Source organism: Ranitomeya variabilis, chromosome 4 (assembly GCF_051348905.1).
Source record: "Ranitomeya variabilis isolate aRanVar5 chromosome 4, aRanVar5.hap1, whole genome shotgun sequence".
Taxonomy (NCBI): domain Eukaryota; kingdom Metazoa; phylum Chordata; class Amphibia; order Anura; family Dendrobatidae; genus Ranitomeya; species Ranitomeya variabilis.
The window spans coordinates 642,518,472-642,662,650 of NC_135235.1; the positions used below are offsets into that span (position 1 = coordinate 642,518,472).

Consider the following 144,179-nt stretch of genomic DNA (forward strand, 5'->3'; position numbering starts at 1 on the left):
AATATATACCGTATTTTCTGGTGTATAAGACGACTGGGCGTATAAGACGACCCCCAACTTTTCCATATAAAATATGGAATTTGGGATATGCCCGCTGTATAAGACGGGGGTCATCTTATACGCCCAGTCATCTTATACGGCGTGTGGTTCCCAGGGTCTGAAGGAGAGGAGACTCTCCTTCAGGCCCTGGGATCCATATTCATGTTAAAAATAAAGAAAAAAAATGAAAAATATGTATATACTCACCCCTCCGAGAAGCCTGGCTGTCACTGCTGCAAGCGTCTGCCTCCGTTCCTAAGAATTGCAGAGCATGAAGGACCCTCGATGGCGTCGCAGTCCTGTGATTGGTCCGTGACCGCTCATGTGACCGGTCACCTGACCGTGACGTCATCGAAGGTCCTTCACGCTCTGCAATTCTTAGGAACGGAGGCAGACGCTTGCAGCGGTGACAGCCAGGCTTCTCGGAGGGGTGAGTATATACATATTTTTTATTTTTATTCTTTATTTTTTACATGAATATGGATCCCAGGGCCTGAAGGAGAGTTTCCTCTCCTTCAGACCCTGGGAACATCCAGGATCGCTCCCTGCACATGCCGTACCTGGCGTATAAGACGACCCCCGACTTTTGGGACAATTTTTAGGGGTTAAAAAGTCATCTTATACGCCGGAAAATACGGTAATTATTTATACCACAAGGTGAATACCACAAAACAATTTAATATAAAAAGTCACATCAAAATCTCCATTTTTGTTCATTCTGCCTTACATAAAGTGAAAAATTTCAATTTTTGTTCATTCCGCCTTATGTAAAATGAAAAATGACCAAATAGTCTTTTATCTCAAAGTGGAAGAAATAAAAACTACAGCTCATTACATTACACAAAACAAAAAGCCTTTATACATCTCTGTACTGAGAAAAAATGAAAAAGTGATGCAAGAAAATGTGTTTCAAAAAGTGATTTTCATCTGTAAAAGTATTAAAACAAATATAGATATTACAAAGTAGGCATAACTGTAATTGTATTGACTCATGCTATAAAACAATATCATCTTCCGCATGGAGAAAGCAAACCCAAAGAAATATAAATATGAAAAATTGAATAAAAAAGTGTTCAAAAAGTCATATGTACCTGTAAAAATGGTACCAGTAAAAACTACAACATGTCATGCAAAAAAAAAAAAAGCTCCTTGATGGAAAAATGTTAAACTTATGATCCTGAGAATATGGCAATGCAATAAGATTTTTTTTACAGTATTTATTCTTTGATAGTAATAAAACTGCATACATTTGGTATAACCATAATCAAGATAACCCACAGAATTAAGTTAATACTTTATTTGTGCAAGAAAAGAAAAAAAAATGGGTGATTTTTTTGTATTTCTTTCCATAAAGAGCTCATGAAAGTTAGACTTTAGGTTACAACTACCCCAAAATGGTGTCACGGATAAATACAACTCATTCCTGAAAAGGACAGGCCCTCATAAAGCTATGAAAAAAAATGCGTACTGGAACATAGGAATGAAGAAAAAAAAGTAAATAACTGGGTGGACAGTAAGGCCAAATTATGTTTGGTCATTAAGGATTAAAAAAACTTACTTCCTTGTGTGTGTTTTATGATGACTATCAACGTAGGATTGATATGATTGATTGTTGGTTTACTACCTGTGTGAATTTACTGATATACAACAACAATATTTGATTTCTCGTCAAAAAAAGAACCCCATTTTGGAAATATTAAAATGGCTACTTCTTCCCTGTGTGCGTTCTTTGATGTCTAACAAAACTTGACTTGTCTGTAAAACATTTCCCACATTCAGAACATGAAAATGGCTTCTCTCCTGTGTGAATTCTCTGATGTGTAACAAGATGTGCTTTATATGTAAAACATTTTCCACATTCTGAACATGAAAATGGCTTCTCCCCTGTGTGAATTTTCTGATGTTTGACAAGATGTGCTTTATACGTAAAACATTTTTCACATTCTGAACATGAAAATGGCTTCTCTCCTGTGTGAATTCTCAGATGTACAACAAGATGTGATTTGTTATAGAAATATTTCCCACATTCTGAGCAGGAAAAAGGCTTATTCCCTGTGTGAACTCTTAGATGTTTATTAAGATGTGATTTGTTATTATAAAATTTCCCACATTCTAAACATGCAAATGATTTATCGCTTGTGTGACTTATCTGATGTCTAACAAAATTTGTTTTCTGATTAAAACTTTTCCCACATTCGAAACATGAAAATGGCATCTCCCCTGTGTGAATTCTCTGATGTGTAACAAGATGCGATTTGAAATAAAAACATTTACCACATTCTAAGCATGAAAATGGCTTCTCTGTTCTGTGAATTCTCAGATGTCTATCAAGATATGATTTGTGATAATAACATTTCCCACATTCCATACATGCAAATGACTTCTCGCTTGTGTGACTTATCTGATGTCTAACAAAACTTGTTCTCTCATTAAAACATTTCCCACATTCTGAACATGAGTATGGCTTCTCTCCTGTATGAATTATCTTATGTTTAATAAGATTAGATTTCGTAGAACAACATTTCCCACATTCTGAACATGAATATGGCTTCTCTCCTGTGTGAACTCTTTGATGTGTAACAAGATGTGATTTGTTTGTAAAACATTTTTCACATTCTGAACATGAAAATGGTTTTTCTCCTGAATGAATTCTCTGATGTACATCAAGAACTGCTTTTCGCTGAAAACATTTCCCACATTCTAAACATGAAAATTGCTTCTCCCCTGTGTGAATTCTCTGATGTGAAATAAGTTTGGATTTATCGCTATAACTTTTCCCACATTCTGAACATAAATATGGGTTCTCCCCCGTGTGACTTCTCTGATGTACAACTAAAATTGATTCATGCTTAAAAAATTTCCCACATTCAGAACATGAAAATGTTTTTTTCCTTGTGTGAGCTGTTTGATGTTCAATAGTCCTTCTGTAAGTTTTGCTTTGCATATTGGTCTTTGATGAAGCAGAAAAAATGAACTGTTTTAAAGGATCAGATGGAATGATTTTACTTAGAAAGGCTTGAGATGTTTCTGGGACAATGGCTTGTTCTTCACATGTATCTGGTGTCACACCTTGATCATCCGTTGCAAGATTGGAAAATATCAGATGTCCTTCTGTTTTCTCGGTATAGAAATCTGCAAAAATAAAACTTATTTTACTATTTTTTTTTTTTTTTTTAAATATCACTGCATTGAAGTTATATTATTCAAATAATGATATATTTTATAACATTTCCAGATAAATTGCAATGCAATTCAATCTATCAGCTAAAACAGTAGACCCCAAATTTGGGACGAAGATTGTGAAGATTGGCCACTGAGTTGTGCTCTTTCAGTTTTTAACTTCTGTGTTGAATTTGTCATCTCTATAGATACATGTTACAATTTGCCTGTCACCAATCGTTTCCCATTACATGTTCATTGGAGAAAATCAGTGCCAAAAGGTGTTGTCTGTCTTATACCCTCCCTGATAACTATATGCAGTGTAGAATAGAGCAGGGCACAAGAGAGGCGCAGTATGGTCTTGAGCCATTACCATGGTTTATTTGTACAATTGTAGGGTTGTGGGGTTTTGTATTATTTTAATGGAACCAAGCAAAGGCTGAAAGGAAGGAGAACAAAGCCCTTTATATGTGATGAAAGCCAGCAGAAATATTGGCTTTATTCATGAATATACAAATATGAGAGCACTGGGCGATCTAAAAATGAATATCCAGTAGGGTCCTCTGGACGTCATGGTCTTAAGTCCCTGGTTCTTTGGAAGTTAACTTTGCATTAAGTCTATGAATACTTTTGTACATGAAAAATAAGTAAACACATTTCTGTAGTTAATAAAGTTGCACTTATCTGTTTTGTTTTACAATGAGCTCTCTTTCTCATCAGAAACCCTCATAGCTGTTTTTTAACCTCTTCTATGTTCAAACATTTTCCTCTGGGAGTTTGTCACGGGTTTACTGTGACAGAGAGGAGATAGAAGACTGCAGTGTCTAATTCTCCTACTCCCGCACTGATTAGAAGCACTTCACCTTCATATTAAACGGTGTAAATTTAATTTAGCAGTGCAGGGGTTAATCTGCTCAGTTGAGAGATCCTGGAAGCTTTACTGAGTTACCACTCTCAGCTGTGCACTGTTAGCTACTCCCATCTCCTATATCTGGGCCCTGGCTTGCACTCATTGTCAGAGCAAGTTTTTGCTGCATGGCTGGAGGTTGTTCATGGTTGTTATTGGGAAAAGGCATTTGGTGGATTTATCTGTGATTGTTTCTAGGTTTTGAGTGTGTGATAATTTCCTTGGTTTAAGCCCATCCTCCACTCCCCAGTGCATTCCTCTGTTGTCTGAGTATATTTGTATGTTTGGTATTTTTCATAATCCCTGTTCATATTACCATTTTAGTCTGAGTAGTGTACTATGGCACTGTCAGGATTCAAACCCAGCAGCTCTTGTGCAATAGGTGGCAGCTCTTCCCTCTGAGCTATTCAGCTCGCTGGACAGTTCCTTGCTAAATCAGATACTAGTACCTGTGTTGTTCCTGATGTCTCCACCCCAAGTTCCTGATTGGCTCACCCTGTGATCTCCTGAGCACCCCACTTAAGCTTGGCACTGCACTTCCTTCATTGTGTGATTATTGAGCACCCAGCCTTTTGTCAAGCTTCTTCCCACCTGCTGCTTATTCTTTAGAAACTACTGCTGCTCCGTGTACCGACATTTTTAAATGATTTACCATCGGATTGGGTGAGTGCTGGAATTTCATTTTCTCCTCACAAGTATTATTCATATCTTTGACACTGCACCACCCAGAAGAGATTTGTTAAAGATGATGCAAAAAAGAAACACTGAGTTATTGACACTGAATAAAGGCTAAAGAACTGGTGCCCTTACATCTCCCTTTTCTGCTAGAGTCATGACTTTAGTTCTGACCCAAAAATGTTTTTGATCCATTATAGACAGGGCAACTGCAGCAGCTCAGCCTGGAGGTGGCAAATCTACGCACTGTTGTTTTACAGCAGCTTAACACATCAGGTCTGGGGTCCATGACTCCCAGGCAACCCTTAGTGGAGCCCAAGTTAGCTTTGCCTGACAGGTTCTCTGGGGGCGTCACAAGTTTGTTGTTTTCAGGGAGGCCGCGCCTATTGCAGGCACATGTCAGCTGTTCAAAACAGCTGACATGTCCCGACTTTGATGCGGGCTCACCACCGGAGCCCACATCAAAGCGGGGGTAGTGCCATCGGACGTACTATTCCGTGCGATGGCAGAAAGGTGTTAATATGAAGGTGAAGTGCTTCTAATAAGTGCAGGAGTAGGAGAAATCAGACGCTGCGGTCATCTGGCTCCTCACTGTTGCGTTAAACCCGTGACAAGGATGTTGGATTGTATGGTAATTTGATTTCTCACAAACTAGCAAAGCACAAGCTCAGCCACCAACTTCTCAACTTTCTTAACCTGTTTACTATAACCACACCAACACAGAGATATCTTTTCATCATCTTTTTAATCACCAACGGATCAGCCGTTGACATATTTACACTGTGGCGTTTTGCTTTTGCTTCCGCTTCCCTGCAGGGATGCCGACTCACTCACCACCATGGCCCCATCCTGCACTTCCTCCTTCTCCTGTTCTGGCTGCTACCTGGGGTCTGCGTATGGTGTGCAGATACCCGGGCACTGTGCTTAGGGCATGTGTGCGCTCACTTTTTCTTAAAGGGACCATACACGTCGTCCTAAAGTGTCCCTAGCCACTGGCTGGGAGACACTTATTATTTAAGGCACCTCCACCTGAATGGAGGTGCCTGAGCAATGTGTAAGGTTAGACCCTTGCACGTTTCCTTGTTTTCAGGTTCCAAGTATCCGCCAGTCAGTCTACCTGCCAGTCAATATCTGTATAGCATCTGGTCAAGCCTGCACCTATCTGCATACTAGCCGGACCTGCCTGCACCTGTCAGTATTTATCTGTATACCAGCTGTACAAGCCCGCACCTGCCAGTGCTTATCTGTATACCAGTTGTACTAGACCACACCTGCCAGTGCTTATCTGTATACCAGCTGTACTAGCCCACACCTGCCAGTGCTTAGCTGTATACCAGCTGTACTAGCCCACACCTGCCAGTGCTTAGCTGTATACCAGCAGTACTAGCCCACACCTGCCAGTGCTTATCTCTATACTAGCTGTACCAGCCGGCACCTGCAAGTGGTTATGTACCAGCCTGCACCTGTCAGTGCTTATCTGTATACCAGCTGTACTAGCCCACACCTGACAGTGTTTATCTGTATACCAGCTGTACTAGCCCACACCTGCCAGTGCTTAGCTGTATACCAGCTGTACTAGCCCACACCTGCCAGTGCTTAGCTGTATACCAGCTGTACTAGCCCACACCTGCCAGTGCTTAGCTGTAACCAGCTGTACTAGCCCACACCTGCCAGTGCTTATCTGTATACCAGCTGTACTGGCCCACACCTGCCAGTACTTAGCTGTATACCAGCTGTACTAGCCCACACCTACCAGTGCTTATCTGTATACTAGCTGTACTAGCCGGCACATGCAAGTGCTTATGTACCAGTCAGCACCTGTCAGTGCTTATCTATATACCAGCTGTACAAGCCTGCACCTGCTAGTGCTTATTTGTATACCAGCTGTACCAGCCCGCACCTGCCAGTGCCTATCTGCATAACAGCCATATCGTCAACATCTGTAGTTCCTATGTTCCTGTCGTGCCTGCCTGTATCAGCTGTACTCTCCTACCGGGCCGTTTCAGCTACCTGGATTGTAGGTGGTTTATTGGTCAATAAACCACCTACAATTGGATTCCAAAGATTGAATTCTGCATCCTTTATATCATTCTGAATGTCAGCGAAGGCTAACCCATTTGCTTCCAGTTTCTGATTACCAGCGTTCTTCCTCATGGATGTGCAGCAGCCTAACAGTTTGGTAGTGGTTGTGTGCACAGAACCATATCGGGTGAGCACCGCAGTGCGTATGTGAGCCTATGTGCGCTTTTTTCCTTTACAGCTGTTGTCCTGGCTATCCATTTTTTTCACAGACCCATTCAAGTGAACGGGTGAAAAAAATCTACAAATTAGATTTAAAAAAGTTTCTGTTTTTAAGAGCAAGCTGACAAAACAGCGCAATACGCATTATCCAGACCGCATTATGTGGTGATACGGCTCGTGTTTCTGTGGTTTTTCCTGATGAAGAAGTTATAGATACTTTGAAAAGTGTTGCGAATAGAACTTCAATCATTTCACTAAACCCTGGATATTTCTTATTTCACACCGACCAGCAGCACAGCACACCCATATCTCCTACAATTGCTTTTTGTTTTACAGACATCCTTGGACTGTTTCATACTTGCGCTTAGGAGATTTGTTCGTCTGTTCCCATTTTTGGAACAGTCAAACTGAATTCATCTTCAGGACTGATGAGTTGCACAAATGATCCAAATGAATTCAGACATGCCCCTTTGTTGTGGGGTCTGCCCGGGTTCCATTATATGCGCTAAGTACTTTCATGTTTTAACATGTTATCTACAGCAGTAATTCAATTTAAATTTCAAAAATTCAATGTTTGCATACTGTTTCACCCAACGGTGGCACATGTGGAATTGTGGACCCACTGTGCCACAGGGCCAGGCTTTCCCAGGAAGGGACATAGCTAAATGGCTACCTGGTGTTCACTGGAGCTCCTTATGGTGGAGTCAAGCTTGAGCTGCAGGTAGCCGCCATGTACCACTCCTGGGCAGAGCTCAGGACTGCAGCTGCTGACCTCAGGGGTCAAGTACACTGACACTGATTAAGGCTACGTCTCCTCCCCCTACTCCTCCTTGGTCAGACCTCATCTGGAATACTGTGTCCAGTTCTGGGCACCACATTTAAAACAAGACATTGAAAAACTGGAGTAAGTTCAAAGGAGAGCTACCAGGATGGTGAGCGGACAGCAAAGTATGTCCTACGAGGAAAGGTTAAAGGACCTGGGAATGTTTAGATTGCAAAAAAGAGGACCAAGAGGAGACTTAGTAGAGGTCTATAAATATTTGAAGGGCTGTTACAGTGTAGAGGGATCATCCTTATTCTCATTTGTACATGGAACACAAGAAGCAATGGGATGAAACTGAAAGGGAGAAGACACAGATTAAATATTAGAAAAAACTTTTTGACACTGAGGGTGATCAATGAAGAAGCTATCTGCGAAACGTGCGTTAGAGGGTCCGGGTTGGTAATGAACACCTACTACATTTACTTTGTGAAATTCCTGTTAAATACTTGTGTGTTCACTGTGTTTGGGGGGTGCCCATATTGAAGGTGCTTTGTAAGTCCACTCACATGCATTTGTACCTCTTTGTGAAAATATAGATTTATGCATTTGCACTTTATATTTATGTGAGCACTGCACTTTCCCAAGCATAGGGACCGAACTACAAAAACGTTTACCTAAATTCCAGATTGAATTACAGGAACGCCTTTGTGTATAATTGAGTATAATGTTTTGCATGTACGTGGACTTTTTATGTATATGGCTTTTAAAAAAACCCACCTTTTTTACACTTGGTATATACAAACCGTTGTAATTTGAATTACGGTACATGGAATTGTTCTCCTAAAAGACTTTCTTTGTACTAACAAGTTCCTATATGCATGCATGTATTCCCAGTGACACATATACCTCCAATAACCATTAGATGGTAGTGCTATACTATATTATACATTGATAGTATACTGTCATACTACAGTATAATTTTTGTTATTGGTGATAATATATGCCTGCATGTGTCTAGTCGCCACATGGATCAATCCAGTTGCTAAACTTTTCATAAATTGTATAAACTATATGTCATACCAGCCGTTTGGTATTCTGCAGTATACCTCCCCTTTTTTAATACTTATAATTTTTGTTGAAATAAAGATCTATTTTTGTCTATTTGTGTTGCATGGGAGTAATTCTTTGTAGGTATTCTCTGATCAATGAGTGGAGCGGGCTGCCACGAGAGGTGGTGAGTTCTCCTTCAATGGAAGTCTTCAAATAGAGGCTGGACAGACATCTGTCTGAGATGGTTTAGTGAATCCTGCACTGAGAATGGGGTTGGACGCCCTTGAGGTCCCTTACAACTGTATTATTTTATGATACTATGATTCCGTTCAGCCTAGTAAGTTCTGGCACCTCTACAGAACGGTTACTGACACGGATAGGGGTTGGTTCAGACAAGGTGGTCTAACATACTGGATCAGGGTTTGGCCGCAACCAGCCAGGGTGACAATGTTCAGTCACTGGACACTCATGGACCATGGGATGAGGATCAGGAACTGGCCGCTTCGGGACCAGGGGACGAGGTTCAGGCACTGGCCGCTCATGGACTAGGGGACTTCAGGAACAGGACTCTCCACATTGAGACCAGGGGACTTTGGATACAGGACTAGCTACACCGGGGCCAGGGGACTACGGATACATGACTGGTCAGACTGGGACTATGGATACAAGTTCAGAACACTGGCCGTAACGGGACCAGGGGACCTCACCACTCACAAGTAGTACACCTTGCTCTCAAATGATTCCATTCGTTGCTTGGCAACTCCCTAAGGGAGAGAGACTTATTTATACAAGATGCCTTCCAGCTATTGGCTGGGAGCCATCTTGCAGGTGGACTAAACATAGAAGGATTATTATGAGGGCAACCTGGGCTACCACGCGGGGCCAGGGTCTCCGGGGGGCCCATTGCCAGATTACCCGCATAATGTTTTATGCGCCGCCACCTATGGCTCACGTATCCCAGCAGGGAGCTTTTCTGGTGCTGCAGATATGCTACGTTCACATTTGCGTTGTGCGCCGCAGCGTCGGCGCCGCAACGCACAACGCAAACAAAAACGCAGCAAAACGCATGCACAATGCTGCGTTTTGCGCCGCATGCGTCCTTTTTTTCATTGATTTTGGACGCAGCAAAAATGCAAATTGCTGCGTCCTCTGCGCCCCGACGCGGGCGCCGCAGGGACGCATGCGGCGCAAAACGCAAGTGCGACGCATGTCCATGTGCCCCCATGTTAAATATAGGGGCGCATGACGCATGCGGCGCCCGACGCTGCGGCGCCCGCCGCTAATGTGAACGTAGCATTAATGCAGAATTGCAGCACAGCTCCAGGGGAGCTCCCGTCACCTATGTGTATGAGATGTGAGGACTCGTACTGTATATAGGAGGCTATACGGGGGCTCACACTGTCTAAAGGAGGCTATATTGGGGCTCACATTGTATATAGGAGGCTATATGGGACTCACACCGCATACAGGAGGCTCTATAGTGGCTCACATCATATATAGGAGGCTATACGGGGGCTCACACCGTACACAGGAGGCTATATAAGGGCTCATACCATATATATATAGGAGGCTAATACTGGCCTCACACTGTATACAGTAGGCTATATGCAGGCTCATGCTGTATATAGGAGGCTATGTGCAGGCTCATACTGTATATAGGAGGCTATATAGGGGCTCACTGTATACAGGACACTCTATAGGGGCTCACACTGTATATTGGAGGCTATGTTCGGTCTCGTACTGTATATAGGAGGCTACATGGGGGCACACACTGTATCCTGGAGGCTAAGTGGGGGCTCATACTGTATATAGGAGGCTGTATGAGGACTCATACTGCATACAGGAGGCTATGCGGGGCTTATACTGTATTTAGGAGGTCATGTGTGGGCTCATACTGTATATAGGAGACTATGTGGGGCTTGCACTGTATATAGAAGGCTATGTCGGGGCTCATACTGTATATAGGCTATGTGGGGGTCATACTGTATATGGAAGGCTATGTTGATGTTCATACTGTATATATGAAGCTATGTGGGGCTTATACTATATATAGCGAGCTATGTGGGGCTTATATTGTATATAGGTAGCTATGTAGGGGCTCATACTGTATGTAAGGGGCTGTGTGTAGATTCATACTGTATATACAGGTCTGTGAGGAGTCTAATATCGTATGTAAGGGCATATTGCCTGAGCCTGTGAACTGTTATCCTCATTGCAGGATGGCTTATAGTTTCCTTTTCTTGTCCTGATTGAAGGAATTCCATGATGAATCCCAGAATGACCAAAAGAGGGGTACCCAACTGTTTAGGACATATAGGATCTATATACAGTTCTTCTCAAAAGTTTACATACCCCAGTAGAATTTTTGATTTTTTTGGCCTTTTTTCAGAGAATATGAATGATAATCCCAAAACTTTTTTCCACTCATGGTTAGTGGTTGGGTGAAGCCATTTATTGTCAAACTACTGTGTTTTCTCTTTTTAAATAACAATGACAACCCAAAACATCCAAATGACCCTGATCAAAAGTTCACATACCCCATTTCTTAATACCGTGTATTGCCCCCTCTAGCATCAATGACAGCATGAAGTCTTTTGTGGTAGTTGTGGATGAGGTTCTTTATTTTCTCAGAGATGATAAAGCTGCCCACTCTTCTTGGCAAAAAGCCTTCAGTTCCTGTAAATTCCTGGGCTGTCTAGCATGAACTGAGCACTTAATTTAATTGAGCCACTATGGGGAGATTTCGAGGTCAGGAGACTGAAATGGACACTCCAGGACCTTCACTTTGTTCTGCTGTAGCCAATTACAGGTCGACTTGGCCTTGTGTTTTGGATTGTTGACATGTTGGAAAGTCCAAATGTGTCCCATGTGCAGCTTCCGGGCTTATGAGTGCAAATTTGCCTCCAGTATTTGCTGATAACGTGCTGCATCATCTTTCCTTTAACTTTGACCAAGTTTCCTGGCCTTTGTAGCTCACACATCCCCAAAACATTAGCGATCCACCTCTGTGCTTTACAGTAGGAATGATGTTCCTTTCATCATAGGCCTTGTTGACCTCTCTCCAAATGTAGCGTTTATGATTGTGGACAAAAAGTTAAATTTTGGTCTCATCACTCCAAATTACCTTGATCCAGAAGTTTTGAGACTTGTCTCTATGCTGTTTTGCATATTGTAGGTGAAATAGTTTGTGGCATTTGAGCAGTAATAGCTTTCTTCTGGTGACTCGACCATGCAATGCATTTTTCTTCAAGTGCCTCCTTATTGTACATCTTGAAACAGCCACACCGCTAGTTTTCAGAGAGTCCTGTATTTCAGTTGATGTTATTTGTCGGTTTTTCTTTGCATCCCAAACAATTTTCCTGGCAGTTGTGGATAACATTTTTGTTGGTCTACCTGACCGTGGTTTTGTTTTTACAGAGCCCCTGATTTTCCATTTGTTAATCAAAGTTTGAATGCTGCTGACTGGCATTATCAATTCCTTTTATATATTTTTGTATTCATTTCCTGTTTTATACAGTTCTACTACATTTTCCCGTAGATCCATTGACAATTCTTTTGCTTTCCCCATGACTCACAATCCAGAAACATCAGTGGCTGGATAAAAGATGCAAGAGTCTGTCTGGATCCCAGAGCCTCGCTCAGCTTTTATACACACACTGATTACAAGCAAACGGGTCACATGTGAGGATGTTACCTTTAGTAGCCATTCAAACCTATTTGTGTCAACTTCTGTGCATGTTATCAGGCCAAAATCACCAGGGTATGTGAACTTTTGATCAGGGTCATTTGGATGTTTTGTGTTGTCATTATGATTTAAACAGAGAAAACACAGTAGTTTGACAAAAAATGGCTTCACCCAACCACTAATCATGAGTGGAGAAAAAGCGTTGGTGTTATCATTCTTATTCTCTGAAAAAAAGGACAAGAAAGCAAACATTCTGCCAGCGTATGTAAACTTTTTAGCACAACTGTATTTAGGATAGTCCATGTCCATAGAAATGAGACTACAATGTATATGGATTTTTTTTATTTAATTGCACTGCCACTTGACTGCCATTTATGATCTGAAAGGTCATTATTTGTTGTACAAGGACATCATATATGTTTCTTCTTAGACTTTGTTAGGGTTTTTTTTCCTGATCAGATTGTTGAAAAATATTGATGATATACAAACTCGTATATATAGCCCTCAGCCCACAAGTAGCTATATTATATACATTTATATATGTTTATTATATATTATCTGATCACCTATTGAGGATGCCTGGTCAGTCAGAGTGGTGGTAGGGCTACATAGGGGCAGTCGACGAGAATTGGGGGCGCCATACCGTTTCAACTTAGGATGCCAAAGAAGAGAAGTGTGAAGGACAAAACTAGTCCCCATCTCCCATCATTTCTGCTATTTTTTTATCACTGGTTTTCTGTGCAAATGTGTGTGACAGGTTCTCTGGGGGCGTCACAAGTTTGTTGTTTTCAGGGAGGCCGCGCCTATTGCAGGCACATGTCAGCTGTTCAAAACAGCTGACATGTCCCGACTTTGATGCGGGCTCACCACCGGAGCCCACATCAAAGCGGGGGTAGTGCCATCGGACGTACTATTCCGTGCGATGGCAGAAAGGTGTTAATATGAAGGTGAAGTGCTTCTAATAAGTGCAGGAGTAGGAGAAATCAGACGCTGCGGTCATCTGGCTCCTCACTGTTGCGTTAAACCCGTGACAAGGATGTTGGATTGTATGGTAATTTGATTTCTCACAAACTAGCAAAGCACAAGCTCAGCCACCAACTTCTCAACTTTCTTAACCTGTTTACTATAACCACACCAACACAGAGATATCTTTTCATCATCTTTTTAATCACCAACGGATCAGCCGTTGACATATTTACACTGTGGCGTTTTGCTTTTGCTTCCGCTTCCCTGCAGGGATGCCGACTCACTCACCACCATGGCCCCATCCTGCACTTCCTCCTTCTCCTGTTCTGGCTGCTACCTGGGGTCTGCGTATGGTGTGCAGATACCCGGGCACTGTGCTTAGGGCATGTGTGCGCTCACTTTTTCTTAAAGGGACCATACACGTCGTCCTAAAGTGTCCCTAGCCACTGGCTGGGAGACACTTATTATTTAAGGCACCTCCACCTGAATGGAGGTGCCTGAGCAATGTGTAAGGTTAGACCCTTGCACGTTTCCTTGTTTTCAGGTTCCAAGTATCCGCCAGTCAGTCTACCTGCCAGTCAATATCTGTATAGCATCTGGTCAAGCCTGCACCTATCTGCATACTAGCCGGACCTGCCTGCACCTGTCAGTATTTATCTGTATACCAGCTGTACAAGCCCGCACCTGCCAGTGCTTATCTGTATACCAGTTGTACTAGACCACACCTGCCAGTGCTTATCTGTATACCAGCTGTACTAGCCCACACCTGCCAGTGCTTAGCTGTATACCAGCTGTACTAGCCCACACCTGCCAGTGCTTAGCTGTATACCAGCAGTACTAGCCCACACCTGCCAGTGCTTATCTCTATACTAGCTGTACCAGCCGGCACCTGCAAGTGGTTATGTACCAGCCGGCACCTGCAAGTGGTTATGTACCAGCCTGCACCTGTCAGTGCTTATCTGTATACCAGCTGTACTAGCCCACACCTGACAGTGTTTATCTGTATACCAGCTGTACTAGCCCACACCTGCCAGTGCTTAGCTGTATACCAGCTGTACTAGCCCACACCTGCCAGTGCTTAGCTGTATACCAGCTGTACTAGCCCACACCTGCCAGTGCTTAGCTGTAACCAGCTGTACTAGCCCACACCTGCCAGTGCTTATCTGTATACCAGCTGTACTGGCCCACACCTGCCAGTACTTAGCTGTATACCAGCTGTACTAGCCCACACCTACCAGTGCTTATCTGTATACTAGCTGTACTAGCCGGCACATGCAAGTGCTTATGTACCAGTCAGCACCTGTCAGTGCTTATCTATATACCAGCTGTACAAGCCTGCACCTGCTAGTGCTTATTTGTATACCAGCTGTACCAGCCCGCACCTGCCAGTGCCTATCTGCATAACAGCCATATCGTCAACATCTGTAGTTCCTATGTTCCTGTCGTGCCTGCCTGTATCAGCTGTACTCTCCTACCGGGCCGTTTCAGCTACCTGGATTGTAGGTGGTTTATTGGTCAATAAACCACCTACAATTGGATTCCAAAGATTGAATTCTGCATCCTTTATATCATTCTGAATGTCAGCGAAGGCTAACCCATTTGCTTCCAGTTTCTGATTACCAGCGTTCTTCCTCATGGATGTGCAGCAGCCTAACAGTTTGGTAGTGGTTGTGTGCACAGAACCATATCGGGTGAGCACCGCAGTGCGTATGTGAGCCTATGTGCGCTTTTTTCCTTTACAGCTGTTGTCCTGGCTATCCATTTTTTTCACAGACCCATTCAAGTGAACGGGTGAAAAAAATCTACAAATTAGATTTAAAAAAGTTTCTGTTTTTAAGAGCAAGCTGACAAAACAGCGCAATACGCATTATCCAGACCGCATTATGTGGTGATACGGCTCGTGTTTCTGTGGTTTTTCCTGATGAAGAAGTTATAGATACTTTGAAAAGTGTTGCGAATAGAACTTCAATCATTTCACTAAACCCTGGATATTTCTTATTTCACACCGACCAGCAGCACAGCACACCCATATCTCCTACAATTGCTTTTTGTTTTACAGACATCCTTGGACTGTTTCATACTTGCGCTTAGGAGATTTGTTCGTCTGTTCCCATTTTTGGAACAGTCAAACTGAATTCATCTTCAGGACTGATGAGTTGCACAAATGATCCAAATGAATTCAGACATGCCCCTTTGTTGTGGGGTCTGCCCGGGTTCCATTATATGCGCTAAGTACTTTCATGTTTTAACATGTTATCTACAGCAGTAATTCAATTTAAATTTCAAAAATTCAATGTTTGCATACTGTTTCACCCAACGGTGGCACATGTGGAATTGTGGACCCACTGTGCCACAGGGCCAGGCTTTCCCAGGAAGGGACATAGCTAAATGGCTACCTGGTGTTCACTGGAGCTCCTTATGGTGGAGTCAAGCTTGAGCTGCAGGTAGCCGCCATGTACCACTCCTGGGCAGAGCTCAGGACTGCAGCTGCTGACCTCAGGGGTCAAGTACACTGACACTGATTAAGGCTACGTCTCCTCCCCCTACTCCTCCTTGGTCAGACCTCATCTGGAATACTGTGTCCAGTTCTGGGCACCACATTTAAAACAAGACATTGAAAAACTGGAGTAAGTTCAAAGGAGAGCTACCAGGATGGTGAGCGGACAGCAAAGTATGTCCTACGAGGAAAGGTTAAAGGACCTGGGAATGTTTAGATTGCAAAAAAGAGGACCAAGAGGAGACTTAGTAGAGGTCTATAAATATTTGAAGGGCTGTTACAGTGTAGAGGGATCATCCTTATTCTCATTTGTACATGGAACACAAGAAGCAATGGGATGAAACTGAAAGGGAGAAGACACAGATTAAATATTAGAAAAAACTTTTTGACACTGAGGGTGATCAATGAAGAAGCTATCTGCGAAACGTGCGTTAGAGGGTCCGGGTTGGTAATGAACACCTACTACATTTACTTTGTGAAATTCCTGTTAAATACTTGTGTGTTCACTGTGTTTGGGGGGTGCCCATATTGAAGGTGCTTTGTAAGTCCACTCACATGCATTTGTACCTCTTTGTGAAAATATAGATTTATGCATTTGCACTTTATATTTATGTGAGCACTGCACTTTCCCAAGCATAGGGACCGAACTACAAAAACGTTTACCTAAATTCCAGATTGAATTACAGGAACGCCTTTGTGTATAATTGAGTATAATGTTTTGCATGTACGTGGACTTTTTATGTATATGGCTTTTAAAAAAACCCACCTTTTTTACACTTGGTATATACAAACCGTTGTAATTTGAATTACGGTACATGGAATTGTTCTCCTAAAAGACTTTCTTTGTACTAACAAGTTCCTATATGCATGCATGTATTCCCAGTGACACATATACCTCCAATAACCATTAGATGGTAGTGCTATACTATATTATACATTGATAGTATACTGTCATACTACAGTATAATTTTTGTTATTGGTGATAATATATGCCTGCATGTGTCTAGTCGCCACATGGATCAATCCAGTTGCTAAACTTTTCATAAATTGTATAAACTATATGTCATACCAGCCGTTTGGTATTCTGCAGTATACCTCCCCTTTTTTAATACTTATAATTTTTGTTGAAATAAAGATCTATTTTTGTCTATTTGTGTTGCATGGGAGTAATTCTTTGTAGGTATTCTCTGATCAATGAGTGGAGCGGGCTGCCACGAGAGGTGGTGAGTTCTCCTTCAATGGAAGTCTTCAAATAGAGGCTGGACAGACATCTGTCTGAGATGGTTTAGTGAATCCTGCACTGAGAATGGGGTTGGACGCCCTTGAGGTCCCTTACAACTGTATTATTTTATGATACTATGATTCCGTTCAGCCTAGTAAGTTCTGGCACCTCTACAGAACGGTTACTGACACGGATAGGGGTTGGTTCAGACAAGGTGGTCTAACATACTGGATCAGGGTTTGGCCGCAACCAGCCAGGGTGACAATGTTCAGTCACTGGACACTCATGGACCATGGGATGAGGATCAGGAACTGGCCGCTTCGGGACCAGGGGACGAGGTTCAGGCACTGGCCGCTCATGGACTAGGGGACTTCAGGAACAGGACTCTCCACATTGAGACCAGGGGACTTTGGATACAGGACTAGCTACACCGGGGCCAGGGGACTACGGATACATGACTGGTCAGACTGGGACTATGGATACAAGTTCAGAACACTGGCCGTAACGGGACCAGGGGACCTCACCACTCACAAGTAGTACACCTTGCTCTCAAATGATTCCATTCGTTGCTTGGCAACTCCCTAAGGGAGAGAGACTTATTTATACAAGATGCCTTCCAGCTATTGGCTGGGAGCCATCTTGCAGGTGGACTAAACATAGAAGGATTATTATGAGGGCAACCTGGGCTACCACGCGGGGCCAGGGTCTCCGGGGGGCCCATTGCCAGATTACCCGCATAATGTTTTATGCGCCGCCACCTATGGCTCACGTATCCCAGCAGGGAGCTTTTCTGGTGCTGCAGATATGCTACGTTCACATTTGCGTTGTGCGCCGCAGCGTCGGCGCCGCAACGCACAACGCAAACAAAAACGCAGCAAAACGCATGCACAATGCTGCGTTTTGCGCCGCATGCGTCCTTTTTTTCATTGATTTTGGACGCAGCAAAAATGCAAATTGCTGCGTCCTCTGCGCCCCGACGCGGGCGCCGCAGGGACGCATGCGGCGCAAAACGCAAGTGCGACGCATGTCCATGTGCCCCCATGTTAAATATAGGGGCGCATGACGCATGCGGCGCCCGACGCTGCGGCGCCCGCCGCTAATGTGAACGTAGCATTAATGCAGAATTGCAGCACAGCTCCAGGGGAGCTCCCGTCACCTATGTGTATGAGATGTGAGGACTCGTACTGTATATAGGAGGCTATACGGGGGCTCACACTGTCTAAAGGAGGCTATATTGGGGCTCACATTGTATATAGGAGGCTATATGGGACTCACACCGCATACAGGAGGCTCTATAGTGGCTCACATCATATATAGGAGGCTATACGGGGGCTCACACCGTACACAGGAGGCTATATAAGGGCTCATACCATATATATATAGGAGGCTAATACTGGCCTCACACTGTATACAGTAGGCTATATGCAGGCTCATGCTGTATATAGGAGGCTATGTGCAGGCTCATACTGTATATAGGAGGCTATATAGGGGCTCACTGTATACAGGACACTATAGGGGCTCACACTGTATATTGGAGGCTATGTTCGGTCTCGTACTGTATATAGGAGGCTACATGGGGGCACACACTGTATCCTGGAGGCTAAGTGGGGGCTCATACTGTATATAGGAGGCTGTATGAGGACTCATACTGCATACAGGAGGCTATGCGGGGCTTATACTGTATTTAGGAGGTCATGTGTGGGCTCATACTGTATATAGGAGACTATGTGGGGCTTGCACTGTATATAGAAGGCTATGTCGGGGCTCATACTGTATATAGGCTATGTGGGGGTCATACTGTATATGGAAGGCTATGTTGATGTTCATACTGTATATATGAAGCTATGTGGGGCTTATACTATATATAGCGAGCTATGTGGGGCTTATATTGTATATAGGTAGCTATGTAGGGGCTCATACTGTATGTAAGGGGCTGTGTGTAGATTCATACTGTATATACAGGTCTGTGAGGAGTCTAATATCGTATGTAAGGGCATATTGCCTGAGCCTGTGAACTGTTATCCTCATTGCAGGATGGCTTATAGTTTCCTTTTCTTGTCCTGATTGAAGGAATTCCATGATGAATCCCAGAATGACCAAAAGAGGGGTACCCAACTGTTTAGGACATATAGGATCTATATACAGTTCTTCTCAAAAGTTTACATACCCCAGTAGAATTTTTGATTTTTTTGGCCTTTTTTCAGAGAATATGAATGATAATCCCAAAACTTTTTTCCACTCATGGTTAGTGGTTGGGTGAAGCCATTTATTGTCAAACTACTGTGTTTTCTCTTTTTAAATAACAATGACAACCCAAAACATCCAAATGACCCTGATCAAAAGTTCACATACCCCATTTCTTAATACCGTGTATTGCCCCCTCTAGCATCAATGACAGCATGAAGTCTTTTGTGGTAGTTGTGGATGAGGTTCTTTATTTTCTCAGAGATGATAAAGCTGCCCACTCTTCTTGGCAAAAAGCCTTCAGTTCCTGTAAATTCCTGGGCTGTCTAGCATGAACTGAGCACTTAATTTAATTGAGCCACTATGGGGAGATTTCGAGGTCAGGAGACTGAAATGGACACTCCAGGACCTTCACTTTGTTCTGCTGTAGCCAATTACAGGTCGACTTGGCCTTGTGTTTTGGATTGTTGACATGTTGGAAAGTCCAAATGTGTCCCATGTGCAGCTTCCGGGCTTATGAGTGCAAATTTGCCTCCAGTATTTGCTGATAACGTGCTGCATCATCTTTCCTTTAACTTTGACCAAGTTTCCTGGCCTTTGTAGCTCACACATCCCCAAAACATTAGCGATCCACCTCTGTGCTTTACAGTAGGAATGATGTTCCTTTCATCATAGGCCTTGTTGACCTCTCTCCAAATGTAGCGTTTATGATTGTGGACAAAAAGTTAAATTTTGGTCTCATCACTCCAAATTACCTTGATCCAGAAGTTTTGAGACTTGTCTCTATGCTGTTTTGCATATTGTAGGTGAAATAGTTTGTGGCATTTGAGCAGTAATAGCTTTCTTCTGGTGACTCGACCATGCAATGCATTTTTCTTCAAGTGCCTCCTTATTGTACATCTTGAAACAGCCACACCGCTAGTTTTCAGAGAGTCCTGTATTTCAGTTGATGTTATTTGTCGGTTTTTCTTTGCATCCCAAACAATTTTCCTGGCAGTTGTGGATAACATTTTTGTTGGTCTACCTGACCGTGGTTTTGTTTTTACAGAGCCCCTGATTTTCCATTTGTTAATCAAAGTTTGAATGCTGCTGACTGGCATTATCAATTCCTTTTATATATTTTTGTATTCATTTCCTGTTTTATACAGTTCTACTACATTTTCCCGTAGATCCATTGACAATTCTTTTGCTTTCCCCATGACTCACAATCCAGAAACATCAGTGGCTGGATAAAAGATGCAAGAGTCTGTCTGGATCCCAGAGCCTCGCTCAGCTTTTATACACACACTGATTACAAGCAAACGGGTCACATGTGAGGATGTTACCTTTAGTAGCCATTCAAACCTATTTGTGTCAACTTCTGTGCATGTTATCAGGCCAAAATCACCAGGGTATGTGAACTTTTGATCAGGGTCATTTGGATGTTTTGTGTTGTCATTATGATTTAAACAGAGAAAACACAGTAGTTTGACAAAAAATGGCTTCACCCAACCACTAATCATGAGTGGAGAAAAAGCGTTGGTGTTATCATTCTTATTCTCTGAAAAAAAGGACAAGAAAGCAAACATTCTGCCAGCGTATGTAAACTTTTTAGCACAACTGTATTTAGGATAGTCCATGTCCATAGAAATGAGACTACAATGTATATGGATTTTTTTTATTTAATTGCACTGCCACTTGACTGCCATTTATGATCTGAAAGGTCATTATTTGTTGTACAAGGACATCATATATGTTTCTTCTTAGACTTTGTTAGGGTTTTTTTTCCTGATCAGATTGTTGAAAAATATTGATGATATACAAACTCGTATATATAGCCCTCAGCCCACAAGTAGCTATATTATATACATTTATATATGTTTATTATATATTATCTGATCACCTATTGAGGATGCCTGGTCAGTCAGAGTGGTGGTAGGGCTACATAGGGGCAGTCGACGAGAATTGGGGGCGCCATACCGTTTCAACTTAGGATGCCAAAGAAGAGAAGTGTGAAGGACAAAACTAGTCCCCATCTCCCATCATTTCTGCTATTTTTTTATCACTGGTTTTCTGTGCAAATGTGTGTGCAGTTATGTCTTTGTGTGTTGGGTTTTTAAACTAACTAAAAGAGAGAATTTTTGAAGATTTTTTTGTTATGGTTTACAGGTATAAGGGCCCATTAGGTTGATTGCTTTGGTTGTTGATTGAGAAGGCTATGTGGGGGCTCATATTGTATTTAGGGGGTTATGTGTTGGGTCATACTGTATATAGGAGGATGTCAGCGTAATTAATTCTGCTCTATATTAAGTTATACAGTTATTATTTTTTTATATTATATTAATATTGAGCCAAATTAATTTCAGCCTATTGGTTCATCCTCCACAATAGTCACTGTCTCTCATGTGGCCCCTTGGCAAAATTCATCTCCCACCCCTACTCAATTTTGTAACGCGCTATTCATATTCTGTCATGTATAGTGCTGTACAGAAGGGAAAACGTTTTGCGTGCCGCTATTTCTGACGTTTTTCGTGTACGGTTGTGCACCAGAGCACCTGTGGGTTACTCACCTGACCTATCGTATGAGCTATCAGGTACAGGGGGGAGAGGGTCATGTGACATGTCACGTGATACATCAGGTACCTGGGGAGGGCCTTGCCTTTTAAACTGCCCGGGGCCGTGGCTACTCTTAATCCACCCCTGGCAATAAATTATACTAAATACCTCTCAGTTACTCATTTACTACATGAGCGCGCTACCCATTTAATAGCAGACGTGCCGCCAGAACTTTGGCGTGCACACAGGAAGCAGGAGAACAGGGGGGACTACGTCGAGGGCCGGGGTAGTGAGTAAGCCGGCATCCCTGCATGGAGTGGCGCTACACATACTATAGAGCTTCAGAGTCCCAGATTTAATTTGTTAGTTACTGCACATAGAGTGTCTCTCTTAGCTTGCCTCTGTTCACACTTGTATGTTTCTAGTCAATTTTTTTTATATTTGAGGTCACTTTTTAGGTTGAAAAAGTTCTACATGATGAGCTTTTTTAAATATTACAAAAACTGACATGGAAAAAAAAAACAATTACACAATCTTTATTTGTACCATCTACTGATCACTAGAAATAATTTGCACATTGTACAGATTGTTAAAATTACAGGGACAAAAAAATATATCCATGGTTACTGTAATTGATGTGCACCTTTATATTTATTAGTAACTCTATAGAAAAAATATCTGACAATACCTTTTCACTACTTTTATTGCACTGGCATATAGAAATATATCTGCAAATATATACTATATACTAGTATATTCTGCTTTTAAAGAAAAATGCTATTCAGGTTTTTAGGCTGAGAAAATTCTCAAATCAGAGCAGCTTGTGTCTCACTGGTAGTGTTTCTGCCTTCAATATTAAAGGTTCTAAATTCAATCCCTGGCACTGCCACATTTCAAAAGTACCATATATTTAGAGACATCCACTTGGAAAAGCATCAAGATTGTGAACAGAGAAGTATCTCTTCTGCATCAAAAGGCACAAAATGACTGATCACATTATCACGTGTAAATAACACTGGTCAACAGCATTTTTGGTGCCAAAGATATTTCATCGAATTTAGGGTATTTTTGGGGTGCTGATTCTGAATATGTCATCAGTTTTGCCAGATTGGCTCAAGTTTTTGAGATTTTTGGTATCTTATTTATAGCACTTGTTGGTAAATGCGACGCATCATCTCATTAATTTCTTTGGATTAGTACTTGAACTGAGCAGTTCTCAATATAGTTTTGTGTTAATTAGTGTTCTAAAAGTTTGTTCATAGCTTGATTTTTGCACTAACTTTATGTTGTTGTCTGTTTTCCAGTGAAAAGCATGAACTCATCAAGAAGAAGTTGTCTTAACGATCCAGACTCATTCTGTTACATTTGTGGTGAATACACACTGCCAAAACATAGAAGAAACATAACAGACTTCGTAAAAAAAGTGTATTTTGCCTATTTTGGGGTTATGCTTGGGGACCAAGACAAGTTTTGGGCACCACACACAGTGTGCAAAGCATGTATCGAATTATTACGAAAATGGAGCAAAGGACAAAGAAAAAGCTTCAAATTTGGTGTTCCAATGGTGTGGAGAGAGCCAAAAAATCATCATGATGACTGTTATTTATGGTAAACACAGGTACAGGCACATCTTCACAATGAGGGACAGGCCTTCTTGCAGATTCCATGTTACTCCCATTTTCGTTTCTTATGCTTATTGAATCCTTGCACTTGCACTGCACAGAAATAACAGTCATCATGATGATTTTTTGGCTCTCTCCACACCATTGGAACACCAAATTTGAAGCTTTTTCTTTGTCCTTTGCTCCATTTTCGTAATAATTCGATACATGCTTTGCACACTATGTGTGGTGCCCAAAACTTGTCTTGGTCCCCAAGCATAACCCCAAAATAGGCAAAATACACTTTTTTTACGAAGTCTGTTATGTTTCTTCTATGTTTTGGCAGTGTGTATTCACCACAAATGTAACAGAATGAGTCTGGATCGTTAAGACAACTTCTTCTTGATGAGTTCATGCTTTTCACTGGAAAACAGACAACAACATAAAGTTAGTGCAAAAATCAAGCTATGAACAAACTTTTAGAACACTAATTAACACAAAACTATATTGAGAACTGCTCAGTTCAAGTACTAATCCAAAGAAATTAATGAGATGATGCGTCGCATTTACCAACAAGTGCTATAAATAAGATACCAAAAATCTCAAAAACTTGAGCCAATCTGGCAAAACTGATAGCATATTCAGAATCAGCACCCCAAAAATACCCCAAGTTCATTAAAATATTTTGGACACCAGAAAAAAATTTTTTTGTTGTTGACCTGTGTAATAGAAAAAGGTTAACCCCTTAGTGACAGAGCCAATTTGGTACTTAATGACCGAGCCAATTTTTACAATTCTGACCAGTGTCACTTTATGAGGTTATAACTCTGGAACGCTTTATCGGATCCCGCTGATTCTGAGATTGTTTTTTCGTGACATGTTGTACTTCAAGTTAGTGGTAACATTTCTTCGATATTACTTGCGATTATTTATGAAAAAAATGGAAATATGGCGAAAATTTTTAAAATTTTGCAATTTTCAAACTTTGTATTTTTATGCCCTTAAATCAGAGAGATATGTCACAAAAAATAGTTAATAAATAACATTTCTCACATGTCTACTTTACATCAGCACAATTTTGGAAACAATTTTTTTTTTTGTTAGGGAGTTATAAGGGTTAAAAGTTGACCAGCAATTTCTCATTTTTACAACACCATGTTTTTTTTAGGGACCACATCACCTTTGAAGTGATTTTGAGGGGTCTATATGATAGAAAATAACCAAGTGTGACACCATTCTAAAAACTGCACCCCTCAAGCTGCTCAAAACCACATTCAAGAAGTTTATTAACCCTTTACGTACTTCACAGGAACTAAAACAATGTGGAAGAAAAAAATGAACATTTTACTTTTTTTTGCAAACATTTTACTTCAGAACCATTTTTTTTAATTTTCACAAGTGTAAAAACAGAAATTTAACCACAAATTTTGTTGTGCAATTTTTCCTGAGTACACCGATACCCCATATGTGGAGGTAAACCACTGTTTGGGCGCACCGCAGAGCTTGGAAGTGAAGAAGCACCGTTTGACTGTTTCAATGCAGAATTGGCTGGAATTGAGATCGGACGCCATGTCGCGTTTGGAGAGCCCCTAATGTGCCTAAACAGTGGAAACCGCCCACAAGTGACACCATTTTGGAAAGTAGACCCCCCAAGGAACTTATCTAGATGTGTGGTGAGCACTTTGAACCCCCAAGTGCTTCACAGAAGTTTATAACGTAGAGCCGTGAAAATAAAAAATCGCATTTGTTTTCACAAAAATGATTTTTTCGCCCACAAATTCTTATTTTCACAAGGGTAACAGGAGAAATTAGACCACAAAAGTTGTTGTGCAATTTCTCCTGAGTACGTCGATACCCCATATGTGGAGGTAAACCACTGTTTGGGCGCACCGCAGAGCTTGGAATTGAAGGAGCACCGTTTGACTTTTTCAATGCAGAATTGGCTGGAATTGAGATCGGATGCCATGTCGCGTTTGGAGAGTCCCTGATGTGCCTAAACAGTGGAAACCCCCCACAAGTGATACCATTTTGGAAACTAGACCCCTTAAGGAACTTATCTAGATGTGTGGTGAGCACTTTGAACCCCCAAGTGCTTCACAGAAGTTTATAACGTAGAGCCGTGAAAATAAAAAATCGCATTTTTTCTACAAAAATGATCTTTTTGCTCCCAAATTTTTATTTTCACAAGGGTAACAGGAGAAATTAGACCACAAAAGTTGTTGTGCAATTTCTCCTGAGTACGTCGATACCCCATATATGGGGGTAAACCACTGTTTGGGCGCACCGCAGAGCTTGGAAGAGAAGGAGTGTCGTTTTACTTTTTCAATGTAGAATTGGCTGGAATTGAGATCGGACGCCATGTCACGTTTGGAGAGCCGCTGATGTGCCTAAACAGTAGAGACCCCCCACATATGACACCATTTTGGAAACTAGACCCCTTAAGGAACTTATCTAGATGTGTGGTGAGCACTTTGAACCCCCAAGTGCTTCACAGAAGTTTATAACGTAGAGCCGTGAAAATAAAAAAATCGCATTTTTTCTACAAAAATGATCTTTTTGCCTCCAAATTTTTATTTTAACAAGGGTAACAGGAGAAAATGGACCCCAGAAGCTGTTGTACAATTTGTCTTGAGTACGCCGACACCCTATATGTGGGGGTAAACCACTGTTTGGGCGCATGGCTGAGCTCGGAAGCAAAGGAGCGCCATTTGACTTTTCAATGCAAAATTGACTGGAATTGAGATCGGACGCCATGTCGCGTTTGGAGAGCCCCTGATGTGCCTAAACAGCAGAAACCCCCCAAAAGTGACCCCATTTTGGAAACTAGACCCCCCAAGGAACTTATCTAGATGTGTAGTGAGAACTTTGAATGCCCAAGTGCATCACAGAAGTTTATAATGCAGAGTCGTGAAAATAAAAAATATATATTTTTTAACAATAAAGATTTTTTAGCCCCCAAGTTTTTATTTTCACAAGGGTAACAAGAGAAATTGGACCCCAAAAGTTGTTGTCCAATTTGTCCTGAGTATGCTGGTACCCCATATGTGGGGGTAAACCACTGTTTGGGCGCACGGCAGAGCTCGGAAGGGAAGGAGCGCCATTTTGGAATGCAGACTTTGATAGAATTGTCTGCGGGCGTTATGTTGCGTTTGCAGACCCCTAATGTACCTAAACAGTAGAAACCCCCACAAGTGACCAAATTTTGGAAACTAGACCCCCTAAGGAACTTATCTAGATATGTGGTGAGAACTTTGAAAGCTCAAGTGCTTCACAGAAATTTATAATGCAGAGTAGTGAAAATAAAAAAATATTTTTTTTTCCAACAAAAAAGATTTTTAGCCCCCAAGTTTTTATTTTCACAAGGGTAACAGGAGAAATTGGACCCCAAAAGTTGTTGTCCAATTTATCCCGAGTACGCTGATGCCCCATATGTGGGGGTAAACCACTGTTTGGGCGCACGGCAGAGCTCAGAAGGGAGGGAGTACCATTTGACTTTTTTAGCGCAAAATTGGCTGTCGTGTTTGGAGACCCCCTGATGTACCTAAACAGTGGAAACCCCCCAATTCTAACTCCAACCCTAACCCCAACACAGCCCTAACCCTAATCTCAACCCGATCCATAATCCTAATCACAACCCTAACGATAATCACAACCCTAACCCCAAAACAGCCCTAATCTCATCCCTAACCATAACCCTAATCAAAACCCTAAATCCAACACACCCCTAACCCTAATCCCAACCCTAACCCTAATCCCAACCCTAATCCCAAACGTAACACTAATCCCAACCCTAATCCAAACGCTAACCCTAATCCCAACTCTAACCCTAACTTTAGCCCCAACCCTAACTTTAGCCCCAACCCTAACCATAACTTTAGCCCCCGTCGTCACAAAAAAAGTTCAATGTAACCTTTTTTTTGTACGTCGCGTCCGCCATTTCCGCGGATGCGTGGCCGTAACTCTGCCCCCTCCTCCCCAGGACATAGACTGGGCAGCGGATGCGTTGAAAAACTGCATCCGCTGCCCACGTTGTGCACAATTTTCACAACGTGCGTCGGTACATCGGGCCGACGCATTGCGACCGCCCCGTACCGACGCAAGTGTGAAAGAAGCCTAAGGCTACTTTCACACTAGCGTCGTACTCGGCCCATCGCAGTGTGTCGGGCCAACGTACCGACGCTAGCGTTGTAAGCGCCGCACAACGGGTGCAGCGGATGCTGTTTTTTCAACGCATCCGCTGCCCCATTGTGAGGTGCGGGGAGGCGGGGGCGGAGTTCCGGCCACGCATGCGCGGTCGGAAATGGCGGACACGTCGCACAAAAAAGTTACATGTAGTTTTTTTTGTGTCGACGGTCCGCCGAAGCACGACGCATCCGTCGCACGACGGATGCGACATGTGGCAATCCGTCGCAATGCGTCGCTAATGCAAGCCAATGGAGAAAAAACGCATCCTGCAAGCACTTTTGCAGGATGCGTTTTTTCTCCAACGACGCATTGCGACGGAAGCCAAAAAATGCTAGTGTGAAAGTAGCCTAACTCTAACCCTAGCCCTAACCCTAACCCTAAATTTAGCCCCAACCCTAACTCTAACCCTAACCCTAACCCTAACTCTAACCCTAACTCTAACCCTAACCCTAACCCTAAATTTAGCCCCAACCCTAACTCTAACCCTAACCCTAACCCTAACCCTAACCCTAACCCTAACTCTAACCCTAACTCTAACCCTAACCCTAACCCTAATTTTAGCCCCAACTTGTCTTCTCCTGCCGGCCGGCAGATGGCAGCAGATGGCGGGCGCACTGCGCATGCGCCCGCCATGATGAAAAAGCCGGCTGGCAGGAGAAGACAGAAGAGGACCCAGGGACCCCGGGTGAGTATGATAGGGTCCCCGAATCCCCCTATTTCTCTGTCCTCTGATGTGCGATCACATCAGAGGACAGAGAAATAACTGATCGCTTTTTTTTTTTTTTTTTGCGGTCGCCAGTAAACTGTTAATTACCGGCGATCGCAAAGCAGGGGTCGGTGCAAACCGACCCCGATCATGTTCTTTGGGGTCTCGGCTACCCCCGGCAGCCGAGACCCCAAAGAACATCCGGGTGCCGGGCGGCGGGCGCACTGCGCGTGCGCCCGCCATTTTTTCCCGGAAAAAAGATGGCGGCGCCCATGGGGAGACACGAGGAGCACCGGGGGAGGTAGGTAAGTATTGGGGGGCTATTGGGGGCCATCGGGGACCACATTTCTCTGTCCTCCGATGTGCGATCACATCGGAGGACAGAGAAATTAAACGGCAAATCGCGTTTTTTTTTTTTTTGTTGCGACCGCCGGTAAACGGTTAATTACCGGCGATCGCAACTCGGGGGTCGGTAAAAACCCCCCGAATCATGTTCTCTGGGGTCTCGGCTACCCTCGGCAACCGAGACCCCAGAGAAAATCCGACTCTGGGGGGCGCTATTCACTTTTTCCACAGCGCCGTTAATTAACGGCGCTGTGGATTAAGTACCCTTAGCGGCCGCCGTTAAAAGGCGTATCGGCGGTCGTTAAGGGGTTAAAGGTCTTATATGTCACACATGGTAGCTAATCTTAGCCACAATTATAGAACTATAACCCTATAACCTAGAAAAAAAAAATAGTACCAGATAAGTAAAACAGAATTCAAAATAGCAGAACCTCATCATACATACAGTATAATAGGGTAATAAAAACAGATTGTGGAAATAAGAAAAAATAGGCATGAAGCCTAATAATGGGCAAAGATACACTATGTAATGTATTATATGTAATGATCAGAATAGATGGTAATAGGTTTACAAAAACACCATACAACGTAGTTGAATACAGTCATCAGGCTCAGACTGGCCCACAGGGGAATAAATGAATTCCCTGGTGACACCCTCTCTGTAGTAGTGTGCCCCTCACCTTCCTATGTGGGTGCTATGTACTGACTATATTTAATGTAAGACCTGGCTCTATAGCTTACTGAAAGGCGTTCTGTGGTGGCAATACTGATGTTTCTTAGCAACTTGCTTATATCTCCATTTGTTCTGGAAAGTTACGTAGACCTCTATATGTATTTATGAACTCGTACACACTGTCTGTTTGGGCGCATGAGCCACTTTGGCTATTTACTCATTAAATAGGCATATTATTTAATTATATCTTAAGTGTATGTGCATTATTTTTTTGTTGGTGAACATATAGTAGTATAGTAGTCTATCTGCCATCCTCAATATTTTGTAGCAATACGGTGATTCCTTCTAGGATCACATACTATATAAATAGGCATTGATAAATCCTTTATATCATACCGCTGCTGCCGCCTCCTCGCTCGCTCCCGGCCTCTGCTACTCGTGCGCGCACATACCAGGTTCAGTGCTGCACGTGTGCACTTCTGATCTTCTGTCAGCGTCTCCCCTATGGTGCTGGAGGACTAGTACCCGGAAGTCGGTCCTCCTTATTGTCCTCTCTATGGTTCTGGAGGTCTGTTACCCGGAAGTGCTACGCTGCCTTTAGGTATTTAAACTGCTTCCTGCCGTCCCTCTGTGCCTGGTTATCATTTGTTCCTTCAGGTGTTCCTGGCCGCTCTTAGTCTCTGTGAAGTTCGTTTTCCCTCTGACTTTGGGTTTATCCCGTCTTTCCTGTATCCTGCTAGCGTCTGCGTTCCCTCAGTTCCTCCGCCAGCCCCTGCACTGCTGCAGTTTACCCACCAGTCCTGTGTCTCTGCAGTACTCACCTATCCTGTGGTCCTACTACCTCCGTCTCTTCTTGGTCTTCTCCCGTCCTGGTCCTCCAGCTTCCGTGGCGATAGTACCTCACAGGCCTGCCCCTAACTCTCCCTGTATAGGGGGCGGTCTATCTGGTCAGCTCGTCCGTGAGGGGTTCGTCATCGCGGTCCAGAGGGTCCACTTTCCGTTTTCCCTCTTTGAATCGTCACACTCACATTTGGACTGCACTCCGATGACATCTGAGTGCAGCCTGATTCTTACTGCATAACACTTTACTATTGGATATTTAACCTTAACAGGGCTTTGATATGCACCTTAAGCATTTAGCATTCTCTGTATGTATAACCCGTTTTATATTTGTGTCTTTTTAACCACATTGTCTTGTACATTTATCTTAGCCCCTTTCTGACAATGGACGTAATGATCCGTCCATGTGCCTTGGGCCTATTTGACCATGGATGAATCATTACATCATCACGATCGCCCGCACACACAAGAGGTGTGTGGGCGATCGCCGCCGAGTGTCAGCTGATTCTGACAGCTGACACCCAGCACTAGGTGTCAGGAGCGATCACCGCTCCTGGCACTTTAACCCCCTAAATGCTGCGATTGAACACGATCACATAATTCCAGAAGCCGACAAAGTGCCCCTCTGCCTTTGGATCGGAGCCCCCGAAGCATGACGCGGGGTCCCGATTGTTGCCATGGTAACCGGATGTCGTCATGACGACATCCGGGTCACCAGAGCTAGGAAACTTGTCGATCATGTCCAGTGCATGATCAGCAAGTCTCTCTGTCACTGCAGAGCTGAGAGTTTCTAAATCATGGAGAGGCTGCTTCATCTCCATGCTATAGAAGCGATCAGCCTGCAAAAAATAGAAAAAGTTAAAAAAATGTTTAAATAACTAAAAATATTTTTTAAAAAATCAAAAATAATAATAAAAAAACAACATACGCAAGTGGTCAAAATTATTTGTACCCCTCGTTTAACGACAGGAAACCTCACAATGCTGGTTTTTGTTAATTCTGCTTCCTGAAAATCCTAATAGAAAGTGATCAAAAATTGTTATATGCCCTGAAAAGGGTACCAGTAAAAACATAAACTCGTCCCTCAAAAAACAAGACCTCACATGACTACTCCGTGGGCCAAAATATGGACAAATTATAGCTCTCAAAATGTAGTGATGCAAAAACTATTTCCGGGGCGTGGCTTGAGCCTGAAGCATGAGGATGTAGTTTCAGGAGCTCCAGAGACAATCATCCCAATCCGACTAAAAAAGCGACATTAATCAAGCCATCCAGCCCCAAAAGTGTTTGGGAATGGTCCAGGACACAGTCTAGCCCCTTTCTGGATGTTTATTTTCCAAATCTGAGGACTTTAGAAGCTGAGGCCTACAACGCTGGTGCAACATTGAGGCCGGGACCTAGATTTCCCCAGCTTGCCGGCTGCAGTGTAACCACGCCTCCTCACACATAGTGAGGCGCTTCTAATACTGAGAAGGTACATCGTGGCAAGTGGCCTAACCGGGTCCCCCTGTCATCGGGACCGCCGAGACTGAGGTGAGACAGCCGCTGCAGAAGCGTCTTCCGCCCTTCTTCGCGGCGCTCGGCGGCGGCGAGATCAAAGGCCCCAGCCCGCACCGCGGCTAGACATAGTGAGCGCTGAGCCTCCTGACCTGTGCCGCGGCTGGGCGCGGTGAAGAAGCAGCTAACCGGAGGCTCCGACCGGAGCAAGAAGCCCTGCTGGACCCCTGCCACGCCGGAGTCCCCGACCCAAAAAGGAGACAACCGCTGTGAGGAACGCCGCCTCCTCCTTCCCTCCACTTGCTGTGACAGACAGCGCGGCGGTCACAGATCCTCGCTGCCTGCGCAGCGGCCAGGCACAGCGAGGAGACACAATACCGGAGCACCGGCTGGAGCTAGAAGCAGGAGCTGCAGAGAGCGGCGACCCCTCTTCCCCCCCCGCTGTGACTGGCGGAACTGCGCGGGGACCAAAGAGCCTACCAGCCCATGCAGTACCTAAGCACGGTGAAGCGGCTGAAGTGCAGAGGCTGTATAAACATCGGCGAGGGTACTCACCGGAAGACACCGGCCATAAGAGGTCAGCAACCAGGCAGAGACGTCACTGGAGCCCTTGGAATCGGAGGTAAGTGCCTCTCTTCCCGGTCCTGGCACTCGGCTAATAGACCCTCCTCAGACTGATAGCTGTAGCGTCGCGCCCGCAGCTAACATCCACGACGCCCCAGCGCTTAACGACGCCCCAGCAATTTACAACGCTCCAGCGCTTTACGACGCTCCTGCGACTTATTTTACAACGCATCAGCGCCTTATCCATGACGCTCCAGCGATTTTCCTAAAACGCACCAGCGCACTACTCCACTCCAGCGCTATACTTAGTACGCTACTACAGTTCAATTGGAGGTCTCCCTTCCCTCTCTCTACAGGCACATACAGTTAGGTCCATATATATTTGGACAGAGACAACATTTTTCTTATTTTGGTTATAGACATTACCACAATGAATTTTAAACAAAACAATTCAGATGCAGTTGAAGTTCAGACTTTCAGCTTTCATTTGAGGGTATCCACATTAAAATTGGATGAAGGGTTTAGGAGTTTCAGCTCCTTAACATGTGCCACCCTGTTTTTAAAGGGACCAAAAGTAATTGGACAATTGACTCCAAGGCTATTTCATGGACAGGTGTGGGTAATCCCTTCGTTATGTCATTCTCAATTAAGCAGATAAAAGGCCTGGAGTTGATTTGAGGTGTGGTGCTTGCATTTGGAAGGTTTTGCTGTGAAGTAAACATGCGGTCAAAGGAGCTCTCCATGCAGGTGAAACAAGCTATCCTTAAGCTGCGAAAACAGAAAAAACCCATGCGAGAAATTGCTACAATATTAGGAGTGGCAAAATATACAGTTTGGTACATCCTGAGAAAGAAAGAAAGCACTGGTGATCTCATCAATGCAAAAAGACCTGGGCGCCCACGAAAGACAACAGTGGTGGATGATCGCAGAATAATCTCCATGGTGAAGAGAAACCCCTTCACAACAGCCAACCAAGTGAACAACACTCTCCAGGAGGTCGGCGTATCAATATCCAAATCTACCATAAAGAGAAGACTGCATGAAAGTAAATACAGAGGGTTCACTGCACGGTGCAAGCCACTCATAAGCATCAAGAATAAAAAGGCTAGACTGGAATTTGCTAAAAAACATCTAAAAAAGCCAGCACAGTTCTGGAAGAACATTTTTTGGACAGTTGAAACCAAGATCAACCTCTACCAGAATGATGGAAAGAGAAAAGTATGGCGAAGGAGTGGTACAGCTCATGATCCAAAGCATATCACATCATCTGTAAAACACGGCTTGGGCATGCATGGCTGCCAGTGGCACTGGGTCACTAGTGTTTATTGATGATGTGACAGGACAGAAGCAGCCGAATGAATTCTGAGGTATTCAGAGCCATACTGTGTGCTCAGATCCAGCCAAATGCAGCCAAACTGATTGGTCGTCGCTTCATACTACAGATGGACAATGACCCAAAACATAAAGCCAAAGCAACTCAGGAGTTAATTAAAGCAAAGAAGTGGAATATTCCTGAATGGCCAAGTCAGTCACCTGATCTCAACCCAATTGAGCATGCATTTCACTTGTTAAAGACTAAACTTCAGACAGAAAGGCCCACAAACAAACAGCAACTGAAAACCACCGCAGTGAAGGCCTGGCAGAGCATCAAAAAGGAGGAAACACAGCGTCTGGTGATGTCCATGAGTTCAAGACTTCAGGCAGTCCTTGCCAACAAAGGGTTTTCAACCAAGCACTAAAAATAAACATTTTATTTAAAATTATTGAATCTGTCCAATTACTTTTGGTCCCTTTAAAAACAGGGTGGCACATGTTAAGAAGCTGAAACTTCTAAACCCTTCATCCAATTTTAATGTGGATACCCTTAAATGAAAGCTGAAAGTCTGAACTTCAACTGCATCTGAATTGTTTTGTTTAAAATTCATTGTGGTAATGTCTATAACCAAAATAAGAAAAATGTTGTCTCTGTCCAAATATATATGGACCTAACTGTATAAGTGTCCTTGAGCCACATTACAACCGCTAAGACTGCAGCAATAGCGGCGGCTCCCACACCGGGTCATCCGGTATCAACTTGTTATTTCACAACGTTTGTAGCATAGAAAATACAATAAATGCGGCAGGATTGCCCTTAAGCTTATTCCTATAACACAAGAAGAAACCTACTGTCGACGACAATCACTATGAGATCCTCTAAAGCAAAAGGAGGTTCCCAACCCCAATACTCACCAAAATCGCAAAACATTGTTAAGCAGAATAAACTCTATAGTAGTTATAAGCCACACAGGGACCAAGCAAACCTTATCAGTCCTCTTAAATCTAGGTCTCCTCCAAGAGACATAAATCATTGTCCAGAAATTAATAGGAAAACTAAAATGGATGGAAATCCCCTCTCATCAGATAAAATGGATTCATCCTTTTCTTCTAAAAGAAGCATGCCGGGAGCAACTGGTGAAAAATATGAGGACCTAAAAGATCTTAGTGAGTCAGAGGACTCCTCAAACGACTATAGCCCTAATAGGAGCCCAGACAAACATAGAGCCAGAAGAGAGAGCCCTGTAAGAACTCAGTCTGCTATGAATCCGCAGATCCAAGACACCCCAACAGATCTCATCGACAGGTTCAGTATAATGCTTGATAAAAAATTTCAAACACAGAAGCAAGAAATTAATGAACAATTTGTGAAGTTTTGTGAGAAAGTCGATAAACAATTGGAAAGCCATGAAAAAAGGATTCAAAAATTAGAAAAAGGAGCTGCTGAATCATCAGTTGACTTAGAATATATTTCAGCAGAAGTCCATAAATTGAGAATAAAAATGGCAGATATCGAGGATAGGGGGCGCCGGAATAATATAAAGATCAGAGGGCTTCCGGAGACAATAACACAGGAAGATCTTTCAAACCATATCCAAGATATCTTCAAAACTGCAATTCCGGATCTGACTCCTTCTGACCTCATCATTGATAGGGCACACAGACTTCCTCGACCCCCTAGATTAGCATCTGCTTTCCCAAGGGATACCATCTTGAGAATCAACTTTTACCATACTAAGGAGAAAATCCTTAACTACCTGAGAATAAATAAATTCTTCCCTGAACCGTACAAGGACTTAAAAATTTTCCCAGACCTGTCTAAAGATACGTTAGAGGGCCGAAAGGAATTCAATAGAGTTACCTCGATCCTCAGGGAAGAAAAGATACCCTACAAGTGGGGCTTCCCCCTAAAACTGTTGGTGAACTTTAAAGGACGGACCATCCCATCCATTCTCCAGGTGATGGAATGGACTTCATTCATTCGATTAAAGAAACTTTCACCAGAGTCAAAGAATGAAAAAGCTGTTTATATCGCTACAAATGGGGATATGCTGGCTTTGATTTTCAGCTATTTGGATGTTGTCTCTGTTTTCCTTCCACAGGAGCTCCTTGCAGAGAGGTGGTAGTATCTCTTTGGGTCTACATGAGCATCTGTTTTATATTACTATACATTGCTAATTATTTTTTGTTTGCAGGATATAGATTATATCGTTATATTCTGAGCACCAGGACAGTTGTAACTGTTTTTATTAACCTACTAATCTAAGCAACTTTACCACTGCTTATTTTTCAGTTATTTCACAGATAAGATAATGGAGCTGAAAGTAGTTTCATATAACGTCAGGGGTCTTAACAATCCGAGGAAAAGACACGCCCTCTGGAAAGAGCTGATCAGGTCCAAGGCTAACATCATATGCATCCAGGAATCTAAATTTCTCGAAGGTAACCATCCATACTTCACACACCACAAATTCCCTCATATTTTTGAGGCATGCAATACAAAGAAAAAAGCAGGGGTACTAACAATAATAGAGAGCTCCACCCCATTTGAAGCATTAGATGAATACAAGGATAATAAGGGTCGTTTTCACATCCTGACATGCAAAATTAATGACCAGGAATGCACACTAGCCAACATCTACGCACCAAACACAGGTCAAATACCTTTCTTGAATAAGGTCATGAAGAAAATTGAGGAAGTCAGGAGAGGGTATTTGTTTCTGCTGGGTGATTTTAATATCACCCCAGACAACAAATTGGATTCATCTTCAAAAACTAGGCCTAATGCGGATTACCTCAATGCTTGGTTGGATAAGAATGAGGTATTTGACACCTTCAGGTGCCTAAATTCAAATTCCAGAGAGTACACTCACTTCTCAGATGTACACCAGACAGCCTCGCGAATCGACTTGATTCTTACCGATATTTATTCCTTGACCAAAATTAAAGAAGTTTCAATCGGGGATAGAACAATATCTGATCATGCCCCAGTCACCGGTAAAACTATAATAGGTCCCCCTCTTCTAAATACTAAACTCTGGAGATGCAGTTCAAAAATCCTGCACAATCCAGTAAGTAAAACAATAATACAAAAAGCCATAACTAACTACTTTGATGACAACAAACCTGAAATGACAAACCCCTGCAATAACTGGTGTGCCCATAAAGCTGTAATTAGAGGAGTGATTATGGGCTTAGCCTCAAAAGAGAAAAAAGAGTCTAGGAAAAAAATTCAAAACTTATCAAACAAAATACGAGAAATGGAAAACAAGTCACTTAAATTTACCACCCCCCCCCAAAACTTTCAGTCTGAACTATCTAAACTGAGAACGGAACTTAGAGAGATACTATTCTCACCATATGATGCCATTGTGAAAAATGTCGAACTACAAACATTACACTTCCCATAACAGACCAACTAAATTTATGGCCAACAAAATTAAAAAGAAAAGAATTAACAATAGGATTAACAGAATCAACAAATTGGACGGGACGGGAAAAATTTCACACCCAAAAGAAGTAGCGAATGAGTTCGCAAAATTCTACTCAAAACTCTATAACATCAATCCCAAACAAAATGACCCCATAGATAAATTAGGAAAAATTAACAAAATCAAAACATTTTTGTCACAAATAAATCTTCCTACCCTAACATCAGACGAACTCACCTCCCTTAAGGCCCCAGTTACCCCGGATGAGATAGAAAGTGTAATCAAGGAAATCGGCCTTCATAAATCTCCTGGCCCTGATGGGTTCACAAACGCCTATTATAAAGCCTTCCCAGGTGTTCTCTCACCACACTTGGCCGTGGTCTTTAACTATGTTTTTCAGGGAGGATCCTTTCCTCAGGAGATGCTGATGGCTACGGTGTCAGTTATTCCAAAATCCAAAGGTGATCCTGAGGCTATAGAAAATTTTAGACCTATTTCCTTGATTAACGTGGACTTAAAGATATACTCAAAAATTTTAGCAGACAGGATTAGCCTTATTCTTCCAAGACATACCCAATGATCAGATGGGATTTGTGAAAGGAAGGCAACCGGCAGATGCAACTAGGAGGATTATTGACATTATGAGCTGGGCTAGGAAAAACAAGATACCCCTAGCCCTATTGTCTCTTGACGCCGAGAAGGCCTTTGACAGGGTCGATTGGGACTTTCTGAGAGAGAGCTTAACTAAATTTGGGTTCGACAAATCTATGATATCATACATCATGGCCCTATACTCGGAGCCTAAGGCTAGCATCTGCTGCAATTGCCAAATCTCGGATCCCTTCTGTATCAACAATGGTACCAGACAGGGTTGCCCCCTCTCACCTATCCTATTTAATATAGCTATAGAACCCCTAGCTGAACGAATAAGATCTAACAAAAAAATTACGGGCATTTCCACCTACACTAGACACCATAAAATTACACTTTTCGCGGATGATTTAATTTTAACCTTGTCAAACCCAGAAACTTCTATCCCCCGAGGTGTTACTAAATATCGAAAAATTTTCTACACTTTCAAATTTCAAAATAAATGAAGTCAAATCTAATATCCTACCCGTAGGCCTAGACAACGACCAAATTCAAACCATAAAAAACTCAACTATGTTGAACTGGTGTGATAAAGAATTTACATACTTAGGCATTTTGATAAACAAAACCATGAAAGGGACAATAAAATCAAATTTCAAACTTTTAAGCGAGATAATAAGCAAAGAGAACATCACTCATAGAGACAACACTTTATCATGGTGGGGAAGGACTCTTACAATGGGACTTTTCATCTTACCAAAACTCCTCTATGTTCTTAGGTGTATTCCCCTTCCATTCTCAGACACCGGCTTCACTCATCTTCAAGCACAGATTAAGGCATTCATTTGGAATTCAAAAAAACCAAGAACAGCCACTCAGACCCTATACAAAAGGAAAACAAATGGTGGGATCAATATCCCAAACCCAAAAGCACATTACCATACCCTACTAATAAAGCAAAGTATCCACTGGCTCCAAAATACAGATCCTCCGGTATGGATTGATTTAGAGATGGCAATAAACAACAACCGTCATCCAAAATCAATCATTCACAAAGCTCTTTTTAACAACCTTCCAGACTCTGTATCATACCCCCTTTTTCAGGCGGTGGCCAAAGCTTGGAATAAACTATCTTACCAGAAAAAAGGCCTAAAACATTCAGATATCCTAAAAGACATTCCCATCTCCTTGGTATATTCTATAACCAATCAAACCCTCCCCAAGATATGGGCAAACTCAAAAATTAAAAAAAATAGGAGATATATATTTGGACCGGACATTTGTAAATTTTCAAACCCTAAAAAGCAAATTTGGCATACACACATCCTCCTTTATGGAGTTCATGATCCTGAAAAAGAACATAGGGTCTTTCTTGGGAGACAAACCAAAATTCTCAGAATCTTCAATCAAATTACTTAATAACATCGGTCACCGTATATTTTGGAGCCATAAATTTATTTATAATAATTTCAATTCAGACTTTAATTTATCCAAAAGCCCCCCAATGATTAAGTGGGAACAAGATTAAAGGACACATATGAAATTGAGGATTGGGAGGAGGCTGTCGCCACTTCCTGTCAATCAACTCTTTCCATGTCTCTCCAAGAAACCCATTTTAAGGTGATCTCGCGGTGGTACTACACCCCAAGCAGGTTAGCACACATAAGATCAACAAACTCCTCTCAATGTTGGAGAGGATGCGGTCAAAAAGGAGACATGATGCACGTATTCTGGAGCTGCCCAATGGTAAACCCTCTCTGGAAAAAACTTTCTAGAGAAGTCATCAGTAAACTTACCAACGCTCCTTTCACTTTACAACCTCAAAATGCTCTGCTGTCTATTGGACTTGATCAGCTCGATCATAACTTAAAATTAACTATAATTCATATATGTCTAGTGGTGAAAAACTATATTGCTTTTCATTGGAAGAGTCAACAATTACCATCATTAAAAGATATCATACTAAGAGTCTCTCAGCACAGATCTCATGAGTTCCATTTTTCAATAGCAAATAACCAGTGTTCAAAATTCATGGAAAAATGGTCCAGATTCGACAAAATATTTCCTACCCCGATTACTTGAAATGTTAGACAAGTTTAGGCTCCATTTATCATTCATTAAGAGATTATCTTGATTCCTGTTTTATATGGTTCTAATTTTCATTCTTGGTTTCATTCCAAGACGTTTATTAACATGCTTGAAAGAATCTGTATATAGCTCTTGTTATCATATTTGTTCTATACAATATCACTGTATGATCATCAATATACCCCATTGTTAGGGGTTTTGTTTCTCCTTACCTCCATACTCCTCCCCCTCCTCTCCTCCCCTTCCTGATTTATCCTTCCTGGTTATAGTTTAAAATTTAATAAAATATTTTGAAATCAAAAACTATTTCCATGTTTAATCTGGTTTTTATTGAAATGATTTTCAAAACAAGCAAGTAACAAAGAATTCAGCAACATAACGATTACCGAGTACAAAAAGAAATCTCATTTGCAACTGTATATCAAGATCTGCAGCCAACAAGTCCCGAAATAATAGAACTTTCAGGTCAAAAGTCATTTTCATTCAAGTCCAACAAAATCTGAAAAGAAAAATAAATCCATGGCGGATGTAGGAAACTCCTATCTAGGGAGACTGTATGACCTTAGGTGATACATATGAAGTGTCCACTGAAAGAAAGCGATCCAAACAAGAGAAGCTAGGTCACTCCAACTAATAAAGGTATAAACACGAAAGGAACAAATGAGACGAAGAAGAGGAATGGGGTAGTAGAGAGAAAGAAAAAAAGGGGCGGGGGGAGGACCATGAATTCTGATATAAATGGGGGCAACTTGCATTCCTATAATGACGTCCGTCTAGCCCGTATTGTTCAATCTATCTTCCTTATGACTTGGAAAAGAGGGATTCAAAATCCCGAGAGTCCATATACATAATCCAACGACTCCAAACCTGCAGATATTTCTCCATGGAACCATTAACCTCAGCGGACAATTCCTCCATACTTTGAGGCTGGTCATCTCCTTAACCCATTCAGACATATTCGGAGATTGGGAAGATTTCCAATGTCTCAGGATCAAAGTGCGCATGGAAGTTGAGCAGAATCTTAGGAGCCCCATTTTCTAGAACCGAAACGAGCGTGGGAGGACAGATAATAAAGTCACCTGGGGGGAGTTGGTCACCGAATGATGGTTTGACAAGCAGAAAAGACAGAATCCCAAAATGGCTTAATATATTTACAGCCCACCAAATGTGTAACATGGTACCTCTCTCTATGCCAACACCTATAGGAGACGGAGGGAAAAGCAGCATGTAAGACATCAGGACAGCGATACCACCTGGTGATAATTTTGTAATTCTTTTCCTGTGCAGCACAGGCAATGGAGAATTTATGTGAGTATATGAACGCCTTCCGCCACTCCACCTCCGATATATCAACTCCCAACTCACCGCTGCACCTCTCCACATACTTGGGGAACTCGTTTCTGGTATTTTGGTTCAAAAGAGCATATATTAAGGAGGCAGCATGTGCAGGTGGCGACCCCAACAAGAAAAGCTTTTCAAACGGAGTAGGAAGGGATGAGTATGAGCCCCCGCCCTCTATTGGCTGCACTGATTCGAAAGCGGGCATGGCCGAACCCTTGAGGCTATGGGGTACTCGGTACCGGGTCCTTTGGTTCTCAGTGGGGATGTCACGGTGGCTGACCCAGTCCGTGGCCCTAGGGACGTCCGATGTAAATGGGGGAAAGGTCTTTAAAGGGATAATGTTCGTGACGCCACCTGTGGTATTCGGTCAGGGTGACCGACGCTGCTTAGGAGTCTGCTGGGGTGATGTTATGGCAGCTAGATGGTATACCTTCCCACAGGTGAAGTGTATCCCCAGGGCTTCCCCGAGTGTAGATGGAGGATGGTGAGGGGCGCAGTGAAAAACGAGGATACTAGGTTGCAGTCTCTTTACCTTTTTACTGATGGCTTTAGCATCCACAGTCCAGGGTACAGACCACAGGGTAGGCAGAGTCCGGCCGGTCTGAAGGCAAATCCAGAGTCCCTTTATCCAGGTGGAAATCAGTAGCCTTCCTCTAGCGCCTGGATGTTGTAGTACCTCCCTGCTGAGCGTCTCGGTAAGGTTCTCACAACTGATGTTGGTGTTCTAGATGTTATTTCTCTTTCTCTCTGTCCCCCTGATAGAATGGATAGGACAAACCCGGACTGGTGGCCTAAGGCTTTTTACAGGGACTCTATCACGCCCCTTTTTACAGGGACTCTATCACGCCCCGGCCCCCACAAGTTGTCACCGTGCCTCCTGGGTATGGGTCAGGCAACCAATATGGAATTAGCAGTCCTGCCGGTCTCTGGAGCAAAGCTTTGAGATGATTACTCCCTCGGTGTTCCGGCTACCAGATCCTGCGCCTCAGAAGGAGGCAGCCTTTTGCAGGGCAGTACTCCTTCTGGTTTCCTCTCCTTTTGCTATGACTTCGTTTCTCACCCTCCGCAATACAATTCTCTTCTAATGTCTCTTTCTTAGGATGCTGCAGCACGTCAGGCAGGCGCAGCTCCGTGGCCTTCTGTCTAAGCCTCTGACAGGATCCCACCCCTGTCAGGGACCCACTACCTGAGCGGAGCTCAGATAGCAGCTCACTGGGTGAAGCCCAGCTCATTTCTGACTAACTTCCTATCTAGACCACCAGTTTTACCTAATTGTGAGGAGTGCCCTAATAGATAGGAGCGTAGCTCCCCCTGGTGGACTGGAGTGTGAAGTGTGTTGTGTGGTATGTGATACCTGGTAAGAAGATCTCCTTTATTGCCTTCAGACGTAACATCACTCCCCCTAGAGGAGAATGACACTACTGCAATGACCAGGACCCTGGGGCGCTGCAAAAGCATCTAGTATTGTACCTTCTCTGCCACCCGAGAAAACGAACCCTCACCACCCCTGGGGGAAACTCTGGACAAAAACTATTTTTTGCAACAATAAAAAGCGTCTTTTAGTGTGTGACAGCAGCCAAACATAAAAACCCGCTATAAGGCCTCTTTCACGTGTCCTGATATATCCAGTACCGGAGATGTCAGCGTCTGTGTGTGTAATACTTGCGGCACACGTATGCCGCATCATTACCACACGGACGGGCTCCAGTGAAGAAGCATTATAGTAAGCGCTGTTCCCCAGCGCCAGGTGCTGAATACGGCTCTCATCATTCTCAGCTGCTGTGCCGGTGATCGTTACGAGCAGGGGAGAATTATGAGAGTTATATTTAAGTGATAAAAGAGAAAGCAGGTGGCGGCTGATGGGACTATTACTCCCATCAGCCTACCCCTGCTGCCGCTAGCAACAGTGACAGCAGGAGCGGCTGATGGGGGTATTTATCAGCCACCGCCTGCTCTACAAATAAATAAATTAATGTAAAAAATGGTGTGGGTTCCCTTTTATTTTCTATAACCAGCCAGGCAAAACTCACAGCAGAGGTCTGCAACCCCCAGCTGTCAGCTTCAGCAAGGTTGGTTATCAAGAATAGAGGGGTCCCCACGCTTTTTTTTTTAACTTATTTAAATAAATAATTTTAATAAACGGCATGCATTCTCCCCATTTTTGACAACCAGCCTTGCTAAAGCTCACAGCTGGGGGCTGGTATTCTCAGGCTGGTAAGAGGCCATGGATATTGACCCCCTCAGCCTAAAAATAGCAGCCCGCAGCCGCCCAGAAAAGGCACATCTATTATATGCACCAATTCTGGCGCTTTGCCTGGCTCTGCCACCGATACAGGGCAAGTGGAGTTCATATATGTGGGGTTGATGTCACCTTTGTATTGTCAAGTGACATCAAGCACATGGCTTAGTAATGGAGAGGCATCTATAAGACATCCTTTCGAATTATGCAACCGTCCAGGCTGAGGACCACTGTCACCTTTCAGGTTGAAAGCTGTTTTCCCCCAAGACATGTATTATGGCGTGAGACAGAACGACCGACAGGTGAGGGATATTGTTGTTTTTTATTTTTGGTTTATTACAGGAGAATGAGAACTTTGGTGGAATAGGCTTTAGGTGAGTATAACTGTGTTTGTTATTTTTAAATAAAAAAGTAAAACTGTGTTTTTTATTTTATTTCTAATAAAATACTTTATTCTGTCTGTGTCTTTATTTACAATGCAACTATAGGACTAGTAATGGATAGGTGTCTTATAGACGCCTCTCCATTACTAAGTCGTAGACTTGATGTCACCTGACAATACAAAGGTGACATCAACCCCACAAATATGAACCCCACTTGCCACCAATACAGGGTGAGTGGGAAAAGCCGGGCAAAGAATTGGCGCATCTAATAGATGTGCCTTTTCTGGGCAGCTGCAGGTTGCTATTTTTAGGCTGGGGGGGTCAGTATTCATGGCCCCTTACCAGCCTGAGAATGCCAGCCCCCAGCTGTGAGCTTTAGCAAAGCTGGTTGTCAAAAACAGGGGGACCCCACGCCACTTCTTTTAATTATTTATTTAAATAATTTTAAAAAAACAGCATAAGGACCCCACTATTCTTGGTAACCAACCTTGCTGAAGCTGACAGCTGAGGGTTGCAGACCCCAGCTGTGAGTTTCGCCTGGCTGGTTAAAGAAAATGCAGGGGACCCCATGCAATTTTTTTCATTTATTTATTTATAGCGCAGGTGATGGCTGATGAATACCTCCATCAGCTGCTCCTGCTGTCACTGTTATTAGCAGCAGCAGGGGTAGGCTGTTGGGAGTAATAGTCCCATCAGCTGTCGCCTGCTGTCTCTTTAGTATAAAATTCTGACACACCCATGGTGTCAATATGATCACTGCACCCCTAGACAAATTCATTGAGAGGTGTAGTTCGTAAAATGTGGTTACTTATGGGGGGTTTGTTCTGGCACCTCATGGGCTCTACCAGTGGGTCATTGCACTTGCAAACCATAACAGTAAAATCTGGCGCTACTTGCCTTCTGAGCTTTGCACTGTGCCTGAAAAATACTTCCCAATTACATGTAGGGTATTGGCGCATTCAGGAAAAAAATGCACCTCAGATTTTTGTAAAAAAAAATTTCCTATTAGCCCTTAGAAAAATTAAAAACTTGTGACTAAAACAACATTTTAGTTGAAAAAATGTAATTTATTCTTTCTTCACCGCTCAGTGGTATAAAAGTCTGTGAGGCACATGTGCTGTCAATATGATCACTGCACCTCTAGATTAATTCATTGGGGAGTGTAATTTGTAAAATGAGTCCACATATAGGGGGATTCTGTTGTTCTGGCACCTCAGGGGCTCTGCCAATGTGACATGGCAGCCTCAAACCATTCCAGCAAAATCTGAACTCCAATATGATGCCTCTTCCCTTTTGAGCTTTGCACTGTGCCACAAAAGTAGCATTCCCCTACATATGGGGTACTGGCCTACTCAAGAGAAATTGCACAACAAACTGTATGGTGCAATTTCTCTTGCTACTCTTATGAAAATGCAAAATTTGGAGCTAAAATTACATTTTTTTGAGGAAAATGTGATTTTATTATTTTCACGGCTCAACGTTATAAACTTTTGTGAAGCACCTGGGGGTTAAAAATACTCACCACACATCTAGATAAGTTACTTGGGGGGTCTAGTTTCCAAAATGGTGTCACTTGTGGGGGATTTACACTGTTTAGGCACATCAGGGGCTCTCCAAACACGACATGGTGTCCGATCTTAATTCCAGCCAATTTTGCATTGAAATTGTCAAACTCCTTCCCTTCCGAGCTCTGCCATGCGCCCAACCAGTGGTTTGCCCCCACATATGGGGTATCAGCATATTCAGTGCTAATTGCACAACAACATTTCGGGTCAAATTTCTCCTATTACCCTTGGTAAAATAAAAAATTTTGGGCAAAAATATCAATATTGTGGAAAAATTTACGGCTCTACGTTATACACTTCTGTGATGCACTTGGGGGTTCATAGTGCTTGCCACACATCTAGATATGTTCATTAGGGGGTCTAGTTTCCAAAATGATGTCACTTATTGGGTTTCCACTATTTAGGCACATCAGGGGCTCTCCAAACACGACATGGTGTCCAATCTCAATTCCAGCCAATTTTGCGCTGAAAAAGTCAAACAGCGCTTCTTCCCTTTCGAGCTCTGCCATGCACCCAAACAGTGGTTTACCCCCACATATGGGGTATCAGCGTACTCAGGACAAATTGCACAACAACTTTTATGGTCCAATTTATCCTGTTACCCTTGTGAAAATAAAAAACTTTGGATTTAAATTAAATTGCTTGTGAAAAAAGTTGAATGTTCTTTTTTTGTTTTTAAACATTCCAAAGATTCATGTGAAGCACCTGAAGGGTTAATACACTTAAATGTGGTTTGGAGCACCATGAGGGGTGCCGTTTTTAGAATGGTGCCACTTTTGCTTATTTTCTATCATATAGACCCCTCAAAGTGACTTCAAATGTGATGTGGTCCCTAAAAAAAAAAAATGGTGTTGGAAAAATGAGAAATCGCTGTTCAACTTTTAACCCTTATAACTTCCTAACAAAAAAAAAAATTTGTTCCAAAATTGTGCTGATGTAAAGTAGACATATCTGAAATGTTACTTAATTAAGTGTTTTGTGTGACACATCTCTGTGATTTAAGGGCATGAAAATTCAAAGTTGGAAAATTGTGAAATTTTCGGCAAATTTCATTTTTTTTCACAAATAAACGCAGGTAATATGAAATAAATTTTACCACTATCATGAAGTAGAATATATCATGAGAAAACAATCTCAGAATCACCGGGATCCATTGAAGCGTTCCAGAGTTATTACCTCATAAAGGGGCAGTGGTCAGAATTGTAAAAATTGGCCCAGTCAATAATGTGCAAACTACCCTCGGGGGTAAAGGGGTTAATAAAGATGTTCTTTATATTTGGCATGTTTCCCCTTTTCTTGTTGGTACATACTATGTGGCAGCACTTGGCACAATACACTTTATTCACTATGTACAGACAAAGGCAGCATCTTATTCACATAACAATTTTCCCAGTTTATAATTATTTAGAAGCATAAGTAAGTTTGTGACTTGTGAGCGATCGTAATGTACCATATTTTTCAGACTATGCGCACTGGACCATAAGTCATACTCTAAATTTTCAGATGGAAAATGGGGGAAAAAAATTAATGCGCCAAATGGGTTCAGATGGAAAATGGGGGAAATAAAATTAATGCGCCAAATGGGGGTCCGTCTTACAGTCTGAATTCAGCTTACCCTGGGGGCATTGGCAGCGCTGGTGGAGCGGGGTCACGGGGGTGTTCAGTAGTCCGGCGATGATATGACCCAGACTGGTGGGGCAGATTTGGTGGTCCTCGGCAGTGCGGGGGCTCCGCCGACATTTTGTGAAAGCCTGGAGCACCGCACAACCATTGCCTTGATGCTGTGGCCTCTGGAAAAATGGCCGCCAGAGGCGGCGAGTGCGCAACATGAGATCTCAGCAACGAGATCTCGTCCTGAGATCTCGGGAGACGAGATCTTGGTGTCGAGATCTCAATCTGCACAAGCGCCGCCTCCGGCAACCATTTTTCCGGAGGCCACAGCATTGAGGCAATGGAAGTGCGGGGGGCTCCGGGCTTTCACAAAATGTCGGCAGAGCCCCTGCACCACCGAGCCTCGCCGAATACTGCTGCACTAGCCAGGGAAGGGAGAGTGGTCATCGCCCTGCAGCGTTGGACCACTGCAGAATCACCCGACACCTGCTGCTGCCGCCACACTACATGTAAGTACATTCTGACTATCAGACACCCCCCCATTTCCCCCCCAAATTTGGGGGGGGAGCGGGGAAGTGCGTCTTATAGTCTGAAAAATACAGTAATATTTGCACATAGCTGAATAGTGGGCTCCCAAGACAGATAATGTAAACTGACTAGATATGTGCAAGAGGTCAAATATCAGAATATGTCTGAGCTGAGCTGTCAATAAAAACACCAACAGCTCAGCACGCCCATAACAAGATTGGACAGCCGATTGTTCAATCAAAACACTGACAACTCAGCATGACTCATACATCAGCAAAACAATCACTCATTGAGCGGAGGAATCGAGGCAGTTATATTCACCTGTGTAGTCATCTGTAGGAATATCCTCCTTACACCGCTCACCACCTTTTACGTATGTCTCTGTAGTATTAATATGGGTTAAATCTTTATCCTGAAACAAATATTGTAAAAGTCACATACAGATGGAGAAGTCTCTTGAAATTATTTAGAAGAAAAGTAATGATCATTAATAAACATGACGACCAATAATGACAGATGGAGCTATCAGATAGTTGCAGGTCTCCTTTATAAAACCAACAACACCGTGTTTAATCTTAATTATCCAGACATATATTTTCAGTAAGCCAGTAGGAATAAACTGCAATCTATATGTTGACTTTTGAATTTGTGTGTTTCTTTCTTCGGTTGGTCAAGAGTCAGAAATGTTGACTTTTGCAGGTTGATATTTGTAAATTAATGAGTCATTGTATTTACCTCTTATGTCAGCTCCTACAGTTTATTGTACTGTTATATTTGCAAGACATGGATGCAGGGTCATTGAACAATGATGTTTGCTAATATATTGATTACACGTTGTCCAGACCAGTTAGTATGTTAACTTGTGACCATTGAAGGAAAAACTATAAAGAATGAAACAATGTGGGTTAACCTCATCACTCCTTCCCCTTGACCTGTGAATGAAGGCTTGAAGGACAACAGTTGTGAATTATGTAAGTGGGATATGCCTCTGTAACAGGGCATCCAAGACATCCAAGAGATCCAAAGACTTTACAAAACTACAGCCAGGAATACTGTACAGGATAGCTGCCAGATCATACCTCCATTACAAGGGACACAGATTTGACATTCTACAGGATGCCAGCTTACGGGACCATGGCCCTGGCTGACAGAATACAGATCTGCTCAATTGACCATCACTGAACCCATGAAAATGTTTGCAGTAGTCAGGATTTGGACCCACCGATCACCTCACTCCATGGAGAAGTTCGGAGAAGCCAGGTTGTGACGCTCCGGTCTCCTGGCCCTGAACCTTAATGGGCTGTCAGCTTTCTAAGCTTGTCGTTACCTCCTCTCTGTGTGTGCCACAGGTGGGGGTAGCCAAACCTGGAAGCTCTGAAGTTAATGCTGCTCTTATCCCGGCGAGTCAGGGAAAGGTAAAACTCTGTAATTTTGCACTATCTTAGGTATTTTGCTGGGACTGTTCTATATGTTAGTTGCCTGTTTTGTAGTTCAAAAAAAAGTATTGCTACACTGTTTTACCCTCACCCAGTGTTGTCGTAGTGGTATTACGCCCACGGTAAAAGGAGAGAGGGCATTCGTTGAAATGAGCCCTGGTCGATGCGGTTTTTGGCTCCTAATTCTAACCTGCAGTCTCCATAACCAGAAAATTGTGAGATCCAGACATCTAATGTCTATGATCAGCTTTATCAAGTCATCTCCACCAAGTATAAAATATACACTGAATGGCCACATTATTAGTAGATATCTATCTAATGTCAGGTTGGATCTCTTTTCACTTTCAGAACCTCAGCAAATAATTGCCTAATAATTTTACGAAGTGTTTATTGTTCTGCAGGCATATTGGCACATGAGGACAGGATAGCTTCTAGCAGTTGCTGCAAATAAAATTGTGATACTGACATACTTTGCACAGCCCGTTCAGAAATACTCTACAATCTGAGGAATATGAAGGTCAGGAAAGAAAGAAAACCTTGAAGAAATCCAGAAAAGAAGGTGGCTAGAAATGGTGAACTTGGTTGGCCAAAATGCTTGGGAAAGATCTAGCGTCAAAAAGTTCATACACAAATATTATAGGACTCAGGATGAGCCAAGAAAACATTCTCCGCACCATTACTCCACCTCCACCAGACTGAAATGTTGACACCTGACAGAAAGTATCTATGAATTCATGCAGCTTGTGGCACATTCTGACCCAACAGCATTGCGCAAAAGAAATCTGGATTCACCAGACAATGTTTTCAACTGCTCAGTTATATTATTTTTTCTCTCCTTTGCCCAGTGAAGTTTTTTTCTACTTCTATCAGACATTAATGGCCCTCCAATTAGTTTTCTGCTGTTATTACCCTTCTTTGCAAAGGAAAAATGAAAGAATTCAGGCATATTAGACACCAGCACTGTATTCATTTTAAATTTGCATGACTGTGCACTATCTGTTCTTCACAACAATTATTGATATCTTCCTAAACGTGTTGTTCATTTCCAGAGGATCACCGTTCATTGGATTTTTTCCTCTATCACAACATTCCAACTATATTCTTGAAATAAAAACCTCATGAGGTTGGAAGTTTTTGAAACCATGGTCCTGATCTTAGCATCAATGACCATGCCTTGCTTAGATCACTCAATCTTCCCATTCACACTGAAAAATGACTTCATTTTATGCTGCAATGCGATCACAGCTCTAATTTACTTTCTAATTTCTCAATTGAAAAAGTGCCGATGTCTCTAATAAATTGTCCATTCAGTGTCTAATACTGTTGGATAAAACAAGACAGAACACAAGACCTTCACAGCCATCTACACATCATAGTGCAGATCTCATGACACCTTCTCTCCATCTACCTGATGATCCTGAGGAACATTGGGATCTTCTTGTTTACAGTCCTGTGGAAGAAGAGGACGGGGACATCTCTCTGGTGTTGTCCTCTCACTGGATAGAACTGGAGGAAACACATACAGGGACTGAATTCATTCTTTACATACAGATGATTATAGGCCGGTTGTATTTAGTCCTGTCTATTACCTGGTGATGTGAGGGGCTGAGGAACCTCCATCATGATGTCCTTGTACTGATCTTTGTGTCCTTCTAAATACTCCCACTCCTCCATGGAGAAATAGACGGTGACATCCTGACACCTTATAGGAACCTGACACACACAATGATACCGTCATCCCCCCGATCCCTCCATAGCGTTACTGTATAATGTCCCAGCATTCCCAGCAGTGTCACCTCTCCAGTCAGCAGCTCAATCATCTTGTAGGTGAGTTCTAGGATCTTCTGGTCATTGATGTCCTCATGTATCAGGGGGTGTGGTGGAGGCCCCGTGATTGGGCTCAGGGGTCTTCCCCATCCCTCAGACACAGGGGCCTGACAGCGCTCACTAGAGGTCTTCTTCACTAATGAGTAATCCTGGTTATGGAGAGACACATTAATAAACCTCACTACAGACATTCCCAGAGTCCTCACCTCTCCAGTTCTGTCCATCTGCTATTCCCATAGATAAGAATGATGTAATGTGACGTCATCAGAATCTCTCACCTCTCCAGTAAGCCGGAAGAGGATCTCTAGGGTGAGGTGTAATATCCTCTCCGCCATCTTGTCCCTGTCCCTCTCCATCCTTGTAGGGTCACTCAGGAGAATTCTCTTATATAGAAGATCTCCACTGAGAGGATCCAATATTGTAGGGACCTGAATGGGGAGAAGATGACGATGTAACATCATAAAGATCCCATGTAAGAAACCTCCGGAGCTGTTACCGGCGTCACATGATCACTACATCCAGTCATGGCCCCGTCCTGCCCCCGGTATAACACACAGTCCCATTATAGTCACATACAGAGATTTATCACAGAATATCTCCAATCCATCACCAAAAAGAAGGAACAAATCTAAAAGAAAAATCTAAAATATCTAAATCGTTCATAAAAACAAGACACAAAGTTATAAAGTGCCGGGAACATCCACAGAGATCGGGACGACTAAATTCTAGTGCGCTTAAAACCTGGTCCCATGTCCCCCTCTATCATACACATCATGCTCCCTCATTACCTACCAAGTCTTCTCTCGGACTCCAGCTCCTTCTCATACATGTGGCCTCTTCCTGAGAATTTCAGAATGACTCCTCCCCTCCATGTGACTGATCACATGACTTATGACCTCATCCCAGGTCCTGTGCACACAGAGCAGCCATATATGTGGTGTGCGGCTCTGCAGGTGGAGGTAGGTGCTGGAGACTCCCCATTACTGGGCACAGTGCTGAGATCATTTTGGTGTTTTTGTATTGTTACGTAATTACTTATTTTACGTTCTTTTCATACCTCCCAACTTTTACAGAATAGACAGATGGACATATATTGTTGTGCACTTCATGTTGCAAAAAATTTTGGCCACCCACCCTCTAGTGACAACCAGGAGGAGATGTCGTAGGGGACATGATGGCAGTGAGGGGCATTCAGCAGACCCCTGAGACTGCAGGGCAGAGACCCAAATCCGGGACTGTCCGCTGTATCCGGGACGGTTGGGACGAGACATGAGCAGGTCGATTCACGGCACTCTTGGCCAACGTCCAGGTCTGTGGTTTCTAACTGCTTGGACTCCTGCAAATCTGTTATCATCCGGCGTCCCTGGTGCCACTTTTGATTAGCCAAAGATGGCGCTACTAAGTCACGTCGCACAGATGACATTGAAGGACATGAAGCTAAGCTTCTCTGTACTTCTAGAAAAGCATTAAGAAAGCGGTGTCACATCTGCAAGAAAAACACATCAACTAAAGGGAAAACGCATAGAAGAAATGCAGAAAACACACAATAATCAGAGATTGTCACTGTGTCGCGTGGTGCGGACACCTGTAGAAAAAGAGCAATAGAAAAAAAACCTGCATTTATGCTACATGTGAACACTGCCTCAGCATTACATTTTTATGGGTTTAATGGAGAAAAAATAAATCGTGTCATTTACGGATCTCGGTAAATATTTTGATAGCTGTGTTGTGCGGGTCGTTAGGATGACAGGGACTTAAAGGGAACATGTTACCCCCAAAATTGAAGGTGAGCTAAGTCCACCGGCATCAGGGGCTTATCTACAGCATTCTGGAATGCTGTAGATAAGCCCCCGATGTATCCTGAAAGATGAGAAAAAGAGGTTAGATTGTACTCACCCAAGGGCGGTCCGATGGGCGTCGCGGTCCGGTCCGGGGCCTCGCATCTTCTTACGAGGAAATCCTCTTCTTGTCTTCACACTGCGGCTTCGGCGCAGGCGTACTTTGCCCTGTTGAGAGCAGAACAAAGTACTGCAGTGCGCAGGCGCCAGGAAAGATCAGAGAGGCCCAGTCATGTTGCAAGCCTCTTCCAAGGGTCGACATTGACTTTTAGGATTGATACTTCCTGTAGGTGGCGCTAGAGTTCAAGCCCTCTTCCTATCTGAAGAAACAATGTGCATATTTAATTGAATGTAAGTATATGAAGTGCAAAGATGCAGAGGAGGAGCTATTTAGCAATGTAGATGGCTAGCAAAGTTAGAGTCAAAGTTAGAGCTCTCACACATATCCATGCAATTCGGTCCGATATCGGATTGCAATGCACAGACTGGCCCTGGCTCTCCCAACCTGACTGTGAGAGCTTCATAGAAATATATGAAATTGTTATGCTCAGGTTAGGAGATCCACGGCTAATCCGTGCATTGCGATCTTACATCGGACCGAATCGCACAAACATGTTGAAGAGCCATTGGTGGAAGTTGGAACACAGTCCTGACCTCCTGGAACAGTGGGACAGTCCCGCTAGATCTGTGATGGTTTGGAGCTATGTATTTTTTGTGTTTTTGGAGTTTTATTGGAGATATTATGTGATAAATCTCTGTATGTGACTGTAATGATATTCTTTATAATGTTACATCATCTTCTCCTCATTCAGGTCCCTACAATATTGGATCCTCTCAGTGGAGATCTTCTATATAAGAGAATTTTCTTGATTGACCCATCAAGAATGGATAAAGACAGGGCGAAGATGGCGGAGAGGATATTACACCTCACCCTAGAGATCCTCTTCCGGCTTACTGGAGAGGTGAGAGATTCTGATGACGTCACATTACATCATTCTTATCTATGGGAATAACAGATGGACAGAACTGGAGAGGTGAGGACTCTGGGAATGTCTGTAGTGAGATTTATTAATGTGTCTCTCCATAACCAGGATTACACAGTAGTGAAGAAGACCTCTAGTGAGCGCTGTCAGGCCCCTGTGTCTGAGGGATGGGGAAGACCCCTGAGCCCAATCACGGGGCCTCCACCTCACCCCCTGATGCATGAGAACATCAATGACCAGAAGATCCTAGAACTCACCTACAAGATGATTGAGCTGCTGACTGGAGAGGTGACACTGCTGGGAATGCTGGGACATTATACAGTAACGCTATGGAGGGATCCGGGGATGACGGTATCATTGTATGTGTCAGGTTCCTATAAGGTGTCAGGATGTCACCGTCTATTTCTCCATGGAGGAGTGGGGGTATTTAGAAGGACACAAAGATCTGTACAAGGACGTCATGATGGAGGTTCCCCAGCCCCTCACATCACCAGGTAATAGACAGGACTAAATACACACGGCCTATAATTATCTGTATGTAAGGAATGAATTCAGTCCCTGTATGTGTTTCCTCCAGTTTTATCCAGTGAGAGGGCAACACCAGAGAGATGTCCCCGTCCTCTTCTTCCACAGGACTGTAATCAAGAAAATCCCAATGTTCCTCAGGATCATCAGGTATAGGCCGAGGTCACACTTGCAACAGCAATGTGAGAAATTCGCTCGAGTCTCTCGCATCAATACTCAGCACCGCTGCCGGTACTCGGGACAGGAGTGTATGGCTACATGTATTTCCGTGCAGCTGAACGCTCCAGTCTCAAGTGCCGGCGGCAGTGCCGGGTATTGATGTGAGAGATTAGCACGAGTTTATCGCATTGCAGTTGCAAGTGTGAGCCTGGCCTTATAGAGAGAATGTGTTACAAGATCTTCCATATGATTGTGTTCTTCATAAAGTGGCCATTCAGTGTATGCTTTATACCTGGTGGAGATGACAGGACAAAATAATGGGCCCCAATGCCTCATATAATACTCTATACAGAATGGGCCCCATATAATGCTCCATACAAAATGGGCCCCATATAGTGCTCCATACATAATGAGCCCCATATAGTGCTCCATACATTATGGGCCCCATATAATGCTCCATACTGTATAGGCCCCTAATAATGCTTCATACAGAATGGGCCCCATATAATATAGTGTTCCATACAGAATGGGCCCAATATAATTCTCCATACAGTATGAGCCCCATATATTGCTCCATACAGTGTGGGCCCTGAATAATTCATACAGTATGGGCCCCATATATTGCTCCATTCATTTAAAAAAAATCAAATAGTCACCACTCCTCACTTGCCGCAGGTCCAGACTCCTCAGCATCGACATCTTCTGGCTCGCTGCACTGTGACTGCTCAGAGCAGAGGACGCACACAAGTGAGCCCTCTGCCCTGAGACGTCATAGAGTCAGGAGATGTGAAAGACACCGGAGGTGGGCAGGAACAGAGAGAGATAAGTATTGCAAGTGGCGGGGCCCTGAGCAAGCAGAGGGGCCCATTCACAGGCGCTGGCACCGGGCTCCTCCGACTCACAGAGGCAATAGCATGCCAGTGTCCCCGATGGTGAATGGGCCCCCCTGCTTGCTCAGGGCCCCAGCACTTGCCCGGGTGCTGACGCCAGCCCTGGTTGGATTTATACAGGAGACCTGCAGCTATGTGATAGCTACTGGTGTCACATCATTTGTAGTCATCATGATAATTGATGATTTTTGCTCTTCTTCTTGTGACTTCTTCTGTCTGTGACGCCTACAATATTTGTTCCAGGGTAAAGATCTGAGCCATATAAATACTACAGAGACATATGTGATAAGTGAAGAGAGGTGTAAAGAGGAAATTCCTACATATGACTACCCAGGTGAGTAATAACCACTAAATGAAGAGAAATTGCAGATTCTTCTCAGTGAGTGGATGGTATAATTATACAGCTCTGGCAAAAATTAAAAGACCAGTGCACAGCTTTATAAAAATCAGCTTCTCTACATGTCTGACAGCCATTCCATTCCAGTGTCAGTTGAATTCCAACCAGAGAACACCTCATTCTACTTAATGTGCTTCTGATTAGGTGATCACCTGAACCAAATCTTATTTAACGAAGGAAAGTATGAAAAAACACTGCTGTGGTGTTCACGATCCTCTTGCAATAGGACAAGCTGGATGACAAAACAAGTGCTAGTAATATCCCAAAAGTAATAGGATTGAAAAAAAAAACTTTTAACCATGCCAAAGGAGTTGAAAATAAAAGTCTTGAGTGAGGAAAAGAAGGCCTCAATCCTGGCTTTACTAGCAGAGGGACACAGTGTTATGGACTGGTAATTTAGGAGCGACATGCGACTAGCTCTGAGCAGGTGGTAACTATACAGACCGCAGTTCCTGATCTTAACACAACACTAGCAGTAGCCGTGGGATGTTCCTGTCACTCCCTGGACACCTCGTCACAGCCGGAGAACTAGCTACCCCTAAAGGTAGAACAAGGAAAGCTATCTTGCCTCAGAGAAAATCCCCAAAGGATAGGACAGCCCCCCACAAATATTGACTGTGAGAGGAGAAGGAAATGACACATGTAGTATGAAACAAGATTTAGCAAAGGAGGCCACTTCTAGCTAGATAGATAGTACAGGAAAGAACACTGTGCGGTCAGTAATAAAAACTAGAAAAAGTCCACCGCAGAGATATGCAAAAATCTCCACACCTGACTAAAGGTGTGGAGGGCAAAATCTGCAGCCCAGAGCTTCCAGCTTAGCTGAATAGATCCATACTGATAAGCTGGACAAATGAGCAAAACATAGAATGTGTTGAACAATAAAGTCCACAACAAGTGGACTACAAAAGGACAAGCAAGGACTTATCTTTGCTGAACTGGACAGAGTGTCAGGGAAATCCAAAAGAGCAGAGACTCCAGGCAGGAACAATTGACAACTGGCATTGATTGAGGGATAAGGCCAGACTAAAATAGCCGAGCCAGAAAGACGATCAGTGGAAGCAGCTGCTGATTCTAAATCCAAGAAGCAGCTATACCACTCAAAACCACAGGAGGGAGCCCAAGAGCAGAATTCACAAAAGTACTACTTACAACCACCGGAGGGAGCCCAAGAGCGGAATTCACAACACACAGTGAGCGTCATGTTTCCTCCATCCTTAAAATCTCTAAGACGGCAGTATATTACAACAAGGTCAAGCGGCAGACATTGGGGACAGCAAAGCTACAGACCGACAGAGGGTGAAAACGACTGTCCACTGACCGGGATGACCGTTATTTTATTCGAATGTCACTTAGCAACCGCAGGATGACATCAAGTGACCTACAAAAGGAATGGCAAATGGCAGCTGGGGTGAAGTGCAAGGCTAGAACAATTCGTAACAGGCTCCTAGAGGCAGGACTCAAGTCATGTAAAGCTAGAAAAAAGCCTTTCATCAATGAGAAGCAAAGGAGAGCCAGGCTGACGTTTGCCAAAGACCATAAGGATTGGACCATAGAGGACTGGAGTAAGGTAATCTTCTCTGATAAGTCTAATTTTCAGCTTTGCCCAACACCTGGTCTTCTAATGGTTAGACCTGGAGAGGCGTACAAACCACAGTGTCTTGCACCCACTGTGAAATATGGTGGAGGATCGGTGATGATCTGGGGATGCTTCAGCAAGGCTGGAAATGGAATCCTGGAAAAAGAGTTGATTCCTTCTGCTCAGGCAATGTTTTCCAACTCTGAGGACTGTTTTTTCCAGCAGGACAATGCTCCATGTCCAACAGTTAGGTCAATCATGGTGTGGATGAAGGACCACCACATCAAATCCCAGTCATGGCCAGCCCAATCTTCAGACCTGAACCCCATTGAAAACCTCTGGAATGTAATCAAGAGGAAGATGGATAGTCACAAGCCATCAAACAAAGAAGAAATGCTTACATTTTTGTAAAATGAGTGGCATAAGGTCACCCAAAAGCAGTGTGAAAGACTGGTGGAAAGCATGCCAAGACGCATGAAAGTAATGATTAAAAATCATGGTTATTCCACAAAATATTGATTTCTGAACTCTTCCTGAGTTAAAACATTAGTATTGTTGTTTCTAAATGGTGGGTCAGTGGATAGCACAGCAGCCTTGCAGCACTGGAGTTCTGGGTTCAAATCCAACCAAGGACAACATCTGCAAGGAGTTTGTATGTTCTCCCTGTGTTTGCGTGGGCTTCCTCCCACATTCCAAAGACATACTGATAGGGAATTTAGATTGTGAGCCCCATCGGGGACAGTAATGATAATGTGTGCAAACTGTAAAGCGCTGCGGAATATGTAAGCGCTATATAAAAATAAAGAATATTATTATTTTGAACTTTTTTTTGTATTAATTGAGGTCTGCTAGCAATGCATTTTTTTGTTATTTTGACCATTTCTCATTTTCCGTAAATAAATACAAAATTTATTGCTTGGAACTTTGGAGATTTGTTGTAAGTAGTTTATACAATAAAAAAAACTATTTACATTTTACTCAAAACTATACCTATAAAGAGAAAAATCAGACAAACTGACAATTTTGCAGTGGTCTCTTAATTTTTGCCAGGGCTGTATGTTTTAATGCAGATTTTATTGGCAAGAACAATTGACGCATAAATGGCAGCATTTTAAATTGCCAAACTGAAATAGCGCTTCAGGACTTCATTGGAGACTATTATTTTCCCTATATAATGCAATAATATGGTACTGTAGTGTACAGACCAAGTGATCAAGCAATTGTATGTTCATGTCCCCTTAGGGGGCTAAGAAAACATTTGGAAAAACCTTTACAAAAATAATTAAAATACATATGATGTTTGAGTTATATCTCTTTTCCGAGTGTAAAAATAAATAGAAAAAATATATATTTTTCTATTGATGAGTCCATAAAAGTACGAGCTATCAAAAAAACTGAATCATTTAACCCGTATGTTAAGCATGGCAAAGCAGAAAAAAAATCAAAATGCCAGATGTGATTTTTCATTTGCCTCAAAAACGTAGTCAAAACATGGCATAAAATTTTTGAAAAATCAAAAAGTTTTGGTGCAAAATTGTACTAAAAGTTTCTGACTTTTAGTGTTTTCAGGCTTGCGGCACAAAGAGGCAAATCTGCTACCGCTTGTACCCAGGACAAGTGGGTATGCCAGTCAGTACTGAAGATGATGATGTCATCCAAGTCCGCTGACTCATACTTCCAATGGGGTTCTAGCCATGTCCATCAGCCTCTGGAACGTGGCTAGTGCCCCATGTAGTCCAAACGGTAAGACGACATAGTGGTACAGACCCTCAGATGTTATGAAGGTGGTCTTTCCTTTTGCCAACTCCGTAAGAGGTACCTGCCAATAACCCTTGGTCAGATCAATCGTGGTAAAGTTCTGGGCCTGCCCCAATCACTCGATTAGCTCATCCACCTGGGGCATTGGATAAAGGTTGAATTTCGACACCTCACAAATCATTACAGAACGGTAATGATCCATCAGTCTTCGGGATCAGTACAATGGAGTTCTTTCATCACCTGGGACATAAAAGGAGTCTCCTGATCAGTAAGGATCTACTTCGATTGCCCAAGGCGACAGAACATGGCAAACAACTCTCGGACGATAAGCTTAGCCGAGGTGTGGCGAAGCGAAATGGCCTCCGGGTACAGTAGTCTACGATCACTAATATGTAATATGTGTTTGTGGCCCCGGGCAGATTTTACTATCGGCTCTACCAGATCCATCGCAATACGCTCAAAGAGTACCTCTGTAATGGGTAGAGGTACGAACAGAGTCCGGTAGTTTGCGGTGGGTGAGGTTAGTTGGCAATCAGGGCACATTTCACAATACCTCTGTACCTCACTGTAGACCCCAGGGCAAAAAAAATGCTGTAAAATGCGTTTCTGTGGGGTTTTTAGCCCCCAAGTGCCCTCCCAGCATGTGGGTGTGAGCCATTTCGATCACCGCCCGACGGTAGGATTGGAGCACTACCAGCTGTTCTACCACCTCGTCCCATATTCTATCCACCTTATATAGTTACTCCTGGTTGACCGCCATGCGTGGGAACACAGTCTCCGCATCCGGTTGTTGAGCCACCCCATTTACCTCGATTACTCTTTCCCGTGCCCGGATAAGAGTGGGATCCTGTGGCTGAGCTATCTCAAAAGTTCCCCGGGGCACTTTCAGCTCTGGGATTGTTGGGGTCTCCTCGACCTCTCCTGCCATCACCTATAGGGTAAACCTATCGGGTTCACACTCTTTCGCTATGTGGGTGACCCCTACGCCAGGAATCCCTATGTCGGGATCTTTGGGCTCTGCACCCAGAAACATATTTGCCTGGGTAGAGTTAATTTTATTTTTCCACAGAGACCAGAAGAGGGCCAAGTCCCTTCCCAGGACAGCCCCATAAGGAAGGATCTTCACTACCCTCACCATATGTTTAATCTCTCCACATGGAGTAAAAAAATGTAACCTCTACTGTCGGATACTCGCGGAGTTCACATGAATACACACGACACCCACATTTTTCCCATTCGGTTCTGAACCTGAGATTAATGACCCATGCACAAGTGTCACTAGACTTCCGGAGTCCAAGAGGGCATCATCTGCCAGGAAGATACGGTGAAGACAGCCTGGGCGTACAACGACACACGCTGAGTAAACCGCAGTCCATAGGTTCAGCTGTCAGGGGGCAGTTGGCAGCCACATGTTTTGGCCCCTGGCACCGCTAGCACCTAATAGCTGCGGAACAACTGGACCCCGGGACCAGCTTTGACAAAGAACACCTAGTGTGTTTGCAACGCGTAGCTGCTATACGCTGCTTTTCGGTCATGTGAACTTGCCTCCACAAGTCTGGTTTTATATGCAAGCAATACATTTCGTTTGGACTACTTGGAAGCTGGAACAATCTCTTTTTTCTTTGGTCAAGGATCTCACCTTTCAGTTTCCCATAGTGCAGTGCATAGTCCCAACTGAGGTCCAAGTAGACCTTCTGGGCATCTCCAGTCAGGAAGAAAGCCACCACTTTAGTCGACTGGGCAAACAGCAAGCTCTCCCGCTCTGCTGAGTACTCGAACACGGTGAGGAAAGCCTCCATATCGTCCTCAGGACCCATCTTCCTCAGCGCTTACCAGACGTTGTACCGGGCCTCAGAACGGATCAGGGTCGCTGGTGAGGGCACCTCTCGCAGGCCCACAATCTGTTGCAGAATTAAATTGTTGGTCTGCTGCTGCTGGTACAACTCCTGCTGCTGCCGCTGACTAAGGACCAATTTCTTCAACAGCTCCTCCATTTTGTTGGCCGGCTTGGGCTACAGCGTTGTAGGCCTAATAACCGACATGCAGCTGGCTTTCTGTATGTCTCAGTTCACACTACCTGCATTTTCCACCATATGTAGTGTAGCGACTTTGGTGCTGTGCGACAGATAGGCTGGGACCACAGAAATGTCCAACATAAACAGTTTCTTTATTTGCAGACTCACATACAGGACTTATATTCTCCGGATCGCAGACGGGCTTCCATATATATAGTTCGTGTTCGAAACCCGTTGCCGTGTCTCTTTGATGAGTCAGCCACCTTGAAGTCCTGGGCTCTGTGTTAGTTTCACACAGACCTGGGTTACACAGAGTCACCTTCTCTGCTGCTTGCAAACTCCAAGGCAACACTAACAGATTTAAATGGAATCGCGGCTATAGAGCCACTTCCAAAATACGGAGTGGAGAGAGGGATTCGCCCCACTACCAAACCTGCAAATCCCTCTAAAAATAAAAGCCCTTAACGGGTTTTCCTAAAAATCTGACTGGGTCAACTACTTGGACCCAATACTTTCTTTCTTTTTTTTTTCCTTGTGACTCACAGGCGTGCTGTTGTGAACACGAGGCACTCAAGCGGGTGTAATAAGACTCCGTTCGCATCCTGGGGGACGCATATCAACCCTCACATATGATCCCCTCACTGCCTCAAACATAGTTGTTATATGGAAAGTGAATGTGGTGGACGGTTTTGAGGATTTTTTGTAGGTTGACCTTTATGCATCTCCACTGGGTATTTCACTAAATATAAAGAAGTATTTAATATTTCACAAAAGTGTGACTGGTACACTAAAACATGGACCTATGACATAGCTGGCTTCCATGGTAAAATGATAAGAACACAAATCTGGTGGACTAATATCATAAACTATTAATTCCTACTTTAACTTTAAAAGTGTTATCCGTGACATTTTTTTTATTATGGGCCAACGAACTAAAAGGCATATAGTTGCTAAGTACCTGCCTTTTGTGCCTGGTGCCAATAATGCGGGTACAGAGCAGTCTGCCCCGCCAGCGATTCTGCAGCTTCCACTGATGTCACATCAACAGAGCAACGGCTTCTCTTCTGCTCTGCTCTGTTGACTACATGTTACTGCCAATGTTATGCTGATTGACAGCCGGGTAAACGCATCAACAGCAGAGCAATTCAGAAGAGGAAGAGCTGCAGTGTTGACGTGAAGCCATAGAATCACCTGTAGCAATAGTCAGTGACTACTCAACCTGCGATGGGTAGAACACTGCAGGTAGTTATCAACTTTGTGCCTGTTAGTTCTTAAGGTACCTTCACACTGAACAACTTAACAACGATATCGCTAGCGATCTGTGACGTTGCAGCGTCCTGGACAGCGATATCGTTGTGTTTGACACGCAGCAGCGATCAGGATCCTGCTGTGACATCGTTGGTCAAAGCTAGAAGGCCAGCACCTTATTTCGTCGCTGGATCTCCCGCAGACATCGCTGAGTCAGCGTGTGTGACACCGATTCAGCGATGTCTTCACTGGTAACCAGTGTAAACATCGGGTTACTAAGCGCAGGGCCACGCTTAGTAACCCGATATTTACCCTGGTTGCCAGTGTAAATGTAAAAAAAAACAAACACTACATACTTACATTCCGATGTCTGTCGCGTCCCCCGGCGTTCTGCTTCCCTGCACTGTGTCAGCGCCGGCCGGCCGTAAAGCAAAGCACAGCGGTGACGTCACCGCTCTGCTTTAGGGCCGGCGCTTACAGTGCAGGGAAGCAGAACGCCGGGGAACGCGGCAGACACCGGAATGTAAGTATGTAGTGTTTGTTTTCTTTACATTTACACTGGTAACCAGGGTAAACATCGGGTTACTAAGCGCGGCCCTGCGCTTAGTAACCCAATGTTTACCCTGGTTACCCGGGGACTTCGGCATCGTTGGTCGCTGGAGAGCTGTCTGTGTGACAGCTCTCCAGCGACCACACAACGACGAAACAGCGACGCTGCAGCGATCGGCATCGTTGTCTATATTGCTGCAGCGTCGCTAAATGTGACGGTACCTTTAGACCCATAGTAAAAAGATAAAATAGTCCTGGATAAACCCCTTTAACTGTTTCCACAGCTGCCTTAATCAGTTGCTAATTTTACTAGAATTTGTATAGACATGCTATAAAATATATAAATATTACAATTATTAATATAAATTAAAGTCAGTGTAATTGAAAAATAATACATTCACTTTTATTCTTTGCAGATTACTTTACCAGAAGATCAGAGGGACAGCTGATATTTTCAGATTTTAAAGCAGATGATCGTGGTTTCACACCAAATATATATGAAAAGCATATCATTATCCCAGATACACATCCAGCTCTTCCAATCAAACATCGTTCATCTGAGCCGTTTCAACAGCTTCTATCTGCTGATTCAACACAGACTATTAATCAAAACAGAAATGCCAGAAGGGATGATGAACATCAAAGAGCTCTCACAAGAGTAAAGGCTTATTCATGTTTAGAATGTGGGAAATGTTGTTCTATGAAATCTGATCTTGCTATCCATCAGAGAATTCACACAGGGGAGAAGCCATTTTCATGTTCAGAATGTGAAAAATGTTTTAGAGTGAAATCAACGCTTGATAAACATCTGAGGATACATACCGGGGAGAAGCCATTTTCATGCTCAGAGTGTGGGGAAAGTTTTAGACAGAAATCACCTCTTGTTAGACATCAGAGAACTCACACAGGGGAGAAGCCATTTTCATGTTTAGAATGTGGGAAATGTTTTACACAGAAAAAGCATCTTATCACACATAAGAGAACTCATACAGGGGAGAAGCCATTTTCATGCTCTGAATGTGGAAAATATTTTATTGAGAAAGAAACTCTTATAGCACATCAGAGAATACACACAGGGGAGAAGCCATTTTCATGTTCAGAATGTGAGAAATGTTTTACAGCGAGATCTAGTCTTTTTAAACATCAAAAAAAACACACAGTGGAGAAGTTATGTTCGTGCTCAGAATGTGGAAAATGTTTTAAAGAGAAATCAAGGCTTGTTAGACATCAGAAAAGACACACAGGTGAGAAGCCAATTTCATGCTCAGAATGTGGACAGTGTTTTACAGAGAAATCAAGTCTTGTTAGACATCAGAAAAGGCACACAGGGGATGAGTTATTCTCATGTTCAGATTGTAAGAAATGTTTCACAGAGAAATCACATCTTATCACACATCAAAGGATTCACACAGGGGAGAAACCATATTCCTGTTCTATATGTGGGAAATGTTTTACACAGAAATCAAGTCTTGTTGTACATCAGAGAAATCATACAGGGGAAAAGCCATTTTCATGTTTGGAATGTGGGAAATGTTTTACAAATAAATCAGCTTTTCATAAACATAAGAGAATTCACACAGGAGAGAAGCCATACCCATGTTCAGAATGTGAGAAATGTTTTACAAGCAAATACCATCTTGTCAGGCATCATAGATGTCACACACAGGAGAATGTGTTTTCATGTTCAGATTGGTAAAAATGATTTCACCTATAAATCAGATATACAGAAACATTTGAGAATTCACACAAAGGAGAAGCCATTTTTAAAATACATTTACTGACAAATTGTACAAGAAAAAAAATACAACAGTTACAGTCGGCAATAGAATTGGAAAGCATATTACAGCACTAAGCATAAACTTCTGTAACTAAATTAAAAAGGAACCAGAATCCAAATATGACATATTTCAATTATGCGTACTGAAGGGGTTATCCGGGACTTTGATGATTTTGGCTATTGGGCTATGAACATAACAGTAAGTATTTGCTAATGTTAGGTTGGTCTGCAAGTCAGACCCCCAGGGATATTGGATGGCTGCCAGATGTGAGGATGCTTAAGCAATGATGGAAAGAGACAGACGTAATCTGTTCAGATGATAAATTTAATAGTTCCGGACAGTCAGTTATATACACTTTTGAGTAGGCGTATACATTATGTCCGTGCGCGAATCAGCTGTTTATTACATATGAGACCATCATTAATTCATAATCAATTCATTAGGTAATCCTTACATAAGAGGTAACTTGAGGGTAGACATGTACAGTGCTAAGGTTCCATCTTGATTAGCCTAACCCTGTCAACAACCCTAATTGGTAATAGTCAGCAGAATGACTTAACAAAGAAAGGCATGTCCGGGCATATTCTGCCAGACTAAGAAATATATATGAAGAATATATCAAGGTGGTCCCTGATTTCCCCATCAGTCCCCCCTTTTGAGATTAGATATGACTCTACCCCTGTCCTACAGGTCCTCACAAAGGCCAAATGCCAGTGTCGGACTTTCTTGTCAATTCTTCCGCCGAATCCCCCATAGGATGGGGAGATCATATCCTATTCTCAATCATTACATTTCATATATTCATTATTGTGAGTGTTAAATTTTATGTGTGTGATTTTACTGATGGCATCTTTATTTGTCTGTGGAGTGATCTACTAGGTTTGTCAGTGCATCTCTAGTATATTTTATAAATCTTTGTTGATTATAGTAAATATAGTGTATCCAGTCCACATTTTTCACAATATCAAGTCTAAGCGGGGCTACTTTATTATAAGCGTCGCGCTGGCTTGTCTGAGCCGTCTGTCTTCTCTGGGGAAGGGTCATCAGCATCATCAGGAGCAGGACAATCGCTCTTCTGTTCCAGGATCTTGCAGTGGATTGCATGGATCCAGGTGGGCTTTACTGATGTAGCTGTGGTGAGGAGGACTTGGAAGGGTCCGTCAAACCTCAGCTCCAGAGGCTTCCTTGTATGTCTCTTGACCACCACCCAATCTCCGGGTTGTAGAGGATGGGTTCTCTCTCGGCTCTCTGGGTCTGGAATAGAATCAAACACTTGTTTATTCACGAATGAGAGCCTCTTTTGAAGGCTCTGGACATAGCTGGTGAGGCTGTCACACTGAAGCTGCAGTGTCTGTGGGAAGTACAGGCCTAGTCTTGGTGCTGACCAGAACAAAAGCTCAAAAGGGGACACCTTTGTCTTTCTGTCAGGTGTGTACCTGATGGAGAACAGAGCTAAAGGCAAACACTCTGTCCATGGTTTCCCCAATTCCTCACTCGCTTTCTGGATTTTTAGCTTAAGTGTACCATTTAGCCGTTCTACTTTGCCGCTAGCTTGTGGTCTGTAGGGGGTATGAAACGCCTGTGTGACCCCTAACATTTGCATGACATTTTGCATTACCTCTCCAGTGAAGTGGGTACCTCTGTCAGATTCTATGGTTTCAGGCAGTCCGAATCTACACAAGACTTCTGACATCAATTTCTTTGCAGTGGCTCGTGTACCGTTTACCTTCAGCCCCTTTAAGTGCTTCAATGAGTGCCGTCAGCTCCGCCTCTTGTGCAGACATATGAGGAGGGAGTGGTTCTGCTTTTACTACCTCATGCTGTGTGACCACTGCATACCCAGTGTAGAACCGGCCATCCTCACTGATGCTCCTTGAACCATCTACAAAAATCTCAACATCTGGATTAGTGAGAGGTACATCAGAAACATGTGAAAACCCTGCAGTTTCTTGAGCCATAGGGGCTATACAGTCATGTTCATGGTATGCATCAAATAGCTCTTCTGTCAAATTTTGCAAAAACAGTGGTTTTCCTTGGCCTGCCTCCTCTTCCCCCCCCCTTTGAATCCACTACATCAATTGGAATGAGAGTAGCTGGGTTCAAAGTCATGCACCTTTTTAAGGTGACATTGGGAGGCATTAAGAGTGCACATTGAAGTCTGAGGTGTCTGTCTACAGCAATGTGCTTAGGTTGGACCTGGCTGAGTATGCTGTGCAGATCATGTGGAGTGTAGACAGTTACTTGGTAGTCAAGCACAATCTCTGATGCCTTGTCTAGCAGAAGTGAGACGGCTGCTACTGCTCGAACACATGATGGGGCTCCTCTGGCAACAGGATCTAACCGGGCGGAGTAGTATGCAACAGGCCTGTTCTGTTGACCATGTTTCTGGGCTAGGACCCCTGTAGCATGTCCCTGCATTTCTGTGCAGTACAGAAGAAAAAGTTTTGCATAGTCTGGGGTACCTAGGGCTGGAGCAGAGACAATTGCTAGTTTGAGTGAGTAGAAACTGTCTAATGCTTCCTGACTGAGGTGAAAAGGCTGTGTGGGCAGACAATCATAGAGTGGCTGCATGAGAATGGATGCAGAGCGAATCCAAGGCCTACAATATGATGCCAACCCCAAGAAAGTGCGTAGATGTTGGATCCCTGTGGGAGGCGTTAGCTTTTTCCTGTCCTCAGGTGGCGTGCTCCCTATGACATACCTCCCAACCGTCCTGGATCCCGCGGGACTGTCCTGATTTTGACAGTCAGCCCCGCGATCCCGGGAGGGACATTAGTTGTCCCGCACTACACAAGGTTTGTTGCTGTTTTTTTTGTTTTTTTTATAAAAGCTGGGCTGGGCTGAGCCATGCATACAGGGGGGGGAAATGAGCCATGCATACAGGGGGGGGGGGGAAATGAGCCATGAATAACGGGGGGGAATGAGCCATGCATACAGGGGGGGAATCTGAGCCATGCATACAGGGAGGGAATATGAGCCATGCTTACAGGGGGGAATATGAGCCATGCATACAGGGGGGAATATGAGCCATGCATACAGGGGGGGATATGAGCCACGCATACAGGAGGGGGGGTCATTATACAGTATTAAGCATCATGTGTGGCCATTATACAGTATGGAGCATAATGTGGCTATTATACAGTATGGAGCATTATGTGTGGCAATTATACAGTATGGGGCACTGTGTGGCCATTATACAGTATGGAGCATCGTGTGGTCATTATACAGTGTGGAGAATCATGTGGGGCCATTATACAGTATGGAGCATCATGTGCGGTCATTATACATTATTGAGAATTATGTGCGGTCATTATACAGTATTGAGCATCATGTGGGGTCATTATACAGTATGCAGCATCATGTGCGGTCATTATACAGTATGGAGCATCATGTGTGGTCATTATACAGTATGGAGCACTGTGTGGCCATTATACAGTATGGAGCATCATGTGCGGTCATTATACAGTATTGAGCATCATGTGTGGTCATTATACAGTATTGAGAATCATGTGCGGCCATTATACAGTATTGAGCATCATGTGGGGTCATTATACAGTATGCAGCATCATGTGCGGTCATTATACAGTATGGAGCATCATGTGCGGTCATTATACATTATGGAGCACTGTGTGGCCATTATACAGTATGGAGCATCATGTGCGGTCATTATACAGTATTGAGCATCATGTGCAGTCATTATACAGTATGGAGAATCATGTGCGGTCATTATACAGTATTGAGCATCATGTGCGGTCATTATACAGTATGCAGCATCATGTGCGGTCATTATACAGTATGGAGCATCATGTGTGGTCATTATACAGTATGGAACATCATGTGTGGCCATTATACAGTATGGGGCACTGTGTGGCCATTATACAGTATGGAACATCATGTGTGGTCATTATACAGTATGGAGAATCATGTGCGGTCATTATACAGCATTGAGCATCATGTGCGGTCATTATACAGTATGCAGCATCATGTGCGGTCATTATACAGTATGGAGCATCATGTGTGGTCATTATACAGTATGGAGCATCATGTGTGGCCATTATACAGTATGGGGCACTGTGTGGCCATATTTTTTTGTTTATAATTATTGTATATGAAACAGTGTGATCAGCAGTGCTAAATGGGTGTGGTTGGGACGTGGATATGGGTGTGACTAATTATGAATGGGTGTGGTCAGAGGCGTGGCCTAAAATTTGCCGCAGCACGCAAAGCGCGCCGCAAACTTTGTCCCTCTTTCCCGTCTTCAAAAGTTGAGAGGTATGGTATGATATACAATGTCCCAGAAATACAACCTTTAGTTGACAAAACTGTAACTTTTCTCTCGAAGCTTTACACCCTTTGGAAGCAAGATGCAGGAGCAGTGAGATTGTAGCTTCACAGCATACATCTCTGTTTGGGGCACAAAGGAGCAGGTCATCCACATACTGGAGTAGGACTATCTCAGCATGTGAAATGATCCAATCCTGCAAAACAAGTTGCAACGCAGCCGTATACAAGGTTGGAGAGTTGTGAGCCCCCTGCGGTAGCACCATCCAAGTATACTGCTGGCCCCTGAAAGTGAAAGAAAATATTGACAGTCCTGGTGTAAAGGCACACAGAAGTAAGTGCAGCGCCCCAGAGTTCTGGTCGTTGCAGTACTGTGGCTTCGCCGCTAAGGGGAGCCATGGTACGTTCGATGGCACCGAAGGAGTTCCTCCAATCAGGTATCACAGACACCAATATGTTTCACAGCTGGGCCTCCGGGGGGAGCTAAGGGTGCTATTCATTAGGCCACTCCCCACCATAGTGGGTAAACTGGGGGTCAGGCAGGAAGTTAGAAGAGAACGCTGACGGGATTGAACGGAGCAACACCCTGTGGCAGGGGGTGTTGTGAAGGGAGAGACTGTAGGGTCTCTGCCAGGGGTGGGATCCTGGCAGAGGCTTGGCATTGAAAGAACGTAACGGGTCCGCGCAGGCTCCTGGAAGCGGCGGGACTCAAGAAAGGACTAGAAGCGAGATAGATTGTGCTGAGTGAGAAACGAGATCAAGCAGAAGGAGAATACCAGCAGGGGTTTTGTTGAAAGAGGCAGCACCCTGCTGAGGCGCAATACCGGTGGCCGGAACGCCGAGGGAGTGGATTAGAATACAGCTTCAAGCCATACTCCAAACAGCGGCAGGACAGTCGGTCTTAGGCGGGCTGTCTACCACATATCACCTATGAAGTCTTGGGGGGCAATTGCGGGAGAGGGGCGACTCTAGGGTCCCGGAAGAACTCCAGGCCTACCTGACAAACGGGTGCCATTCCAACCTGAATACAGGGAAGGGGTGGATTACAGAGGAACATCAAATCGAGTTGTGAGGGAACTTAAGAAACAGACACAACCGTTGTGGGGTTACTTTCCGTAAGCACAGCAGGGAAGGACTACAACACATAGCGCTAGAAGGAAGGCACAGATTTCCACCTGAGAGGAGAACTCTGGAGGTGCCATTGGACCGGCCGGACTTGCGTAGCCTGGTGAACCGTGTTCCGGACTGAGGACTCAGAGATCTCCAGTAAAGAGGTAAAGAGACTGCAACCTGGTGTCCTTGTTATTTGCTGCGACTTACACCCCACAACCGCTACACTACCCCACCGCTACCATTACTACCACCTATTTCACCGGACGTCCCCCACTGACGGAGAGGGCCACGGACCGGGTCTAGCCACCGTGACAACCCCGAGACTGAGACCCAGAGGCCCGGCTCCGGGTATCCCCTCGGCCCTGCGGCGGTGTGGGGGCGCTCCAAAACTTGGCGTCACGAACAGGATCTACTTAAGCCTGAAGAATCAGGTCATGTGTGCCTAGAGACTGTGATTTACTGTGCTTGGACTGTACTTTATTGTAAGACTGTGCTGCGCCATTAGCCGCCAAAAGTTCCCGCCAAAAGGCGCCGCCATTGCTACACCCAAGGGGAAGGAGGGCGTGTTATGGGCGGAGACTCCCAGTGTGGCGCGAGAAATGGCTACCGCCCCCTGCACTTCTGGCTGCAGAGGAATGACCTGCCCCAAAGCAGAAGAGAAACACCCCTTGATATGCAACGGCGGGAAGCGGGTGACGGAGAAGCCCGACCTCGGAGAAATGGCGGGGCTAGGTGCATGCACTGCAACCGACTATCAGGCAGCAATGATGAACGGCGAATGCCTGAGCGAGGAAGAAGCGGTTCAGGCCTGCCTTTCTTCACCGGAGATGGACCGGAGGCCTGCGGATCCGACAGCGGAGTTACGTCCACCAATCCCGACCTCGAAGTTAGAGGAGGAGGAACCACAGTCAGCGGAGCCGAATCCGAGCATCCCATTGGAGGAGCCCCGGTCCGGGCTGCAGCAGACTCCAGCGTCCTCGTTAACGGACCAGAGCGACACCGATGGAACCACATTAGGCGCAGGTATGGCCGACGTCCCTGCTCCCCTCCGCGAGCCCGCTTCCATGACCCACCTCTATCGCAGTAGGGAGCGACTTATCACGGCAGGGCTAATGGTGCTATCCCCCGATGACCTGGGGAGGATGGTGCCACCGCTGTCGACTGGAGTGGGGGAGCCTGTGGATGTGAGCTTAGATGGAGTAGTTCTTCGGTGGGACACCCCCTGGTTTAGAGCAGATGGATCCCGGGAGAACGGGTCCACTCTTGCGGTGCTTACATGGGAACAATATAGACAGTGCTTGATTCTGCAGTGGAAAGGACGGAAAGGAGCTGAGTCGATGGGCTCATCGAAAGTACAACAACCCCCCCCGGCATGGGATGACAGAGACGCGACAAGGCGGGGCACTGTGTTGGCCTACCATGCAAGAAGAGGGTGGGGCCTCATACACGAGCCAGGATTGGATACTGACGTTTTTGTTGCGCACTGTAACGTGAGGGCTCCCTGCTGTGGCCGAAGTGGAGAACCATTGCAAAAGGGGGATTCGGTGACCTACAGCCGCCACCAGAACCCGCTCGGGTGGTATGCACGGAATGTTCGGCGGTGTATGTCTGGAGCCGCGACTCTTACCGCCTCGGACCTGGTCCCAGGAGCACCCGAACTTGTCACCATCGCAACGGTACGCCTAGTAGCAGCCCCGGAATTGGCCAGTCGGGTTCATCTGCATGTTCGAACCGCGGACGCTGGCACCACGGTGGCTGGGGGGCAGGAGCCCGAGCCGCCTGAAGAAGAATAAACCTCGATACCATGAAAATGTAAATAGTTACTATTTGTTCTTTTGAGTTGCTGCTAAACCCGCCCAGGGTTAATGGATCCCTCTGTTAACCCGGGATCCTCTTTGTTTGTTTTCCTTTTCTGAAGTTGTTGCACAAAAGTTACACAAACTGCAGAAATCATGGACTGTGCATGATTCGAACTTCCTTTGTAAATAGTTTGCACCTTCTTAAAGGTGCACCCTACTGGTTTTAGCCAAAGACACTTTGCGAAGATATTTGCCCTATTGGTTTGAGCCAAAGACACTTTGTGAAGATACCTTTCCTACCGGTTCTAGTTAAAGACACTTTGCGAAGATACCATGCCGGAACCTTTGCATGGGCTGGTAGGCTGAGAAGACGAGCTACCTTAGAAAGACTTGGTCTCCTCTTAAAGGGGATGTGAGAAACTGAGCTTGAGAGAGATACTGTTGCAGAACAGTAATGCCATAATGATGCTTTGAGAAGAAATGTAACTGTTTTACATGCTAAGTTATATGTGTTGAATTTGTTGAAATGTGAAATCTAAATAATGTTTTGCAGAAAGAAAAGATGCAGAGAGCCCGTAGGGGTAGAGTAGAGGTCTGCATAGTTGAAAGTAAGCGAAGTAATAATGAAGGTGAGGATAGAAGGTAAACCCCGCGTCCCCATTGAAAGTTACTTTGTTACTAAGGACAGAGAGTGAACCCGTAGGGGTTAGAGAGTGAGTCCTTAAAGGAGCCGAGTAGAGCTGGCTCAGAGTTCTTTAAACGAAAGGAATGTTATGTCTATACCATGTATAGTAGAGAAAGGCAGTAGGCCCTGGCTGAACGGGGCGGTCCTGTAAAAGAAAGGAGAGGCAGTAGGTCTGGTGCCATAGGGACAGGCGGTCCTGCAGGTTCAAAGTAGGAGAATGTGAAGTTACCTTGCCCTGTAATGTGATTATAGGAAGGCCTTTGGTAAACTAAGAGTGTATGTTTCTTAAAGGCAATGTTAATTTATTGTTCCAGAATTTGCACTAAGTAGAATACCCGGTTGGGTAACAGGAGTTATGCATAGCCTGTAATTTATAATGTTGACCATGTTTGTAACATTAAAAGTGTCCTCACCTCCCATAAAGGGAAGCCTGTTCAAGTATACTTATTGTTTTGCACTCAACAAAATTGTATGTCTGTTTGCTAATCTGTATTGTTGTTTTTCTTCCCAGTCCCGGAGTACTGTGTTTAACCAGGGGGGAGTGCAGCGCCCCAGAGTTCTGGTCGTTGCAGTACTGTGGCTTCGCCGCTAAGGGGAGCCATGGTACGTTCGATGGCACCGAAGGAGTTCCTCCAATCAGGTATCACAGACACCAATATGTTTCACAGCTGGGCCTCCGGGGGGAGCTAAGGGTGCTATTCATTAGGCCACTCCCCACCATAGTGGGTAAACTGGGGGTCAGGCAGGAAGTTAGAAGAGAACGCTGACGGGATTGAACGGAGCAACACCCTGTGGCAGGGGGTGTTGTGAAGGGAGAGACTGTAGGGTCTCTGCCAGGGGTGGGATCCTGGCAGAGGCTTGGCATTGAAAGAACGTAACGGGTCCGCGCAGGCTCCTGGAAGCGGCGGGACTCAAGAAAGGACTAGAAGCGAGATAGATTGTGCTGAGTGAGAAACGAGATCAAGCAGAAGGAGAATACCAGCAGGGGTTTTGTTGAAAGAGGCAGCACCCTGCTGAGGCGCAATACCGGTGGCCGGAACGCCGAGGGAGTGGATTAGAATACAGCTTCAAGCCATACTCCAAACAGCGGCAGGACAGTCGGTCTTAGGCGGGCTGTCTACCACATATCACCTATGAAGTCTTGGGGGGCAATTGCGGGAGAGGGGCGACTCTAGGGTCCCGGAAGAACTCCAGGCCTACCTGACAAACGGGTGCCATTCCAACCTGAATACAGGGAAGGGGTGGATTACAGAGGAACATCAAATCGAGTTGTGAGGGAACTTAAGAAACAGACACAACCGTTGTGGGGTTACTTTCCGTAAGCACAGCAGGGAAGGACTACAACACATAGCGCTAGAAGGAAGGCACAGATTTCCACCTGAGAGGAGAACTCTGGAGGTGCCATTGGACCGGCCGGACTTGCGTAGCCTGGTGAACCGTGTTCCGGACTGAGGACTCAGAGATCTCCAGTAAAGAGGTAAAGAGACTGCAACCTGGTGTCCTCGTTATTTGCTGCGACTTACACCCCACAACCGCTACACTACCCCACCGCTACCATTACTACCACCTATTTCACCGGACGTCCCCCACTGACGGACAGGGCCACGGACCGGGTCTAGCCACCGTGACAACCCCGAGACTGAGACCCAGAGGCCCGGCTCCGGGTATCCCCTCGGCCCTGCGGCGGTGTGGGGGCGCTCCATAAGCATTTGCGATGTCAATGCAGGGGAAACAAGCTGCAGTTGTTAGGATTTGTGACATGATGGTATGTGGGTTTGGTACCACTGGCGTGAGTAACTCAGTGACTGCATTTATGGCCCTAAGGTCATGGACCATTCTGTAGGTGACTGGCTCCCCTTTCCTACCCTTTTTCTTTACTGGAAATAAGGGAGTGTTTGCTACAGACTTTGTAGGTTTTATGGCCCCAGAAGCAATTAAATCTGTGATATTCTTCCCTACTGCTTCTTCCTGAGCAGCACTTAAAGGGTACTGTTTAACTTGAGATGACTTTGCTCCTGGCTTCAAGTTAATCATTACCGGAGGAACTGTCATATGTCTGATATCAGTCTTAGACTTTGCCCACAGCATGTCTGGGACCTGTGCTAATGACTCATTTGCTTCAGGTGGGGAGAGAGAGTGAGATGTGCAGGCACGCCAGCACTTTACTTTAGTGCGGATTCCGGAATTCCAGCTGTCATCTTAATGGTACCGTCAGGTTCGTACATGATGTGTGCTTGTATTGCCTGTAGTACGTCAGAACCTAGCAGATTAACAGGTGACTTGTCACTGATCAGTAGCCTGGCGAGGCAGGTGTGGTCAACTAAACGGAGGGGCAGTGGTTTAATCAGTTTGCATTCTTGGATCGGTCCCTCAAAACCTTGAGTGTAGAGGGTATCGTCTGATATGTCTGATGATTTGACATGTTCCTGGCGGATTACTGTTTTGGCTGCCCCCGTATCCACCAGGAATGGGATTTTTCTATCATCTGGGAGATGTACTGGGACTACCCCTTGTGGGCTTGGGTGTGTGTGTGCCCTAAGGAGGTAGATGGCTACGGGGTTGCCTGTTTCCTATTGTGGGTTTTGGGTTGGGGCGTCCGTCTTGGGCTGAGTCTCTTTTCTGGGTGCCCTGCACTGACAGCTGATGTGCCCCCTTTTCCCACAGTTATAGCACTCAATCTGTCGTCGGTCCCTTCTGGTAGAATTTGTCCTGTGCCCCTGAACATCATTGAAAGCATAATGTATCTGTATTGGCTTTGTCTTCTGATCTAATTCAACACCTTTTGCCACCCACACCAATTCCTCTTTCTGGCATATTCTCCAGTTGGGCTTAGCTGCCTGGACCTTCTGCCTAAGCTGTGGTTTAGGCCCTGCTATGAATGCCCCATGGAAAAGCCTCCTACCTGCTTCTCCCATGTCTTCATAATCCAGATCTGCGTGTCTCAGTTTCAAGCTCCCCCAGAAGAGTTCCACCGTATCATTTGGACCTTGTAGTACGTCCAGTACGGAAATTATGGATTCCCCCACCTTTTTCCGGTACCATGCATGTAGACCCTGTAGGAAGTGTAACCCTGAATCTACAGTTCTGACATACTCTGCTCCCAATTCCCGTTCTAAACTATATCCTCTCCCTGCCCTAATTATTGCCTCCAGAACTGACGCCATTCTTGCATCCCCAATTTTCCCCTTTAATCTGCCCATGTACATGTGTAGGTATTATTCAGTCCTACCATCCATCTGTAGAAGGCCATGGGTAAGTCATATGGGTCTGGTGCATCCTTGACCAGTTTCATGTGGTCTTTTGGGCTCCATGGTTTGTAGTGGGAGACAGTTGTAGTCATGGGTGCAGTTGTGCGTATGGGGGTGGATGTTGCATGTTGCTGCTGCAGCACCGGTTGCGTCCATAGTGTGGAGACTTGGAGGTTGATAGTCTCCGTCCTCTAGTGTGTTGGGTGTGCCTATGTTTTCTTCTGATTTTACTGTCACATTGCGCCCAGGGTCTTGTGTCCTAGTCTGAGTGTGAATGACAGGATAAAGTCCTGTTGCCCCAAAGGGTCTTGGTCTCCCGCAGGCAGAACATTGTTCACGCCAGTCAGGGTTTTGCTGTCCACACACACACACCCACCCTTCCGGACCTGGCAGAGCAGGAGCCGTGAGATGGGGGTTGATATGGCAGAGGCATTTTTGCTTTCTGTCTGAATCTCATTCCTTGCGGTGTTTCTACCTTAACCCAACCTCCTTCTCTCTTTAACTCCTTTGCTACATCTGCCCAAGCCCTTGCCTGTATTAACAACTTATTATCCGTAATCCATCCCAGACTCCCTGCTAGAGCTGATTCCCAAAGGAAAGAATCTAGCGGGTCATTCTTCATTCCCAAACCTTTCTGCAACTTACTAGAGTCCTTCACAGCAACTTTTCCTTTCATTTTCTTCACTAGCTCATGGGCGCTGCTCTTTGCTATCTATGTTTCCCATTGCTACCTGCTCTTCCTCTCTCTTTATTCCTCCTCTGTGTTCTCTGGTTGTGCTGACTGACACTGATATCTCACTGTTCTCCTACCGTGTAGCCTCTATTGTGCCCACTTCTCACGGTCTCTTCTCTTTGGCTGTCTATAGCGCCAGTGGCGTAGGAAGGGGGGGCGGGGGGGCGGGCCGCCCCGGGCGGCACAATGCCGGGGGCGGCACAATGCCGGGGGCGGGTCCGACCCAGAGAGGAGGAGGAGGAAGAAAAAAAAAAAAAGAGGGACGCGGGCCCTTTAAATCTTCGGGCGGCGCCGACCGCCGCCACGACCAGGGCCCCCCCCCTGATACCAGCGCTGGCATTGGGCCCCCCGTTCTACTACTCACCTCTCCTGGTTCCTGCGGCAGCTGCAGCGTCTTCAGCGCCCTCTGACTCTGCGACGTCTCAGGGCAGAGGGTGCGATGACGTCATCACTGCGCGCTCAGCCTCTCTGTCCTGAGCGTTGCAGAGCCGGAGAGACGCTGAGTGCACCGGACCTGCGCTGGGAACGGGAGAGGTGAGGATTTTACTTTTTTTTTTTTCTTTATGTCTGACACACTGGGGGCAATGCTGGACACTGGGGCAGATTGCTAGACACACTGGGGGCAATGCTGGACACTGGGGCAGATTGCTGGACACACTGGGGGCAATGCTGGACACTAGGGCAGATTGCTAGACACTGGGGGCAATGCTGGACACACTGGGGGCAATGCTGGACACTGGGGCAGATTGCTGGACACACTGGGGGCAATGCTGGACACTGGGGCAGATTGCTGGACACACGGGGGGCAATGCTGGACACTGGGGCAGATTGCTGGACAAACTGGGGGCAATGCTGGACACTGGGGCAGATTGCCGGACACACTGGGGGCAATGCTGGACACTGGGGCAGATTGCTGGACACACTGGGGCAATGCTGGACACTGCGCCTGTGCGGCCACCCGGCTTGTGAATCCCAGCCCCGCACTCTGCATAACACACTGCGGGGCTGGGATTACCAAGGTGGGTGGCCACACAGGCACAGTCTGCAAGCCTGGCTGTGACGTCAGACAGCCAGAGCTCTCTGCGCCTGCACCAAACAGCGATACACAGCGCAGGCGCCGGATTTCATGGGTAACCAGCGCTGAGGGGGCGGCGCCCTGCATTGAGTGATGGCAATGGGGGGGGCGCCAAACTCGGGAACAGCCCCGGGCGGCAAAAGCTCTAGCTACGCCAGTGTATAGCGCCCTAACCAGTAGCAACTTAGTAACCACACTTACGTCACAGTGATAGTGTGCTAACCCCTCAGTCCCCTTTTCTGCTTGCTTGCGTAACCTATGCTAAATACTCAGCCAATAGGTGTGCAGACTACGTGCATAATGATTAGTGATTTGGCCCCTTGTGACCGCCGCAGCGTCACTCACTAATCCCACTCAGGCCTCCTGCTGTAATTAAGGGCACCTCCTTCAGACTTAATATGGCATACACAGAAACCCTTTATACTAACCAGAGAACAAGACTAACTAACAGCAGGCAGATTAATGTGATAAAAATTCTCTCCCTCCCCACTAGTACTAGTGGGGAGGGGCAGCTTGTGCGTACAAGGACAGATAGACACAGATGGACTTGACCTCTGACCCAGGATGCCCCGGAGGGTCACCGGAGGGAACTGCAGAGGCCCTATCCTGATTCAACCGGCTTTTTACACCGTATCTCTATCACTCCCCAAGAGGACGTCTCCTCAAGGGTGAATTCACACACTCATTCACTCTTCAGTCATATGCTAGACATATAACAACACATAAAATTTACCAATCCAATATGCCTTTCAAGTATCACTTAGGATATTCTATGGTTCTTTGCCAAACAATGTGAGCGGCCTTGTAGAAAGACCTGACTATAACATACCTAGAGCTCGGCTGCAGATTGTGAGACAGATGGAGACACAGAGAGATTGTAAGAAGCTAAGGTTCTTACCTTCACCGGTGATGTTGTCTGTGTGTCCTGGTCTCAGGTCTGCGGCTTGCCGGGCTTCAGATATTGGTGGTCTTCCGTTTTGGCCACCCGCCCAAGGGATGCCAGAATGTTAGGTTGGTCTGCAAGTCAGACCGTCAGGGATATTGGATGGCTGCCAGATGTGAGGATGCTTAAGCAATGATGGACAGAGACAGACGTAATCTGTTCAGATGCCATAAATTTAATAGTTCCATCATTAATTCATCATCAATTCATTAGGTAATCCTTACATAAGAGGTAACTTGAGGGTAGACACGTACAGTGCTAAGGTTCCATCTTGATTAGCCTAACCCTATCAACAACTCTAATTGGTAATAGTCAGCAGAATGACTTAGCAAAGAAAGGCATGTCCGGGTATATTCTGCCAGACTAAGAAATATATATGAATTATAAGAATATATCAAGGTGGTCACTGATTTCCTCATCACTAACTACCTTTCTGTTCTGTCGGCTAGTCCCCAGCTTCTGATGACATGTCACTAAAACATTCCCTTCTTTTCCACTGTGCTCTGTTGACGGGGCGACACTGCCAATTTTATACTGATTAACCGCCTGCTGCCTATCTGCAGGTTGCTGGCTGTAAATGTTCATGACGTCGGCAGCGGCTCACTGTTGACAGAGAAGACCAAAAGTAAAAGAGCTGCTCTGTAGCCGTGAGGTCAAATGAAGCCGGAAAATTGCCACCTGGACCAGAACAAAAAATCTCGGGGCATAACAGTTAGTAACTATCTGCCAGTAAGTTCTTAGCCCAATAGCCAAAAAAAAAACAAAGTCCCAGAACCCTCTTTAAATAGTTTACATTTGTATATACATTGTGGGCACAATCATTTGGTAGTTTATGTTTTTGATGATTCATTTTACTATTGTACAACTACAGTGCTAGCGTTCAATCCAAAACGCTAATAATCTTGAAACCTGAATATTTCTGAAAATAAAAGTGTGGTTTTGTCTTTCTTAGGAGAATATCTATATGTGCAGAAATATTGGCCAACTTTTAGTCTGCAAAATTATGTGACTAAGTGAAAATCATGCAATTTCCCATCTCAATTAATTATTTTCATCTGTTATGGCTTGAGCACATGGCCATATTTTTGGACTATTGTTAGTCTATGGGACCGTGTACATATCAGATTTTTTCCTTGGACTGAGCCAGTCTGAGAAAAAGAATCGCTGCATGCCTGAGTTTGATCTGATATGAGCCCATATATCTGGTCCATAAAAAGTAACTCTCAGCATTCCATAAACTCTTTGAACAACATGTCATCGTATATATTTCTTGGCCAAGTCTTGACATTTCCACTTTTATGCCAGTGGTGGTTGGGTTTCAACCTTCCTTACCTTGGTCATGTCTCTGAGCACTAAAAACCTTATACTTCTGTGTATTTGCAGTGCCCCAGAGTCCTGGTCGTTGCAGTAATGTCGCTCTTCCACCAGGGGGAGTGATATTGCATCTGATGGTACTAAATGAGTTCACCTGACCAGGTATCACAAGTCACACACTACATTTCACACTCCAGTCCACCAGGGTGAGTCTTGCTTCTATCTATTAGGGCACTCCTCACACATGGGTAAAACTGGTGGGTTGGATAGGAAGTCAGTCAGAAGCTACCTTGGTTTGACCCAGAGAGGACCTGTCAGGCAGACAGGGGGAGAAGGAGGAACATCTGAGCTGCAGACAGAGGGTCCCTGTCAGGGGTGGGATCCTGACAGAAGCCAAGCACGAGATAGAACGTTACGGAGCTGCGCCTGCACCCATTGCGGCAGCATCCTAAGAAAGGACAGGAAAGGAATGGTATTGTGGAGAGTGAGAAACGAAGTCACAGCACAAGGAGAGAATACCGGGAGGAGTTCTGCCCCAAGATCGGCAGCCTCCTTCTGAGGCTCGTAGCCGGTGGCCGGAAAACTGAGGGAGTAATTGACTCTACGTATTACTTCAGAGACCGGCAGGACAGTTACTTCCAAGTTGGTTGCCCGACCTTACTACCTAAGAAGACACGGAGGCAAATTGTGGGAGAGGGGCGTCTCTAGGGTCCCTATAAATAAGCTCCAGGCCTACCCCATCATACGGGTTGTCCTATCCATACCATCTGGGGGACAGAGAGAGAGAGAACATCAGAAACATCCACGAAAGTTGTGAGGACTATCCCGTGGTGCTCAGCAGGGAGGTACTACAACACACAGGCGCTAGTAGGAAGGCTACTGATTTCCACCTGGATAAGGGAACTCTGGATGTGCCTTCGGACCGGCTGGACTCTGCCTGCCCTGTGAACGGTACTCTGGACTGTGGACCCTGAAGTCTTCAGTAAAAGGTAAAGAGACTGCAACCTTTGTGTCCTCGTTATTCATTGCGCCTTACAATGTCCACCATCACCACCTACACATCCGGGAAGCCCTGGGGGCATACTTCACCTGTGGGAAGGTATACCATCTAGCTGCCATTCCATCACCCCAGCGGACCCCTGTTGTGAATTCTGCTTTTGGGCTCCCTCCGGTGGTTGTAGGTGGTAATGCAGTTGCCCCTGAGTTGCAGTCCTGGTCAGGTGTATCTGCTGATTGCGGTTCTGACTGGGGTATTTAGGCGTGCAGGATTCATTAGTCCTTGCCAGTTGTCAATTGTTGTTGGGAGGTGTTGGACCTCTGCTTGGTTCCTCCTGCCTTTCTGCCAAATCAGCAAAGATAAATGTCTGGTTTTTTTTTTCCTGTGGCACACATGCTATGTGCTTAACAATTCAGTGCTATTCTTTGTGTTTTCCTGTCCAGCTTAGATTGTGTCAGTATTTTCTCAGTCTTGTTGGATTCTCTGGAGCGGCAGATATACATTCCATGTCTTTAGTTAGATTGTGGAACTTTTTGTATTATCTGCTGTGGATATTTTTGGAAGGGTTTTAATACTGACCGCCTAGTAATCTGTCCTATCCTTTCCTATTTAGCTAGAGTGGCCTCTTTTGCTAAATCCTGTTTTTTACCTGCGTGTGTCTATTCTTCTCCTACTCACAGTCATTATTCGTGGGGGGCTGCCTATCCTTTGGGGGTCTTCTCTGAGGCAAGGTAATTAATGTATAGATAAGTTGGTATAGTATTCTAACACTTTATTTCAAAAGACCGACTAATACCTAAAATTCCTTTATTATGAAAAAATTCTTTAAAACCTTAATAGACAAATACCCGCAAACCCACAAACAAAAATGACAAATTAACAAACAGACTCCTAGTTTCCCCTATCAATCCCTAGTCAACCCTTCCTAGCAGTGGAGGTTGGCACCCTAGCTTGTACGCAAATTGGCGCCCCCACTCACCGACGGCTTGTCCTTGAAAAATCTAGTCAGCCCTACTGTAGATACAGGACCAAAAGATACAGCCCGTACTTAAACAAAGCGTGCCGCTAGGAAATGAAAAGAAAGGAGGATGGTGAGTGATATGGGAAAAGGATTACATATCAAAGGCACAAAGCCAAATGTCATTGTCTTGCCTATAATATCAGGAGCCAATATGGCCTAAATAGACACACTTAACCACAGGAACACCAATAAGTAGTTTGGAATATGGGTATAATATGCTATAGAAGGCCTTGTCTGACTGGCCCTTACAAAACCCTAGGTATACTGTCCCTACCTGGCTGCGGAGGTTGGCACCCCTAAATAAACACACCAGTGGCGCCCCCGCTCTCGTCGGCTGCCCCTCAGTAACCCTATCCACTTACCCTATCCCCTCTAGCAATAAGGCCAACAGGGAATGGTGTATAGGTGGGGGATTTGAAAAATGCTAGGACAGTATAAGGGATACAGCAAAGGTAGGTAAGGGGAGAAAATAACCCGGTTATATAGTAAAATCAGACAATGATATCTCGAGTGAGGTACTGCGTAATAAATATTGTGCAAATAGCTTTTAAATTATCAAGATAGTAGTATATTCAACAGGTTATTGCACAAATACCCTCTAGATGTGCATATATTTAATATACACTCACATGTATTATTCCCTAGGGTCCAAGATGCAGGAATAGTACCGCAGAGGTTGAAGGATATTATAAAATACGTAGATATAACTAATACAAATTGTGTTTCCACATCAATATACCTCCCCTATTGCACATCAATATACCTCCCCTATTGCACACTACCCGGCATGTATACAAAACCCCAGTTATACCAAATTATCTTATCTGGTATCCATATGATCATCGAATGCCTCAACGCGTTTCCCTGCCATGATAACAGTTCCTCAGGAGGCTAATGGAGAGGCCGTTGTTCCAAGATACAGCATACGGCCATCATGATATCCTGCTTGTAAGTGTTCAGTGCCACAAATAACGGGGATTTTAAAGCCACCGGGACTTTCATTTGAACCGCCCCCTATATCGCATAAGAAGTACTAGAGGGAGTATCCGGCAGGCAAGTACCTCAACTGCGTGTCCTCACACCAGGACCGCTCATGTCCAGATAGTATAGGCACTAGAGGTACATCAGTTTCCTCTACATTTTGTGCCCGCTCATTATGCGTCACCCTGCACGGTCATGCGCAGTCCGATCTCAGTGTTCCGGTCCACGCAGGCGCACTTAGAACAGCACTTAGTGCTTCTCAGATGTGCCCCTCCCGGACAGCGCATGCGTACGGTCCACGCAGGCGTACCTATACCAGCACGCAATACTCTAAAGTCGTGCTCCTCCGGACAAGTTATGCGCCCGGTGTAGCCCTACCTCCAGATACGCCCATAGAAATTGTACCAGGGGGCCGTGATGCCATATTTTCTCAATCACGTCCATGGATAAACGATTTTTTATATATATATGAAGAAAACCCTATCGCATCGGGCTATTGTATACGTATTAGCATATTAACACATTACATTGTGCATACACACTCAAATGGCCCTTATTAGCATAAATAGTGGTTCGTCGGAATGTACCAGAGAGAAGATAGCTCTCATACCTATAAACCCTACATGGACATAACACCCGTTTAGCTAATACTAATCATTAGGAAACAGAAATTCTATATCCCCCGCTTAGGGAAGAACGAATAAATTTGTCAAGATAAAAGATTAAATTGAGATAGAGAAGGGGGGAAAAAAATAACCCATCCCCCTAACCAAATCACACACACAATCTCCTAAGTATGTGCCAAACGGCTGGATATCCTTAATACACGAGTAGAGTAATCAGTGATAGATAAACTGATTAAACAAACAAGGTTTCCTCAGATGAAGCAGCCATAGGTAAGTTGTTCGTTTAGCCCCTTGGGGGTTACTGACTCCATTCTAAAGATCCACTGGGATTCCTTTTGTAATAATACCCTATCCCAGTCACCCTGTCTACCATTTGGTCTAGCAACCTCCAACACACAGAACCTCAAAATGTCATTGTTACCTTGATGGCATTCCCATAAATGCCTAGCTACAGGAGTGTCCCTCTTATTTCTCACATCACCCAGGTGCTCGCCTATCCGTTTCCTTAATTCTCTTTTTGTTTTCCCTATATAGTTCAACGGACAGGAGCATGTTGCCATGTAGATGACTCCCATGCTTTTGCAATTGGCAAAGTCTCTTAGAAAGTATCACCGGTTGGTTGACGCACTTATAAAGCTTTTACCCGGTAAAATAGCTTTGCAAAAGGAGCAGCTACCACATTTGAACATGCCACAGATTTTCCTGTCTAGCCATGTACCCTCAGGCCACTGTCTGACATAGTGGCTATGTACCAGACGATCCTTGAGAGACCTCCACCTGCGGAAAGTGATTTGTGGCCGGGAGGGAATAAAGTCTTCCAGAATATCATCTGCCTGTAGGATCTGCCAATGTTTCCTCAGAATCCTATATATGTTGTCTGATTGGGAATCAAATGTTCCAATCACTCTACAGACATTCTCCTCCCCTTGTTGTTCTCGAGGTTGGAGAAGTGTACCTCTTTCTCTCTCTAGGGCATTTCTAAAGGCCGGATTTAATATCTCATCGGGATAACCACGTTCCCTAAACCGGTTTCTCAGATCATACGCTTGTGCCCTAAATGTTTCAACCCGGGAACAGTTTCTCCTTAGACGAAGGTACTGTCCACGTGGAATTCCCCTTTTGAGCGGGACAGGATGGTGGCTGTCCCATCTCAAAAGGGCATTAGTGGATGTCGGTTTACGAAATACCTTAGTTTCCAGGAAGCCAGACTCGTTTTTACTAATCATCACATCCAGGAAGGCTAGTTCATTCTGATTGCATTCGGAGGTAAAGTGTAGACCAATGGTGTTGACATTCAGTTCTCGTATCAGGTTCTCAAATTCACACTCTGAACCATTCCAAATTACAAAGACGTCGTCTATATAGCGGTACCACGCCGAGATCTTTTCAGCCCACCAGACTTCCACATCAGGAAAGATGGTCACTTCCTCCCACCAGCCCAGGAGGAGATTAGCATAAGAGGGGGCACAAGAGCACCCCATAGCGGTCCCCCTGCGCTGGTGGAAGTACTTGCCATCAAACAGAAAAAAATTATGAGTCAAGATATATTCCATTAGTGATAGTGTGAACTCATTGTGTCTATTAAAATAGACCGCCCTCGTTTTTAGATAGAACTCCATGGCTCTTAGACCGCACTGATGTGGAATACTGCTATATAGAGCTTCGACGTCTATGGAGCAGAGCAATGTTTCTTTATCTATAGATATACCGTCAATTTTACTCAGTAAATCTGATGTGTCTCTTACATAAGAGGGAAGAGACATAACAAAAGGCCTAAGGATACGATCAACATATATGCCAACATTTTGACTTAGTGAGCCCACTCCAGACACAATGGGGCGTCCCTTTAATGGGGACAACCCCTTGTGGATTTTAGGTATAGCATAAAACGTTGGGATAGTGGGATGCCGGGGTGCCATAAATTTGTACTCATTCTGCGAGATAAGTCTGTCCTCCAGACCCCTATCCAGTATTACCATAAGCACCTTTGTGAATTCTGCAGTGGGGTTTAGCTCAAGTGGTCTATAGGTTTCCCTATCATTGAGAATACGTTTACACATGTCCACATACGTTACATGGTCAAGGACAACTAAATTGCCCCCCTTGTCTGAGGGTTTTATGATTATATTCCTATTTTTCTCTAACGCATACAGGGCATCAGATTCCTCCGAACCCAAATTGGAAGGGGCTTGATGATTAAAGCCTCCCATTCGTCTCAAATCATCTTCTACCACTTTTAGAAAGATGTCAATATTGGCATAATCCCCAATAGGGGGCATTCTGTTACTTTTTAGTTTAAGGTCCGTACATGGTCCAGAGCCCCTCTCTTGCTCATTCTCCTCCAGGAGATGTACTAGATTATCCATATCATTGAGATCTTCCTCATTGATACCAAGTTCACGACATCTTTCTTGATCATTTAGTTTAAAAAACTTTTTCCATTTTAATTTGCGGCAGAACAGATTAATGTCCTTGACCCATGTAAATGTATTGAATTGTGTCGTCGGGACAAACGTTAGTCCCTTTCTCAGAACCCCCAATTCAACTGTGGACAAATTATATTGGCTAAGATTAATAATTTGGTTATCCATCTGTACCTGATTTAGGGCCGTTTTCTCAGGTCGTAACCTGTCGGTGCTCTCTGATCTAAAAAACCAGCAGAGGATGAGGAGGCTGAGGAAGCTCCTAGTGAGGATGACAAGGGCCTTAGGAAGCTGGAGGGTTGGCCCATCGGAGTATTTCCCTGGGTTCCCTGATCTCGACCTCTTCCCCCATGGGATCTTCCTGAGTTTCCCCTCTGATACCTCCATCTTCCCCCCTGTTGAAAAGTATTACCTCTCCCCTTACGTCTCCAAGTAGTTGTTACAGGAGCCCTCTCGGTATCAGATGTTTCCGCTTCTGATGACGAAATCTCTGAGCCAATAGTTACTGGATAGTCAAAATTGTAAGCCGTATTCTCTTTGAACTCTGCAGAATCCCTCAAAAATTGGGAGTGTTTATGATTTTTTATCTGTGTTTGATATCTCTCAATCGACACTTGTAATTCACTCTCTTTCCTATTAAAGTTTGGATCTGATTTAAATTTCAACCTTTTTTCTATCAGATCGTTCAATTTTTTGGAGGAAGATTCTAAGATTATTTTTTCTTCCTCCAATAAAAGTTTCATAAGTCTCACGGAGGATGCAATTGATTCCTCCTTCCACACTTTCAAGAGAGTTGGGTTGCTCACTCGTGGCGAGGGAGAGATATTGATACGAAGACCCTTGGGCACAATACTGTTTTTGATATAATTCTCAAGGGCTTTTGTCTCCCACCAAGATTTAAGATAATTTTTATATACGTTTGTTAGTTCTTTAAAAACAGAGTGAACTGATGGACTTGGATCAGTACCACTATAGTCTACCTCCTCTGAAAAGACCCTGCTTGCCTCGTTTACCCAGGACTCACAATTAATTGGTCCAGATAGGAATCCAGCCATATCAAAATTAAATTAATTAATGTATAGATAAGTTGGTATAGTATTCTAACACTTTATTTCAAAAGACCGACTAATACCTAAAATTCCTTTATTATGAAAAAATTCTTTAAAACCTTAAAGGGGTTGTCCACTACTTTCAATTAACCCCCCAATGTATCCCCCCGGGGCCCCTGATGAATTGTGCAAATACCTTTTGTTGCCGTTTTTGCCTGTGAGCGGCGCTGTAGCGGCGGCTGAGTCCGGGTCACGTGATCCCCAGGCTGCAGCCGCCGCTTATTTCCGCCGACGTCACGTCAATTTCCAGACTCTGGAAATTGACGTGACGTCAGCAGCAGGCGTGTCCCAGCCGCACAGTCAGAGCAGTCACTCATCAAGAGTGACTGGGCTGTGGGCGGGGCTGGTGGCTGCCTGCGGGGCTGTTCTGGGGGTGGGCGGGACTGTGCAGGGATGATGAAGGTGCGGGCGCTGGGGTCTGTATGTACGTGCCGGTGCTCTGCGTGCCAGCGCCGGTATGTGGGTACGGAGCCAGGGCTCTGCGCCGGCATGTGGGGGTGGGGGCCGGCGCCGGTAATCTGCGTGCCAGCGCCGGTATGTGGGTACGGTGCCGGGGCTCTGCGCCAGTATGTGGGGGTGGGGGCCGGCGCCGGGGCTCTGCTGCCGATGCCGGTATGTGCTGGGTCTGCTGCGGGGGGTGGGGTGGTCTTTGGTGTGTGTGTGTGTGTCTCTCTGTGTGCAGGCATTGTCCGATGGGACTACAAGTCCCATCGGGCTCTGCCTGCTACAGTGACAGTCAGTGACACATTAGCCAATGATGGGACAGTAGTAGTCCCATCATCCGGCTAATGTGTTGAATGTAAAAAAAAAACAAAACACACATATACAGTACATACACACATACAGAACATGCGACAACATGCACCATGCGACGACATGCACCATGCAACAACATGCAGCTTGCGACAACATGCAACATGCGACGACATGCAGCATGCGCTATGCGACGACATGCAGCATGCGACGACATGGGCCATGCATCAAAATGCAGCATGCGACAACATGCGCCATGCGACGACATGCACCATGCGACGACATGCAGCATGCATCAACATGCAACATGCGACGACATGCAGCATGCGCCATGCGACGACATGCGCCATGCGACGACATGCGCCATGTAACGACATGCAGCATGCGTCGACATGCAGCATGCGTCAACATGCAACATGCGACGACATGCCGCATGCGCCATGCGACGACATGCAGCATGCGACGACATGGGCCATGCAACAACATGCAGCATGCGACAACATGCGCCATGCGACGACATGCACCATGCTACGACATGCAGCATGCGTCAACATGCAACATGCGACGACATGCAGCATGTGCCATGCGACGACATGCGCCATGCGACGACATGCGCCATGTGACGACATGCAGCATGCGATGACATGCAGCATGCGACGACATGCGCCATGCGACGACATGCGCCATGCAACGACATGCGACATGCGGCATGCGACGACATGCGGCATGCGACGACATGCGCATACAGTACATACATACAGTACATACAGACATACAGACATACAGTACATACATATAGACATACAGTACATAAAACATAGATTACATACTCACCATCACTTGTCACTTTGATCCCCGAAGCCATTGTCATCTGTAAAAAATATTAAAATAATAAACAAACACTATACTCCCTGATCCGCAGAAATCCAATTAAAACGAGTGTCCCACGACGATCTCCCGTGGAGAGCAGGAGCATCTGCTGACGCAACCACTCTCAGGGACTCCAGGAACACAATGAGGGGAGGAAGGTATCCTTCCACAATGTATTCCCCACAATGTATTCCTACGCCCCTGTGAGAAAATAGTCCCTAGTCTCACTTTATGGCATGCTGTATGAGAAAGTTCCCACGCAGCTTTTTGCCATAAAGTGAGACCAGTGAACTTTAGTAACTTCAGTGATACACTGCAGGAGCCATTGCCTCCTGTCAGTGTGTCACTGAGGGTCCTATAGAGCAGTGACATCACCCGATGTCACTGCTCTGTAGGGGAGATCGTCGTGGGACACTCGTTATTAATTGGACTACAGCGGACAGGTAGTATACGGTTTATTATTTTACATTTTTTGCAGGGGCTGAAGTATGGTAAGTATGGTTAAATGAAGAATATTAAAATACTTTTTCCTAATGTGTGTGTGTTTTAATAACCCTTTTTTAGTATTGGATTAATAATGGATAGGCGTCTTATTGACGCCTCTCCGTTATTAACCGGGCTTAATGTCACCTTACAATAGCAAGGTGACATAAACCCCTTATTAGCCCATATCCCACCGCTATACGGGAGCGGGAAGAGAGGGGCTAAGGCTGGTTTCACACTTGCGTTTTTATCTGCATGCGTTTTTAAAAAAATGTAAATGCGGTAAAACGCTGCGTTTTTTAGACACATGCGTTTTTGCATGTAGAAAAAAAAACGCGGCGTTTTGCCGCGTTTACATGCGTTTGCATTTTTAAAACGCATGCTGAGAAGTGTGTGACAGCTGCCAATCATCAAAATCCACAAGAAATCCCACTATAAATAGAAATAGCTAGGGGTAGGGTTAGGGCCTAACCCTAACGCTAACCCTAAACGTGACAGAAATACGTGGCACTTTAATACGTGACACTGAAATACGTGGCACGTGGCACTTACATAAGTGGCACTGAAATACGTGGCACTTACATAGGTGGCACTTAAATCCATGGCACTGAAATACATGGCACGTGGCACTTAAATACGTGGCACTTACATACGTGGCACTTACATACATGGCACTTACATACGTGGCACTTACATACGTGGCACTTACATGCGTGGCACTTAAATACGTGGCACGTGGCACTTACATACGTGGCACTTATATATGTGGCACGTGGCACTTACATACGTGGCACTTATATACGTGGCACTGAAATACGTGGCACTGAAATACGTGGCACTGAAATACGTGGCACTGAAATATCGTGGCACTATGACTGTCAGAAAATGTTCATTAAACGGTTAGGGGTGAGGTTAGGGGTAGGGTTAGGGTTAGGGTTTGGATCCCTTTATCACCCTGATGGTGGTGGGTGGTTTTTCAGTGTTTTTTCTGTTTTTTTTTTTTTCTATAAAAACGCATGCGTTTTTAACGCAAACAAACGCATGTGCTTAAAAACGCATGCGTTTACATAGACAGCAATGCATTTTTTTGCCGCAAATAAGCGCATGCGGTTTTTTTTGCGGCAAAAAAACGCCGCTAAAAATTACTACAGGTTGCATTTCTGCAAATGAACGCGCGCGTTCAAAAACGCATGCGTTGCCGAAAACGCGTCAAAACGCATGCGAAAAAACGCATGCGTTTTTAAATGTTAAGTATAGGAAAAAAAGCATGCGTTTTTTAGCGCTAAAACGCAGCGTCCAAAAACGCAAGTGTGAAACCAGCCTCAGTGCCGGAATTGGCGCATCTTACAGATGCGCCATTTCTGGGGTGGCTGCAGACTGGTAGTTGTAGCCGGGGGGGGGACCAATATCCATGGCCCCTCTCTGGGCTATGAATATCAGCCCGCAGCTGTCTGCGTAGCCTTTCTGGCTATAAAATATAGGGGGACCCCACGTCATTTTTTTGGGGGGGTCCCCCTATTTTAATAGCCAGTAAAGGCTACGCAGACAGCTGCGGGCTGATATTCATAGCAGGCTACAAATATTGGCCCCCGGCCATCGGCTTTCCCCCTCTGGTGCAGAAAATTGCGCGGGAGCCCACGCCTTTTTTTCAGTTTTTTATTAAATTAAACGCTCATTAAGGCCTGTTTCACACTTGCGTCGGCACGGGTCCATCGCTATGCGTTGGGCCGACGTACCGACGCACGTTGTGAAATTTGTGCACGTCGTAGGCAGCGGATGCAGTTTTTCAACGCATCCGCTGCCCATTCTGAAGTCCGGGGAGGAGGGGGCGGAGTTTTGGCCGTGCATGCGCGGTAGAAAATGGCAGACGCGACGGACGTGCCAACGGTCCGCCAAAACACGACGCATCCGTTGCACGATGGACGCGACGTGTGGCCATCCGTCGCGATCCTTCACTAATACACGTCTATGGGTAAAAAACGCATCCTGTGAGCACATTTGCAGGATCCGTTTTATGCACAAAAAGACGGATTGCGAAAAACACAAGTGTGAAAGTAGCCTTATAGAAACATCGGCCTTTCTATTATATATCTATGGATATATCTATCTATAGATATATTTATCTATAGATATATCTATAGATACATAGATGTATCTATCTACATATTTGGCTGCTTTCACACATCAGGTTTTTGCCGTGAGGCACAATCCGGCGAGTTTTGAAAAAAACGGATCCATTTTTTTCCGTCGGATCCGTTTTTTTCTCATAGAGTTACATCCGTTTTTTGCCGGATCCGTCAAAAAAGCTGTTTCCGCCGGATGGAAAACACATACAGAGGAACGTTTTTTCTGTCCGGCGAAAAAACGCACAGCGACGGATTCGGCAAAAAAACGTATGAAACTGAGCTGTGAAATGATGAATCCGGCCTTGGAATCCGTTTTTTCATGCACGTTTCCATTCAAATCATGCACATTTTCCGTTTATTTACTTATTTCCAAAAACGGCATTAAAACCGCGCATAAACCGCACCAAAAAAAGCATCAAAACTGCACCAAAAACTGCATCAAAAGTGCACCAAAAACTGCATCAAAACCTGGTGCAGTTTTGCAGTTTTGGTGCAGTTTTGATGCAGTTTTTGGTGCGGTTTTGATGCAGTTCTTGGTGTGGTTTCGGTGCGGCTTTTTCCGCAGCATGTGCACAACAAGTCTGCGGCTCCCATAGACTTACATTGGTTGTACACTACACTGCAGATTTGATGCAATTCAGTGCAGCAAAAACGCTGCGGATCTGCAATCAGATCCGCAACGGGTGCACACAGCCTTAGCATTTAGTGAACCTAGCCAAAAAGCCAAGCAAAAAACAAGTGTGGGATTGCACTTTTTTGCTATTTCATTGCACTTTGAATTTTTTTCACATTTTCTGTTACACGACATGGTAAAACCAATGGTGTCGTTCAAAAGTAGAACTTGTCCCGCAAAAAATAAGCCCTCACATGGCCATATTGACGGAAAAATTATGGCTCTGGAAAGAAGGGGAGCGATAAACGAAAACAAAAAAGCTCCAGGGGTGAAGGGGTTTAGAAACATGGATATGGACATACCTATGGAAATAGACATAGATATATAGATATATCTGTATCTATCTATCTATCTATCTATCTATCTATCTATCTATATATCTATCTATCCCTCTATCTGGGTGTAATGGAGTGTGGGTTGGACAAATGTAAAAGAGGAGGTTGGACAGAAATGACATCACAAATCTTTTTGAAGATAGAGGGGGGAGAGGAGAGAGGGGTTGGGGTGTGTTTTGGAGTGGGTGTGGTAGGTTCGTGCTTAGTAGCAGTGCAATGCATCATGGAACTTGTAGTATTAGAGCACAATAACTCAGGAGAAAGGAAGTTGTCGATTAACCCCATGAGAGCTGAATCCAGCACTAAAGATGTGCTGCTACAGCATGATAAAAGGTAATATTGCTAAAATAAACACAGTAGATGTTTTCAGTGGCCCATAATAGCAAGATTTATGAAAAAAAAAAAAAGGTTATAGTAGTGGACAACTTCTTTAATAGACAAATACCCGCAAACCCACAAACAAAAATGACAAATTAACAAACAGTGTCATGGTTCTCAATGGCAAGAGAACGTAATTAAGCATACAAAAGGACTAGCTCTTGGAAGATGGGAACTCGAGCTGACCATGAGCTAAACCTACCGCACAACTAACAGTGGCCGGGTAGCGTGCCTACGTTTTATCCCTAGACGCCCAGCGCCAGCCGGAGAACTGACTGACCCTAGCAGAGGAAAATACAGACCTGGCTTACCTCTAGAGAAATTTTCCCCAAAAGGCAGACAGTAGCCCCCACATATATTGGCGGTGATTTTAGAGGAAAATGACATACGAAGTATGAAGATAGGTTTAGCAAATTGAGGTCCGCTTACTAGATAGTAGGAAGACAGAAAAGGGAACTTCACGGTCAGCTGAAAACCCTTTCAAAATACCATCCTGAAATTACTTTAAGACTCTAACATCAACTCATGACACCAGAGTGGCAATTTCAGCTCACAAGAGCTTCCAGCCTCAGAAATATTCAATCACAGAGAACTGGAACAAAAATGCAAAACAAACTTAGGACAACAAGTCCAACTTAGCTGATAGTAGTCTAGGAGCAGGAACATGCAACAGAAAGGCTTCTGGTAACATTGTTGGCCGGCATAGAAATGACTGAGGAGCAAGGCTAAATAGAAAACTCCCACATACTGATGGAAAACAGGTGAACAGAGGAGATGAAGCACACAAGTGCAGTACCACCAGAAACCACCGGGGGAGCCCAGAAACCAAATTCACAACAAAACAGACTCCTAGTTTCCCCTATCAATCCCTAGTCAACCCTTCCTAGCAGTGGAGGTTGGCACCCTAGCTTGTACGCAAATTGGCGCCCCCACTCACCGACGGCTTGTCCTTGAAAAATCTAGTCAGCCCTACTGTAGATACAGGACCAAAAGATACAGCCCGTACTTAAACAAAGCGTGCCGCTAGGAAATGAAAAGAAAGGAGGATGGTGAGTGATATGGGAAAAGGATTACATATCAAAGGCCACAACGCCAAATGTCATTGTCTTGCCTATAATATCAGGAGCCAATATGGCCTAAATAGACACACTTAACCACAGGAACACCAATAAGTAGTTTGGAATATGGGTATAATATGCTATAGAAGGCCTTGTCTGACTGGCCCTTACAAAACCCTAGGTATACTGTCCCTACCTGGCTGCGGAGGTTGGCACCCCTAAATAAACACGCCAGTGGCGCCCCCGCTCTCGTCGGCTGCCCCTCAGTAACCCTATCCACTTACCCTATCCCCTCTAGCAATAAAGCTAACAGGGAATGGTGTATAGGTGGGGGGTTTGAAAAATGCTAGGACAGTATAAGGGATACAGCAAAGGTAGGTAAGGGGAGAAAATAACCCGGTTATATAGTCAAATCAGACAATGATATCTCGAGTGAGGTACTGCGTAATAAATATTGTGCAAATAGCTTTTAAATTATCAAGATAGTAGTATATTCAACAGGTTATTGCACAAATACCCTCCAGATGTGCATATATTTAATATACACTCACACACACTCACATGTATTATTCCCTAGGGTCCAAGATGCAGGAATAGTACCCCAGAGGTTGAAGGATATTATAAAATACGTAGATATAACTAATACAAATTGTGTTTCCACATCAATATACCTCCCCTATTGCACATCAATATACCTCCCCTATTGCACACTACCCGGCATGTATACAAAACCTCAGTTAGACCAAATTATCTTATCTGGTATCCATATGATCATCGAACGCCTCAACGCGTTTCCCTGCCATGATAACAGTTCCTCAGGAGGCTAATGGAGAGGCCGTTGTTCCAAGATACAGCATACGGCCATCATGACATCCTGCTTGTAGGTGTTCAGTGCCACAAATAACGGGGATTTTAAAGCCACCGGGACTTTCATTTGAACCGCCCCCTATATCGCATAAGAAGTACTAGAGGGAGTATTCGGCAGGCAAGTACCTCAACTGCGTGTCCTCACACCAGGACCGCGCATGTCCAGATAGTATAGGCACTAGAGGTACATCAGTTTCCTCTACATTTTGTGCCCGCTCATTATGCGTCACCCTGCACGGTCATGCGCAGTCCGATCTCAGTGTTCCGGTCCACGCAGGCGCACTTAGAACAGCACTTAGTGCTTCTCAGATGTGTCCCTCCCGGACAGCGCATGCGTACGGTCCACGCAGGCGTACCTATACCAGCACGCAATACTCTAAAGTCGTGCTCCTCCGGACAAGTTATGCGCCCGGTGTAGCCCTACCTCCAGATACGCCTCACTAGGAGCTTCCTCAGCCTCCTCATCCTCTGCTGTTTTTTTAGATCAGAGAGCGCCGACAGGTTACGACCTGAGAAAACGGCCCTAAATCAGGTACAGATGGATAACCAAATTATTAATCTTAGCCAATATAATTTGTCCACAGTTGAATTGGGGGTTCTGAGAAAGGGACATTTACATGGGTCAAGGACATTAATCTGTTCTGCCGCAAATTAAAATGGAAAAAGTTTTTTAAACTAAATGATCAAGAAAGATGTCGTGAACTTGGTATCAATGAGGAAGATCTCAATGATATGGATAATCTAGTACATCTCCTGGAGGAGAATGAGCAAGAGAGGGGCTCTGGACCATGTACGGACCTTAAACTAAAAAGTAACAGAATGCCCCCTATTGGGGATTATGCCAATATTGACATCTTTCTAAAAGTGGTAGAAGATGATTTGAGATTAATGGGAGGCTTTAATCATCAAGCCCCTTCCAATTTGGGTTCGGAGGAATCTGATGCCCTGTATGCGTTAGAGAAAAATAGGGATATAATCATAAAACCCTCAGACAAGGGGGGCAATTTAGTTGTCCTTGACCATGTAACGTATGTGGACATGTGTAAACGTATTCTCAATGATAGGGAAACCTATAGACCACTTGAGCTAAACCCCACTGCAGAATTCACAAAGGTGCTTATGGTAATACTGGATAGGGGTCTGAAGGACAGACTTATCTCGCAGAATGAGTACAAATTTATGGCACCCCGGCATCCCACTATCCCAACGTTTTATGCTATACCTAAAATCCACAAGGGGTTGTCCCCATTAAAGGGACGCCCCATTGTGTCTGGAGTGGGCTCACTAAGTCAAAATGTTGGCATATATGTTGATCGTATCCTTAGGCCTTTTGTTATGTCTCTTCCCTCTTATGTAAGAGACACATCAGATTTACTGAGTAAAATTGACGGTATATCTATAGATAAAGAAACATTGCTCTGCTCCATAGACGTCGAAGCTCTGTATAGCAGTATTCCAGATCAGTGCGGTCTAAGAGCCATGGAGTTCTATCTAAAAACGAGGGCGGTCTATTTTAATAGACACAATGAGTTCACACTATCACTAATGGAATATATCTTGACTCATAATTTTTTTCTGTTTGATGGCAAGTACTTCCACCAGCGCAGGGGGTCCGCTATGGGGTGCTCTTGTGCCCCCTCTTATGCTAATCTCCTCCTGGGCTGGTGGGAGGAAGTGACCATCTTTCCTGATTTGGAAGTCTGGTGGGCTGAAAAGATCTCGGCGTGGTACCGCTATATAGACGACGTCTTTGTAATTTGGAATGGTTCAGAGTGTGAATTTGAGAACCTGATACGAGAACTGAATGTCAACACCATTGGTCTACACTTTACCTCCGAATGCAATCAGAATGAACTAGCCTTCCTGGATGTGATAATTAGTAAAAACGAGTCTGGCTTCCTGGAAACTAAGGTATTTCGTAAACCGACATCCACTGATGCCCTTTTGAGATGGGACAGCCACCATCCTGTCCCGCTCAAAAGGGGAATTCCACGTGGACAGTACCTTCGTCTAAGGAGAAACTGTTCCCGGGTTGAAACATTTAGGGCACAAGCGTATGATCTGAGAAACCGGTTTAGGGAACGTGGTTATCCCGATGAGATATTAAATCCGGCCTTTAGAAATGCCCTAGAGAGAGAAAGAGGTACACTTCTCCAACCTCAAGAACAACAAGGGGAGGAGAATGTCTGTAGAGTGATTGGAACATTTGATTCCCAATCAGACAACATATATAGGATTCTGAGGAAACATTGGCAGATCCTACAGGCAGATGATACTCTGGAAGACTTTATTCCCTCCCGGCCACAAATCACTTTCCGCAGGGGGAGGTCTCTCAAGGATCGTCTGGTACATAGCCACTATGTCAGACAGAGGCCTGAGGGTACATGGCTAGACAGGAAAATCTGTGGCATGTTCAAATGTGGTAGCTGCTCCTTTTGCAAAGCTATTTTACCGGGTAAAAGCTTTATAAGTGCGTCAACCAACCGGCGATACTTTCTAAGAGACTTTGCCAATTGCAAAAGCATGGGAGTCATCTACATGGCAACATGCTCCTGTCCGTTGAACTATATAGGAAAAACGAAAAGAGAATTAAGGAAACGGATAGGCGAGCACCTGGGTGATGTGAGAAATAAGAGGGACACTCCTGTAGCTAGGCATTTATGGGAATGCCATCAAGGTAACACTGACATTTTGAGGTTCTGTGTGTTGGAGGCTGCTAGACCAAATGGTAGACAGGGTGACTGGGATAGGGTATTATTACAAAAGGAATCCCAGTGGATCTTTAGAATGGAGTCAGTAACCCCCAAGGGGCTAAACGAACATCTTACCTATGGCTGCTTCATCTGAGGAAACCTTGTTTGTTTAATCAGTTTATCTATCACTGATTACTCTACTCATGTATTAAGGATATCCAGCCGTTTGGCACATACTTAGGAGATGGTGTGTGTGATTTGGTTAGGGGGATGGGTTATTTTTTTCCCCCCTTCTCTATCTCAATTTAATCTTTTATCTTGACAAATTTATTCGTTCTTCCCTAAGCGGGGGATATAGAATTTCTGTTTCCTAATGATTAGTATTAGCTAAACGGTTGTTATGTCCATGTGGGGTTTATAGGTATGAGAGCTATCTTCTCTCTGGTACATTCCGACGAACCACTATTTATGGTAATAAGGGCCATTTGAGTGTGTATGCACAATGTAATGTGTTAATATGCTAATACGTATACAATAGCCCGATGCGATAGGGCTTTCTTCATATATATATAAAAAATCGTTTATCCATGGACGTGATTGAGAAAATATGGCATCACGGCCCCCTGGTACAATTTCTATGGGCGTATCTGGAGGTAGGGCTACACCGGGCACATAACTTGTCCGGAGGAGCACGACTTTAGAGTATTGCGTGCTGGTATAGGTACGCCTGCGTGGACCGTACGCATGCGCTGTCCGGGAGGGGCACATCTGAGAAGCACTAAGTGCTGTTCTAAGTGCGCCTGCGTGGACCGGAACACTGAGATCGGACTGCGCATGACCGTGCAGGGTGACGCATAATGAGCGGGCACAAAATGTAGAGGAAACTGATGTACCTCTAGTGCCTATACTATCTGGACATGAGCGGTCCTGGTGTGAGGACACGCAGTTGAGGTACTTGCCTGCCAGATACTCCCTCTAGTACTTCTTATGCGATATAGGGGGCGGTTCAAATGAAAGTCCCGGTGGCTTTAAAATCCCCATTATTTGCGGCACTGAACACCTACAAGCAGGATGTCATGATGGCCGTATGCTGTATCTTGGAACAACGGCCTCTCCATTAGCCTCCTGAGGAACTGTTATCATGGCAGGGAAACGCGTTGAGGTGTTCGATGATCATATGGATACCAGATAAGATAATTTGGTCTAACTGGGGTTTTGTATACATGCCGGGTAGTGTGCAATAGGGGAGGTATATTGATGTGCAATAGGGGAGGTATATTGATGTGGAAACACAATTTGTATTAGTTATATCTACGTATTTTATAATATCCTTCAACCTCTGGGGTACTATTCCTGCATCTTGGACCCTAGGGAATAATACATGTGAGTGTATATTAAATATATGCACATCTGGAGGGTATTTGTGCAATAACCTGTTGAATATACTACTATCTTGATAATTTAAAAGCTATTTGCACAATATTTATTACGCAGTACCTCACTCGAGATATCATTGTCTGATTTGACTATATAACCGGGTTATTTTCTCCCCTTACCTACCTTTGCTGTATCCCTTATACTGTCCTAGCATTTTTCAAACCCCCCACCTATACACCATTCCCTGTTGGCCTTATTGCTAGAGGGGATAGGGTAAGTGGATAGGGTTACTGAGGGGCAGCCGACGAGAGCGGGGGCTCCACTGGCGTGTTTATTTAGGGGTGCCAACCTCCGCAGCCAGGTAGGGACAGTATACCTAGGGTTTTGTAAGGGCCAGTCAGACAAGGCCTTCTATAGCATATTATACCCATATTCCAAACTACTTATTGGTGTTCCTGTGGTTAAGTGTGTCTATTTAGGCCATATTGGCTCCTGATATTATAGGCAAGACAATGACATTTGGCGTTGTGGCCTTTGATATGTAATCCTTTTCCCATATCACTCACCATCCTCCTTTCTTTTCATTTCCTAGCGGCACGCTTTGTTTAAGTACGGGCTGTATCTTTTGGTCCTGTATCTACAGTAGGGCTGACTAGATTTTTCAAGGACAAGCCGTCGGTGAGTGGGGGCGCCAATTTGCGTACAAGCTAGGGTGCCAACCTCCACTGCTAGGAAGGGTTGACTAGGGATTGATAGGGGAAACTAGGAGTCTGTTTGTTAATTTGTCATTTTTGTTTGTGGGTTTGCGGGTATTTGTCTATTAAGGTTTTAAAGAATTTTTTCATAATAAAGGAATTTTAGGTATTAGTCGGTCTTTTGTAGCATTCCTATCTCCATCTATAGGGGTATTTAGTCCTCCGGCTGTGTCGAGGTGTCTAAGGTATGTTAGGCACACCCCACGGCTACTTCTAGTTGCGGTGTTAGTTTAGGATTTGCGGTCAGTACAGGTTCCACCGACTCCAGAGAAAGTTTCATGCGGCTCCAAGGTCACCAGATCATAACAGTACAACTGGCCCATAATGAGTTAAATGCATCTCAGAAGAAGGGAAGAAAGGTGTTGAGCCATTTTTTTTTCTGTAGTCTGTTTTGTCTTTTCTTCCCTCTTTATTTATGGGTGGCTGATGAGTCTTGTGCCAGCATGGATGTTCAGGAATTAGCTTCTCGTGTAGACCAGCTTGCTGCTATGGTACAGGGTATTTCTGATTATATTGTTCAGACTCCTGCTTTAGAGCCAAAGATTCCTACTCCTGATTTGTTTTTTGGTGATAGGTCCAAATTTTGGGGTTTTAAAAACAATTGTAAACTGTTTTTTGCTCTGAGACCGCGATCCTCCGGTGATTCCATTCAGCAGGTTAAAATTGTCATCTCCCTGCTGCGTGGCGATCCACAGGATTGGGCATTTTCCCTGGAATCTGGGAATCCGGCCTTGTTTAATGTAGATTCCTTTTTTCAGGCTTTAGGATTATTATATGATGAACCGAATTCTGTGGATCAAGCGGAGAAAACCTTGTTGGCCCTGTCTCAGGGTCAAGAGGCGGCAGAATTGTATTGTCAGAAATTTAGAAAATGGTCTGTGTTGACTAAATGGAATGATGATGCTTTGGCGGCAATTTTCAGAAAGGGTCTTTCTGAATCCGTTAAAGATGTTATGGTGGGGTTTCCCACGCCTTCCGGTCTGAGTGATTCTATGTCTCTGGCCATTCAGATTGATCGGCGCTTGCGGGAGCGTCAAACTGTGCGCGCTGTGGCGTCGTCCTTAGAGCAAAGTCATTGTGGCGACGCTTCTCATGTCATTTCAGTCTGCCCTAAGTGGACAAAAAGGATCGTTAGTTCATTTACTATCAGTACTGTACAACCTAAATTTCTGTTATCGGTGTCCTTGATCTGCTCATTGTCATCATTTTCTGTCATGGCATTTGTGGATTCAGGCGCTGCCTTGAACTTAATGGATTTTGAGTTTGCCAGGCGTTGTGGTTTTCCCTTGCAGCCTTTGCAGAACCCTATTCCTTTAAGGGGGATTGATGCTACACCTTTGGCTAAAAATAAGCCCCAGTTTTGGACACAGGTGACCATGCACATGGCGCCAGCCCATCAGGAAGATTGTCGATTTCTGGTGTTGCATAATTTGCATGATGTTATCATGCTGGGTTTCCCGTGGTTGCAGGTACATAATCCTGTGTTGGATTGGAAATCTATGTCTGTGACTAGTTGGGGTTGTCAGGGGGTTCATAATGAGGTTCCTTTGATGTCAATCTCCTTTTCTTCCTCTTCTGAAATTCCAGAGTTTTTGTCTGATTTTCAGGATGTATTCGATGAGCCCAAGTCCAGTTCCCTTCCACCCCATAGGGACTGTGATTGTGCGATTGACTTGATTCCAGGCAGTAAGTTTCCTAAGGGCCGACTTTTCAACCTGTCTGTGCCTGAACATACCGCCATGCGGAGTTATGTTAAGGAGTCTTTGGAGAAAGGGCATATTCGGCCATCTTCTTCACCGTTGGGAGCAGGTTTTTTTTTTGTTGCTAAGAAGGATGGCTCCTTGAGACCTTGTATTGATTATCGCCTCTTGAATAAGATCACGGTCAAGTTTCAATACCCTTTACCTTTGCTTTCCGATTTGTTTGCTAGGATTAAGGGGGCTAGTTGGTTTACGAAGACTGACCTTCGGGGGGCATATGATCTTGTTCGTATTAATACAGACACAGAAATGACACCAATATAAACAATATAAATGAAAAAATTAAATATAAATATATAAGGGATTTATAGCTATAATGAATGGATCACCTGTGTGTCAAAATTGTAGTGAAGAACCACTACCAAGAGGAAACATAACACCAAAACACAGAAATTGGACCAATGAAAAAGTGACAGGGAATAGTTATCACAAAAATGAACTTTATTTTATAGCAATAATGACAAACATAAAATTAAAAAGTATATATTATAAACTTATATAGTACAATACAAAAATGTGCACAAATTAAGCCACATATAGTAGTGCAAGCCGCTATATGAAAAAATATATTTAATGGGAAGTAATCTATAGCATATATTTATCCAAATAATTCAATTTATTATTATATTTGATTGGCACCAGCCAAATATGATAAAATTTCAAAAAATGGTGTAAACACAGAAATATATGTGAATAAATAGGGTGTAAAAAGTGCTATGTGCAAAAGCTGAATCCCTCCCTGGGGATTGGGGCAAAAGGCCAAACCGAGATAATTAAATAAATATAAAAGTGCTAAGTGCAAAAGGTGATGAAAATCACAAAAGGCATGGGCCAGGTAAGGTGCCAAATATGGTGCTATATGCAGTAACTGGTTACCATCACAAAGAGCTTCTAAGTATAAGGGTGCTCAGTATTATATTGGAAAAACGCCAGATTACTTACAATAGGAAAAGTTTCAGGGCTGCCGGTGGCTAGTTCTGTGCACCCCGACGCGCGTTTCGGACGCACTGTCCTTCCCCCTGACGAAGGACAGTGCGTCCGAAACGCGCGTCGGGGTGCACAGAACTAGCCACCGGCAGCCCTGAAACTTTTCCTATTGTAAGTAATCTGGCGTTTTTCCAATATAATACTGAGCACCCTTATACTTAGAAGCTCTTTGTGATGGTAACCAGTTACTGCATATAGCACCATATTTGGCACCTTACCTGGCCCATGCCTTTTGTGATTTTCATCACCTTTTGCACTTAGCACTTTTATATTTATTTAATTATCTCGGTTTGGCCTTTTGCCCCAATCCCCAGGGAGGGATTCAGCTTTTGCACATAGCACTTTTTACACCCTATTTATTCACATATATTTCTGTGTTTACACCATTTTTTTAAATTTTATCATATTTGGCTGGTGCCAATCAAATATAATAATAAATTGAATTATTTGGATAAATATATGCTATAGATTACTTCCCATTAAATATATTTTTTCATATAGCGGCTTGCACTACTATATGTGGCTTAATTTGTGCACATTTTTGTATTGTACTATATAAGTTTATAATATATACTTTTTAATTTTATGTTTGTCATTATTGCTATAAAATAAAGTTCATTTTTGTGATAACTATTCCCTGTCACTTTTTCATTGGTCCAATTTCTGTGTTTTGGTGTTATGTTGTTCGTATTAAGCAGGGTGATGAATGGAAAACTGCGTTTAATACGCCCAAAGGCCATTTTGAATACCTTGTGATGCCATTCGGGCTCACTAACGCTCCATCTGTTTTTCAATCCTTCATGCATGATATCTTCCGGACTTATATTGATAAATTCTTGATTGTATATTTGGACGATATTTTGATTTTTTCCGATGATTGGAAGTCTCATGTGGAACAGGTCAGGATGGTATTTCAGATCCTTCGTGACAATGCCTTGTTTGTGAAGGGGTCTAAGTGTCTCTTTGGGGTGCAGAAGGTTTCTTTTTTGTGCTTTATTTTTTCTCCCTCATCTATGGAGATGGATCCGGTTAAGGTTCAGGCCATTCATGATTGGATTCAACCCACATCCGTGAAGAGCCTTCAGAAATTTTTGGGTTTTGCAAATTTTTGTCGCCGTTTCATTGCTAACTTCTCCAGCGTGGTTAAACCCTTGACTGATTTGATGAAAAAAGGCGCTGATGTGGCGAATTGGTCCTCTGCGGCTGTCTCTGCCTTTCAGGAGCTTAAACGCCGATTTACTTCTGCTCCGATGTTGTGCCAACCAGATGTTTCTCTTCCGTTTCAGGTTGAGATTGATGCTTCTGAGATTGGGGCAGGGGCCGTTTTGTCTCAGAGGGATTCTGTTGGTTCTTTGATGAAACCGTGTGCCTTCTTCTCCCGCAAGTTTTCGCCTGCTGAGCGCAATTATGATGTCGGCAATCGGGAGTTGTTGGCTATGAAGTGGGCGTTTGAGGAGTGGCGACATTGGCTTGAGGGAGCTAAGCACCGTATTGTGGTCCTGACCGATCATAAGAATTTGATTTATCTCGAGTCTGCCAAACGGCTGAGTCCTAGACAGGCTCGATGGTCCTTGTTTTTTTCCCGTTTTGGTTTCGTGGTTTCGTATCTTCCGGGTTCTAAGAATATTAAGGCTGATGCCCTTTCTAGGAGTTTTTTGCCTGATTCTCCTGAGGTCCTTGAACCGGTCGGCATTCTGAAAGAAGGGGTGGTCCTTTCTGCCATTTCCCCTGATTTACGGCAGGTTCTTCAGGAATTTCAGGCTGATAGACCTGACCGCTGTCCTGTGGGGAAATTGTTTGTTCCTGACAGATGGACTAGTAGAGTGATTTCTGAGGTTCACTGTTCTGTGTTGGCTGGTCATCCTGGTATTTTTGGTACCAGAGATTTGGTTGGTAGGTCCTTTTGGTGGCCTTCGTTGTTACGTGATGTGCGTTCTTTTGTGCAGTCCTGTGGGACTTGTGCGTGGGCCAAGCCTTGTTGTTCCCGTGCTAGTGGGTTACTTTTGCCATTGCCGGTCCCTGAGAGGCCCTGGACGCATATTTCTATGGATTTTATTTCTGATCTTCCGGTTTCCCAGAGGATGTTGGTTATCTGGGTTGTTTGTGACCGGTTTTCTAAGATGGTTCATTTGGTGCCTTTGCGTAAATTGCCTTCCTCTTCAGAGTTGGTTCCGTTGTTTTTTTCAGCATGTGGTTCGTTTGCATGGTATTCCGGAGAATATTGTGTCCGACAGAGGTTCCCAGTTTGTTTCTAGGTTTTGGCGGGCCTTTTGTGCTAGGCTGGGCATTGATTTGTCTTTTTCTTCTGCATTTCATCCTCAGACAAATGGCCAGACCGAGCGAACTAATCAGACTTTGGAGACTTATTTGAGATGCTTTGTGTCTGCCGATCAGGATGATTGGGTGGCCTTTTTGCCATTGGCCGAGTTTGCCCTTAATAATCGGGCTAGTTCGGCTACTTTGGTTTCGCCTTTTTTTTGTAATTTTGGTTTTCATCCTCGTTTTTCTTCTGGGCAGGTTGAGCCTTCTGACTGTCCTGGTGTGGATTCTGTGGTTGACAGGTTGCAGCAGATTTGGGCTCATGTGGTGGACAATTTGGTGTTGTCTCAGGAGGAGGCTCAACGTTTTGCTAACCGTCGTCGGTGTGTTGGTTCCCGGCTTCGGGTTGGGGATTTGGTTTGGTTGTCTTCCCGTCATGTTCCTATGAAGGTCTCTTCCCCTAAGTTTAAGCCTCGGTTTATTGGTCCTTATAGGATTTCTGAGATTATTAATCCGGTGTCTTTTCAATTGGCGCTTCCGGCCTCTTTTGCTATCCATAATGTCTTCCATAGATCTTTATTGCGGAAATATGTGGTGCCCGTTGTTCCCTCTGTTGATCCTCCGGCCCCTGTTTTGGTTGATGGGGAGTTGGAGTATGTGGATGAGAAGATTTTGGATTCTCGTTTTTCGAGGCGGAGGCTTCAGTACCTTGTCAAATGGAAGGGTTATGGCCAGGAGGATAATTCTTGGGTTTTTGCTTCTAATGTCCATGCTGCTGATTTGGTTCATGCTTTTCATCTGGCTCGTCCTGATCGGCCTGGGGGCTCTGGTGAGGGTTCGGTGACCCCTCCTCAAGGGGGGGGTACTGTTGTGAATTCTGCTTTTGGGCTCCCTCCGGTGGTTGTAGGTGGTAATGCAGTTGCCCCTGAATTGCAGTCCTGGTCAGGTGTATCTGCTGATTGCAGTTCTGACTGGGGTATTTAGGCATGCAGGATTCATTAGTCCTTGCCAGTTGTCAATTGTTGTTGGGAGGTGTTGGACCTCTGCTTGGTTCCTCCTGCCTTTCTGCCAAATCAGCAAAGATAAGTGTCTGTTTTTTTTTTTCCTGTGGCACACATGCTATGTGCTTCACAATTCAGTGCTATTCTTTGTGTTTTCTTTTCCAGCTTAGATTGTGTCAGTATTTTCTCAGTCTTGTTGGATTCTCTGGAGTGGCAGATATACATTCCATGTCTTTAGTTAGATTGTGGAACTTTTTGTATTATCTGCTGTGGATATTTTTGGAAGGGTTTTAATACTGACCGCCTAGTAATCTGTCCTATCCTTTCCTATTTAGCTAGAGTGGCCTCTTTTGCTAAATCCTGTTTTCTACCTGCGTGTGTCTATTCTTCTCCTACTCACAGCCATTATTCGTGGGGGCTGCCTATCCTTTGGGGGTCTGCTCTGAGGCAAGGTAGCATTCCTATTTCCATCTATAGGGGTATTTAGTCCTCCGGCTGTGTCGAGGTGTCTAGGGTATGTTAGGCACACCCCACGGCTACTTCTAGTTGCGGTGTTAGTTCAGGATTTGCGGTCAGTACAGGTTCCACCGACTCCAGAGAAAGTTTCATGTGGCTCCAAGGTCACCAGATCATAACAGACCCCTAAGCAGTGTCGGTCACCCTGACCGAATACCACAGGTGGCGTCACGAACACCAGACAAACTACACCTTTAATTGGGCACCCCTCAGAAGGGCCACGGACCGGGTCGGGCCACCGTGGCATCCCCAGAATCGAGAGGGACCCGGTACCGAGTACCCCATTGCCCTACACGTGGGGGCGCTCCATATTGCTCAGCCGTGGCCAGGCTCATCCTTTTCACCTCAGCCATGTCTGTAATCACTGAACACCTTGTACTTCTATGCAGGGGTGTATATAGAAATCATTGGGCCCAATAGCAGAAATTCTAATTAGCCACCCCCCAAAAAAAATTCTTGTGGGGGTCACTGGAGCAGAAGAACATATCTACTGTAACTTTGCAGCCTTTACAAAGTAATTTTACTCCAGCAGAAGTCCTAGATACCTCTTTCATTGCCCCCATAAAGTATGATGCCAACTAAAGTGCCCCCAAACACCGTATGATATCCCCATGGTGAATTCCTTCACATTAGCCTCCACATCTACTATATAATTGTCTAAGGGTCACTTCCGTCTGTCTGTCTGTCTATCTGTCTGTCGCGGATAATCATTGGTCGCAGCCTCTGTCTGTCATGGAATCCAAGTCGCTGATTGGTCTCGCCAGCTGCCTGTCATGGCTGCCGCAAGCAATCAGCGACGGCCACGGTCCGATTAGTCCCTCCCTACTCCCCTGCAGTCAGTGCCCGGCGCCCGCTCCATACTCCCCGCAGTCACCGCTCACACAGGGTTAATGCCAGCGGTAATGTACCGCGTTATGCCGTGTGTAACTCATTCTGTTACCGCCGCTATTAACCCTGTGTGACCAAGTTTTTACTATTGAGGCTGCCTATGCAGCCTCAATAGTAAAAAAAATGTAATATGTTAAAAATAATAAAAAAAATAACAAATCATTATATACTCACCTTCCGCCACCTTTCCCGCTCCTCGCGACGCTCCAGTGACCGGTCCATGCAAGCGGCAGGTTCCGGTGCTAAGGATTGTATGCGACAAGGACCTGCCATGACGCCACGGTCATGTGACGGCGACGTCATCACAGGCCCTGCACGCCTGCGCGAGAAGGACCTGCCATGACATCACGGTCATGTGACCGCGACGTCATCACAGGCCCTGCGTGCCTGCGCGAGAAGTACCTGCCATGACGTCACAGTCATGTGACCGCGATTTCATCAATCCCTGGGACCGGATGCTGCCGCCTGCACCGCATACAGGAGACAGAACTATTACATGGCGCCCTCAGAAGGTGAGTATATGTTTATTTTTTATTTTTTAACCTGTGACATACGTGGCTGGGCAATATACTACGTAGCTGGGCAATATACTACGTCACTGGGCAATATACTACATGGCTCTGTGCTGTATACTACGTCAATGGGCAATATACTATGTGGCTCTGTGCTGTATACTACGTCACTGGGCAATATACTATGTGGCTCTGTGCTGTATACTTTTTTCGCTGTACAATATACTACGTGGCTCTGTGCTGTATACTACGTAACTGGGCAATATACTATGTGGCTGAGCAATATACTACGTCACTGGGCAATATACTACGTGGCTCTGTGCTGTATACTACGTCACTGGGCAATATACTACGTAACTGGGCAATATACTATGTGGCTGGGCAATATACTACGTCACTGGGCAATATACTACATAACTGGGCAATATACTACGTGGCTGGATAATATACTACGTGGCTGGGCAATATACTACGTGGGCTGTGCAGTGTACTACGTGGGCCATGCAATATACTACGTGGCTGGGCAATATACTACGTGGGCTGGGAAATATACTACGTGGGCTGGGCAATATACTACGTGGGCTGTGCAATATACTACATGGACATGCATATTCTAGAATACCCGATGCGTTAGAATCGGGCCACCATCTAGTGCATAGTATAATGACCCTACTCTACCCCACCTCAACTACCAAGGCAAAGTATGGTGACCCCCAACAACGTATGATCCCCAAACTGTAACCCACACACAGCCCTCCATGCAGTATAATGGACCTACTTACAGTATAATGGCCCCACACCTCTCCATACTGTATAATGGCACCCACAAGAATGGGGGATCCAGCTCAATGAGGTAGTGAATAAAACTTTTTCTTTATTCACTGAAAAAATGTGCTCAGTAGAGAATAAAAACATCAGCGTAAACAGTAGATAAAATGCGATATCAACACGTTTCTGGTGACTAGGTACCCTTAATCATGAATATCATCCACACAGTATGATGACCCCACACAAACCCTCTCACTATATGATTGCCTGCATACAATATAATGGCCCCAAATACAGTGGGGGAAAAAGTATTTAGTCAGCCACCAATGCAAGTTCTCCCACTTAAAACGATGAGAGAGGCCTGTAATTGACATCATAGGTAGACCACAACTATGAGAGTCAAAATGAGAAAACAAATACAGAAAATCAACTTGTCTGATTTGGCAAGATTTATATTTCAAATTATGGTGGAAAATAAGTATTTGGTCATTAACAAAAGTTCATCTTAATATTTGTTATATATCCTTTTTTGGCAATGACAGAGGTCAAACGTTTTCTGTAAGTTTACACAAGGTTGGCACACACTGTTGGTGGTATGTAGGCCCATCCCTCCATGCAGATCTCCTCTATGGAGTTTTCTAGAGTTTAGATCTGGAGACTGCCTTGGCCACTCCAGGACCTTCATATGCTTCTTACAAAGCCACTCCTTTGTTGCCGTGGTGGTGTGCGCTTGGGATTCTTATCATGCTGAAAGACCCATCCACGTTTCACCTTCAGTGCCCTTGTTGATGGAAGGAGGTTTGCACTCAAAATCTCATGATACATGGCTCTATTCATTCTTTCATGTACACGGATCACTCGTCCTGGTCCCTTTGCAGAGAAACAGCCCCAAAGCATGATCTTGCCACCCCCATGCTTCACAATAGGTATGGTGTTCTTTGGATGCAACTCAGTATTCTGTTTCCTCCAAACACGATGAGTTTTGTTTCTACCAAACAGTTCTACTTTGGTTTCATCAGACCATATGACATTCTCCCAATACTATTCTGGATAATCCAAATACTCTCTAGCAAACTTCAGACAGGCCCTGACATGTACTGGCTTAAGCAGGGGGACACATCTGGCACTGCAGGATCTGAGTCCCTGGCGGCATAGTGTGTTACTGATGGTAGCTTTTGTTACAGTGGTCCCAGCTCTATGCAAGTCATTCACTAGGTCCCTCTTTGGTTCTGGGATTTTTGCAGACCGTTCTTGTGATCATTTTGACCCCACGGGGTGAGATCTTGCGTTGAGCCCCAGATTGAGGGAGATTATCAGTGGTCTTGTATGTCTTCCATTTTCTTATTATTGCTCCCACAGTTGATTTCATCACACCAAGCTACTATTGCAGATTCAGTTTTCTCAGCCTGGTGCAGGGCTACAATTTTGTTTCTGGTGTCCTTCGACAGCTCTTTGGTCTTCACCATAGTGGAGTTTGGAATATGACTGTTTGAGGTTGTGGAAAGGTGTCTTTTATACTGATAACAAGTTCAAACAGGTGTCATTACTACAGGTAATGATTGGAGGACAGAGGAGCCTCTTGAAGAAGTTACAGGTCTGTGAGAACCAGAAATCTTGCATGTTTTTAGGTGACCAAATGCCGTATATACTCCAGTATAAGCTGACCCCCCTAATTTTGCCACAAAAAACTGGGAAAACTTAATGACTCAAGTATAAGCCTAGGGTGGAAAATGCAGCAGCTAATGTCAAAAGTAAAAATAGATACCAATAAAAGTAAAATTAATTGAGACATCAGTAGGTTAAGTGTTTTTGAATATCCATATTGAATCAGGAGCCCCATATAATGCTCTATAAAGTTTATGATGGCCCCATAAGATGCTCCATATTAAAATATGCCCCATATAATCCTGCATAAAGGTTAATAATGGCCTCATAAGATGCTCCATAGACACATTTGCCCAATATAATGCTGCACAAATGTTGATTATGGCCCCATAAGATGCTCCATAAAGATATTTGCCCCATATAGTGCTGCACAAACCTTGATTATGGCCCCATAAGACGCTCCATACAGACACTTGCCCCATATAATGCTCCACAAACGTTAATTATGGCCCCATAAGATGCTCCATAAAGATATTTGCCCCATATAATCCTGCACAAACGTTGATTATGGCCCCATAAGATGCTCCATACAGACACTTGCCCCATATAGTACTGCACAAACATTGATTATGACCCCATACAGACACTTGCCCCATATAGTGCTGCACAAACATTGATTATGGCTCCATACAGACACTTGCCCCATATAGTGCTGCACAAACGTTATGGCCCCATAAGATGCTCCATACAGACACTTGCCCCATTCGCGGTTGCTGCGATAAAAAAAATCACATACTCACCTCTCCGTTGCTCAGGCCCCCTCTCACTTTCAATATTCACCTGACTTCATTCCGGCGCCGCTCCATCTTCAGCATCTTCTGCACTGACGTTCAGGCAGAGGGCGCGTACTAACCATGTCACCGTGCCCTCTGACCTGAACGTCACTGCAGAAGACGCTGAAGATGGAGCGGCTCCCGGAACGAGAAGCACGTGAATATCGTGCAGCGCTCCCCTCCCCGTTATACTCACCTGCTCCTGGCGCTGTGCAGTCCCTGGCTTCCCCGGCGCTGCAGCTTCTTCCTGTACTGAGAGGTCACCATTACCGCTCATTACAGTAATGAATATGCGGCTCCACCCCTATGGGAGGTGGAGCAGCATACTCATTACTGTAATGAGCTGTACCATGTGACCGCTCAGTACAGGAAGAAGCTGCAGCGCCAGGGAAGCAGGGACCTGCAGGGACCGCGCCAGGAGTAGGTGAGTATTATTAGATAGCTCCCGCTCCCCCTCCCCTGCCAACCCCTGGGTATGACTCGAGTATAAGCCAAGAGGGGGACTTTCAGCCCAATAAAATGGTCTGAAAATCTCAGCTTATACTCGTGTATATACGGTACTTATTTTCCACCATAATTTGAAATATAAATCTTGCCAAATCAGACAAGGTGATTTTCTGGATTTGTTTTCTCAATATTGACTCTCATAGTTGTGGTCTATCTATGATGACAGGCCTCTCTCATCTTTTTAAGTGGGAGAACTTGCACAATTGGTGTCTGAATAAATACTTTTTTCCCCCACTGTAACAATCCATATATTATAATGGGCCCCCACATAGTCCTCCAAATATTATAATGGCCTGCACATAGCCTTCCATACAGTATAATGGGCCCCTTATAGCCCTCCATATAGTATAATGTGCCCCCCATAATCCTATTTATAGTATTCTGCACTCCCCATAGTCCTCCGTATAGTATAATGCACTCCCCATAGTTCTCCATATGGTATAATTATTATTTATTTATATAGCACCATTGATTCCATGGTGCTGTACATGAAAAGGGGTCACATACAAATATCAATTACAGTATACAAATTAACAATGACAGAGGGAAGAGGACCCTGCGATTGTGGTCTTACATTCTACAGGATCCGATAGTGTTGAGGTGGCAGCGTGGTCATTGGAGGTTATAAGCTTTTTTGAAAATATTAATTTTCAGGTTCCTTCTGAAGGATTCAAATGTGGTGGACGATCGGACGTGTAATAATTCCAGAAGCTGGGGATATTCGTGAGAAGTCTTGGTAGCGATTGGGTGAGGAGCGAATAAGTGTGGATGAGAGAAGGAGGTCTTGGGAGGACTGACAATTATGTGAGCAAAGATATTGGGAGATTAGATTGGAAATATATGGATGAGAAAGGATATAGATGGCTTTGTAGTCAGTGAAGGGATTTGCAAAGAGAAGAAGCAGAAGTGTAGCGAGGAGAGAGATTAATTAGTCCGGCAGCAGAGTTAAGGATGGACTGGAGAGGTGTGTGAGTGTTAGAAGGTAGGCCGCAGAGGAGGATGTTGCAGTAGTCGAGGCAGGAGATTATTAGGGCATGCACAAGCATTTTGGTAGAGTGAGGGTTGTGGAAAGGACGGATTCTGGAACTGTTTTAGAGCTGGAGGCGACAGAAGGTGGCAAGAGATTGGATGTGCGGTTTGAAGGACAGGGCAGAGTCAAGGGTTACTCCGAGGCAGCGGAATTCCGGGACAGGGGAAAGAGTGATGTCATTTATTGTGATAGATAGATCAGGTAGGGAAGATATGAGAGATGGAGGAAAGATAATTAATTCAGATTGGTCCACATTGAGCTTGAGGAAGCAAGAGGAGAAGAAGGAGGATATGGCTGATAGACACTCTGGGATTCTGGACAGCAGAAAGGTGGGCCAGAGAGGTAGAACTGAGTGGCATCAGCATACAGATAGTACTGGAAGCCATAGGACCTTATGAGTTGTCCCAGTCCAAGGGTATTGATTGAGAAGAGAAGGGGTCCTAGGACTGAGCCTTGAAGGACACCAACAAAGAGAGGGGGCGAGGTGATGAGATAGTGTGGGAGTAGGTAATGCTAAATGTATGGTTGGTAAGGTATGAGGAGATCCAGGCTAGGGCAAGGTCTTTGACGACAAAGGAAGAGAAGATGTGTAGTAGGAGGCAGTGGTCAACTATGTCAAAGGCAGAGGATAGGTCTAGAAGGAGGAGTATAGAGAATTGTCTGTTAGCTTTGGCCGTAAGTAAGTCATTAGTAAGTTTGGTCAGGGCAGTCTCAGTGGAATGGTGGGGACGAAAGCCAGGTAGGTTGTCGAAGAGCGAGTTAGATGCAAAGTGAGAGGAAAGTTCAGCATGGACGTGCAGCTCAAGGAGTTTGGAAGCAAATGGGAGCAAAGATATGGGATGACAATTGGACTTAGCGCTCGGGTCAAGGGATGACTTTTTGAGGATAGGTGTGATTGTGGCATGTTTCAAAGCAGAGGGGAAGGTGCCAGAAGTTAGTGATAGGTTGAAGAGATGGGTTAGGGATGGGATAAGTGTGGTGGTGAGGTTGGGGAGGAGATGGGATGGAATGGGGTCAAGTGCACAAGTGGTGAGGTGTGATTTGGAGAGGAGATGAGTAAGCTCTACTTCAGTGATTTTGTAGAGGGAAGTTATGGGCTTAGGGCATTGGTCTGGTATACAAAGGGGTTGTGGTGGTAGGAAAATAAAGACTTGCCTTGCTTGGTCTATCTTATTTTTTTAGTGTATGGCGAAGTCCTCGGCAGAGATTAGGTAAGTCAGAGGGTGCAGTGGTGGGTGGAGGAGGGAGTTAAAAGTGGTAAACTGTTTGGGGTTGTGGGAGAAGGAAGATACGAGGGATGTAAAGTAGCACTGTTTAGCAGAAATGAGAGCTGATTTGAATGTTAGTGTTACATAGTTACATAGTTATTAAGGTTGAAGGAAGACTTTAAGTCCATCTAGTTCAACCTATAGCCTAACGTAACATGCCCTAACATGTTGATCCAGAGGAAGGCAAAAAAAAACCCATGTGGCAAAGAGTAAGCTCCACCTTGGGGAAAAAAATTCCTTCCCGACTCCACATACGGCAATCAGACTAGTTCCCTGGATCAACGCCCTATCAAGGAATCTAGTGTATATACCCTGTAACATTATACTTTTCCAGAAAGGTATCCAGTCCCCTCTTAAATTTAAGTAATGAATCACTCATTACAACATCATACGGCAGAGAGTTCCATAGTCTCACTGCTCTTACAGTAAAGAATCCGCGTCTGTTATTATGCTTAAACCTTTTTTCCTCCAGACGTAGAGGATGCCCCCTTGTCCCTGTTGCCAGTTTATGATTAAAAAGATCATCAGAAAGGTCTTTGTACTGTCCCCTCATATATTTATACATTAACATAAGATCACCCCTTAGCCTTCGTTTTTCCAAACTAAATAGCCCCAAGTGTAATAACCTATCTTGGTATTGCAGACCCCCCAGTCCTCTAATAACCTTGGTCGCTCTTCTCTGCACCCGCTCCAGTTTAGCTATGTCTTTCTTATACACCGAAGACCAGAACTGTGCACAGTATTCTAAGTGTGGTCGAACTAGTGACTTGTATAGAGGTAAAATTATGTTCTCCTCATGAGCATGTATGCCTCTTTTAATGCATCCCATTATTTTATTTGCCTTTGTAGCAGCTGCCTGACACTGGCCACTGAATATGAGTTTCTCATCCACCCATACACCCAGGTCTTTTTCATTGACGGTTTTGCCCAGTTTTAGAATTAAGCACATAGTTATACATCTTATTACTTCTACCCAAGTGCATGACCTTACATTTATCCCCATTAAAGCTCATTTGCCATTTATCAGCCCAAGTTTCTAGTTTACATAAATCATCCTGTAATATAAAATTGTCCTCCCCTGTATTGATTACCCTGCAGACTTTAGTGTCATCTGCAAATATTGAAATTCTACTCTGAATGCCCCCTACAAGGTCATTAATAAATATGTTAAAAAGAAGAGAGCCCAATACTGACCCCTGTGGTACCCCACTGCTAACCGCGACCCAGTTCGAGTGTGCTCCATTAATAACCACCCTTTGTTTCCTATCCCTGAGCCAGCTCTCAATCCACTTACACATATTTTCCCCTATCCCCATTATTCTCATTTTATGTAACAACCTTTTGTGTGGCACCGTATCAAAAGCTTTTGAAAAGTCCATATACACTACATCCACTGGGCTCCCTTGGTCCAGTCCAGAACTTACCTCTTCATAGAAGCTGATCAAATTAGTCTGACAGGAACGGTCCCTAGCAAACCCGTGCTGATACTGGGTCATGAGGTTATTCCTCTTCAGATACTCCAGTATAGCATCCCTTAGAATGCCCTCCAGGATTTTACCCACAGTAGAGGTTAAGCTTACTGGCCTATAATGACCGAGTTCAGTTTTTGTCCCCTTTTTGAATATTGGCACCACATTTGCTATATGCCAGTTCTGTGGTACAGACCCTGTTATTATGGAGTCTTTAAAGATTAAAAATAATGGTCTATCCAATGGTTGCTTGTTTGGATATGATGAAGTCATATTGTGAATGCTTTTTCTTCCAACGCCGCTCTGCAATTCTGGATACTTGCCAAAGCTTTTTAGTGATGTTATAGTGCCAGAGTTGTCTATTGCTATGCATGAGAGGGTTGTTGAGTTGATAGCTGATACAAGAGTGGTATTGTATAAACTAGTGTCAGTGTCTGTGTTGTGGAGTGATGATATGGAGGACAGTGGTAGAATAGAGTCAGAGAGTGTGCGAGTGTCTAGATGTGCGAGGTTTCTGCGGGCGTGCGCACGTTGTGGACATGGGTGACAGGTGAGGGGGACAGTGATGAGAACATGAGTAGGTGATGGTCATATACTGTAGAGGGAGAGGACAGGTTGTGAAGTTAGATAGGGAGCAGAGACGGATGAAGACCAGCTCTAATGTATGTCCGTCTGTGTTGGTGGCTGAGGAGGATCACTGAGTAAGTCCAAAAGATGAAGTGAGTGACAGGAGTTTGTAGGCTGCCGACTGGTGAGTGTCAACGGGGATGTTGAAGTCACCCATGATGATGGTGGGAATGTCTGCAGAGAGAAAGTGAAGAAACCAGGTGGAGAACTGGTCAATAAAGGTAGTGGTTGGGCCTAAAGGTCGGTATATGACAGCCACTTGGAGGTTGCAGGGAGAGTAGATGCTTACAGAATGGACCTCAAAAGAGGTGACGATAAGAGAGGGTAGAGGTGGGATTGGGTACAGTAGGAAGGAAGGAGAAGAACCATTCTGCCACCATATCTGTTGCCAGGAAGAGGAGTGTGGGTGAAGTGGAGGCCACTGTAAAATAGTGCAGCAGGGGAGGCTGTATCGCAGGGTGTCAGCCATGTTTCGATGAGACCCAGGGCAGAAAAATTACGAGAGGTAAAGAGGTCGTGAATCACATGGAGTTATTTTGGACGGAGTGACCAGAGAGAGGGAGCAGGGTGGTGGGTGTCAATGGCACGGGTTTGAAGTAGGTGAGATTTCGGGTGTTTATATTGGGTTGGGAGCAATAGGAGGGGAAAATAAAGGGAGGTATTAGATGTGGGGGTCCAGGATTGGGAGATATATCGCCAGCAGTGAGGAGAAGCAGAGAGAGTGAGCAGGTGGGAGGCTTGTTTTATGTTTTAGTAGTAGAGATGTGATGTTGAGGTGAAGGTCAGGTGGGGAGGCAAGAGGTAAGGAGAGATTATTATTTGATTGGAGGGTGCTGGGGTTTGAGTAAGGAGTAATGGAGCCAAAACTGTTAGGGCGTATGTCAGAATGATGAGAGTAAGTGTGGGGGAAAGAGAAAGAGAAATTTAGTACATGTAATAACAGTGGTTAGTCGTACCTTCTGATAATGACTTTTGGACTTTCATTGGCTGTAAGCCATAATCATCATTAACAGAAATATACACTTGAAATAGATCACTAATAGGTAATGACGCTATATAATATATGAGTTTCACTTTTTGTATTGAAGAACTGAAATAAATAAACTTTTTGATGATATTTTCATGAATAGAAAACTACTATAATGTTTCGGTTTCTTTTAACATTCACCCCCATACTACTTCATTTCTTCCTCCATCCTCCCCAGCCACCTCACCTCATCCACAGAACTGTTCCTCCACATACAATCCTTTTTCTCCAGACACACACGGCCACATCATGACCTATCCAGCTCCCACCTTCTAACGCTCTGTCTGCTGCTCCTCATTGCCGGCGACGTATCCCCTAATCCTGGCCCTCCTCAACACATCCCCACACTCATTTCTAATCCCCTGCCACGATCCTCTACATGTCTTCGCAACCACAGTAACCTCATACCCATTCATCCAGCCCCCACTCCCCGGTCCCCCTACCTGGAGCACTATGGAACGCACTCTCTGTCTGCAATAAACTGTCATTTATCCACGACCTCTTTATCAATAACAAACTCTCCTTCCTCGGCATCACTGAAACCTGGCTCACCCCCTCTGACTCAGCCTCTCCAGCTGCACTTTCCTATGGTGGATTACACCTCTCTCACACCCCTTGCCCCAGCAACAAACATGGTGGAGGAGTTGGCATGCTCCTGTCCGAAACCTGCTCCTTTACCCCAATTGTACTACCACCCTACTCTACTCTTCCCTCGTTTGCACTCCGTCCGCATCTACTCTTCCTCCAACCTCCAGCTTGGCTGTCATCTACCGCCCCCCCAGAACTAGCCATTTCCACCTTTCTTGACCACTTCACCACCTGGCTACATCATTTCCTCTCAGCCGACATCCCCACTATCATCATGGGTGACTTCAATATCCCCATTGACACTTCCACCTCAGCCGCCTCTAAACTTTTATCGCTCACTTCCTTTCTTTGGTCTCACTCAATGGTCATCTGCAGCCACCCATAAAGATGGCCACACATTGGACCTCATCTTCACACGCCTCTGTTCCCTTACTAATCTTCATGATTTGGATGTTGTTCTAAGGGTTTGTAGTCATCCTCATTCTTCCACACACAGTAAGTGGAGTTGATGCCAAAATGTTCTATTTTGGTTTCATCTGACCATATTACCTTTTCTCATGCCTCCTCTGGATCATCTAGATTGTCATTGGTGAACTTCAAAAGGATCTGGACATGTGCTGTAGTTGGCAGAGGGACCTTGCGTGCCCTGCAGGATTTTAATGCATGATGACGGCACAGTGTGTTACTAATGGTAATGTTTGAGACTGTGGTCCCAGCTCTCTTCAGGTCATTGACCATCCCATGTAGTTCTGAGCTGATTCCTGACCTTTTTCAGAATCATCATTACCCCACGAGGCGAGATCATGCATGGAGCTGCAAATCGAGGGAGATTGACAGCCATCTTGTGTTTCACCCATTTTCTAATAATTGTGCCAACAGTTGTTGCCTTCTCACCAAGCTGCTTGCATATTGTCCTGTAGCCCATCCCAGCCTTGTGCAGTTCTACAATTTTGTCCCTGCTGTCCTTTGACAGCTTTTTGGTCTTGGCCATGGTGGAGAGGTTGGAGTGCAATTGGTTGAGTGTGTGGACAGGTATCTTTTATACAGGTAACGTAACGAGTTCAAATAGGTGCAAATAATACAGGTAAAGAGTGCAGTGTAGGAGGAGCCATAATTCTTGCTGGTTGGTAGGTGATCAAATACTAAATTAATGCAATAAAATGCCATTTACCATATATACTCGAGTATAAGCCGAGATTTTCAGCCCAAATTTTTGGGCTGAAAGTGCCCCTCTCGGCTTATACTCGAGTCACTGTCGGCGGCAGGGTCGGCGGGTGAGGGGGAGAGGGCGCTGAGGCATACTTACCTGCTTCCGGGGCTCCTGGCGCTGTCCCTGCAGTCCCACGGTCTCCGGGTGCCGCAGCTCTTCCCCTGTTCAGCGGTCACTTGGGACCGCTCATTAGAGAAATGAATATGGACTCCACTCCCATAGGGGTGGAGCCGCATATTCATTCCTCTAATGAGCGGTAACGGTGACTGCTGATAGAGGAAGAGGCTGCGGCACCGAAGACCAGCTGTCCGGGGGAAGGAGCGGGACGCCGGGAGCAGGTAAGTATTACATATTCACCTGTCCGCGTTCCACACGCCAGGCGCCGCTCCATCTTCTCGGCGTCTCTCCGCACTGACTGTGCAGGTCAGAGGGCGCGATGACGCATATAGTGTGCGCGCCGCAGAGAGACGCCGGGACGGGACGCTGAGGAGCTGCAAGCAAGAGAGGTATGTCATTTTTTTTTTATTGCAGCAGCAGCAATGGCACAGCTTTCTATGGTACAGCTATGGGGCAATAATGAACGGTGCAGAGCACTATATGGCACAGCTATGGGGCAATAATGAACGGTGCAGAGCACTATATGGCACAGCTATGGGGCAATAATGAACGGTGCAGAGCACTATATGGCACAGCTTTCTATGGTACAGCTATGGGGCAATAATGAACGGTGCAGAGCACTATATGGCACAGCTTTCTATGGTACAGCTATGGGGCAATAATGAACGGTGCAGAGCACTATATGGCACAGCTATGGGGCAATAATGAACGGTGCAGAGCACTATATGGCACAGCTTTCTATGGTACAGCTATGGGGCAATAATGAACGGTGCAGAGCATTATATGGCACAGCTATGGGGCCATAATGAACGGTATGGAGCATCTATTTTTAGTTTTGAAATTCACCGGTAGCTGCTGCATTTTCCACCCTAGGCTTATACTCGAGTCAATAAGTTTTCCCAGTTTTTTGTGGCAAAATTAGGGGGGTCGGCTTATACTCGGGTCGGCTTATACTCGAGTATATACGATAATTATTTTAAAATCACACAATGTGATTTTTCTGTTTTTTTTTGTTTCTCTTAGATTCTGTCTCACAGAGTTGAAGTGTACTTACAATAGAAATTACAGGCCGCTCCATCCTTTGTAGGTGGGAAAACTTGCCAAATTGGCATTGTATCAAATACTTTTTTTCCCCACTATATAATGTACTCACCACACTCCCCTGCCCCCCCAACCTGGCTCACGGGCCCCATAGCAATTGCATGGCCTGCCGCCATTGGCGGTACACCACTGCTTCTGTGTCTTGTTCAGTGGTTGTCGGGTTTCAGCCTTCCTTACCTCAGCCGTGTCTCTGAGCACTGAACTTCTTGTACTTCTGGTCCTCCATAGAGGTTGCAGCTCTGGAATATGACAGCACTGGAGGATAATGGCTTCCTGGTCAGTTCACATTTGGTTCATCTCAAATATTTGGCAGATAAAGTGCTTCTCGCTCTATTAATTGCACCAGTGACCCTATTCCTTCACATGTCCTCCAGTCCATTTCCCCCACTGTCACCACTCACCTAACTAAAATATGCAACCTTATTCTCTCATCTGGTATCTTTCCCTCCTTATTTATACATGCCAGCATAAATCCATTACTTAAAAAAAATCACTCGACCAACACTGTGCTGCTAATTATAGACCTGTCTCTAATCTTACCTTCGTCTCTAAACTGCTGGAACTCTTGGTCCACTACTATGTAAAAATCACTTGACCAACACTGTGCTGCTAATTATAGACCTGTCTCTAATTGTACCTTCATCTCTAAACTCCTGGAACTCTTGGTCCACTACCATGTAATCTGCTAACTCTGAGATAACTCTCTTCTTGACCCGCTGCAATCCGGTTTCCGCTCTTTACACTAGACTGAAATTGACCTTACTAAAGCCTAATGACCTACTAACAACTAAATCTAATGGTCACTATACCATGCTGATTTTCTAGAATCTATCTGCAGCATTTGACACTGTGGATCACCTGCTCCTCACTAGGCTATTCTCTATCGAGCTCAAGGACACTGTTCTCTCCTGGTTCTCCTCCATTCTCTCTGACCGCTCCTCCATTGTATTTTTTGCTGGCTCATCTTCCTCTCGCAGCATTTGACACTGTGGGTCACCTGCTCCTCACTAGGCTATTCTCTATCGAGCTCAAGGACACTGTTCTCTCCTGGTTCTCCTCCTTTCTCTGACTGTATTTTTTGCTGGCTCGTCTTCCTCTCCTTTTCCCTTAGGCTGGAGTCACACTAGCTTATTGCATCCGATGCGAGAGCTAATGACCCTCGGCTTCTGCTCTGCTGCGAGCGTGAGCCGAGTGTCATGCGTCTAATTTCTCCATCTCCTCCATTGCCGGGGTCAGCGTTTAACGCACGTCACTCGGATGATATCCAAGTGCTGTGCGTTATCTCACTCGCACCCATAGGTTTATATGGGTGCGAGTGAGCCGAGAGTCGGCTGAGTGTCCGTTACAATCGCAGCATGCTGCGATTGTCTTGGACCGAGGAAAACGAGCGACAAAAAATCAGCTGCTGGGAGTTGCCCCATAGTTTAACATTGGTCTGAATGCAATGCGATTTTTGATCGCATTGCACTCGTTTGTATTAGTTGCCAGTGTGACCCCGGCCTTACTGTCTGAGTTCCTCAAGGATAAGTCTTAGGCCCCCTCCTCTTCTTGTATACTGCCCCTATTGGACAAATAATCAGTAGAAAACGACATGGGGTCCCCCTCATTTTTAGCAGCCATCCAAGCTAAATCAGACAGCTGGTGCTGGTATTCTCTGGTATTCAGCTGGTAGGCTGTTAGGGGACCATGGATATTGCCCCTACCAAGGCTAAAAAATAGCAGCCTGCAGCTGCCCAGAAAATGAGATCGATGTGGTCACCACTGGTCACTGATGCTGTGCTCACAGCAGCTCATTTCTCAATGGTTCTCAGCCTGGACGGTCGCATCTTGGCACTGTCCAGGTTGAAAACTATTTATCCCCATACATGGATTACGGCATGGGACAGAACGACAGAACGACAGTCAGCTGCAGAATATTGTTGTTTTTTATTTTTTATTTATTACAAGAGACGAGGGCTTCATTGGAATGGGAGTTAGGTAAGTATAACTGTGTTTGTTATTTTTAAATAAAAATGGAAAAGTGTGTTTTGTTTTTATTTCAAATAAAGGACTTGCTGTGTATTTATTTACAATACAACCATATAGTAATGAAGTGGCGTCTTATAGACGCCTCTCCATTACTAACCCATGGTGTCACGAGTCTCATACCCGCCTTCCCTGACGCTGCGGCCGCTGCTCCTGCCGGCTCCCTTCGCTGCGTCTCTAATCGCCGCTCTCAGTGCCGCGCGAGTTCCCCGGTTCCTCCTCCTGCTGCCCGGGGATTCCGGCGTGGTGTCCGCGCTTCCTCCTTCCTGTGCCTGCCCCGCACATGCGCCTTAGGACGCGGGCGCACACTCCTTCCTACTCTTAACTCCTTCCGCATCTTCCTTGCCCCTGACTCCTCCAATCAGGTACTTCCTCTGGCTATATCAGGCGTCTCCTCCATAATGGAGGCGCCTGATTATTGTGTGCAGTTTGTGCTCTGTTCAGGTCCTTTCTGGTTCGGTCTCCTTGCCGTTCCTGACTGGTCTGCCCTCGCAGCTTTATTCCCCTATTTACCCTTTGTCTCCTTCCATTGTCTAGCCCTGCCTCCTGTACTCCGTTCTTTGTTTTTCCCGCTTCCTTTTCCCACTGTTCTGTTTGTCTTCTCCCGTCCTGCCTCTCCTAAGAGCCGTCCCTCTTGGCACCAGCTGTTGCGGTACTTGACCCCCTCATGCCTGCTCCCAACTATCCCTGTATAGGGGTTGCTCTCCGGGTTCGCTCGCCCCTGGGTGCGTCAGTACCGTGACCCAGAGGGTCCACTCTCTTTCCGTCTTACCCGGACGTCACAGTATAATCAGGCCATGGACCCCGCTGGTGCCTCTGCAGCAACTCAGAAAGAGCTGTTGTTCTTACGGGAGAATCAGACCCGGATCATGTCTGTCATGAAGTCTATGGACTCCCGGTTAACAGCTCTACAGACTTCTGACCCTGGTAACGCTCCTCTGCTGGCAGGACTCCAGCAGGAGCTCGCACAGCAACGAGATACTCAGTCCCATATCCTCACCTATATGGCGTCCGTTGACGACCGCCTACTCTCTCTACAGTCTGCGGCCGCCGCTTCTGTCTCTCATCGTGATTCTGCACCTCTACCTCCTCCTCGTTTGGGAAAGCCCCCTAGATATAGTGGCGATCCCAAACTGTGTCGGGGGTTTTTGAATCAGTGCCGTTTACACTTTGAGCTCCTGCCCCAGCAATATCCTTCGGATCGTGCTAAGGTGGCCTTTATTGTGTCTCATCTAGAGGGAGAGGCTCTGTCTTGGGTAAACCCTTTGTGGGAGCGGGATGACCCGGTAGTTGCCAGCATACAGGTTTTCTTGGACACTTTTCGTAGAGTCTTTGATGAGCCAGGTCGGGTGGCTTCTACTACCGAGTCCCTCTTTAACCTGCAACAAGGAAACCTTACAGTTGGGCAATACGCCATCCGCTTCCGGACACTTTCCTCAGAGCTCGGGTGGAATAATGAGGCATTGGTAGGGGCTTTTTGGAGAGGGCTTTCGTCCAAGATTAAGGATGAGCTCGCTGGTCGGGATACCCCCACTACCTTGGAGGATCTCATATCCCTGGCCACGCGTATTGATTTACGTTTCCAGGAGCGCTCTCGGGAGTTAGTCAGGGAGAGGAGGTCCTTTAAAACTAATTTGGCATCCGGCTCTCCTCCGATCAAGTCTCCCACTTTTCCCGCCCCAGAGCCTATGCAGGTGGATCGTGTTAGATTGTCTGAGCAGCGACGCAGAGAGAGGTTGGCGCAGGGCTTGTGTCTCTACTGCGGAGGGGTCAATCATTTCCTGCGTTCCTGTCCAGAGAGGCCTGGAAACTCCTCCACCTAGGTCAGGTAAGAGAGGCCTTCCTAGGTGACCCAAATCCCTCTCTACCCCTAACTATTTCAGCGTTGATTTTTTTAGGTTTGGAGCGTAGATCTGTGGAGGAATATGTGGACTCGGGTGCGGCTGGTAATTTCATTTGAGAGGAGGAGGTGAACAAGTTTCAGATACCAGTGGTTACCCTTGAGACTCTGCGTCAAATCTCTGCAGTGGACGGCACACTGTTATCTGTTCCCATTAAAATGGTTACTCTCGAGTTGGAGATGCAGATTGGTGCTCTACACCGGGAGAAGATTGCATTTTATGTTTTGCCCAATCTATCTCATGCTCTGCTTTTGGGCCTACCCTGGCTCAGGTCGCACGAGCCAGTTTTGGATTGGCGCTCTGGAGAGATACTCCGCTGGGGTCATGGTTGTCATGAACGTTGTCTGCAGTCCGTTTCCCGTTCAGGTCTTCCTCAAGCGTCCGTCAATCTTCCAAGTCTTCCTTCGGCCTATCACTCGTTTGCCGATGTCTTTGATAAGAAGGATGCGGAGTCCCTTCCTCCACATCGAACCTTTGACTGCCCTATCGAGCTAATTCCTGGAGTTTCCCTTCCTAAAGGAAGAACCTATCCTCTGTCTCCAGCAGAGACCTTAGCCATGTCAGAATACATCCGAGAGAATCTAGCCAAGGGTTTCATCCGAAAGTCCTCTTCTCCGGCTGGAGCCGTTTTTTTCTTCGTCCGGAAGAAAGATGGATCCCTTCGGCCTTGTATAGACTACCGAGGTCTGAACGCCATCACGGTCAAGAACAGATATCCTCTACCGCTGATTCCTGAACTTTTCGACCGATTGAGGGGAGCCCGAATTTTTTCCAAACTTGATTTGCGAGGGGCCTATAATTTGGTCCGAATTCGCGCAGGAGACGAGTGGAAGACCGCCTTTAACACCCGGGATGGTCATTATGAATACCTGGTCATGCCCTTTGGTCTCTGTAACGCTCCAGCGGTCTTCCAGGAGTTCGTGAATGAGATCTTCCGTGACTTACTGTATTCTTGCGTGGTAGTATACCTGGATGACATCCTTATTTTTTCACCCGACTTATCCTCTCACAGGAGAAGCGTTCGTCTGGTTCTACAACGACTTCGGGAGAATCGTCTCTACGCAAAAATCGAGGTGTTTGTTTGAACAAACTTCCTTGCCCTTCTTGGGGTACATTATTTCTGATATGGGGTTGGAAATGGACCCAGAGAAATTGTCTGCTGTACTCAAGTGGCCCCGTCCTATTGGAGTTAAGGCCATCCAACGATTTTTGGGCTTCACAAACTACTACAGACAGTTCGTTCCGCATTTCTCTTCAGTAACTAAACCTCTCGTTGCCCTTACCCGGAAAGGAGCAAGACCTAACGTTTGGCCTCCGGAGCCTGAAGACGCCTTTCTCTCCTTGAAACAGGCCTTTGCTTCTGCTCCTGTTCTTCATCGGCCTGTAGCCAGCAGGCCCTTTGTCCTTGAGGTGGATGCCTCCTCTTCGGGTGCCGGGGCGGTTCTCTCCCAAAGGTCTCTCTCTGGTCGTCTGGTCCCTTGTGGGTTCTTCTCGAAGTCATTTTCTCCCGCAGAATGCAATTACTCTATTGGAGATCGAGAATTACTGGCTTTAAAGTTGGCTCTACAGGAGTGGCGTTATCTCTTGGAAGGGGCCATTCACCCCTTTGTAATTTTCACTGACCACAAGAACTTAGCCTACATTCAATCCGCTCAGAGACTAAATTCCAGGCAAGCCAGGTGGTCCTTGTTCTTTTCTCGTTTTGACTTCAAACTTCATTTTCGACCCGGAGACAAGAACTCTAAAGCAGATGCGCTTTCTCGGTCCTTGAAATCTCCCGAGACGGAAGAGGGTCCTTCTCACATTATCAATCCTGCCAAATTCATCATGGTAGCTCCCTCAAATCTCCTCTCTGTTCCACCTGGCAGAACTTTTGTCCCGTGTGACAAGAGAACAGAGGTATTGCATTGGGGACATTCCTCCAAGATTGCCGGACATGTCGGTACCAAGAAGACGTTTTCTCTTCTCTCCCGATATTATTGGTGGCCGTCTCTACGACAAGATGCTTCGGATTTCGTAGCCTCCTGCATGACTTGTGCTAGAAACAAAGTACCTAGAGAATTGCCTTCTGGTCTCTTGCATCCATTACCCGTTCCTGAAGCTCCTTGGCAACAGATAGCCATGGATTTCGTTACTGATCTGCCTCGCTCCTCTGGGTGTACAACCATCCTTGTGGTAGTGGATCGCTTCTCCAAAATGGCCCATTTCATCCCTTTGCCGGGACTACCCTCAGCTCCAGAATTGGCAAGAATTTTCTTCCATCATATTTTCAGATTACATGGACTTCCTCTGCGAATTGTGTCTGATCGGGGGGTTCAATTTACCTCCAAGTTCTGGAGAGCACTCTGTAAGCTCTTAGGCATATCGCTGGATTTCTCCTCCGCCTACCACCCTCAGACCAACGGGCAAGTGGAGAGGATAAATCAAATTTTGACTTCCTATCTATGCAACTTTACCAACGCTCATCACGATAATTGGGTGACTCTTCTTCCTTGGGCTGAGTTTGCCCATAATAATCATTCTAGTGAGGCTACTTCTAAATCTCCATTCTTTGTGGTCTCTGGTCTAAACCCGGGAGTACCTCTTCCTATATCTTCTCCTTCTGGTGTACCTGCAGCGGATGCTCTTTCTTCGGAATTTTCCCAAATCTGGAGAGAGACCAAGGAGGCGCTCGTACGGGCCTCTGCCCAAATGAAGAGACACGCTGATAAGAGGAGGAGAGATCTTCCACCGTACCATCCTGGTGACAAAGTCTGGCTTTCAACCAAACATATCCATTTGAAAATCCGTTCTTACAAGTTGGGTCCTCGATACATCGGTCCCTTCGAGATTTTGGGACGTATTAACGACGTCGCCTATAAATTGAGGTTGCCGGCTTCGCTCCGGGTCCCTAATGCCTTCCATGTCTCGCTCCTGAAACCTCTCATCCTTAATCGATTCTGTTCAGCACCACTTGACTCCCCTCAGCCTTTAGGCATTGATAAGGATTTCGAAGTAAGGGATATTCTGGCCATGAAGAGGGTTAGAGGGAGAGTCTTCTATCTTATTGATTGGAAGGGGTTTGGTCCTGAGGAAAGGTCTTGGGAACCTAGGGAGAACGTTAACGCTCCACGGATTCTGAGTAGATTCTTGGCCAACCTCAGAGGGGGGAGTCTTAAGAGGGGGGGGTACTGTCATACCCGCCTTCCCTGATGCTGCGGCCGCTGCTCCTGCCGGCTCCCTTCGCTGCGTCTCTAATCGCCACTCTCAGCGCCGCGCCAGTTCCCCGGTTCCTCCTCCTGCTGCCCGGGGATTCCGGCGTGGTGTCCGCGCTTCCTCCTTCCTGTGCCTGCCCCGCACATGCGCCTTAGGACGCGGGCGCGCGCTCCTTCCTCCTCTTAACTCCTTCTGCGTCTTCCTTGCCCCTGACTCCTCCAATCAGGTACTTCCTCTGGCTATATCAGGCGTCTCCTCCATAATGGAGGCGCCTGATTATTGTGTGCAGTTTGTGCTCTGTTCAGGTCCTTTCTGGTTCGGTCTCCTTGCCGTTCCTGACTGGTCTGCCCTCGCAGCCTTATTCCCCTATTTACCCTTTGTCTCCTTCCATTGTCTAGCCCTGCCTCCTGTACTCCGTTCTTTGTTTTTCCCGCTTCCTTTTCCCACTGTTCTGTTTGTCTTCTCCCGTCCTGCCTCTCCTAAGAGCCGTCCCTCTTGGCACCAGCTGTTGCAGTACTTGACCCCCTCATGCCTGCTCCCAACTATCCCTGTATAGGGGTTGCTCTCCGGGTTCGCTCGCCCCTGGGTGCGTCAGTACCGTGACCCAGAGGGTCCACTCTCTTTCCGTCTTACCCGGACGTCACAACGAGACAATATAAAGGTGACATAAACCCCACAAATATGAACCCCACTTGCCGCCACCACCACAGGACAAGTGGGAAGAGTTGGGAAAGCACCAGAATTGACACATCTAATAGATGCGCCTTTTCTAGGCGGTTGCTATTTTTAGTCTGGGAGGGCCAATGTCCATGGCCCCTTACCAGCCTGAGAATACCAGCCCCCAGATGTCTGCTTTAGCTTGGTTAATTGTCAAAAATGGGGAAACCCCACGGCGTTTTTTTAATTTAAGTAATTAAAAAAAATTGGGGTGGGGATCCTTCTATTCTTGATAATCAGCCTTGCTGAACCTGACAGCTGAGGGTTGCTTCCCCCAGCTGTGAGTAGTACATCGCTGGCTATCAAAAATAAAGTGGAACCCAAACCGTATTTTTAAATTATTATTTATTTACAGGTCAGGCACCGGCTGATGAAAACCCCATCAACCGCCGCCTGCTCTCGCTGTTATTAGCGGCAGCAGGCGTACGCTGATGGGAGTAGTCCCATTAGCCGACGCTAGTGACAGAGGTAAACGTTTTACCTCCGTTCATAATTGCGGGCTCACGCTGTCATTTGACAGTGTGGGAACCGCGGCTGTCTAATCAGCAGTAATGATTTTACCGCCAATTAGAAGCGATGTTTGCAGGGCTTTCGTACACAAGATAGCGTGGCAAACACTGGATGTTTGGTCCCTGAACTTTTTGTAATTGTTCGGCTGAACCCACCAGACCCAAACTTCCAGGGGTTCACCCATCTCTAAATACCAGCTCCAACACGCCATTTAGTATTCTGGTCAGCCTCCGCACATAACAACTGAAGAGTGGGCATGGGTGTCTGACATTTGTGCAGTTCTCCAAGGATTTGAGGACTCCACAAAGATGGTGAGCGGAAAAGATGCAGTAATCAGAGCAATATGCAGCAGAGCGTATGCAGCATCAATAGTAAAAAGATCTGTTACAAATAATAATAATAAAAAGGTTATTCTCACCTTCCGTCGCGCGCTGTCCTCGGCAGTGCAAGCGGCAGGTTTCGGTGCCAAGGATGCTATGCGAGAAGGACCTGCCATGACGTCACGGTCATTTGACCGTGACGTCATCACAGGTCCTGCGCTCATACCAACTCTGGGACCGGATGCTGCCGCGTGCACCGCACACAGGCGCCAGGACTTCAAGGGGCCTTCGGAAGGTGAGTATATGTTCATTTTTTTATTTTAAGTCTTTTTTAACCACGCATATAGTGCCCACATTGCTATATACTACGTGGGCTGTGTTACATACTGCATGGGCTCTGTTATATATACTACATCTCTGTGCTATACACTATGTAGCTGGGCAATATACTAAATAGCTGTGCTTTATACTACGTAACCTGTGTTATATACTCCATGCGCGGTGTTATATACTACGTCTCTGTTATATACTACGTGGCTGTGCAATATACTATGTAGCTGTGCAATATACTACGTGGCTGTGCAATATACTACGTGACTGTGCAATATACGTGACTGTGCAATATACTATGTGGGCTGTACAATATACTACGTGCTCTGTGTTATGTACTACGTGGCTGTGCAATATATTACGTGGCTGTGCAATATACAACGTGACGGTGCAATATACTACGTGGGCTGTGCAATATACTACGTGGCTGTGCAATATACTACGTGGCTGCAATATACTACGTAGCTGTGCAATATACTATGTGGCTGTGCAATATACTACGTGACTGTGCAATATACGTGACTGTGCAATATACTACGTGGGCTGTGCAATATACTACGTGCTCTGTGTTATATACTACGTGGCTGTGCAATATACTATTTGACTGCACTATACTACGTGGCTGTACAATATACTACATAGCTGTGCAATACACTACGTGGCTGTGTTATATACTACGTGGCTGCGCTATATACTACGTGCACTGTGTTATACACTACGTAGCTATGTTATATACTACGTCGATTGTGTTATATACTACGTGACTGTGCAATATAGTACATGGCCTGTGCTATATACTACCTACATATTGTAGAATACCCGATACGTTAGAATCAGGCCACCATCTAGTATAATATATGAGTTTCACTTTTTGTATTGAAGAGCTGAAGTAAATTAGCTTTTTGATGATATTCTAATTTTGTGAGAAGCACCTGTATAGTCTGACCTGCTTCTGTGTAGCTTATCTTGCTATTCTCCCAGTGGACATTCCTGACTTTGACCTCAGATTGGTATTTGACTATTCTCAATCTTTGAGTTTTTTTCTCTACACCGACCTCATGATTTTGACCTGGCTACCCAACTATTCCCTTTCCTCTGATTGGCTCCTACGTATAGCAGCTCTTCCATGGAAGCAATGCAGTGGAGCCTTTTAAGTCCACATCCCTGTACTGTACAGGGGTTAAAGGAAAAAGACCGTGGTTCCTCTGGAATCTCTCAGACGGAATGGATTGTGTCACATCTGTGAAGGAAGCCATTTTGACCCTGCGGACAACTTTACTTTAGACATATTTGTCATACATAACACTGCTACATACAAGACGGTAAAGAAAATGCATCATACACAGGTCTCTGCTCTGTACAGTTGGTGGCCACACGGTTCCTCTCCATACATGTGATATAGACTTTGCTCTGCTCCGTACACCTCATACACACACGGCTCCGCTCCATTCACCTCGTACACACACGGCTCCACTCCGTACACCTGGTACACACACGGCTCCGCTCCGTACACCTTGTACACACACGGCTCTGCTCCGTACACTTGGTACCCACACGGTTCCTCTCCATACATGTGATACAGACTTTGCTCTGCTCCGTACACCTCGTACACACACTGCTCGGCTCCGTATGCCTCGTACACACACGGCTCGGCTCCGTATGCCTCGTACACACACGGCTCGGCTCCGCATGCCTCGTACACACACGGCTCCGCTCCGTACGCCTCTTACACACACACGGCTCCGCTCCGTACGCCTCGTACACACACGGCTCCGCTCTGTACGCCTCGTACACCACATGGCTCCGCTCCGTACACCTTGTACACACATGGCTCCGCTCTGTACACACACGGACGGCTCCGCTCCGTACACCTTGTACACACACACGGCTCCGCTCCGTACACCTCGTACACACACGTCTCTGCTCTGCACACTTGGTACCCACATGGTTCCTCTCCATACATGTGATACAGACTGCTCAGCTCCCTATGCCTCGTACACACACGGCTCAGCTCCGTACACCTCGTACACACACGGCTCAGCTCCGTACGCCTCGTACACTCACGGCTCGGCTCCGTACACCTCGTACACACACGGCTCAGCTCCGTACACCTCGTACACACATGGCTCAGCTCCGTACGCCTCGTACACACATAGCTCCGCTCCGTACGCCTCGTACACACACGGCTCTGCTCCGTACACCTCGTACACACATAGCTCCGCTCCGTACACCTCGTACACACATAGCTCCGCTCCGTACACCCGTACACCTCGTACACACATGGCTCAGCTCCGTACGCCTCGTACACACACGGCTCTGCTACATCCACCCTGTAAACCCCTCCTGACCCCACACAGAAACTTCCCCTCATCCAGCACCAGCACCATGACAACCAGCACAGCAGAGTCCTGCATACACTGAGGCCCCTGATCATGTGACCCCTGACTCCTCCCCTCCTGTGACCTCATCCCAGGTCCTGTGCGCACAGAACAGCCATATATGTGGAGTGCGGCTCTGCAGGTGGAGGTAGGTGCTGGAGATTCCCCATTACTGGGCGGGGGCAGGGGGCAGTAACCTCCTAAATTCTGGTGACATTTCTTTCCTCGCTCCCATATAACTTACTGACGGCTGTTTCTTCTCCTCTGGAGCCGGAGCTTCTGGTATTTCCCGCTGATGTCGCCGTATGTCAGATGTTTATGAATCGTATTTAATAGAAGGTTCTGGGAACATGTAAATTATTAATGAGGCTTATTCCTTCTTTGGGGACAGATTCCCTTATAGTCTTCTTATATGTGCACACGGTCAGGAATGGCTCAGGATTTGATGCAGGTAAAATCTCCACCAAATCTGCATCTGAGGTCACTTGCAGGTCATCTGCGTTTTTGATGCATTTTTTCATTGCATCCTTTGTTTTTGTCACTTTAAATAAAGCTAATTGAAAGTTGGCTTCTGGGAAGGAAAAAACATTGATTTCCTGTTTGCAAATAGGGTATGTGCACACAGTCAGTAAACGCTGCGGGTTGGACGCTACGTACATCCGCAGCGTCCAGATGTTACAGCATAATGGATGGGATTTCATGAAATCCCATCTCCATTAACGAGGCTGAAGTTGGTTTCTTATTCGATCAGTTACTTATTCAGCAATTTTTTCTTTTCTGTTTTTTATAGGTTTGACAACAAAAAATAATCATCACAATAATAACATGCAATGCAGCGAGGTGCCCTGATGTGAATACACTTAAAAACAGCTACAAAAACTATAAAAATGGGCATGAAAGTGGGCACCAAAGGGAGTTAATGAAAGGGTTAAATGACTTTGGGCCACTGATATCACAGTGCAGGCATATAGAACAGGGAGCTCCACATCAAAACCAGGCCTCTCCAGCCTTTCCCAAATGCGTTTTGGGCATCAGAACTGGCATCAAAGTGGGCAAACAGTCAATTTTGGCCATTTGAATAAGTAACTGGTGTTTTTAAGGGGTGAAATTACTTTGGGCCACTGATCTCACACTAAGACTACACAGATAGTGATGCCCTGCATCAAACACAGGTCCCTCCAGCCTGGCTCAAATGCGTTCTGGACATCAGAACTGATATCAATGTGGACAGACAGTTGATTTTGGCCATTTGAAAAAGTATCTTATTTTTTTTTTTTTTTTTTAAAGCAGCAGAGGGAAAACCAGTGACTGGGGGCCGATGTTTATAACCTGGGAAGGGGTTAATCCCATGGAGCTTCCCAGGCTATTAATATCAGCCCACAGCTGTATATTTAGTCTTTACTGGCTATTAAAATAGGGGGACCCCACAAAAAATAACGTGGGGTTCCCCCATAATTAATAACCAGCAAAGGCTATGCACACAGCTGTGGGCTGATATCCATGGTCCCTTCCTAGGTTATTAATATTGCCCCCCCCCCTCATTACAAACAACTCATAGCTGCCTCAGAAATGGTGCATCTCTAAGATGCACCAATTCCAGCACTTAGGCTGGAGACACACTGGTGCGAGAGACGGCCGAGTCTCGCTGGTTAAAAGCAAGCTGTGGCACCTGCATTCCGGAGCGGAGCGTGCGGCTCCATAGCAATACATGGAGCTGCACGCTCAGCTCCGGAATGCAGGTGCCACAGCTTGCTTTTAACCAGCGAGACTCGGCCGTCTCTCGCACCAGTGTGTCTCCGGCCTTAGCCTCACTCTTCCCACTTGCTCTGTAGTGGTGGCAAGTGGGGTAATAGTTGTAGGGTTGATGTCACCTTTGTATTATAAGGTGACATCAAGCCCGGCTTAGTAATGGAGAAGCGTCAATAAGACACCTATCCATTACTAATCCTATAGTTGTTATAGGTTAAATAAAGACAGCCAGAATAAAGTATTTTGATGAAATAAAACACCACACAGTTTTCCCATCTTTATTGTACTCCTAATTCCTGCGACGCCCTCGATCTCCTGTAATAAGCATAAAATAATAAACCAACACTAATTTACATAACGGTGAATCTTGAGACACAGCCAGATGTACATGACACAGAAAGTGGAGGAAAGCACTGAGAGAGGTCCCCTCCTTTTTAATAAAAAAAAAATAATAATAATTTAAAAAAATAGCGTGGCGTTCCCCTATATATGTTAACAAGCCAGCGTAAAGCAGACTACTGGGACTGGTATTTCAGGCTGGTAAGGATCCAATATCCATGAATAGGGTTGAGCGAAACGGATCGTTGATTTTTAAAAGTCGCCGACTTTTGGCAAAGTCGGGTTTCGTGAAACCCGACCCGACTCCAGCGTGGGATTGGCCACGTGGTCGGCGATCTTGGCGCCAAAGTCCGGTCCTCAAGAGCCACCAATAGGTCATGTTTTCAGGATTTTCCCTTCACCATGACAGCACCGCACATGAGAGATGGCATCCGCCCCCAGGAACAGGAAACCTGCAGCAGAGATAAAAGAATGGGGCGGCCACTCTCTCCTCAGTTTGGTTTCCTGTTCCTGCAGGTGGACTCCTGTGGCAGAGCTCATACCTCCGGAGGGAATACCCTCTGATTCCGGTCCGGAGGCCGAGGTCCGCGGGGGGGGACCAGCCATGCTCGGCGGCACTGCGTGCGGTGCTGTCCGGGTGAAGGAGCTGCTGTACCGCGCCTTTTTTCCCCTCGCTGGACTCCCCGGCGACCGCTCTGGGCAGGAGGCAGGTCCGGGGCAGGGGGCGTGTCCTTCACTGACGCTGGCCGCCGAAGTGAAGGATGACGACTTCCGGTCGCGCCGGAAGTGACGTCACATGCCGAAGGAGCCGGTGTGCTGGACACTTCCGGGCGGAAGCTGTTCCAGAGGCGCGCACACCGCTCCTTCTATATGCAGGGAGCAACCGATTAGCCGCTGGTCCTCTACAGCACGCAGTTTGCCTGCTAGAATGACCGAACCAGCGATGGATCCGGAGATGCCTGCACCCAGAATGTCTGAGGAGGCGCAAGCTACAGCGGTATCCAGGGTCCTGGAGGGGTGAGTGCCTTTGTAAGGCAAGAACACACACACTGATACCCTATATACTGTGTCTTTTTAGGGAAGGAAAGCCACCTCCAAACAAAAGAATAGGGCTTGTCCACTATGTAAGGTGACACTCCCTAAGCTATATACCAAAAGAATCTGCCGGGCCTGTATAGATAAAACAGTTGCAAAAGAATCACCGTCCTTATTACAGAACATTAGGACAATAATACGGGAAGAAGTTAAATCCACAGTCAAAGAACAGCTGAAACATCATACGGCTAAAGAAAACCCCCTTCCCCCAGAAAGTGAACAAGGGTCGGACATAGATTCAGGGGATGAGCCGGGAGTGTTAACCCCCTCTGATGCCTCAGACTTAGACTCCTCGGATGAGGAGTATGGCCACCCGTATTTCCAGTCAGAGGATATTGGAAAATTGCTCAAACTAGTCAGAGCAACTATGGGGGTGGAAACCCCAAAGGAGCCGCGTCAGTTCAGGATAGCATGTTCAGTAACTTGGAGGGGAAGAAGCGAAAGGTCTTTCCCTTCCATGATAATATACTTAATCTAATTAAGAAAGAATGGAAAAAGCCCAATAAGAAGATCTCCATTCCTCAAGCCTTAAAACGCAAGTACCCCTTTGATGAAGCGGTATGTGAAAAATGGGAAAAGGCTCCTAAATTAGACGCCGCCATAGCCAGCACCTCTAAAGGGGTAGCATTGCCTTTTGAGGATATGGGTGCCCTAAAAGACCCCCTTGACAAGAAGGCAGATGCCTTTCTAAAATCAGCTTGGGAGGCATCAACATGGTCATTTAAACCCGGGGTTGCGGCCACTTGCACGGCACGTGCTATGGTCAAGTGGCTGGAGGAGTTAAGTGACCAAATCAAAAATAAGTGCCCACGAGAAAGACTACTGGAGGCATTGCCCTCCCTGCAAGGTGCCGCAAAATTCCTGGCAGATGCATCAATTGATTCTGTCAGAGGGGCCGCACGTGCTTGTGCTTTATCCAACTCTGGGCATAGAGCATTATGGCTGAAGAATTGGGCGGCTGACTTCCAGTCAAAAGTCAAACTCTGTGGAGTACCCTGTGAAGGGCAATATCTTTTCGGTAAAGCTCTGGACGAGATTCTTGAAAAAGCGTCTGACAAAAAGAAACGATTTCCACCTCCTTCCTTTCCTAGACGCCGATGGGAGACTTCCCGTTCGTCCTTTCGGGGATTTGGATACAGGGGGACCCGCGGCCGTTCAGATGACAGGTCTGGCCGGGGCAGACCTTGGAGAGATCGAAAAGAAAAGGGATTCCTTTTCAACAAGCCTCCCCCTAAGTCTGATCCCAAACACCAATGACGCCAGGATTCCGGTGGGGGGAAGACTCCGATGGTTTGTCCACCACTGGGCGGCACTGCCGGCTTCCCAGTGGATAACCAACCTATTATCAGAAGGTCTGAAACTCAAATTCTCCAACCTCCCACCAAATCGTGTGACAATGACCCAAGTGGCAGAAAAAAATCAGGCCACGCTGGAAAGAGAAGTTCATCTCCTCATACAAAAAGAGGTATTAGTAAAGGTTCCTCATCAGGAAATAGGGAAGGGGTTCTACAGCACCCTGTTCCTAACGCCAAAACCGGACGGCTCGTTGAGAGTGATATTCAACTTGAGGTCCTTAAATCGTTACATTCAAATAGAGAAATTCAAGATGGAGACTTTAAGGACGGCGATAAAAGTGCTCAGCCCAAACTGTTATATGGCAGTAATCGATCTTACAGACGCTTACTACCATGTGCCAATCGCAATCCAACATCAGCAATATCTCAGACTGCTAGTAAACCTCGGAAAAACTCCTACCCACCTACAGTATCAATGTCTTCCATTTGGGGTAGCCATAGCACCCCGTGTATTTACCAAAATTATTTCCGAAGTGGCGTCCTTCATCAGAAAAGAAGGCATATTACTGGTGCCTTATTTGGATGATTTCTTGGTGATAGCAAACAGCAAAGAAGATTGCGAGAAAGCAGTCACAACAGTTCTAGACGTGTTAACGAAATTAGGGTGGATGATAAATCTGAAGAAATCAAGACTTGTCCCAACACAGTCTCAAGAATTCCTCGGGATCCTACTAGATTCCATCAAACAGGAGTGTATCCTCCCACAGAGGAAAATACAGTCTATCCAACAGAAGATACAACTTTTTCAGCTGCAACGGTCTATCTCTCTACGGAATGCAATGTCGCTCCTGGGAGTTCTAACGGCGACAATTCCAGCAACATGGTGGGCCCAAAGCCACACGAGAGAGTTGCAATGGCAGGTACTAGCCGAGCAAGCAAGAAATCCTTGCAATCTGAATCGGAAGATTCTCCTGTCTCCAAGGGTCCAAGACTCACTAAAATGGTGGTTAAAACCAGAAAATCTGAGCAAAGGGGTACCATGGTCATTACAAAATCCAGTAGTCCTCACCACCGATGCGAGCGCATGGGGATGGGGAGCGCATGTGGAGGATCAGGTCCTACAAGGTCAATGGGAGCCCTCAATGACAACAGCGTCTTCCAATCTAAAAGAACTGTCAGCGGTGAGACAAGCGTTTCTTCAAATGGGAGAAAGAATACAAGGAAGGCATGTGGTGGTGTTATCCGACAACAACACAACAATAGCTTATATAAATCGCCAAGGGGGTACAAGATCACCATCCCTGATGGCAGAAGCCAAAGAACTTTTCTTGTGGGCCGAAAGCAACCTTCTCTCTCTAACCGGAACATACTTAAGAGGATCAGAGAATCAAGTTGCCAACTTCCTAAGCCGTCACCCGTTACATCAAGGGGAATGGGCCCTGAGCCAGGAAGTCTTTGGGGAAATATGTGCCAACTGGGACGTTCCAGAAATAGACTTATTCGCCACAAAACAAAATCGGAAAGTGAAGAAGTTCTATTCTCTAAACCCAAGAGAACAACCGGAAGGGGTAGACGCGTTTCTATACCAGTGGAACTTCCATCTAGCATACGCATTTCCCCCAGTACCATTAATCCCGACAGTCCTCAGGAAAATTCGGGAAGACAAGGCACGAGTAATACTCATAGCTCCCTTTTGGCCGAGAAGGGCATGGTTCACATGGCTCAGACGCATGTCTATCTCGGACCCGTGGATCCTTCCAGATACATCGGATCTCCTACACCAGGGACCAGTTCAACACCCTCAAGTACACAGGCTACATCTCACCGCCTGGAACTTGAGAGGGGACTTCTACTGGCAAAAGGATTCTCGAACCCTTTAATGACCACATTGCTCGCTAGCAGGAAAAAAGTCACCTCAGAAAAATATCAAAAAATTTGGCAAAAATTCTTGGAATTCTCGGGGCGACAGTTGTCCCAGACAAGCCAAGAAGTCCCGGTAAAAGAAATTTTAGAATTTCTCCAAAAAGGGTTGGAGAGAGGGCTATCTACTAGCACCCTGAAGGTGCATGTCTCCGCCCTGGGTGCGCTGTTTGATCACAAACTTGCTGACCACCCTTGGGTCTATAGGTTCATCCGAGCCTCCTTTACATCTAGACTAGTGTTGAGCATTCCGATACTGCAAGTATCGGGTATCGGCCGATACTTGCTGTATCGGAATTTCCGATACCGAGATCCGATACTTTTGTGGTATCGGGTATCGGGTATCGCAACAACATTAATGTAATAATGTGTAAAAAAGAGAATTAAAATAAAAAATATCGCTATACTCACCTGTCCGACGCAGCCGGGACCTCAGCGAGGGAACCGGCAGCGTTGTTTGTTTAAATTTCGCGCCATTAACCAATCACAAGCCGTGACGTCACGGGAGGCTGGACATGCGCGTATTTTGAAAAGCGCGCGTGTCCAGCCTCCAGTGACGTCCCGGCAACATGGCCGCCATTAACCAATCACAAGCCGGGACGTCACGGGAGGCTGGACATGCGCGTATTTTGAAAAGCGCGCGTGTCCAGCCTCCCGTGACGTCACGGCTTGTGATTGGTTAATGGCGGCCATGTTGCCGGGACGCGGACCAATCACAGCAAGCCGTGACGTAATTTCGTCACGGCTTGCTGTGATTGGTCCGCGTCCCGGCAACATGGCGCCGTGACCAATCACAAGCCGGGACCTCACGTAACCAAGTAAAAGCGCGAATTTTAAACAAACAACGCTGCCGGTTCCCTCGCTGAGGTCCCGGCTGCGTCGGACAGGTGAGTATAGCAATATTTTTTATTTTAATTCTTTCTTTTACACATTAATATGGATCCCAGGGCCTGAAGGAGAGTTTCCTCTCCTTCAGACCCTGGGAACCATCAGGAATACCGTCCGATACCTGAGTCCCATTGACTTGTATTGGTATCGGGTATCGGTATCGGATTGGATCCGATACTTTGCCGGTATCGGCCGATACTTTCCGATACCGATACTTTCAAGTATCGGACGGTATCGCTCAACACTAATCTAGACCCTCAAAATTATCTCCCAAGGTGGCTCCCTGGGATCTAAATTTAGTTTTAAATGCTCTAACTGTTTCCCCCTTTGAGCCTCTTGATTCTATTTCAATAAAATCTTTGACCCTTAAAACTGTCCTCCTGGTTGCTCTAACTTCAGCCCGCCGTACTTGCGAGCTGCAGGCTATTTCAGTGAACCCCCCTTACACTACCTTCCAGGATGACAGAGTAATTATCAAAACTGACCCGGCATTCCTACCAAAGGTCAATTCTAAATTTCATAGGGACCAGGAAATTATCTTACCCTCATTTTGTCCTCAACCAAAATCCCAGGGAGAGCAAACCTTCCATTGTCTTGATGTCAGACGCTGCCTGCTTCAATACATAGAAGCCACAAAATCTTGGCGTCTGTCATCAGCCCTTTTTGTCACCTTCCAGGGGACAAACAGGGGAAAAAAGGCCTCAAAGGCAACTATTGCACGGTGGTTGCGTACAGCTATTTCACTTTCGTATTCCTCTTCTGGCCAAATTCCCCCACAGGGTGTTACGGCCCACTCCACGCGTGCTATTGCCACATCCTGGGTGGAAAGGGCAAACGCCTCGGTGGAGCAGATTTGTAGTGCGGCAGTATGGTCCTCACCCTCTACCTTCTTCCGTCATTATAGGCTAGACTTAGGTCTTTCAAACTTGTCTTTCGAGAGAAAGGTGTTATCTGCTGTTGTCCCACCCTAAGGAGTCTTCTATTTCTTCCTCTCATGTGCGGTGCTGTCATGGTGAAGGGAAAAAATGATAATTACTTACGGGTAATTTGATTTTCCAGAACAATGACAGCACCGCATTAATTCCCGCCCTATCTTGGTGATGGTTGTGTGATTCACAAAAATAAATAAATAAATAAATAAATATATATATATATTACAGTTAGTCCTCGGGTTACAACGGTCTCGAGTTACATCGTTTCGTGGTTACAACGCTTTATACGATGCCTCGTTCCGACTTACACGGTTTGTGTCGTAAGTCGAACTACATGCAATAGAGTCCAGTACTGTACACTGTACCCGGTTACACGAGGAAAACGAGTCTCCTGCACGCCATAACACCCTAATTATGTAGGGTACTGTGTTAGGATAGGTGTTTGGATAGGCTAAGTGTTTGCAGTACTGTACTGTTATTATGGTACAGTACTGTATGAATGTATGGTCCGACTTACATCGAAATTCGGTTCATGACGCCGTGTAAGAACGGATCAATGACTTAAGTCGAGGACTACCTGTAATGTATATAAATAAATAAATAGATAATATATATATATACATACTTTTGAACATATAGATAAGAGCTAATATACAGCTATACAATGTAAATATGATACATGAATGTGTACTAACAAAGCGGTCATCTTCCATACTCTGAAACAAACTGAGGAGAGAGTGGCCGCCCCATTCTTTTATCTCTGCTGCAGGTTTCCTGTTCCTGGGGGCGGATGCCATCTCTCATGTGCGGTGCTGTCATGGTTCTGGAAAATCAAATTACCCGTAAGTTGTTATCATTTTTCCTTAGTATTGCACAGGTGATGGAATTATTGCCTGTGCAGGTGATGCAATTATCACCTGTGCAATACTAAGGAAATGCTGAAAACATGACCAGTGGGTGGCTCTTGAGGACCGAAGTTGGGGAACACTGAGGTGATTAACAGCAGCAACAGCTGTGTGCACCACAGCTAAATGTTCCCAGCCAGCATGGAAAGAGTCCTTAACCCCTTCAGCATTGAAGGAAAGGAAATCCATATAAATAGGAAAAGAATCACACCATCTTTAAAGAATACCTGCAATTCATTACTTGTGATCTTCTAACTCCAGGACTCCCAGGGGGATGTGACACCCTTGTGACACGCGCTCAGTTCTCCGTTGTCCCATAGACGATGTATAGAGATAGAGAGAAGCGCACACATCTCCTGGGGAAACTTCTCTGCGGTTCTACATACCGTTTGTATGAAGAAAAAAGAGGAATCCAGCTCCGGAATTAAAATTAAGAACATTTCAACATTTTAAAATTAGAAAGCTGCTTACAGATGACCAACAGATTATTGGTAAAGAACAACCATGAACTGCTAAACGCGTTTAGAACACTCTCTGTGTTCTTAGTCCTCAGCTCCACATCTTCTGAGACTGCTAGATCAGCTGCTGAGTTGTAATTTGATTTATTATTATGTTTCCTCCTATTATAGACAGTATGTCTATAATAGGAGGAAACATAATAATAAAACAAATTACAACTCAGCAGCTAATCTAGCAGTCTCAGAAGATGTGGAGCTGTGATTGGCATCTGGAAGTGAGGGGTAAATGCACTCAACCCTACAGAAGACTCGGATGAAATGCCCAGAAGGGCGACAAGCAAAGATTTCACATACTCCGTTCCAAAAGCAACAAATGTATTACATGGGATGCTTTATTACATTACATCGGCTCGTCTTTTTCCCATTCAGGTCCCTATAATATCGTATTAACTCAGTGGAGATCTTCTTTATAAGAGAATTTTCTTGGCTGACCCATCAAGGATGGATAGGGACAGGGACAAGATGGCGGAGAGGATATTACATCTCACCCTAGAGATCCTCTTCCGGCTTACTGGAGAGGTGAGAGATTCTGATGACGTCACATTACATCATTCTTATCTATGGGAATAACAGATGGACAGAACTGGAGAGGTGAGGACTCTGGAAAAGTCTGTAGTGAAAATTATTAATGTGTCTCTCCATAACCAGGATTACACAGTAGTAAAGAAGACCTCTAGTGAGTGCTGTGAGGACCCTGTGTCGGAGGAATGGAGAAGACCCCTGAGCCCAATCACAGGGTCTCCACCTCACCCCCTGATACATGAGGACATCAATGACCAAAGGATCCTAAACCTCACCTACAAGATGATTGAGCTACTGACTGGAGAGGTGACACTGCTGGGAATGCTGGGACATTATACAGTAACGCTATGAAAGGATAGGTGGGGATGATGGTATCATTGTATGTGTCAGGTTGCTGTAAGGTGTCAGGATGTCACCGTCTATTTCTCCATGGAGGAGTGGGAGTATCTAGAAGGACACAAAGATCTGTACAAGGACGTTATGATGGAGGTTCCCCAGCCCCTCACATCACCAGGTAATAGACAGGACTAAATACACACGGCCTATAATTATCTGTATGTAAAGAATCAGTTCAGACCCTGTATTTGTTTCCTCCAGTTCTATCCAGTAAGAGGACAACACCAGAGAGATGTCCCCGTCCTCTTCTTCCACAGGACTGTAAACAAGAAGATCCCAATGTTCCTCAGGATCATCAGGTAGATGGAGAGAAGTTGTCGTGAGATCTCCCCTATGATGTGTAGATGGCCGTGAAGGTCTTGTGCTCAGTCTTGTTCTATCCACCAGTATTATATGTTTTATACTTGTGTAATGAAAATGGTGGAGCCGGATTAGAGCTGATCATAGATGTGACTTCTTCATCTGTCTGTGACTTTTCCATTATTTGTTTCAGGGTGAAGATCAGCCCCATATTAATACTACAGAGATATATGTGAGGGGTGATGAGCGGTGTAAAGAGGAGATTCCTACAGATAACCACACAGGTGAGTAATACACACTAAATTCTACTCACTCACTGGTACAATTCTGTATATTATGGCACAAAAATATGTAAACCACGTAATAAAACCTCAAGCTTTTACCACTTTTACTTTTTAATTCCTTCCCGTTGTAAGTCGTAAATGTACAGTGGCTCAGTGGTTAGCACTGCAGCCTTGCAGCGCTCTAGTCCTGGGTTCAAATCCCACCAAGGACAACATCTGCAAAGAGTTTGTATGTTCTCTCCGTGTTTGCGTGGGTTTCCTCCGGGCACTCTGGTTTCCTCCCACATTCCAAAGACATACTAATAGGGAATTTAGATGGTGAGCCCCATCGGGGGCATCGATGATAATGTCTGTAAAGCGCTGCGGAATATGTTAGTGCTATATAAAAATAAATATTATTATATTACATCAGGCTCCTCATGTATAGAGCTGGGTCAGGATTTGTTGCTATAATGATGTAGCACTGCTGGAATCCAGTGGCCAAAATAGCAAGAGCAAGGAACAGCAAGCGGTAACTGAAGTCTTTGGACATAGCAAAGGAGTTGTAGGAAACAATCTGTAGATAAATTAGAACAGTCTCAGTTTAGAACGGCATGCCCCCTTGACCACTCATTGTGGATGCCACTATCCAAGATTGACCTCAAGATTTAACAGGATAACAGCTGCTGGCGGAGCTGGACTCGACCCCCGGCTGCTTGAGGCACATGATGGCTGAATAAGACAGCCAACATCTGCCAGAAAACAAATCAGGTTCAGTTTCTGGACCTGCTTCAAGAAGAGGACCCGAAATATAAAAATCCGGTGTATAGAAATATTAAACTAATTAAATTGTGCAGAATCTGCTAGTAAAAGAAAAATATTTAGTAAATAGAAAAGAACACCAGACTTGTGTTTTATTCTGTTGGCGCAACTCTCTAAACAAAGCGCAATAAAAAGGGATCAAAAGGACAAATGTACCACTAATTGGTATCCTTAAAACTGTCATCTCCCCACACCCTCATGCAGCTCCAAGGACAGAACAGTAAAAAACTTTTTTTAGGCTAAGTGCACACGTTGCAGAATTTCCGCGGCAATTCTGCAGCTCCTGCCGTGGGTATATCGCATGCGGAATTGGCATGCATATTCCCGCTAAAAAATAGTGTTTTGCAAGCATAATTAGCTTGCAGAATGCTAGCGTTTTCCAAGTGATCTGTAGCATTGCTTGGAAAACTGATTGACAGGTTGGTCACACTTGTCAAACATAGTGCTTAACAAGTGTGACCAACTTTTTAATATTGATGCAGCCTATGCCGCATCAATAGTAAAAGATAGAATGTTAAAAATAATTTTAACATTCTATCTAACCTTCACGTTATTCTCACCTTCCGCAGACAGCCGATCTCCTCAGCGGCTTCCGTTCCTATAGATGCTGTGTGTAGGACCTTCGATGAAGTCGCCGTCACGTGACCGTGACGTCATCGCAGGTCGTTCACACAAAGCATCTATAGGAACGGAAGCGGCCGCGTGCACCGTTGAGAGGCAGGAAGACTCCGGGGGCCATCGAAGGTGAGTAGATCACGATTTTTTATTTTAATTCTTTTTTTTTTTTTTTAACAATTATATGGTGCCCAGTCCGTGGAGGAGAGTCTCCTCTCCTCCACCCTGGGTACCAACCGCACATGATCTGCTTACTTCCCGCATGGTGGGCATAGCCTCATACGGGAAGTAAGCAGATCAATGCATTCCTAGGTGTGCAGAATCCCCGCGATTCTGCAAATTGAATGAACATGCTGCGTTTTTTCTGGAATGCGATTCCGCTCAGGAAAAAAATGCAGCATGTGCACAAAAAATGCGGATTGCATTCTATTAAATAGGATGCTTAATGTGAGCATTTTTTTTTTTGCGGTTTTATAGCAAAAAAACCGCAAAAAATCTGCTACATGTGCACACAGCCTTAAAGTTCTAATATTTTTTTTGCATCACTAAAATAGAAAAAAAAGATATAAGTTTTGTATCACTGTAACTGTAATCATACTGACCTGAAGAATCATGTTACCAGGTCATTTTTACCACACAATAAGCACTGTATAAATAAAATCCAAAAAATAACAGAATTACTTTTGTTTTTCACCACTTCATCCACTTGAGAGAATGAATGAAATTAATTCTGCTCAATATTAATATAAAAATGTATATTACTGATAACTGTATCACTTAATATTGGGCAGAATTAAGTATGTTATGTGTTTATAACACCTATGCTTCTTTTATGAAGCCACTGTACCTCACCAGCTCCCCCACATAGTGTGATTTCCACACACGCAGTATTATTATTTATTTATAGAGCACCATCGATTCCATGGTGCTGTACATGAGACAATACGACCGTATGATGCTTCCACAGCCCCCCAACATATTATGATGAGCCTGACACATGTGGGGCTTTGCACATCCCCCTCACATTCACAGCCGCCATACTGTATGA

At 45.0% G+C, this 144,179-nt stretch overlaps 3 protein-coding genes across 5 annotated transcripts in view; 2 read left to right on the forward strand and 1 right to left on the reverse strand.

Moving 5' to 3' along the window:
- Positions 1-1,020: 1,020 nt before the first annotated feature.
- Positions 1,021-51,550, reverse strand: LOC143767356 (uncharacterized). The gene is made up of 7 exons (XM_077255614.1): positions 51,481-51,550; positions 50,967-51,116; positions 50,658-50,837; positions 50,451-50,574; positions 50,270-50,367; positions 47,747-47,837; positions 1,021-3,171 (listed from the first exon to the last, which is right to left on the reverse strand). Exons 1-7 carry the CDS (start codon positions 51,511-51,513, stop codon positions 1,745-1,747), a joined length of 2,103 nt encoding a protein of 700 aa, XP_077111729.1. The 5' UTR covers positions 51,514-51,550; the 3' UTR covers positions 1,021-1,744.
- Positions 51,551-51,568: 18 nt separating this feature from the next.
- Positions 51,569-65,508, forward strand: LOC143767358 (uncharacterized). The gene is made up of 7 exons (XM_077255619.1): positions 51,569-51,647; positions 53,339-53,488; positions 53,618-53,797; positions 53,880-54,003; positions 54,087-54,184; positions 55,327-55,417; positions 63,046-65,508. Exons 1-7 carry the CDS (start codon positions 51,573-51,575, stop codon positions 64,323-64,325), a joined length of 1,998 nt encoding a protein of 665 aa, XP_077111734.1. The 5' UTR covers positions 51,569-51,572; the 3' UTR covers positions 64,326-65,508.
- A 65,129-nt stretch (positions 65,509-130,637) lies between these two features.
- LOC143767402 (oocyte zinc finger protein XlCOF8.4-like) overlaps positions 130,638-144,179 on the forward strand; it is a 24,993-nt gene continuing 11,451 nt past the window's right edge. The window contains exons 1-6 of one of the 3 annotated variants that reach the window (XM_077255719.1): positions 130,638-130,720; positions 140,583-140,732; positions 140,862-141,041; positions 141,126-141,249; positions 141,333-141,430; positions 141,625-141,715. In XM_077255719.1, the coding sequence (XP_077111834.1) occupies positions 140,655-140,732; positions 140,862-141,041; positions 141,126-141,249; positions 141,333-141,430; positions 141,625-141,715 (571 nt within the window). In that variant the 5' untranslated portion in view covers positions 130,638-130,720; positions 140,583-140,654. Of the gene's footprint in view, positions 130,876-140,582; positions 140,733-140,861; positions 141,042-141,125; positions 141,250-141,332; positions 141,431-141,624; positions 141,716-144,179 lie in introns of all 3 variants that reach the window. The other 2 variants (XM_077255717.1, XM_077255718.1) reach the window with 2 other exon arrangements.

Bases quoted from the DNA above. Each gene is read 5' to 3' on its own strand.
- LOC143767358 (XM_077255619.1), top strand. From the start codon at position 51,573: ATGACTTATGACCTCATCCCAGGTCCTGTGCACACAGAGCAGCCATAT. The intron at 51,648-53,338 runs GTAGGTGCTGGA...CTCCTCATTCAG, and splicing joins GTGCGGCTCTGCAGGTGGAG to GTCCCTACAATATTGGATCC. The intron at 53,798-53,879 runs GTGACACTGCTG...TGTATGTGTCAG, and splicing joins TTGAGCTGCTGACTGGAGAG to GTTCCTATAAGGTGTCAGGA.
- LOC143767356 (XM_077255614.1), bottom strand. From the start codon at position 51,513: ATGAGAAGGAGCTGGAGTCCGAGAGAAGACTTG. The intron at 50,368-50,450 runs GTAATAGACAGG...TGTTTCCTCCAG, and splicing joins TCAGCCCCTCACATCACCAG to TTCTATCCAGTGAGAGGACA. The intron at 47,838-50,269 runs GTAGATGGAGAG...TATTTGTTTCAG, and splicing joins ATGTTCCTCAGGATCATCAG to GATAAAGATTTAACCCATAT.